The sequence below is a fragment of the Mytilus californianus genome, unplaced genomic scaffold (genome assembly GCF_021869535.1).
Source record: "Mytilus californianus isolate M0D057914Y unplaced genomic scaffold, xbMytCali1.0.p SCAF_11, whole genome shotgun sequence".
Taxonomy (NCBI): Eukaryota; Metazoa; Mollusca; class Bivalvia; order Mytilida; family Mytilidae; genus Mytilus; species Mytilus californianus.
Window position 1 is genome coordinate 26,597,644 of NW_026262593.1, and position 141,155 is coordinate 26,738,798.

At 32.0% G+C, this 141,155-nt stretch overlaps 4 protein-coding genes across 4 annotated transcripts in view; 1 reads left to right on the top strand and 3 right to left on the bottom strand.

Moving 5' to 3' along the window:
- LOC127719819 (COP9 signalosome complex subunit 7b-like) overlaps positions 1-12,984 on the top strand; it is a 13,057-nt gene extending 73 nt beyond the window's left edge. The window contains exons 1-9 of the mRNA XM_052226127.1: positions 1-24; positions 1,603-1,763; positions 3,718-3,793; positions 4,551-4,639; positions 6,998-7,057; positions 7,770-7,912; positions 8,289-8,394; positions 8,531-8,655; positions 12,321-12,984. The exon at positions 1-24 is cut by the window's left edge and continues 73 nt beyond it. Of these exons, the coding sequence (XP_052082087.1) occupies positions 1,608-1,763; positions 3,718-3,793; positions 4,551-4,639; positions 6,998-7,057; positions 7,770-7,912; positions 8,289-8,394; positions 8,531-8,655; positions 12,321-12,357 (792 nt within the window). The 5' untranslated portion in view covers positions 1-24; positions 1,603-1,607 and the 3' untranslated portion in view covers positions 12,358-12,984. The remainder of the gene's footprint in view (positions 25-1,602; positions 1,764-3,717; positions 3,794-4,550; positions 4,640-6,997; positions 7,058-7,769; positions 7,913-8,288; positions 8,395-8,530; positions 8,656-12,320) is intronic.
- A 4,494-nt stretch (positions 12,985-17,478) lies between these two features.
- LOC127719807 (protein RCC2-like) lies at positions 17,479-39,594 on the bottom strand. The gene is made up of 11 exons (XM_052226111.1): positions 39,321-39,594; positions 35,511-35,601; positions 32,586-32,723; positions 28,794-28,925; positions 27,506-27,594; positions 27,056-27,170; positions 25,243-25,409; positions 24,062-24,242; positions 23,365-23,470; positions 21,353-21,425; positions 17,479-20,838 (listed from the first exon to the last, which is right to left on the bottom strand). Exons 1-11 carry the CDS (start codon positions 39,489-39,491, stop codon positions 20,668-20,670), a joined length of 1,434 nt encoding a protein of 477 aa, XP_052082071.1. The 5' UTR covers positions 39,492-39,594; the 3' UTR covers positions 17,479-20,667.
- A 17,551-nt stretch (positions 39,595-57,145) lies between these two features.
- Positions 57,146-75,983, bottom strand: LOC127720846 (nose resistant to fluoxetine protein 6-like). The gene is made up of 12 exons (XM_052227595.1): positions 75,857-75,983; positions 74,477-74,581; positions 70,283-70,468; positions 69,713-69,806; positions 68,784-68,897; positions 66,032-66,197; positions 65,421-65,500; positions 64,214-64,312; positions 62,627-62,756; positions 60,459-60,651; positions 59,790-59,932; positions 57,146-58,844 (listed from the first exon to the last, which is right to left on the bottom strand). The coding sequence occupies exons 1-12, from the start codon at positions 75,981-75,983 to the stop codon at positions 58,734-58,736; spliced, it is 1,548 nt and encodes a 515-aa protein (XP_052083555.1). The 3' UTR covers positions 57,146-58,733.
- A 4,309-nt stretch (positions 75,984-80,292) lies between these two features.
- Positions 80,293-116,472, bottom strand: LOC127720847 (nose resistant to fluoxetine protein 6-like). The gene is made up of 12 exons (XM_052227596.1): positions 116,213-116,472; positions 91,675-91,779; positions 90,344-90,529; positions 87,952-88,045; positions 87,146-87,259; positions 86,142-86,307; positions 85,255-85,334; positions 84,489-84,587; positions 83,760-83,889; positions 82,991-83,183; positions 82,408-82,550; positions 80,293-81,688 (listed from the first exon to the last, which is right to left on the bottom strand). Exons 1-12 carry the CDS (start codon positions 116,352-116,354, stop codon positions 81,578-81,580), a joined length of 1,563 nt encoding a protein of 520 aa, XP_052083556.1. The 5' UTR covers positions 116,355-116,472; the 3' UTR covers positions 80,293-81,577.
- Between the last annotated feature and the right edge of the window lie 24,683 nt (positions 116,473-141,155).

Genomic DNA, 141,155 nt, shown 5'->3' on the forward strand with positions numbered 1-141,155 from the left:
TCTCGTTTTTTTCTACTTAATCAGGTAAACACGTCTTTAAAAGAAAAAAAAATGCATAGTCAATATATGTATACAAAAATTTCGCATTATCATGATTACAATGAAAAATGACGACATTTACATAGTCATAGAAATGACGTTTTGGTAGGCTATGTTTATTTTGTTCAAATCCGTTCCTTTAAGCATGGCTGATTTGTAAACATCTCTTGTCAAACCATACTTAAAACATGGGTACATGTAAATTCTCTAATCCTAAGACAGGTGTGAAAGCATTAATGAACTTAAGATGTTCCAGGACAGAGAATATAATTGACTCAGACTGTTTAAGGAAGATAATACAGACATTAAAAAAAATTAAATATCACAATAGTCAATAAAACCAACAACCACTCCTTTAAAACAACACTAGTAGGGAACTCAGGTGCTGCAGTTGTGCTTCTGTAGTGGCATCTGTGATGCTGCTCATGGCAAGTAAATATTTATGGATAAATTACATTTGATGATATATGTACCACAAATTGGCACAATAAAGGAACGAAAGACTAGATTGTGGCTTCAACAAGTGGGTATCGGGTCCGCTCACCCTGATGACATGTTCGCCCTGGGTTTTGAAATTCATGGAAATATTTAAAACTGATGGCGTGTTTTGGAGCATTAATTGTTCATCATTATAACAATTCTCACTGATTGTTGTAATAATTGTCTTTGATGGATTAATAATACAAAACAACATTTTGTTTTGATAAACTAGTCAGCTTGGAATGAGTAAAAAACAATGATGTACAAATTGTTAAACATGAAAAGGATATAAAAGTTCATTTATTATTATACTGCATAAATTGACTGACTAGAATTATTAAAATTGTTAACAAATATCAATAAAGATAAATACATAGTATTCTACTATGCAAATCAAAGGAAAATAAATATTTGGTTGCAGTAATACAAATATTTGGCGAATTTTAAAAAAAACTTTAACATACTCTGTTCAAATTATAAAAAATAAAGTAACTAGACAACAATAAAAATCAGGACGAATGGACCCTGGGGGAACAGGTACTAGGGTGAACGTGAATCAGGGCGAACGGACCCGGATTCCTACAAGTGGAACATATATGTTGTCATGAAAAGTCGTGAAAGTCTAATAGGTGAAAAAAGATACAAATAAATGTAATACATAAGATTCAACTAGTGGAACATACATGTTGTCATGTATAGCCTTGCCCTCATACTGAGTCATAGGTGAAAAAGATACAAATGAATGTAATCCATAAGGTTCAACAAAATCATGATGATGTTGGTTAAACTTGAGTTTGAAAGAATTCAACTTTACTATCAGGAAGCAGCAACCCTCTATCAAGAAAATCCTGATAGAAAACACATACCTGTGATAATCATATCAGATAAAAAACAAATACTCCATATGCAGATGCTGCTGGAATGTTGCTACACGGAACTAGAAAGATTACAATAATAAAATTGAAATCATCTCTTTTGCTTTAAAGTTCAGTTTTCAACCAACCTGTATTAACAACTTCTAGATGTATGTCAAACTATGAAGTTGGTTTACTCTATCTGTGCTATTTTATGTTTTTTTTTTAGACAAAATGACAGAAAAGTCCAGTAGTAATCCTTTAGAACAGTTTGTATTACTGGCTAAAACAGCTAAAGGTGCTGCAGCTCTGGAACTGATAAAACAGGCACTAGAGGCCCCTGGTGTATATGTATTTGGAGAACTATTGGATATGCCAAATATTAAAGAAGTAAGTAGAAATACAAAATATAAAATGGATTTCTTATTATAAAAAATATTTAATCTCAAATGTTGGATTGCAGTCATGGTAATGGTTGAAATATATATTTATTCAAAGGTTAAGGGTTTTCACTTTCAGTGATTAGCTTAATTTTTTCGGTGATTTTAAACAGTCACATGTAAACTTTAACACAGTAGACTGAAATCAAATCAATCCTTTGTGGCCTTTCTTCTAGGTACATGTAACCGTAACGTACATGTACACCATTTAAGTTGAGTTTATCTTTCCACCTATCCACTGTGGAAAGACCACTCAAATTCAGCCTAATATTTTTTACAAACATTGAATACAATAGTTTATATTATTTTTCCAAGGTATTGTATTATCAATTCTTATGATTAAAAGACAAAAAAATGAAATGTCTATTCTAAAGAGAGAGCACAGGGTACATCAAAAAGATTTGCCAATGCCCAACATGAACGGATGGAAATGACAGAATCCACATCAGCTGTAGTGTATAATAATGACAAGAAAACATATGAAACATTCAATAAACAAGAAAGAATACTTCCAACTAGCCGTGTCAGTTCAAAATGATTGCCCCTCATCCCCTGCATCTTTCTGGCAAAAAATTGGTAAATATTCATCATATTACACTTGTATACCAAAAAAGCAGATTAATATCTTCAGTTAAAAGATTTATAAAGAACTGTATGAAGGCCATGGGCAACACTATATACCTCAGCAGCTTACTTCATGGGGCATACACAAATTTTTCAGTAAACATTTAAATTGAAGACTTCTTAGAACATTTAAACATATCATAGAGCACAGTCAGCACTCTTATTTTATACCACTTGGTATAAATTGCCTTAGCCTTATTCATTGTTTGGCACAACTTTTTAGGTTTTTCATGCCTTTCAACTTCGTATTTGATTTGGCCTTCAAACTGTATTGATTCGAGCGCCACTGAAGAGTCTGTTGTGGATAAAACCTGCCTCTGGCATACAAAATTATAAGCCTGTTAAATTATTTTTGATGAGTTTTGATAACACCTAGGAACCAATATTTCAACAAAGTACATTGTATATAAACTTCAGTCTCCGTTACCAATACAACAGGAAAAACATTTGCTAAAAAAGACAAAGAAAATAAGCTAGTTCCTTTCATAACACCAGAAATCGTCTATGGTCCTTATTGTATTATTTCTCAAATTTCTTTTTAAATTGCGAAATGTTTGGTACAGAGTAGTAATCTTTTTAAAATTATTTGTTCTTGTGTGCATAAATAATTAATTTATTCATATTTAAATTGAAGAATGTTTTATAATGTAAGAAATTCACTAAAAGAAGTCAGTAGTCATCGTCAGATTATGATATCTGGAAAAGCTTTCCAAGAGTATTTAGATAAGAATTAAAACATCAGCTTTGACTTAAAAGAACACTCAATTCAAGAGTCCGAGATAAAATATAATAATAAGAAAAGAAAAAAAAATTAACATAAACTTAAGTCTTCACTATGAAGTTGCAGCCAAAGGCCCTGACACTCATTATTGGAAAATTTGTATGGATTCTATTGGCCTGAAGCAGAAGATTTTACAGGCCCAATAGAAATTTTATAAGACATGGCTGGTAGGCCTATGGTCAAGCGTGCATTATTCATACTAATTAGTTCAAAAAGATGTAGAAGATAAAATCAAAGAAAAACAGACAAAACCATGGCCAAAATGGAAAAAAAAAATAAAAAACAAACAACAGTCACCTCACAAAAAACTGAAAACTGAGTAACACAAACCCCATTCAGATCTCAGAAGCTTTAGAATGACATCATATCCTGCTCCACTAGTGGCACCTGGTATGTTGCTCATGGCAAGTGAAAACTCAGTGATAAGTCAGATTCCATGATGTCACAATAGTATATGCTATCAACAATAACAAAATAATATGATTCTTTTTATTTACAGTTGGCCACTGGAGCTCATGCTCAATATTTTGATTTGTTAAATATATTTGCCTATGGTACCTACAGTGATTATAAAGGTAATTAAAAACAATAGTTTAAGATACTGAGTTATCTCCCATTTCCATTCTTATGATGGATCATTAATGAGTTATCTCCCATATCTTTCTTGCATCTATTATTTCCTAGCACCATTTACTTTTGACAAACAAGTTGTAGAAGCTAATGTAGAGAAATCTTATAATTTCGATAAACAAAATAAAAACTTTTACTAACAAAGACAAATTTCTACTGTTGTTAAAGGTATGCTTATATTATTTTGTTTTACCCCTGGCAAGTAAGTTAACAATAGTTAAAAGTACATAAAATTGTATCAACTATTCTTTCACTATAGCAACTTGCTACCAAATAAGACATTTTGCTTCAAAATTGTGAACCAAAAATGAAAAAGATACATCTTCCATAGTGTTATCTTACTAAAACCAAATTATTAAGGGTAGTGGAAATGTCAGCAAAATCAAAATGGTTTTTCACTAATCAGGAGATAAACAAAGAGTTTGTTCTTTTTGATAAACTGTTGGCAATTCAGAGCATAATAAGAAATCCTGTCTATTTCATAGTGTATGTACTTGGAGGAAAATTGGTAATATTTTAATTACATAGTACATGAATCTCCTGTAGATAGAAGACAGCCAAGCATAAGGGAGCTTTATATACATTGCCATCAAAATGCATTCCCTTTGAGAAAATATTAGTTTGATCATATTTGTTTTTTTTTCTCAAAATTTTTGTTGTAGAACCCTAAGTTCTATGATTGACTGCTACATTTTTTTTCAGAAAGAAAAGGAAAACTACCAGACCTTACCCCAGCTCAAATGACAAAGCTGCGACAATTAACGATTGTTTCACTAGCAACAAAAACAAAGGTAAATATCAATATATTAAAGGAATATCTATTATAATTTGTTCTTGTTGTGTTAACCCCAATATATATGTTTGTCTATGACATGGCATTAAACATAAAACATTCAATTTACCATAATTATGTGTTTTATGGGTTTAAATGGTAAGTGCCATGTAATTATCTATTCATCACTTTTTTACCTGTGTGGCCAACAGCAAAAGCAGGTCTAGTTACCGCTTGAATCCCTCTGTTATTCAGTCTGTCTGTCTGTCCAAAAGAGCTTGGGTAAAAAACTTTGATCAATTTTGTTGCTATACAATAATTTCCTTATCATTGCCTGGTTCTAACAAATAACACATCAATGTGAGATTTTTTTTATAAATCATTATCAGATATTGTATGGATATAAATATGGTATTAATTTCATCAAGCTTAAAGTGTAGGTATTTTTTTGTGGTTGTTTCATATAACATACACTTTAACTGCAACTAAAAAATCTAGGATAAACATAATTAAAACTTTTTCAGATTTTTATTTTTTATGCCCCCGTCACGGAGGAGGGGTCTGGTCATTAAGTTAAACCCTTGTCCATCTGTACATCTGTTCATATGTCTGTCTGTCTGTTCAACCCAAAATTAGTTTCCATTCTCTTATTTTAGTTTCCTTCAACCGAATGTCATGAAACTTATACATGTGATGCTTATAACCACCAAACGCAGATCAAGTTTGAATAAGGGTGGCATCACTTTTGCTGTTCTCAAGTTATGTCCCTTTATAAATGGAAAAATTTGCAAATTTGCAGTTTCTGCACACTATCTTTACTTTACCACAACTAAATGTTCTGAAACTTATACACAAAGCATTTTACTACCAAACACAGATCAAGTTTGAATATGGTAGTGTAATTTTACTGTTCTTGATTTATGTCCCTTTATAAATGGAAAAATTTTCGGTTCAGTCTGTGGTTAAAGTTTTTTTAGGCATCAATAGCTTTGTCAAACCTTCATGGAATTTTATGAAATTTGGACAGAAGCTTGTTTATGACCAAAATACAGTATTAAGAGCAAAATTTTGAAAATATTTATTTTCATTTTCCATATTTTACTGATAAATGGACTTAGTTTTTTTTTACAGTTAACATTCAGATTCAGTCTGAGGTTAAAGTTTTTCAGTCATCAATAACTTTGTCAAACCTTCATGGAATTTTATGAAATTTAGACAGAAGCTTGTTTATGACCAAAATACAGTATCCAGAGCAAAGTTTTGAAAATATTTATTTTCATTTTTCCATATTTTAATGATAAATGAACTTATTTTATTTTACAGTTAACAAGTAGATATAGTCTGGGATTAAAGTTTGTAACATATGAAATACTTTGTCAAACCTACATAGAATTTTATGAAACTTTAGCAGAAGCTTTTTTATGATTAAGAGATAATGTCTGATGCAAAGTTTTGAAAATATATTTTCATTTTCAGTATTTTTCTGATAGATGGACTAATAAGTTTTTTAGTTAACCTTTACAGACAGTCTGGGATTAAAGTTTTTTGACATGATAAGTTTGTAAACCTTCAGGGATTGTTATGAAACTTGGATAAAAGCTAATCTCCAAGACCAAGAAATAGCATCTAAAGAAAAAGTTTGAATTTTATTAAATTCTGTATTTTACTGATAAATGGACTCACTTTTCAAGTCAACATTACTCTTTTACACTGACAGCAGCAATCGTAGGTGAGACACAGGGTTTCGCGGAACCCCTTACGAATTTTTTTTATAAATTAGTACTAGTATGTACATGTATACCGGTAGTAGAAATTGAAGTTTTTGTTTCACCAAATGATCCATCGAAATCTATTGTGCATTTTTTAATATTCTTATTGTTACTGGGTATTATTGGTTCCATATTGTATAACTTACACTACAAGAACTGAATAATGTGTTCTAAAAAGCTGTGATGTTTTCTAATTGTCTGCATTTTAGAAATAGAATACTACTGTCATGTTAAATAATAATAGATACTTTCAATTTTGTAAAGCAATCACATTACCTAATTTAGATAGAGATGAACAAAAAAGTAAAAGTGCCTAAAAGAAAAAAATGCTATATCAATTCCATACATATTACAATATTAAAAAAATTACAAAAGTTGGCGAAGTAGATATATGAAGACATGCTGTATAACAAAACCACTGAAATTGATATGCTTTTAATAGTTATTTTATATCAAATCTATGATACATATATTGTTGGATATTTAAGTTCCATTTTAATAAAATTGCAATAATAAATGCACATACAAATTTACAGTACTTCTAAATGAGAGACTATAATATCAATTAATTTACCATTCTATAAGAAATCTTTGTCTTTTTCTTTCAGCACATTCCTTATTCAGTATTATTGCAAGAACTTGACATACAGAATTTAAGAAATTTAGAGGTATTTCCTATTACTGAAGATAGAGGTTTTTATCAACTGATGACTAGAATACCCAATAATGTTCTTCTCGTTGATTTCAAATAGCAATTTTACAAAAGAGTCTTGTTGCTAAAATCTTTAGCATGAGGGTAAAAATTTTGTAATAGACAATTTTCACATTTATGAATTTTCCTGTACATTTTTGATGTCATGATGCTTATGTTATGTAGTCACTGTAAGAGTGGATTGTTCAATGACATAATTTATGCTGATTGACCATGTGTCTATAAGAGTATGAGAAATTGATTTCTGAAAAGATCAGGGGGGAATGGTCATTTTTCCTGACTCTAGAATGGTTAAGGGTGAAAGTTTCATACAGTATAGTCAGAAATTTTTATATCCGCATATAAGTTATTTCACTTGAAACATAAGACATAATACACACAACAACAGCTCTAGAAATACAAATATGATTACTGGTGCTGGATTGCCAAAGAACATATTATCAACTTACTTATTTTTTCAACTATTACGAGTAGAAAAATCATCATGAACATGTTAACTAGGATATGAATACATCAACAGAGATCGAAATTAGTGAATAAGATTTTTTGCATAGTCTGCTAGAAAGAGCCAAACTGGAAAAAAATATTGTCAAAAATTAGTTGGTTTATAGTAAATAGTGAAATTGAGTATAATTGTATTGCTATTTTATTGTACTGTCTTCCTTCAGGATTTAATAATAGAGGTGATATATGCAGATATAATACATGGTAAACTAGATCAGAAGAATCAGAGACTAGAAGTGGACTATGCCATTGGTCGTGACATCAGATCTGAAGCTGTACCAGAGATCATTAATGTTTTACAGGACTGGTGAGGAATAAGACCACTTGAACCATATATTTAATGCCCATCTCTATAGCTATATAAGGCTGTCATTTAAAGTGTATTTCATACTGTCTTATATTTAGACTTTTTAGGAGAATTAACATTTAACTGGTCAAAGCGTCTAGATTATCAGTCAAATTCTTGTGTCATTTGTCTACGGTCTTTCTATATATCTGAAGATCAAAGTTACTAAGTCAAGATCATTGAAATGGCAGTACATATATTTACTTTAGCAAAATTTCATAGATTCCAGATTTTGTCCTAAAGAAAAAGGTGTCTTATAAAGAGAAATTGACCATAAACTTTAAAAATGGTAAATACTAATAGGATTAGTCCATACTAAAACCCATCTTATTTTCAGGTGCAATGGATGTGAAGCTGTTTTACAAAGTATAGAACTACAGATAACAAAGGCCAATCAAAATAAAGAAAATAATATCAGGATTAAACAGCAAATGGAACAAGAGGTAAATAATTAAGTGCTTCCAGAAATTTAAGATTACCTTATGCATGTCTCTTTTAAAAAAAAACAACATATTTACTTATATAGAGTAATTTAGTTGTAAAAAGTATGTATTTTATAATATTTTCAATGTCTTCCAGGTTGCAAATATAAAGAAAACATTAAAAAGTACACAACAAACAGATTCAGAGGAACAGATGGTAACAGATAGTCGTGATATAGCTATGTCATCAGATAAGCCAAAGAAAGGATCTAAAACTAAAGGGTAAGCTGTCAAATAGCACAATCTGATTCCGTCATGTGGTGGTGGTGATAGTATAATATAGCTTATCAAAGCAGTTGTATAGCCTATTCTGATATATTCTTTTCTTTCAAAGGCTGAAAGAAGTTTCACACATTTTATGCCCTCATGGCCTTCAATAATTTGGGGATTATGTTTTCTGGTCTGTGCATCCATCCAATATTCTGTTGGTTGATAATCTGTTTGTTACAAAAATATGTGTTTATAGGCCACGATGACTTGCTAGCAATATCGTATTTACATGTTCAGTGAAGCAGCAAATTTGGATCAAAACCCTAATATGGCATATAGTTTTAAAAGTTCATATCATAATGAACATATGTACGAAGCCTCAATTTGATGTGACCTCAACCTCTTTGTAAATTACCTGAATCAAGAACTTTAACCTGATATAGGGCAGACGAAGGGAATAAAGGACAGGTGAAATATCAGTGGACGCATAGATCAGTAAACATAATGCCCCTCTTCTATTGTAGGTGTGTATTGAATATCCATATAAGTTATTTTATTTTATTATACTGCATGTCAAAATGCCAGATTTTGATTGGGTAATATGAGGGAGACAATTTACTCTATCCTATAGTAAATACTCTATTACACTTCACGGAGACACTTGATCAAGTGTGCACTTTATTAAATACGGATGGTTGTTATGTACAAGATGTCATAGTTTATTACTTTGAATTTGAAATTTAATAGACAGTAATAACAGAACATTCAGTATAATAAATTAAATAACACATATCTGAGAGGGTGATAGAGCAGATTGTTACCCCTCGGAAAGACGTTGTCAACCTTGGCTTCGCCTCAGTTGACAATGTTTTCTCGGGGTAACAATCTGCTGTATTCCTTTGTTTGAATAAAATGGAATTTTTGTATTTGGTAATACCATGGTACATCAATGAAACAGCCGATAATTTCTACAAAAGTAATATTGTTACACAAACTTTCACTATAGCTTACACATATTTGAGAAGATAAGTAAGTCACAAATGTACCAAACAGCATGGGAACATTACAATGTCAAATTCACTTGCAGTGTCAGTTAGGGCTATACCATTAAAATAAATGATGAAGGGTAGGAAGGAAGTTTTAAATTTGAATAAAATGCTCCGCTGGGGCACAGCTTGATACGACCGCAGATGTCGAACCCTGAACAGTTGGGGCAAGTATGGACACAACATTCAAGCTTGATACAGCACTGAATTTGGATTGTAATTAAATATTTGACACAGCATAGGTTTCTGACACAGAATGAAAGTGGTCTAAGAACTTAAAAATTTTTAATTTACCTATTCAAACCATATCCATACATGTGATGGACTGTGAAACTCAGATCAGGAGATTGGGAAATTTTGGTCAGGAGATTAGGACTCAGATCAGGAGGTTTTTAGTCGACATAAATTTTGACGTAAATGTAACCGTGTGCTGTAAAAATTGTCTTTTAAAGTGTGTATTCTTCAACTTTCCATCCGAATGTATTTTGTTTATAGTACCCTTGTACTTATAAAGTTTCTCTATCTTTTTTAAATTTTTTAATTCATATCTTTTATATCATTATTCTATAGAACAATCATTGCATTCAGAACATTTGTTTAACTATCAGCAATTGCAATTAGTTTATATTTGCATATTAAGAAACATATATATAAGATCTAGAATCAAGGGTCATAGTTATTATATAAATTTCAATTTAAGTCTTGAAAGGAAGTATAGAACCCTCAAATAATTTTCAAATTATTATTTTTTTATTTGTCCTAAGACGTTTAAAATAATTTAATTACCATCCTTTTATGATTATTTGTTCAATTTATATTTTATTTATATTCTTTTAAAAATTTACATTATTGAAAGGAAAGAAACTTAAAACAGGATAAATCAAGGGAAGTAGCCCAATAAATACACAAAGTTTTTATTACACAACAGCAGTTAGCCTGAGGTAAAAATTGTTGATTACCAGTAAGTTTGACACCCAAGCTGACAAGTGAAGCCATATAATTATGCATGCTAATTGATTTACATGTAAAATATAACTTCAGGTAATGTCAGTTACACCAGATGTCTGAGATGATATGTTGGGGAAAAAATTTCATACACTGGATTTTTTTCTCTTCAACGGGAGGTCGGGAGGAGACCCCTGAAAACGGGATTATTGTACTCCCGTTGGGAGGTTCACATGTATGCATATCATTATTATTTGCTTTTATATATAAATCAGAAATAACCAATTTAAAATGGAAAATTTTAAAGAAAAAAAAAGGGAAAAAAAATCCCCCCCACCAATTTTTTGAACCCCCTTATGATTCATCACCCCCAAACTCAATCCCAGCCTTCCCTTTGTGGTATGGTACCTTGCAGTACAATTTCAGAGAGATCCATACACTTGAACACAAGTTATTGTCTGGAAACTAGAAAAATGCTTGTTTTTTTGCCCCTTTTTGGCCCCAAATTCCTGAACGTTTAGGGCAATTACCCCCAAACTCAAACCCAGCTTTCCCTTTGTGATATGGAACCTTGCAGTACAATTTCATAAAGATCCATACACTTACACACAAGTTATTGTCCTGAAACTAGAAAAAATGCTTGTAAAATTTTTTGCCCTTTTATGGCCCCTAATTCCTAAAATTTTGAGGGAATTACCCCCAAAATCAATCCCAGCCTTCCCTTTGTGGTATGGTACCTTGCAGTACAATTTCAGAGAGATCCATACACTTGAACACAAGTTATTGTCTGGAAACTAGAAAAATGCTTATTTTTGGCCCCTTTTTGGCCCCTTATTCCTAAACTTTTTGGGCAATTACCCCCAAACTCAATTCCAGCTTTCCCTTTGTGATATGGAACCTTGCAGTACAATTTCATAAAGATCCATACACTAACACACGTTAATGTCTGGAAACTAGAAAAATGCTTGTTTTTTTCCCCTTTTTGGCCCCTAATTCCTAAAATTTGGAGGCAATTACCCCCAAAATCAATCCCAGCATTCCCTTTGTGATATGGAACCTTGTGGTACAATGTCAGAGAGATCCATAGACTTACACACAAGTTATTGTCATGAAACTAGAAAAATGCTTGTTTTTTGCCCCTTTTTGGCCCCTAATTCCTAAAATTTGGAGGCAATTACCCCCAAAATCAATCCCAGCATTCCTTTTGTGATATGGAACCTTGTGGTACAATGTCAGAGAGATCCATACACTTACACACAAGTTATGTCTGGAAGTTACAAAAATGCTTATTTTTGGCCCCTTTTTGGCCCCTAATTCCTTAAATGTTGGTACCATAACCCCCAAAATCAATCCCCACCTTCCTTTTGTGGTATTGAACCTTATGGTAAAATTTCATTGAGATCCATTCACTCAAACTAAAGTTAGAGTGCGAAAACTAATGTGTCTTCGGACGACGACGACGCCAACGTCATACCAATATACGACCACAAAAATTTTTTTGCGGTCGTATAAAAAGGGTTTTGAGTCATACATGGTTGTATTTCAATTTTAAGTAAGAAATAATACTTAAAGAAGTATGTTGGTTGTTCATGGATTTTTTATGTCCTTTCCTACCCTTAAACACCCATTTTAATGGACTTGTCCTAATAGCAAAGACCTGTAATGCCTTTTTTCTTTCTATTGTAGGATAAGAGGAAGTAGTGGTACAAAGCTGTGGAAGTGAGACAAACATTTGTTATGTCAGAGAGTAATGTGATGTGTAGATCATGTGACTGTTAATGATTATTATGTGTCAGAAAATAAAGATTTCACTTTATGTAATTTATAAAGAAATTTGATACTTGTACATTTTTGTCATACTATTTAAATTCAATTCATTTATACTGTTTCCACTCATTAAGCCAAAAGATCGATTTGCGGCTCCAACATGGTCAAATCAGACCTACGACCTTTGGGGATTAGCGTGCAACTTGTAATCCAATGTCCCATTTAAAAGGACCTGTAACCTTTAATATTGCTTTCAAATTTGCTTTAAAGGGGTGTTGACCTGAGGAAAATAAAAAAAAACACTACCTTGTGACCTAAGGGGGATACCCTAATAGTGCCCCTATTTCCATCACTTTGGCATTGTATTTTTAAAGCTGTCTTGCAATTATAACTATTGAAAACCTACTAAAATATTCAGCAATATTTACTAACAGAACATCAAATAAGAAGCATATTGATCTGTTCAATTGAAGGTATTTTGTGATAAAATATTTATGAGGTCCTGTGGCTGTCATGTAGTATTTTGTTTTGTTTAATCTGCTAATGGCAGTAGATTCAAATAAAGGTTAATATTGCTCTGAAATTTAGTGTTTGTCTTACTGTTTGTAGCTTTTTTTTTATTGTCCATTTGTAAATACTTAATTTCCATGTGTCAAAAAAGATCAAGAATATTCTTTTAGAAATTTTGACACAGTGATCTTGACTTTAAACAAAACTGATAAATTGATTTCAGTTTTATTGATAATTCCTTTTATTAAAAAGGCCTAAGGTGGAAAAACAATATAAATGATTTCTCATTTCTCAACTTCATATTGAGACTGGATTGTATTTTTGTAGATATATAAAGATACCGTATAGCAGGTTATTTTCGCGGGTGTAAAATTTCGCGATTTAGGGGCAACAAAGTATACGAAAAATTTTGGTGGATTCTTAAATCCCAATTAAATATTTTGGCGGATACTGAAATTGTTGCAATTAAAATATTGAAAAATTGACCATCAAGTTAATTGATTTGTTTACCTAAATGACGTCTTATTTATTGATCTTGACCGGAACTTTGATGTACTCACTAATTAGGTTATAAAATTATCAAGACTGATTTACAACTCTTATGCAATTTGACACTAATTAATAAGGGTAATTAGTGTTAAATAGATTATGAGTAGGGTAGAGTACCCTACTCATAATCTATTTAACACTAATTGATAAGGATATACACACGTGACAGTCATTTTATAAAATACATGTATGTTCAATGCCCTTTTTGTTTATGTTGTTAAAAAAAACCTATACCGTTATTGACCTACCGACCGATGCTTTAGCTATTAGAAAGTAACAAAAATATGGATTAATTTTTCGCGGAATTTTTTTCGCAATTTTATTTCATCCGCCAAAATAAGCGAAAATAAATACCCCGCGCAAATAACCCGCTATACTGTATCTATACACAGTTGTTTATTTCTATGTCATTTGGTCTCTTGTGGAGATTTGTCTCATTGGCAATCATACCACATCTACTTATTTTTATATTATAAATACATTGACTGAGGGTGGGTCTAATACATGTAGTTTGCTTTCAGTTGAAATGTTTTGATATTAAGTAATAGCTTGCAAAATTCTAAATGGTCTTCATGTGCTGATTTTTTTCAGTACTTTTAAAAAATCAGTTACCGGTGGGAGTGGTTTTATACTTTTTAGCAGTACAAACTGCTGACATATTTTTTGCCTGTGCATAATTTTTATACGACCGCAAAAAAATTTTTGTGGTCGTATATTGGTATGACGTTGGCGTCGTCGTCGTCGTCGTCGTCGTCGTCGTCGTCGTCGTCCGGCGTCGTCGTCCGAATACACATTAGTTTTCGCACTCTAACTTTAGTTTAAGTGAATGGATCTCAATGAAATTTTACCATAAGGTTCAATACCACAAAAGGAAGGTGGGGATTGATTTTGGGGGTTATGGTACTAACAGTTAAGGAATTAGGGGCCAAAAAGGGGCCAAAAATAAGCATTTTTGTAACTTCCAGACATAACTTGTGTGTAAGTATATGGATCTCTCTGACATTGTACCACAAGGTTCCATATCACAAAGGGAATGCTGGGATTGATTTTGGGGGTAATTGCCTCCAAATTTTAGGAATTAGGGGCCAAAAAGGGGCAAAAAACAAGCATTTTTCTAGTTTCATGACAATAACTTGTGTGTTAGTGTATGGATCTCTCTGACATTGTATCACAAGATTCCATATCACAAAGGGAATACTGGGATTGATTTTTGGGGGTAATTTCCTCCAAATTTGGGGAATTAGGGGCCAAAAAGGGGCAAAAAACAAGCATTTTTCTAGTTTCAGGACAATAACTTGTGTGTTAGTGTATGGATCTTTATGAAATTGTACTGCAAGGTTCCATATCACAAAGGGAAAGCTGGGTTGGAGTTTGGGGGTAATTGCCCTAAACGTTTAGGAATTAGGGGCCAAAAAGGGACAAAAAAACAAGCATTTTTCTAGTTTCCAGACAATAACTTGTGTTCAAGTGAATGGATCTCTCTAAAATTGTACTGCAAGGTACCATACCACAAAGGGAAAGCTGGGATTGAGTGTGGGGGCGATGAATCATAAGGGGGTTCAAAAAATTTGGGGGGGGGGATTTTTTTTTCCTTTTTTTTCTTTAAAATTTTCCATTTTAAATTGGTTATTTCTGATTTATATATAAAAGCAAATAATAATGATATGGTTTGAATAGCATACATGTGAACCTCCCGACAGGAGTACAATAATCCTGTTTTCAGGAGTCTCCTCCCGACCTCCGGTTGAAGAGGAAAATTATAATCCCGTGTATGAAATTTTTCATGAATGAAAAATTTCTGCCCAACATATCATCTCAGGCATCTGGTGTAACTCACATTACCTGAAGTTATATTTTACCTGTAAATCAATTAACATGCATAATTATATGGCTTCACTTGTCAGCTTGGGTGTCAAACATACTGGTAATCAACGATTTTTTACCTCAGGCTAACTGCCGTTGTGTAACAAAAACTGTGTATTTATTGGGTTACTTCCCTTGATTTATCCTGTTTTAAGTTACTTTCCTTTTAATAATGAAAATTTTTAAAAGAATATAAATAAAATATAAATTGAACAAATAATCATAAAAGGATGGTAAATAAATGATTTTAAATGTCTTAGGACAAATAAAAAAATAATAATTTGAAAATTATTTGAGGATTCTATACTTTCTTTCAAGGCTTAAATTGAAATTTATATAATAACTATGACCCTTGTTTTACAGTTAGAATGATTTTCTGAGTATGCAAACAAAAGCTATTTGCAGATAGTTAAACAAGTGTTTTGGTTGCAATAAATGTTTTATAGAATATGAAGTAAAAAATTTAAAGAACATACTGATATAAAAAAATGTTAGATTGAACATGTAAAATATAAAGATGGAGAAACTTTATAAGTACAAGGGTACTATAAACATAATAAATTGGATGGAAAGTTGAAGAAAACACACTTTAAAAGACCATTTTTACAGCACACGGTTACATTTACGACAAAATTTATGTCGATTAAAAACCTCCTGATCTGAGTCCTAATCTCCTGACCAAAATTTCCCAATCTCCTGATCTGAGTTTCACAGTCCATCACATATATGAATAGGTAAATTAAAAAATTATAAGTTCTTAGACCACTTTCATTCTGTGTCAGAAACCTATGCTGTGTCAAATATTTAATTACAATCCAAATTCAGTGCTGTATCAAGCTTGAATGTTGTGTCCATACTTGCCCCAACTGTTCAGGGTTTGATCTCTGCGGTCGTATCAAGCTGCGCCCCAGCGGAGCATTTTATTATAGTATAATGCAAATGTTGAAATTTAAGTGGCATCACTTGAACTATGTCAAACTTTATTGCCAATGGACCATGACTGAGGGGGCTGGGCCAAATAATCTCTATGAAAATTTGGTTTAAAAATTAGATGTGCTAATGCTAACACAAATGCATACCAAATATCATTGACTTACCATTAGTGGTACCCCTAAAACTGACAATGTGCGAGTACTTTTATATTGGTGCCTTGTGTCTTTTGTGCTTTGTTCTGATCTATCGAGTTAAGCCATTTGCAAATGATTTTGAAAGTTGGTTGTTATGTTGTGCTGTCACACCATTGTTCCAGCGCTCCCAAACATGTTTAACCCACTTCATTATTATGTGCCTATCCCAAGTCGGGAGCCTATACTGAATTCAGTGGTTGTGTTGGTTCACGTCTGTCAAATTTGTATTGTTAAAATTAAAGATCTCGTTTAAATTGTTTCACATTTCATGTCATAGCCTTTTATTGCTGAATATATAGTATCAATTGATTAAAATATATCTTTTGTCATTTGAACTTTGGTGGATAGCTGTCTCTTTGGCAACCATTTCACAACTCCTTATTTTTATAAAGATATAGTTGACTTATTTTTAAGAAACAAGGGAGCATATGCCGACTTAGTTGTTTTCATCTCTCATTTGGTCTCTGGTGAATAGTTGTCATTGACAATCGTATCACATTTTTATATCCAAACCATAACAGTGAGGTCAAGGACAAAGAGTATTCGTCAGACAGAAACTTCAGGACATAATGCACTTCTATACCAGATATGAAGTATCCAGATTTATAAAAATCTAATTTCAAAAGATTTGGTCAAGTAGTTTTCTAATTATCATCAGCAAACAATAAATCTTAAATGGTAAATATCAAAACAATCATAATTTGACCAAAATTTTATGGTGACAGCATTAATATTTCAGATTTAATCAAGCGGTACTTTAATTATCATCTGGAAATAAAACTTGTGAAAGACCTATACACTAATCGACAGATGTGGATCACTATTTACTCCCACTCCTCTTTGTGACAGTGGTATAAAGAGGACACCAAAAATTTTACTGAAATGTCTACCGGCTAATCTAAGTGTATATAACTAGGTCAACATAGGTCTTGATGGCAAGGAATGGCACTGTCAATGCTTATACACCAATCAGTAAGAACTTGCAAGGTAGTCTAAATATAAATCTGTTTAAAGAAACGAAACAAAAATACAGTTCAGATCTTTATTAATTGTTGTATTGCACTATAACAAATAATGACAGGTGATAGGAAAATCAAACTCAAAATATGATGCAGAGCTGAAACTAAATGACACAGAACTTAATGATACAGAACTGAAACAAAATGATATTGAATTGAATCAAATTATATCAAAATTGAAACACAATGATACAGAATTAAAACAAATGATTTTGAATTGAAACAAACAGATACAAAAATGATTTTTGTTGTTTCAAACTTTTTTTCATTACAATATCTGAATAAAGTAAAAAAAATTGTATCCCCAAAAATGAATACATGACAGTTGATTATGCGTATATGATAGTACGTTTGCAAAGTTTCTCTTGTTGCACTGCTTGGCTGTATTTGATCCTTTTGTAAGAGAATCGGTAAGACTTATCCCCTCTGTCAGAAATATCCTATTAATTAATTTTCAGCATTTTTTTTTTTTTTTTTCAAAAAACATTCTTTAATAACTTTCTGCTACATATTCTTGGACAAAAATCTGTAGCTCAATTATTGAGTATACCTATGTATTTTTCTGTTTCTGCCAGAAGGTGGATTATGAGGATTCAGTTATTTTCCTTGGTATCAATTTTCGTGGTTGGAGAAGAAAATGCTATGTCATGGTTCATCATTTTTTTTTCTATAAAAAGAAATTAAAAATTTGAATTTTTTCTAACGTTTAAGTTTATGGTTTTCCTCTACCCACAAAATCCACTGAAATTTGTAATAATATAGTATCCCATTAATATTAATGAATCAACAGCAAGTCTTATTTAACTTTTTACCTAAAAGGCAAATACAGTGCCACAAGGGATACATTGCAAAAAGAATTATTGGTCAAATTTGTCGGTTTTGTTTTACATAAAGTTAACATAAAATGCAAGAAAACTAATTAGTACAAATTCATAAAAATGTTTTGTTCTGTGAATATAAAACCCACTTTCTCTAAATGTAAATTGTACACAATCATTTCAATTTGAAATTCTTCTAGACTGAATGTTACACACAGTAGCATCTAAGTATTGAGAAGTGTCATTACAACACAATATTTTTTTTTTTTGTGGAATGGTAAGTACTAACTGTGTCCTTAAGTGCTAGTCTCAAAAAATCTATAAATAGAATTGAGGAAACTCATCTTACTTTCCATAAGATTTTGATCTTGAACAGTGACCTTTTTCACAAAAAAATTTTAAGATTAATACTGAAATGCTCATAAAGAGTATTTTCGCTAGTAAGATTCTTTGTAAAATGAGTTGTAATGAGAGTATTGTATTACAGTATTTTAATACTGAGTTATCACCCCTTATGTTGCATTTTACCAAAATAATAAGTACTTCATTACTGTGATTTAAACTTGATGTAAATTTGTATGCTTTTAATCTGCCTGATTTTAAGTAAGACTTTAATACTGTCAAATCTTTCTAAACCAAATCCCTATAAAACTGAGCATTTAATTCATAATAGACAGACAATTTGTTGAAACAGGTTAATCAATTAATGAATATTTTCAGACAGATTTAACCATACATGGAATAAGACAATCTACAATCACTGAACTGTTCTATAACACAAAAAATAAAACTCTTTTCACAAATATTGTAAAGTGAAAACAAAAATCTACAACAAGAACAATATAATTGTTTAAATTTGATATGATTCATATACAATGAAATACAATGGATGGAGGTCAACATATTATATGTGTTCATGAATCTGAAGATGAGACTTGTCAGAATTTATTACACTGCAATGGGAGGAATCTTGGATTTACAGAAAATACATCTGAACAAATTTTGATCATGTAAGCTAAAATTTATACTTCATCTCAGTTTCTACGAAGTGTAATTAAATATTGCACAAGTAAATTTTTTGATCAAATTAGTCACTGCATAATTCAACTTTTCAATCTTTTTAATAGTAGGTTCCATCAATACTATAAGTATTGGATGAAGTTCGTTGCTAAATAGGTCACAATTAAGAGACATCTGTACCACAATAATTAACTGATTTACTGTCTGTTACTTGAAGTTCAGTGGAGAATACATCACAATGAAAATAACAGTAATATCTGAGAATATCAAGAATATTCAGAATTATTATGATATGACAAGTTCATTGCATGTACAGGCATTCTATCCAAATACACTTTTTATATGCTTTTTCTTTAGTTTACCAAGAAATTCTGATATTTACCAGTAATATTGATAATTATGCAATTACATCTTTATGTATTTAGGGATGGTGTGATCGATTATGGTACAGATTCCTTAAAAGTAAATAACTGTTTCAGAATTTGAAGAATTATGAGTAAATTCCTTGTACATACGGCATGAGTGGAATATCCATTGTTCAAGACATTATCAACCAATTGTAACATTTTAGGGTAGATTTTTGTCAGTATTACCCAGAATGCATTGGATATTGAAACAGCAAATTTATCAAATGTAAAGCTGTTAGGTATCAACAATGAATTTACAAAATTTGATTTTTTGGCATGATCACAGAAAATTTTATACATGTATATAATATGTGGAAATGACAGAGGTAGATAAAAACAAAATACTAATTTAATCCTGATTTTTATGGTTTTCTTTTTGTTTTCTTCACCCTATAAATATAAGACAAATTTGCTTTCTCATCTATAGATTTTTTTAATCATTATTACTTTATAAAATAATTCTCACTTTTTATACTGGCGAGCCTTAACAATTTATTTGCAAGAAATGATTAAAGGTTTAAAACAGCAGTATGCCAATAAAAAATTCATTTAATTTGGTTTATATAATTCATTTAATCTGTAATAAACATATACACATGTAATAATGTCAAATAATATTTAACCAATCATATGCTCCTTACTAAAACATAATATGGAGATTTTCTTCTTGCTAAATTTTGTATGTATCAGAATCTATTTTTAAATTTGAATTCTAACCCCCACCTGGAGCATTACTGTTTTAAGGCCATAATATTTCATCTTGTATATTATATCATAGTACTAAGCACTTTGTGTGTCCAACATTATGCAATTTTCAACAATATGTTTAAAAAAAATATGAAAATTTCCAAATAACTGGTACATATGTTGTTTTAATACCCTGTGAAAGGTTAACCTCCAATTGAAGATCATTATTAAATTTTCCTGATCTATTTATAGACATACAACTACAGTTATGGAGTATAAACATCCATTTTTTCTATCTCATTTTTCTCATCCTCTGTATCGTTTCTAGCAATCATTAATGTATGTCCATAACCACAAGCCACTGAGTGAATGTAAATATTCCCAAGGGTTTTTACTTCCTGAGCGCAAGATGAACTTTTTTTGGTGTCTCCAAAACCCTGAAAATAGTTTATACAAGTTCAGATTATATAAAATCAAGATGCTTTAAACCTTCCATAAACTATCAAATTTGATTTATAGATTGTGTTTTCTATATATTTTGACAAAGCGAAAGAAGTATCAATTCCTTGTTTGTGGACTGTAAATTCAGAAATTTTTTAGTGCATTTATAATGGTGATTTTTGAGATCTGCTAACAAATATGAAAACTGAAAATGTGAGTTTTTATTTTTGTGATACCAATACTGGTGCAATAAAATAACATGAAAATTTCTGACTTTACATTAAAAAAAAAACAATTGCATTTTATATTTATATTTAATTTTCTATGGAGTTCTTTGTAATAGTAAGCTTATATGATAATTTCATTCACATGAATCATTTTCAACTCCTAGTTTCTTTTTTTAAACTTATTTTCATCAAACCCTAGTATGTCCTTGCTTATCTTTCCTGTTTTTTAATTTCAATTATCCATACAAATAGTATGTTTCAATGGGTAAAATAAAATTCTTACCAATTCACCATAGGTTGGACTTGGTCCCCATGCAACTAAGCTATCATCAGCAGCAACCACTATACTTTTGTTACTGAAAAAAAATAATATAGTATTAACAACAGTAAGACCTGTTCAAATTGAACCCCTTTGGTTATTAAGATTTAGTTTTGATCAGACAAGTGTTTGGTGTACACGGGTGATATGACAATTCAGTTTAGAAAGGTTCACACTTTGCACAAAGTTTGTTTTAGACAGGATTTGTGGTGATTTAGTTTTAAAATGTCTCCAGATGGTGGATTTTAAGTAATTATAAACATGGTTAACGTTGACAACACTAAATACATCACCTTTTCATTAAAATAAAGGTTTAAACTTTACAGCATGAAGTTTATTGTTTGAAGAAGCAAATATATAGGCATGGTTATGCAGAACTGTGTACTATTTTTGTTTATATCCAAGGAGGAATGGCCTTTTTATGAAAAAACAATTAAAACTTAATCACCAATGATTGTAGTATTTCAAATTGATACTGATAATAAGAATTATAGTTCAAAGTTATCTCATATCAGAACATAAATGTTTTTGTTGTAAAAAATATTAAAATGTGGTGCTGGAAATCCTAGGTTGCACCACACTTCTAAGCCTATGGCGATCCAGAATGATTACCGTTATGTATATAAGCATGGACTTTTTCTTGCATTTCTCATGGTCCAGTAAAAAGTACCTATTCTTAATGAGGATTTATCTAACATTATGCTCATTTTCAAACACTATCACCTGACAAACCAACTTATCCCTAATGATCTGATTTTGGATTAAATACTTCCAAAAATGGATATAAAAGGACCATTAACTTCCCAAATCATCCTGATAATATAAAAATAAGGAGATGAGGTATATATTATAGCCAATGAGACAACTATCCACCAAATCCACCATGAAGTGGACGTAATCAATTATAGGTAACTGTACGGCCTTCTACAATGAGAAAAAAACCTACCGTATGGTCGGCTTTAAAAGGCCCCGACACGAAAAATAGAAACAATTTAACTGAGAAAACTAACGGCCTAACTTATAACAAAACAATTTACGAAAAACAAATATGACAGACATGAATCAACAACAACCACTGAACTACTGGCCCCTGACCTGGGACAGGCACATAATCCAATTTAATATTTAAAGGTAGATACTTCACAATAGCCTTTCCTGTCCACATGTATACCAGTCTGAGCAGATGGACAGGCTGGCATTTCTGAAAGTACATTCAATATATCAAAGAATTCATATATTGGTACCAAATAATTATGACTATATACAAAATTCTAAGCTTGTCAATAGCTTTTTTTTTTACCTTTTTTAAATAAATATTTCTGTCAAAATCTATATTCACAATGGTTTCAAATATTAGTTCTGCAGGTTGACACCATTCATATCTATTCTTGACCATCATTCATATCTATTCTTGACAATCATTAATATCTATTTTTGACAATCATTAATATCTATTCTTGACCAATATATTCATATATTAGTTGGTTGGTCAGTGGGATTATTCAAGTAAATTTGGAAATTAAATGACCAATGGGTGATTCTGACCAGCTGTAGTTCCTAAAATAAAGTTTTATTGGAATATGCAGACATGCAAAGAAGCTGTTACAGATGGTCAAGTACCTTTATTTTATTTTTCAAGAAAATGTTGTACCTCACCATTCATAACAAATTCTGACATGCCAAAATAAAATCATGAAATGGTTTATAGGTTCAATTCTTTTCAGATATTCTATCAAAATTTAAATTCTAAAACAGAAATTAGCCAATACCAAGAAAATCTTGGCTTATGTGTACCATAGATTTATTTTCATATGTACCAATTTTTCATGGATTGAAGAAAATTGTATTTTTGTTGATTTATATATTTCATTGAACCTTTAAAACTGTAGTTTGCAATTATCCACAAAACCAACTAAAATTGGAACCCAATAAATAATAATGAATCCACAGTAATAAGATATTATAAACAAACTTACCAGCAACCAAGGCTTCTTATTCTCCAGCCACTGAGATCTTGAACAAGTTTAGGGTACATAGCAGCTTCTCCTGTTGGTTTCTGTTGGCCCCATAAAAATAATGCCCCTTAAATAATAATAGAGTCATATTAAAATTTTGGCTCCACGAATAACCTCCCAACTCAACGATATTTCAGACTATTTTGTATGCCCCAAAAAGTTAATACTCATTATCAAACTGCTGTGTATGCCAATTTTGTGACCTATCTATTGAACATCAGGCAAATGGGATGATGGAAAAGACAATTATTTTGTGTCCTGTGCAGAGAGTGGTCATTGGGGAGTAACTTTATCCCTTATATGCTACCATTGGATGAAAATATTCCTTGGTACAGTAGTCTATGGAAGGCCATTTCATTTATAAATGGCAAAAATTCTGAACTTTTACAATGTTTTTCAAGACTTAATCCTTAAACCAGAAGTATCAATGTCATGGGCATCAGAATTTTTTTCAATTAGAAGAATTTCTTCATGTTTGTAATCCTCTCAGACTTTTAAATTCCAAGCATTACAATGTGTCAGTATAACATAAACAGGTAAGATTTTCATTGGACAAGTGCATGTTGGCGGTACTGTCAATATTTAAACTTTACTGGATTAAACAGTTTTTAACCAGACTTCCACACATCGGTTTTAGCTAAAAGACAGTAAATATTACCATGTTCGCTGACTGCTAGAGAAAATGTCGATCCTGCATATACTTGTTTAGCTCCTCTATTTGGTCCATCAAAGTAGCCTAGTTTTCTTGGTACCATTTCATCTTTTGGTTCACTGTGACCTAATCGACCATAACCACCAAAGCCCCAGGTAAATATTCTCTTCTTTACATCTAATGCCACCTATATAAAAATAAGATGTGGTATGATTGACAATGTACATTGTTTAAATATATATATAAGTCATTTGATGATACAGTATAGTGTTATGTCATTTGTATCGTCAGTGAGGTAGTCTGTAGACACAAGTTTTGTTCAATATGTTTTTTAAATTGAACTATCATATCAATTCAATAAATGCTTCTTTGAAGAAAGAGTCTTTGATTTAAGAATCATAGTCCTACTAATTTCAGAAATGGCCAAAAAACAACTGTAGATCACAGGATTTATTTTTTACCAGATTTTGATGCTAGTTTTTTTCTTTTTTAAATGAAAATCCTTCTAGGAGGATCATTAAAAATTCACTATTTTACATAATTCATACAATTCAATACGCTTTGGCAGTTTAGGTATTTTTGAACAAGTCTACTTTAGTTTTCAATAAATTCATTATAGCTGTTACGGTTAACAAGCAAAACAGAATCAAGAGAACAAAAGAATTCTCATTTTACATTGTACACTGTTTTATTTCTACATTTGAAGTGGATTAGATTTTTAAATGCAATTAGTCTCAACACAATTTTTTTGAAAATACATAAAATTTCTTATTGTCCGATTTGGATGCATTTTTATTGTATTCCTCTTGAATTAGTAGTCAGTAATTGCTGCAACTCTTGTTTTGAGATATAAACAGAATATCCTGTCAAGTCAGATCTTGACACAGGTTTCTTTTATATAAGGTAACTAGAATGTCAATATTTCCTGCATGTTGTGTAAAGCACAGTTTATTTTTGCTGTAACTGAGTTTGAATTACATTTCTATGATGTTATCAAATCTTATACTTAAAATTGTTTGTTAATCTAACTTTCATTTAAATTTCCTTTATAAAGGAGTTTTGTGGGTAAATTATAGTCATTTGTACTTCAAGCTTATATTTATGCAAGAAAAGAAAATGTTTTTTGTTTCTTTTTTATTTGTAGGCTTTGCAAATAGAAGACATTAGTTTGACATGTAAAATCTTACCGAATGGTTATGTCCACAAGCAATATCTCTGAGTTCTACGTCTGTTACAGGTACAATACGATTATCTCTGTCTCTGTCAATGAAGACGTTCACTTTACGGGGGTATAACTCACATTTGAACGATAACTTATTGCTAGTGACAAAGAATTTACCATCTGTGTTATGTCCTGTAATGATATATCAAGTTATGTTATTGATACAGGAAAACACAAGAGTACTGTAAATTAAAATATTTTTGTGGAAATTGGGAGAAGACCAAAAATAGCATTTTGAATTTTGATAGCATTTTTTATATGCAGCACTTCTTGATATTCTTTATTCAACAATTTTGATATTGGATGCAAAAATGTTTTAATTAATGATATACATTACACAGTCATATTCTATTTTAAACAATACTTTAAAACAGGGAAAAGGGATGGTAAGGATCTTATTGGCCCAACAATATCAAAACAAATATCTTAAAGACTAAAAGTGTTTCAAGTAACTTGTCAACATATTCAGTGATAAAATATGTGACCACGTGATAAAAAGCAATAAAAAATGCTCTGCTGGGCGCAGCTTGATACGACCGCAGAGGTCAAACCCTGAACAGTTTGGGCAAGTATGGACACATCATTCAAGCTTGATACACACTGAATTTGGATTGTGATTAAATATTTGACACAGCATAGGTTTCTGACACAGAATGAATGTGGTCTAAGAACTTATAAATTTTTAATTTACCTATTCAAACCATATCATTATTATTTGCTTTTATATATAAATCAGAAATAACCAATTTAAAATGGAAAATTTTAAAGAAAAAAAAAAGGAAAAAAAAAATCCCTCCCCCCAAATTTTTTGAACCCCCTTATGATTCATCACCCCCAAACTCAATCCCAGCCTTCCCTTTGTGGTATGGTACCTTGCAGTACAATTTCAGAGAGATCCATACACTTGAACACAAGTTATTGTCTGGAAACTAGAAAAATGCTTATTTATGGCCCCTTTTTGGCCCCTTATTCCTTAACGTTTTGGGCAATTACCCTTAAAACTCAATTCCAGCTTTTTCTTTGAGATATGGAACCTTGTAGTACAATTTCAGAAAGATCCATACACTTACACACAAGTTATTGTCATGAAACTAGAAAAATGCTTGTTTTTTTGCCCCTTTATGGCCCCTAATTCCTAAAATTTTGAGGCAATTACCCCCAAAATCAATCCCAGCTTTCCCTTTGTGATATGGAACCTTGTTGTACAATTTCAGAAAGATCCATACACTTACACACAAGTTATTGTCATGAAACTAGAAAAATGCGTTTTTTGCCCCTTTTTTGGCCCCTAATTCCTAAAATTTTGAGGCATTTACCCCCAAAATCAATCCCAGCATTCCCTTTGTGATATGGAACCTTGTGGTACAATGTCAGAGAGATCCATACACTAGCACACAAGTTATGTCTGGAAGTTACAAAAATGCTTATTTATGGCCCCTAATTCCTTAACTGTTGGTACCATAACCCCCAAAATCAATCCTGACCTTCCTTTTGTGGTATTGAACCTTATGGTAAAATTTCATAGAGATCCATTAAACTAATGTTAGAGTGTGAAAACCAATGTGTCTTCAGACGACGACGACAACGTCATACTAATATTTTTTTGGGGTCATATAAAAAAATATGTGATAGGGTATGTATTTTTGTTATCTAACATATATGAAAAGAATGGGGTCTTGGATGTCTCAGCTGCTCACCCCAACCACAAAAGGATTTAAGTGGCCTTGAGTCAAATTGAAAGAATAAAAAGAATATAGGTTTCTTTTGTTGTTACCTACCTAACTGTCCATACTCTGGACAACCAAATGAGTAGAGGTTTCCTCTGATGTCGATCATCATACTGAAGTCTCCTCCTGCTGCCACTTTCTTTATTGGTGGTCCATTAAATGAGATCTACAATTCCAAAGACAGACATTTAAACCATACATCATATTCATGTTATATACATATAACAAGATACATAAAGCTAATTAACATACTTCATCATGATGAAATAAGGAGAGGTATTAATCTTTTCTTTTGAAAATGATATCCTTGCATTATTATTTTTGTCAGACATTAAAAGGTTTAGTCCCGTAAATCAATATGAAAAAGCAATTCAGAGTGTCAAAATTCAGGTCTTTTATCAAGGAAAATAGAAGCATCTAATATAGTTTATTTTGTACAACAAATCAAGAACTACATAATAAAATAAATATTAAAGTAATTCTACCAAAAGTATTTCGAACCTTTGTGGGTGTGTACACATTACAACTCTGATGACCAAGTCCAAGTTGTCCATATTTGTTTTCACCACAACTATACACAACACCTTTTTCTGAAAAATATAAAATTAATCATCAGTAACATATTTATACTTACAATGTATTAAAATAATGATATATTTTCAATACACACCATATCATTTATGTATCAAATTCATTCTCCAGATATATAGAATGACAAAACTTGACACTTACTAAGTATTAACATACTGCATAAATGGAAATTTTCTGCATTGGATTTATTTTTGGCTCATTTCAGAAATAACGTAAAATACGCAAAATATCCCCACTGGAATACAAAAATATTATTGTGAAGGGTGCAATCATAGTCTAATGCATCAAAATCATGAATATTACAACCCACATACACTGTAAAATTCAGAAATTAAATGCAAATAATGTAACTGGGTGAGTATCACAATTATAAGAACTCGCATTCTGATATCCAATACATATAACTGTATTCAGATCTTCATAAAATGGCAATAATTAATCTCACATTTTTGTCTTTTCTTCCACAATTGCAACAATGAATGCATGAAATAATTTCTGAATTTACAGTAAACATGTATCAAGGTATACATTAAAAGTCTAAGGGAAATCTAATTTTATCATGATATACATGTACATGTAAACCCCTGCTTTAATAGACAAGACCAAACTTCTGGCACTGAGAAACAAATTGTAATAAGTATTTTTTAATCAATAAAAAAAACCTTAAAACTTATTTGTCTTTTAAAAATGGTTGATAATTTAATCATGTTCCATTTCCAATTTTACAATCTGTTTGAAAGTAAATGCAGGATGTTTTTATATATATTTTTTAAGTTACAATAAAAACACAACAAATTATAACAGAACTTTTAAAATATTATGTAAATAATCAAGACAAAGGGTAAAAATACTTGTTTTTCTACATTTGTACTTATTATCACATGCAGAAACATATTTTTCTCATTGTTGAAGGTTGCCTATAATTGCTAACACCCACTTCATTTGAACTTTGGTGAATAGTTGTCTCATTGGCAATCATACCAAGTCTCCTTATTTTTATATAGGTCAGTAAGTAGACACTTCAATTTTTCAAAAAAATTCTAAACTTGATTCATAGTCCGACTTTTTAAGTGCTTGTTCAAAAATGAATAAAAAATAATCTTAAGGATAGACACTAAACTGTCATGTTAGAGGAAGGAGGTACATTTATTTATACATGTAAAACACTAGTAATAATATGCATGAAATAGCAAGATACCTGTGACAAATAATGTATGTTGTTTTCCACATGCCACATCTATAACATTGAGACCTTCTAAAGCTGATACTACTGTAGGGCTATCAACTCTATCTGTGCTCCCTTGTCCAAGTTGTCCTGATTCATTCCTCCCTGAAATATGTGAATTATATGTGTCAAGTATATTAATACATTGTATTTTAAAAATATAATTTTCTTAATTTAAGTTTGTTTCTAGTCAAGTTAATTGGGTCTCAAAGTAAATGTAATAACATAGAACTATTAAAATTTAAAAAGTATACCAGACCTCAGAAGCCTGAGGCTGGTAAAATTGGCATTGGACTTGTAATGATTTTAAGACCAGGAGTCTGACTGCCTTGTGTATATTTGGTAACAAAATCTATACATGTATATTTGTGGGTTCCTGACTGATCCAACATGTTGATGGAGGATTTCTTCAAAAACATTTTACAAATATAACAGTTGTTGAAGTTGATTTTGCTATCATTGTTGCATAGCAAATTATTGGATATTATTTTAAATCTTCATTCACCAATACCATAGCTAGAATAAAGTACTCTACATTTGAAACAAAAGCACCCATAAAACAAGAGGCCATCAAGAGCCTGAATCGCTCACCTGTAATTTTTTGCTTAAATCTTTCATCAATGATTATTTTTGCTTTTCAATATATATTAATGAGTGGCTTAAAAATGCCATTTAAATGTTCTTTGTATCCGTCATATTTTCTTCAAAAGCAAAAAAATGCATTTTACCCCTATGTTCCATTTTAGCCATAGCGACTATGTTTCTTGACATACAAGGAAATAAAATACAAAATATATACTAGATACTCTTAACTCAATCAGCCCAAGTTTGGCAGAAATTGCTTCAGCAGTTTCAAAGGAGAAGATTTTTTAAAGTAAGCCAACTAGATGAACAAATTATGAAAAATTGTCTTCAAAGGGCAATAACTCCTTGAGGGGTCAATTGACAATTTTGGTCGTACAAACTTATTTGTATATCTTACTTTGCTGAACATTTTTGCTGTTTACAGTTTATCTTTATCTATAATAATATTCAAGATAATAACCGAAAACTGTAAAACCTAAAAATCAGATACCTGATTTGGCTGATAATTTCAGGGCAGGTAGACCTTGACCTAATGAATACTTTAACTTCTTGTCTGATTTGCTCTAAATGCTTTAGTTTTTGAGATATAAATCAATAAAATGCTCGGCAGGGCGCAGCTTGATACGACCGCAGAGGTCGAACCCTGAACAGTTGGGGCAAGTATGGACACAACATTCAAGCTTGATACAGCTCTGAATTTGGATTGTGATTAAATATTTGACACAGCATAGGTTTCTGACACAGAATGAATGTGGTCTAAGAACTTAAAAATTTTAAATTGGACATTCACCTATTATGGTCCAATATCCAAAATCTAAATACATGGTTAGATTCAGCATATCAAAGAACCCCAAGAATTCAATTTTTGATGAAATCAAACAAAGTTTAATTTTGGACCCTTTTGATCTCAATGTGGACAAAGTTGATAACGGGCCCAACAATCAAAAATCTAAATACATGGTTAGATTCAGCATATCCATGAACCTAATATATTCAATTTTTGTTGAAATCAAACAAAGTTTAATTTTGGACCCTGATTTGGACCAACTTGAAAACTGGGCCCATAATCAAAAATCTAAATACATGTTTAGATTCAGCATATCAAAGAACCCCAAGAATTCAATTTTTGATGAAATCAAACAAAGTTTAATTTTGGACCCTTTTGATCTCAATGTGGACAAAGTTGATAACGGGCCCAAAAATCAAAAATCTAAATACATGGTTAGATTCAGCATATCCATGAACCTAATATATTCAATTTTTGTTGAAATCAAACAAAGTTTAATTTTGGACCCTGATTTGGACCAACTTGAAAACTGGGCCCATAATCAAAAATCAAAATACATGTTTAGATTCAGCATATCAAAGAACCCTAAAAATTAAATTTTTGTTAAAATCAAACTAAGTTTAATTTTGGACCCTTTGGACCTTTATGTAGACCAATTTGAAAACGGAACCAAAAATTAAGAATCTAAATACACGGGTAGATTCGGCATATCAAAGAACCCCAATAATTCAATTTTTGATGAAATCAAACAAAGTTAAATTTTGGACCCTTTGGACCTCAATGTGGACCAATTTAAAAACGGGGCCCAAAATCCAAAAACTTAATACACGGTTAGATTCAGCATATTAAAGAACCCCAAGAATTCAAGAATAAAACCCCATTGAAATTGATCAAGAAATAAGCAATTTATACGAAGTATCTTCTTTTGCACAATACTGTGCAATTGAATATTTCTTGCTATTGCGCAATACTGTACAATTGACAATTTCTTGCTATTGCGCAATATTGTGCTATTGGATATTTCTTGCTATTGCGCAATACTGTGCAATTGAAGATTTCTTGCTATTGCGCAATACTGTGCAATTGAAGATTTCTTGCTATTGTGCAATACTGTGGAATTGAAAATTTCTTGATATTGCACAATACATATTATATAATAATTTACACATCCTGTTTGGTGTGTATCTCCTACCATATCATTATTATTTGCTTTTAAATATAAATCAGAAATAACCAACTTAAAATGGAAAATTTTAAAAGAAAAAAAGAAAAAAAAAGAAAAAAAAAAATCCCCCCCCCCCAAATTTTTTGAACCCCCTTATGATTCATCACCCCCAAACTCAATCCCAGCCTTCCCTTTGTGGTATGGTACCTTGCAGTACAATTTCAGAGAGATCCATACACTTGAACACAAGTTATTGTCTGGAAACTAGAAAAATGCTTATTTTTGGCCCCCAATTCCTAAACGTTTCGCGCAATTACCCCCAAACTCAATTCCAGCTTTCCCTTTGTGATATGGAACCTTGTAGTACAATTTCAGAAATATCCAAACACTTACACACAAGTTATTGTCATGAAACTAGAAAAATGCTTGTTTTTTGCCCCTTTTTTTGGCCCCTAATTCCTAAAATGTTGAGGCAATTACCCCCAAAATCAATTACAGCCTTCCCTTTGTGATATGGAACCTTGTGGTACAATGTCAGAGAGATCCATACACTTACACACAAGTTATTGTCTGGAAGTTACAAAAATGCTTATTTTTGGCCCCTAATTCCTTAACTGTTGGTACCATAACCCCCAAAATCAATCCCAACCTTCCTTTCGTGGTATTGAACCTTATGGAAAAATTTCATGGAGATCTATTCACTTAAACTAAAGTTAGAGTGCGAAAACCAATGTGTCTTCGGATGAAGCCGGACGACGCCAACGTCATACCAATATACGACCAAAAATTTTTTAATTTTTGCGGTCGTATAAAAACTGCATTTTACCCTATGTTCTATTTTTAGCCATGACAGCCACAGAAAATAAAACACAAACTTTATTCTACATAACCTAAGAATCATTCAGCTTAAGTTTGGTTTAATTTGGTTCAGTAGTCTCAGAGGAGATTTTTTAAAGTTAGAAAACATGATAAACAAATTGTGTAAAATTGTCTTTAAAGGGCAATAACTCCTTCAGGGGTCAATTAAAAAAAACTGATCAAAGATACACTTGTACTGGGCTTATAACTCTGTAAGCCAGATAGGCATTTAGTCTTCAATACACTCATCAGTGAAGCTTGAATCAAAACATCTAAAGGCCAAATAAAGTATGAGTTGAAGGGAATTGAGGAACCAAATTCTGAAAGGTTTTGCCAAATACAGCAAATACATGCATGATCAAACACTTACCCCAAGTCAATACTTTGCCATCTGTTGTTATAACAGCACAATGACAACAACCAGTGGATGAAGCTACAGTTCGAATTTTCACTCCTAACAATTTGGCTAATCTATGTGGACACCAAAGGTTAGGGCCACCTCCTTTGGCTGAAATTAAAGATTAAATCTGATAAAATACTTGAGAAAAATAAAATAATTGACCTTGCCTAAATTGTACATACATGTATGTACTGGTAATAGTAAATAATTACATTACATGTATGTTTCATTAGAATCTGTCATTTTGATTGGCTGACAATCGTGAGTCACTCAAATGTAATATTATATTTCCGCATAAAATACAACAGCTATGACTGCACGTCCTATCCAACACGATGTTAAATATTCCATCGAAAAACAATTAACTTGATAAAGCTCTAAATTTCATGGTTGTAGCAAAAATAGAATTATGAGAGTTGAATGCTTCTCTTTCTAATTTTATAGGCTGTAAAAGTGTTGATCGTGCAAACATTTTTAATATGAAGCACATTCCACGATTCATACAAAATGTGCTTCTATCAACGCTTTTACAGTCCAATAAATTTATAAAAAGGAGCATTCAATTTTTAAATAAACAGATTTGGGTACCAGACCTCATTGATCATTTTTGCTACTTACAATGTAAATTTCTGTGCCTCTTAACAGAAGTATGTGAATGTCTAGGTACCTGTAGTTAAACTTCTTTCCAACCATGTACTTTTACATTTGTATTTTTTAAAGTTATCCATTTAAATAAAAGATTTTTGTGTCTTTAGCTACAGTAGACTCCACCTAATCGGATATCGGCTAAACGAATATATCGGCTATTGTAATATTATTAAAAAACACCAAACCCTTCCCTATATGTTTAATGTTAATTTTATCGTGTAATCGAATATTGGTTATAAGAATATATCAGCAAATCGGATAAGAATATTCAGGAAATTCTGTTAAAACCATGCACAATCGGATATTTTCAATGTTTTTTTGACAGGGAAATGGATCCGAAAGTTACGCAATTACAATCTTGCAGACAAGATAATTTTGTTTTTACTTAATAAAAGGAACTATTTCTTAATAAATTGTTGTCTTTATTCATTGTCTTCCTTTGTTATGTGAATTAGATGCCCTTTAAATTCAAATGGTTTGAATTTATTTATAAAATATGTTAGGGCAGTACGTTGCCATTGGCCATGGGAGAATTTGGATATAACTGGAAGACCTCACAGAATCAGAAATAGCAGTGGTCAAGGCTGGTAACATCTCAGAATTAGGTCAACTCATATTTGCAGAATATTCAATGAATATACATTTATCGTCTAATTGAATATATTGGGTAATGGGATATTTGTTTATGACATTTAGGGTATCCGATTTGCCGGAGTCTACTGTATAACAAAAAATTTGGTCTAAAAATATTTGAAAACTCAGTTAAATACATATGGGCTGTTTTCTGCTCTTAATTTGGGTTGTTGTCTCTTTGACACATTCCCAGTTTCCATTCTCAATTCTATGTATATATTTAATCTATAAATGTTGAAGTACAGACCTCCAGTATGGAAAGCCATTGGAGCAAAATAAATATTCCAGTTTTTGGTTAAGAGTTGATTATTACCACCCCTGCAACATCACACATATGGCAGGGCTCGACAATAACGCTTGTCCGATTGTCCGGTACCAGAGGGAAAAAGGGTCGGACAAGTAAAAACTATATCAAGCTTGTCCGACGGGACAAGTAAAATTATTCTGCAGAAAATAAATTTAATCCAACTTTGTAATTATAAACAAAAAACAAGAAAAGATGATGAAAACAAGACATGTTTACTTGCAATCGATAATTTAAAACTGGTTCTTTGTCAGGTACTTTTTAACAGGTAAAATGCATACTATTCTCGGAAACCAGTCTTACTGATCCGAATCAGCGATGCGCTTTGGAGATAAGGTAACTTTACAAGACAGTTCGTCACAAGCTCAGAAACGATTCGGCTCCAAGTTTAACATGTTTAATAGACAGTTTGGCACCATAGGAGACATATTTAATAGACATGATTAATAGACAGTTTGGCAACGCAGGAGACATTTCGGGACCAAGACAAATCAGTACCTCGTTTTCCTACCTTATTCTGTTTTTTTATAATAAATAACATACCGGTAATTTTTTTAACAAAAATATTTTTTAGATAAAAATGAAAAATTATTTACGATTAAATTCACAAAATCATATTTGATCATATGTAGAAAAAAAAACAATACTTGCAATACGGTGACCTATAGTTGTTAATTTCTGTGTCATTTGGTCTCTTGCAGAGAGTTGTCTCATTGGCAATCATACCTCATCTTTTTTTTATTGATTGCATTTGAATAAACTTTTTTCAACTTTAAAAAACCAGGATACAAATCCAATGAGTGTACATTGACAGCCCTATCAGACGGTGCCTCATGTGCAGAATCTGATGAGACTTTGGCATTGACGAACTACATGTAGAACCTAAGTTCTGTGACATGACTAGATTCAGTTGTATTCGACTCATATTTTTGAATAGTATTTCAAAAGATATAAATCAAATTCTGTTCTATTGTTTTAATTCATTTTGTTCCTTGAATCAACTTAAAATGCAAAAAAGGTTATTATTAAGATTTTTTTGGACAAGTTACAATTTCATTCGGACAAGTAAGTTTTGGTATGTACTTGTCCTACTGGACAAGTTGAAAAAAAAGTTATTGTAGAGGCCTGTATGGAACATTAAAACAACAGGTTCACAATTGCAATTTAATGTTTTATGTAAGTTTCTTTGTATTCTGTCAAACCATTTTCTAGGAATTGTGAATAAGTAAAGTGTGATGATAAAGAAAGATGACAGATGTGATTCCTATGTCAGTACAACTTCACTGTAGGGCAACACAAAAAATACTTACCATTCTTTGGTAGTTTATTTCTTCCTATCAAGTCCCAGTTGGTTCCACCACAAAACAAGACTTCTCCACTTAACATGGAACCTTCTAGTTTCTGAATAATAAAAATAAAAAAATATGGATAATGAAATTTCTTGTGTTTATTTGATAATACATAATAAATAAGTGTGGTTCATGTTTATATTGGAGTAGAATATAAAAAAAATTCGTAAGGGTTCTGCGGAACCCAGTGTCTCGCCTACTTTTACTGTTAATCGCAGGCTCAACAAAAATGTGGAAAAAAATAAATAAGAATATTCCTCTCTATACTATCTTTTGATTGTAAGTAGCTTCTGTCCAAGTTTGGTAAAAATCCAGGATAATTTATGAATCTAATAAATGTTTTAAATACTTAAACTGCAGACTGTATGTAATGTTGACTGGAAGAAAAACTAAGTCCATTTATAAGTAAAATACGGAAAAAATGGAACAAAATTTTATCAAAATTTCCTTCTAGATACTAGCTTTTGATCATAAACAAGCTTCTGTCCAAGTGTGGTACAAATCCAGGATAGTTTAAGAAAGTTGTTAAAATTTTAAAAACTTTAACCACAGAGTGAATGTAATGTTAACTGGCAGAAAAACTAAGTCCATTTATAAGTAAAATACGGAAAAAATGGAATTTTTTTTTTTACAAAATTTACTTCTGGATACTATCTTATGATCATAAACAAGCTTCTTTCCAAGTTTGGTAGAAATCCAGGATAGTTTAAGAAAGTTATTAAAATTTTAAAAACTTTAACCACAGAGTGAATGTAATGTTAACTGGCAGAAAAACTAAGTCCATTTATAAGTAAAATACGGAAAAAATGGAATTTTTTTTTTACAAAATTTACTTCTGGATACTATCTTATGATCATAAACAAGCTTCTGTCCAAGTTTTGGTAGAAATCCAGGATAGTTTAAGAAAGTTATTAAAATTTCAAAAACTTTAACCACAGAGTGAATGTAATGTTTCCTGGCAGAAAAACTAAGTCCATTTATAAGTAAAATACGGAAAAAATGGAATTTTTTTTTTACAAAATTTACTTTTGAATATAATATTATGAACATAAACAAGCTTCTGTCCAAGTTTGGTAGAAATCCAGGATAGTTTACGAAAGTTATTAAAATTTCAAAAACTTTAACCACAGAGTGAATATTTGTGGACGCCGCCGACGACAACGACGACGACGACACCGACGGAATGTAGGATCGCTATGTCTCGCTTTTTCGACAAAAGTCGAAGGCTCGACAATAAAAGAAAAGTGACATAGATGCAGAAGTTTCAATGTAATTGAACTATGACTGATGGGCAGGGCCAATTATCTCTATGGAAACAATGTGCCAATGCTATCACAAGTGCATAACAAATATCATTGAATGTCTTAAAAAAAAACTATTAGTGGTTCCCCTTAAATAATCTAATCATGTAAATTTTGCAAACTTTAGAAGTCAATACACCATGACTGAGGGAGTGGGGCAAAACAATCTCCATGGAAATGAGATGTGCAAATAACTGCTTGCCAATTACCATTGACTTACTACTATTGGTTCCCCTTAACCTGAACTAATCACAAACTTTATCAATTTGTCAACTCCACAGAACCAGACTACTCGAATGAATTTTATTTTTACAGGACATTAGGTCTGGTAAACAACCTAGCTTTACCAGACCGAATGAAATTTTACCAGACAATTTTTTTTTACATCCAATTGTATATTATCCGACAAAATACAACAAACTTATGACTCCTCTCCAAAATGCACATTAAACAAAATCATGTGTCAAGAGTGTATATTTTGATGAAAGTTGTGCATAATTGCTTGAATGCATTTCAGTGATAAAGAAAAGTACATGTAATGTCACATTTTATTGGATTTTGACATGAAAATTATTTGTGAACTAAAAATAATTTAGAGTTTCTGTATAAAATATTTCCTGTATCTTCTTTCTTTTTCATATATCTTTTGGTTTTCAATTCTAGTGTTTATATTTCATAGCTGTATTTTGGGAATTAACTTGGATTTTTTTTTATTTATTTATTGTATTTTGATTGTCAAACTCGGAATTGGCCTTATCCGTTCCCGGAATCTGATCCAGTATTGGCTATATTTCCGGTTGATGGCAGCCATTGTTGTTTTTGTCAGTCAAATATGCTTTTCCTCGGATTTACACATTACTTGTTGGCGATTCTAAGCATAAAGCTAGCGGTTGAACAAAATAAACATCACTGTCATGAATAATAAAGATGAAAATGAATTTTGAGTTGTTTGGGAACTTTGCTCCCTAAATTGGGAAAAATGTAGGTTTTTTTTTTAGAAAAATCCACAAAAAAAAACAACACCGGACATTCGGACTGGAATTCAACAAAATTTTACCAGACCAATCCATTATTCACCAAATTTGTCCGACGGTCCAACAAATTTCGTGTAGTCTGCAGACCCCAACAGAAACAGCATGCCTTAGTCTCCACTGTTATCTTCTTGAACTTAGTCTAGACAAACTGATATGAAGGTGAAAAGCATTTGAAGAAAATCTCAAGAAAATATTCATGTTGTTAGGATTGGTCTATTGTTTGACAGGTTTTAGCTTTTCACATTTCTTTAACCAAAATATCAAGGTTGCTTAGTCATGTTTTCCATGAAAAACAAAATGCCAAGATGGAAATTTTATTGATTTAGAAAGACACTGGGCTGATTTATTATGCAAAAAAAGAAAAGAATTTTGATAAGCAAGTTCAAATGAGTCTGATTGAATTATCAGTAGGTGGTCGACCATGTTGAGTGTTACTTCTTGATCCCATCATCATATGGTTAGTTGATGGATGGATGTTTCCCACATTGCCAACATATTTTAATTATACTTACTGTAAAACTACTGATAAAAAATATGAGAGTAAAATCATGGACATGTATATATATATAAAATTAATACAAGATATTGGCAACTAGGAACACATTTTGTAATATCACATAGCCCTAGTGATCTCATTTAAAATAGACAAGTGATAGAGAACAAATTAAAATTTTATTTTGTTAAAAATCCTAAATATTGTTATAAATAATACCTGCAATACCTTATCAAAAATCATTTGGAGTCAAAGATTTTTTTGTATATATACATTTGTACGTATTAAACATCTTGTATCAATGAATATGTACTTTCAAAAACATGGAAAAAAATGTATCACGAACCATACCAACACTAACCCTCTTTCTACTTTTTTTTGTTGAAATTTCAATAGCTTGATGTCTAGTCCGAGATTACTCCGACGTCCAACGGCTGTTTTGCCAGACAAGCTGGGCCGTGGGACCACGGCCCCAGCTTGTCTGGCAAAACAGCCGTTGGACGTCAGAGTAATCTCGGACTACTTGATGTCAATATTTAACTTTCAAATTCATCATATCGAATATATTGCCATTCTCTTGGATTATATATGTACAGTATTTGGTAAAATGAATGTGTAGCAGTGGCATGGTTTTTTACTTGCTCATTGAATTTGAAAATCACTGTTATGTTTGAAATATAGAAATCAAATTATTTGTAATATCACATGGTTAATCAGTGTTCATTTGTTAAAAAAAATAGGCAGACAAAATAATTCATTAATGCACATTCTGGCCTAAAATATATTAGTCATCGTTTTGGTATTCAGATAAACCAATCATTTCCCCATTTCTAGTTCTCGTTTGGAGGGCTTTTTGAACTTTAACATCATTTGTTTCAACATAACATAAAATCAAGATGTGTTTTGTAAAGATGAGGGTGTAGTGTTTATTGTCATAACTCACGACATCCGAATAATCAGTGGTGTCGCCGTCTTTATGATCTATGGCATCGCCGGTCGCAGAATTATCAACTGCTTCTTCATCATCAAACTCCTCGAAATCGTCAGTATTCTTCCTCTTCTTTCTCTTTCCCGATCCATTTGTTTCTCCAGCACCTCTCTTCTTTGGTGGCATGATAGGACAAGTGCTGATTTTGTCAAAATAAAATGTAAATGGTTTGTTTATTTTTTCAGACAAAGATCTTTGTTTTCAAAATCAATGATTTCAATTCCCGCGATTTCTCCAAACTCACGCGAGAGCATTTGGCGGCATCATTTTGTTAGATCAATTTTAATTGGCCAAAAAATCATGATTTTCCCACGGTCGAGAATCATTCATCCTTTTCGTTATAAGCGAGAAGCTAATTATTCTTACGAAAATTGTGGCAGTTAAAACAGTTGAATGTATCTTTTTGTCCATATTATAGAGGGGTAGGATGGGGGTTTACAGAATAGAGAATAACAGACCCCAAAAAATAAAGATCAGATCGAGAATAATGAGGTGCTAAAATATAAAGAATAGTGAATAACGGGGAATTATATAAAAAATAGAGAAAAATGGCCTAATAACTAAAGAATGCAGAAATGAAGGACTCCCTCCCCGGCATCCAGACCCTCATATTATCCAATACAGGATCGTATATGAATTTCCAACGAGCGAAGCGAGGAAGACATATTTTTGAAGGTTTTTATGAAAAAAATTATATTCAAATTATTTTACAGGTATGTTACCCCTTCTTAAGGATTCACCCCTATAAATAATTTTTTTGAGTGCTATAGCATAATTCTCAAGCGTGACTAAAAATTAAAGGTCATGAAATAAATAGATGAATAAATAAGCAGCTTAATTTAGAGAAGGCATGGTTTACAAAAAAGGGCACAATGATAAGCTCTATTAATTAATATTACCGACATACAAGCGGCAATACAAACTGGCAAACAAACTTGCAATAAGTTTTAAAAAAACAACCCACACAAAATGAAGCACCATGAAAGATTAAGCATGATAATAGTAAGCTGATTTCATAAGCATTATAAGCTAGGGTTTAAAGCAAAAAGCAAATATAATGTAGAGTATATATAATTAGAAAGCAAGAAAAAAGCCTGACACAAAAGATTAAAGAAAGAATGTATGATCTAAATTGGTATAAAATATGCACAAAATAAATTTATAATCTTCACAAACTGTGCACTTATAACAGTAATTCCCATATCATGACTTTAAAATATTATAAAACTAACTGATATTAGCAATTTTTCTAAAATCACCAGGTAGATCATTCCGTAAAATAGCAGCTGTATTTTTAAAAGAATTCCGGATTACCATATAAGTTCAGTGATGTTCAAATATCAAGGGTAGCGTGGGTCTCTAAATGTTCGACGATGGATTTTTCTTAAACTTTTACAATAGAAAAAGAGACTACCACAAAACGCGCGTCTGGAGTACTAAAATCATAAGCCTGGTATCTTTTAATGAGTTTTTACAACCACTGGGTCGATGCCACTGCTGGTGGACATTTTGTCCCCGAGGTAATCGTTTTCCCAGTAGTTAGCACTTTTGTGTTGACGTGAAACATCACTGACATGTTCATTTTTCTGCAAATGGTTTGTTTATAAGATATAGTAGTATTCGCAATTATAAAGTTTTGCTACACTCAGGTATAGATTGCCCTAGCCTTATTTGGTACATATATTTTTCAAGTTAATTTTAGGTTTGTAATGTTCTTTAGCAGTTGTCCTTTTCTAGATTTAGACATTTCAATTTCTAAAGTGAAACTCCATACTAAAATTTACGACAAAAGAGACGATTTTTCATTCCCTATTGTTAATTTTCCTTTTTTAGACGGCGATGTGACTTTGGCTCCATCATACGGTGTTTATATATCCCAACTCGTTCGGTATGCCCGTGTGTGTAGTGATGTCATAGATTTTAACGAACGTAATCAATGCATCACTGGTAAATTATTGAGTCAGGGATTTCGTTACCATAAATTACTTAAAACTTTTAATAAATTCTTTCATAGATACAAATCTTTGATTAGTAAATTTGGCTGTACCTGCACTGTAGAAAACTAATTAAAAATGGTATTTCACATTCTAAATTTTATGGTAATATTGTACTTAAAGCGCGGAAATCACTATGTGATCCGTGTAAATTCATCGAACCTTTAAACAAACTTATTAGTAAGGGTGCTCATACCAATGTTGTAATTAGATCTCTGAATATAGTTTACATTGGCACTAATATCGATTTTGTCATTAGCAAATTAAAACATAACTAAATTTGTATTTTCTTTTCAAACGGGATGTATAGAGACACACACACGTTTATTTTTATCTATAAAGAAGTCACTCCTAACTATCCTACTACCTGTCGATACATTTATTTTTGGCATTGCACAAGTCATGTCTTCTTCGACTGTTCATGGCGTTAAAATACTAAATCCCTGGGATGTGTTTTAGTTGATTTCAGTCTCTGATGCATGATTTTTTATTATTAATTGTTTTGGCTTTTAACTAGCTGTCAGTAACTGCGAGTACTCTCAAATCGTACGTTCTTGTTTATTTGACCTGTTGATACTATATGTAATGCTTTTTTGTTATTTAATATTAACATGGATCTTGTCTATATACCAGCTTTGATTATTTGGAATTACTACAAATTTTCACTTCTTCGTACTATGAACATCAAAATTATTTCATTTCTCCTTAAATACTGTTCTTGGACCTGTACAGGAAGTTTTATCTAGCACTAATTGTATAGTTTTATTGTTGATATTCACCCCATATGTGCCAAGTGTTAGATTAGTTGTATTGATATTAAAGAAATTTCTTGGTATTCCTAAACGGAAGATGTTATACACACAGAAGAAGAAGTAAACTTAACAACCAAATTATGTTCATTTACCTGTGTATAATATGACGCAGGTTTTTTCAAAAGTGATGATTTTCTAAAAATTGTTTAATATTTCACAGTGGTATCATACTTTTACTTTGTTTAAACCTGTTTATTTACTTTTGACCTTAATTATTTATCCCTTATAGTTTTTATTAACTATGTATTTGCATTCAGGTATCACAGATCTTTATTCGTCCCTTGTGTGTTAATTTACGTTTTTTGATTGAGTTAAGCCTTCCAATTGATATTTTATAGTGTGTCTTTCTATGTTGTGATGTTATACTATTGTTTCAGAAAAGGGAGAAGGTTGGGTACCATTAAAACGTTTAATCCCGCTGCAAAAGTCAGGAATCTGATGTACAGTAGTTGTCGTCTGTTTATGTAGTTCATACGTGTTTCTCGTTTCTCGTTTTTATATAGATTAGACCGTTGGTTTTCCTGTTTGAATGATTTTACACTAGTAATTTTTGGGGCCCTTTATAGCTTGCTGTTAGGTGTGAGCCAATGCTCCGTGTTGAAGGCCGTACCTTGACCTATAATGGTTTACTTTTATAAATTGTTACTAGGATGGAGAGTTGTCTCATTGGCACTCATACCACATCTTCCTATATCTATTTAACTTTGTATGTGATTCGTCCCTCCAACTGTTTTGATTCGAGCGTCACTGATGAGTCTTATGTAGACGAAACGCGCGCTCGGTGTTCAAAAATATAAACCTGGTATCTTTAATGAGTTTTTACAACCATTGTGTCAATGCCTTTGCTGGTGGACGTTTCGTCCTCCATGGTTTCACCATCCCAGTAATCAGCACATATGTGTTTCCATAAAAGTCTTTTGAAATTTTGGTTTTTAATGCTCGACAACTTTGTATTTAATTTGGTCCTCCAACTCTTTGATTTCAGCGTCACTGGTGAGTCTATTATGCCGGCGTCACACATTGGTGTATAGACCGACGTGCACCAGACGTACAGAGAAAATTTACTAAGTCCGTATAAGTTATGTGCACGCAAGTGCAAGGAAGAGGAACGATAGGTAATCGTTAGACGCGCGTTGTATAAGTTTGGAGTACGTCGAAATGCAAAGGTATACGCATGGTGAAAGCTACAACTCCAGGAAATTTTTATGCAGCATAAAAATTTTCATCTAGCGTTTGTCAAGCGTATACCTGTTTACTTCACGCACGTTGAAAAACGCTACAGATAAGTTTGAAACACGTTTAGGGCACGTTGTATACGCCTCAAGACCGTTCGACTTTTACTTGAACGTATGCAGGGTGTGTTAGTAACATACGCCTGGCGTAGTTACAGTGCTACGCGAACGTATAAAACGCACCTATGGCGTATCAAAAACGTATTCTGACATTCAACGAAACTTGCTCTGACATTTATAGTGGCATATGTCCTTGAATTTGCATATCCAAGTGCATGTATAAAATGGTATAAAAAGTTGTTTAATGTTCAGTTTTGCACTTGCTATAATGGATTGCTTGGAAAGAGTTAGGAGGGCACATCTTCTCGCCATGGCTCTATACAAAATGTAGACCAAATTCACCTTAACATGCACCAATACTTATAAGGCATTAGAAGGCGTCGATGTCGTCAACGAAGATGTCTATGGCAGCAGCCGTGGGTATCACGGAGAATGCAGTTCGGATTGTATGACCAACTATTAGTTGAACTTAGACAAGAAGATCAGGAACTTTATGAGAATGCTCGTAGAATGTACGATGAAATTCTTCAGAGGATCCAGCATCGGGTTTCCAAACAATATACATGGTTCCGATAGGTTTTTTGTTATGGCTTAAAAAACTTTCAGTTTTCTGTCATTACGAATACAGATGTTGGAGGTAACATATTTATATAATTTTATGTAAAAGTCCTTTAAAACGTTAGAAAAAACTTACAAATTTTCTTGCTTGTAATAATGTTTCAGAATCTAATATAACAACTTCGTAAATAAGCAAAGCGTCCAAACCATAAAACAAAAGGAAATCAAAGAGCAGCTCAAACGAAGCAACAGATCCTCGTGTATATATATTTTGTGAACGAATCTGACGAAACCTCAAGAGTCGAAACACGTGTCATTCGTGGCAAATTAGTTAACCTCGGTATCTTTGATGACATTTATTTTAGCATACATGTAAGTCACTCAAGAATTTACATATATACATTTGTAAATAGTTATCATGATATTTTATATTTCTTCATATACGAAACTTTTTTTTCGATAATTTCATATTATCCCTACATTTTAGAAAACGGTGCCTGTTGTGATGTTCAGATGTATAATGAGTCCGAATTAAGAGAAGCAGCCAAAGATCGGAGTAAAGGCTTCCCCGATGCCGAGCCTCTTCCAAATGATTCCGAAGACGTTCCCTACTATTTCATTGGAGATGACGCATTTGTCCTAAGAACGACGATGATAAAACCCTACTCTCATAGGACAATGGACAGAGAAGAACGTATGTTCATTTATAAGCTATCGCGAGCTAGGCGTGTTGTAAAGAACGCGTTTGGTATTTTGTTCCAACATAATTCTTCTCTCAACAATGGGCCATTCCCCATCAACAGTTCGTCTGATAGTGAAGACATCCATTATTCTACACAATCTGATGAGAATTAACTATCCTGGGCTTCAGTACCAACAACTAGATTGTGAACACCCAATCAACAGGAATTTAATTCCAGGAGCTTGGAGGCTGGGACCGAATCTGCAGGATACCCAGAATGTTACAACAGCTAATATTGACAGTAAGAGAGGAAAAATGCAGAGGAACCTTATCAAGCACTGGATAAACTCGCCTGCTGGATCAGTTACCTTGCAGGACAGATTGATATAAGACATGAATAATAATTGATAAATAAATTGATCACATCTGTAAAATGGTTTAGTAAGTTATGTTTACACTCACTTGGCTTGGTTATAATTGAAGACATTCTTTCATGCTTCACCCCATAATTACAGGTCCAAGACACGAATTTTTTGCTTTGAATGCTCTTCAACATTGTTTTTGATTTGGCCCTCCAACTATTTTGATTCGAGTGTCATTGACGAGTCTGATGTAGACGAATCGCACGTCGGGCATACAAAATTATAAACTTCATATCTTTGATGAGTCTTTATATCAGAATTTCAAATAGTTTTAGTACCAGCAATGATCAGTAGAGGTATCATTTTAGTACTAGCAATGCCCGGTAGAGGTATAATTTTAGTACCAGCAATGCTCAGTAGAGGTATAATTTTAGTACCAGCAATGCCCAGTAGAGGTATAATTTTAGTACCAGCAATTCCCAGTAGAGGTATAATTTTAATACCAGCATTGCTCAGTAGAGGTATAATTTTAGTACCAGCAATGTTCAGTTGAGGTATAATTTTAGTACCAGCAATGCTCAGTCGAGGTATAATTTTAGTACCAGCAATGCTCAGTAGAGGTATAATTTTAGTACCAGCAATGCCAAGTAGAGGTATTATTTTAGTATTAGCAATGCCCAATGGAGGTAAAATTTTAGTACCAGCAATGCTCAGTAGAGGTATAATTTTAGTACCAGGAATGTTCAGTAGAGGTATAATTTTAGTACCAGCAATGCTCAGTAGAGGTATCATTTTAGTACTAGCAATGCTCAGTAGAGGTATAATTTTTGCAGTAAGTATTTTTAGTCAATAGGTAACATTACAATATCTAACACACCACTTTTCTTAGTCATGGTATTTGGACAGCTTCTCTTTTTACACTGAGAAGAGACCTTAATGTATATTTCAAAAATGGTTTAATAAGACGTTATACAATTCGAATTATCATGGTACAAATATACTGGAAGTCGTGATTAGTTTCGTTAAGATGCTACCAGAAGTATCCATATTGGACTGCACTTGAAGATATTACAACATTTTTACAATTTGTTCACCATGTAGATTTAATCCTACTACAAGAATTAAAGTCAAAATTTCAAAACACTAACAAAACCGCAATTTTCATGATATATTTAATGTCCAAAGGTTGCAATCAGATCAAAAGTATGTCCCCTCCCCACGGAGAATGAGAGAATGACATAATTAATTTCAAAAACTGCAATTCAATTATTTGACATTCTTACACAGTTCCATTTGCTACCATAGTAAGAAGGGGTAGCATCTAAGATCGCAAGTGAGTGTTTCAAGTGCAAAAATGCAATAAAAAAGTATCTGTCTGCGCAATTTTATTTAAGAAGTGGTTGATGAAAATCAGAACTGCAGTGTGGCTAACCCAACGTTTTAAATATTTCTGGTAAAACTGGGTTCATGGTGGAACATATCATGGAAGCTTGGTCAACACCAAAAAAATGGAACACAATTTCATGAATAGCAGCCAAGTTTTTTAAAATCCTGCTTGAAATAATTTGATACCAAAAAAGAAGTCAAATACAATTTTTACCGTATGAATAAAAGGAAATGCGTAATATACGCCAGTGAGACGGCAACACAAGGCCTTAAAATTTATATAGGTCAACACACGGTCTTCAACAGTAGAAGGTATCTAAAATATGTCGAACTCTAAATCACCTCAAGTCTAAAAAAAGTTGTGGAAAATAAAAAAAATCCATCACAGATCTGCCGTCAACACCAAGTGACATACATGTACATATAAAGATATAACTAAAGGCAACATATGACGAGGTTCTTGACGTCAACACCAAGTGACATACATATAAAGATATAACTAAAGGCAACATATGACCAGGTTCCTGACGTCAACACCAAGTGACATACACATAAAGATATAACTAAAGGCAACATATGACCAGGTTCCTGACGTCAACACCAAGTGACACACATATAAAGATATAACTTAAGGCAACATATGACGAGGTTCCTGACGTCAGCACCAAGTGACATACATATAAAGATATAACTAAAGGCAACATATGACGAGGTAACTGACGTCAGCACCAAGTGACATACATATAAAGATATAACTAAAGGCAACATATGACGAGGTAACTGACGTCAGCACCAAGTGACATACATATAAAGATATAACTAAAGGCAACATATGACGAGGTAACTGACGTCAGCACCAAGTGACATACATATAAAGATATAACTAAAGGCAACATATGACGAGGTAACTGACGTCAGCACCAAGTGACATACAATATAAAGATATAACTAAAGGCAACATATGACGAGGTAACTGACGTCAGCACCAAGTGACATACATATAAAGATATAACTAAAGGCAACATATGACGAGGTAACTGACGTCAGCACCAAGTGACATACATATAAAGATATAACTAAAGGCAACATATTATGGCAAGCCGTTCTCGTCAAAACTATGTTTATACCATTTTTTCGAAAAAATTACACACTGAGAATTAAAAAAATCACACTGAGATTTAAGAACCTAAAATAACACCGTGACTGAGAAATCGAATTACACACTAAGATTTTAAAATTACACACGGAGATTTAAAAAAAAATGAAAAACACACACTGATAATTCAAAATTACACACTGAGATTTTAAAAAGATACACCGAGATGAAATAAATTGAAAAACACACACTGAGAATTGTTAATTACACAATGAGATTTCAAAAATACACACTGAGATTAAATGCAAATTACTAATGAATATTCATGAGATGAATAATTCAACATATCATGTAATATCTTGGTCTCCCGAACTCTTGTCATTATAATGAAACATTCGTAATAAATTTCAAGACTTAACAACTTTTTTTGCTAACTCAGATTCATAAGTTTGTTGCCTATAATTTAGATTATTACTCACCATATATCGGGATTTTTTGCTTAATTAGATATAAGAAGATGTGGTATGAGTGCCAATGAGACAACTCTCCATCCAAGTAAAAATTTATAAAAGTAAACCATTATAGGTCACAGTACGGTCTTCAACACGGAGCCTTGGCTCACACCGAACAGTAAGCTATAAAGGGCCCCAAAAAAATTACTAGTGTAAAACCATTCAAACGGGAAAACCAACATAAAACTGTTTAAGCATGTTTCCTTTTCAAAAGTTGTTCAACTGTTACCCTGATTTCGCAAGGTAATATTTTATATTTTTGTTACGTTTATATGCTATAATAGGCACTTGGGGAAAAAATCACTGTATTAAAGTTTTTCACCATTTGGTTATATTTTGTAATGAGAGTAAGTGGGTATTTTTCTTGTTCTATTGGTCTTTAATAACGTAGTTTTTCTATACGTTGTATTTTTAATGTTTTTTATAAAACATTTAGCGCCAAATTGAAGGACTAACGAGTTCTGTCCTCCAGTTGTTTTAAGCTTGTAATAGATACAGATTAAGTTTGCTAATTAGATATGTGCGTATAAAAAGTGCGCACAAATATCAGTGTGTAATTTTAAATTCTCAGTGTGTAACTTCAAATTCTCTGTGTGTATTTTTAAGTTTATTTCATCTCAGTGTGTCTTTTTGAAATCTCATTGTGTAATTTTCAATTCTCAGTGTGTAATTTTCAACTTCTCAGTCTGTATTTGTCAATTCTTAGTGTGTGTTTTTCATTTTTTGTAATCTGAGTGCGTTTTTATGAAATCTCAGTGTGTAATTTTTAATTCTCAGTGTGTGTTGTAAGGTTTTTTAATCTCAGTGTGTTTTTTTTTTAATTCTCAGTGTGTAAATTTTTCGAAAAATGGTTTAAACATAGTTTTGACGAGAACGGCTTGCCATAACATATGACGAGGTTCCCGACGTCAACACCAAGTGACATACATATAAAGATATAACTAAAGGCAACATATGACGAGGTTCTTGACGTCTACACCAAATGACATACAATATAAAGATATAAATAAAGGCAACATATGACGAGGTAACTGACGTGTGACAATTACATGAACATATGGAGGGGTTAAACTATATAATTTTCAAACAATTACATTGCAGTAGTCTTCCTCAATATCGACTCAGCATGAAAATCGTTCATATCAAGATGGATTCCACATCTGATCTCTTTTTATTTCAGAGCTACATATTTATATTTTGGAATGAGAACGCATCTTCTGAAAACCCCATTTTTGGCGCCGTTGTAATTATCTATTTTACACAATAACACGGTAAGTATGATAGCAATATTAAGTTATTTGGCAATATAAGACCATGCATGTGCTGCCTTTGAATTTATAATAAATAGAAGTCAATTTGACAGCAACCAACTCAACGACACACGCTTTTTCAAAAACAGACAAGTTTCCTTATTTATTTGAATTTTAATAATTATTCAACTTGAATTGATTATGCAAGTGTTTTTTTTCTGATTTGATTTTGTTTTTGTTTTTGCGCTTTTATAGATAAGTATCAAGTGTAAACTATAAATGTCGCATTGCATTTGTATTTTGCACCGAGAGGATAATCCGTGGAAATAAGATATAAATCATTTAACATAATAAATAGATACATTGTATATCTACTGATCAATAACCATGTAAAAGTCGATAAAATGAAATTAGAAATAAAATAATATAATATGCGCTTTCAATGAAAATATATGCATGAAATTTCAATAAATCTTTTGTGAACGTGTTGTTGTTGTTTTTTTTTCACCACAGAAAGTACATTATTCTTACAGCTGATTCGACCGTAATGACGGTTTCCTCATTGTGTGTTTTATTTCATTTCTTATTTTTGAACTCATAATAATATACACCATAAAGTAAGATAGACATCCAAGCACAGTAAAGATTTTTACACCTCCAAGCGCAAAGTTCAAAACGAGACTTCTCTGAAAGTTAGTGCCTACCAGTATGTCTGTATAGAATGACATGATCCAGGCTACAGCATGTTCAAATCTCGTTACTAACAACCCAGATACGAATCCGTGATCGTTATTATCAAATCTGTCAACAAATTCACCTTTAAGATAGGTGACGCAAAACCAAAAATAGACACACACTTTTGGAACTTCAGTAACCAAGAATACGAAAAGAATGATGACAACCATCAGCATTGATCTCTTTTCTCGTCTCCTATGTGTTGACATCTGACCTCTGGATGCACTGCTTAGTACTCTTTGGTATACGATAAAGATTGTTGACATCACCATGACTACAGAGCAGAATGTCGACACGATGGTCTGAAGTATCAGGTAATACAAGGATGAGTATTCAAGTATACCTAAGGACTGAGTTAGCACTAAACACGATGAATACCAGTCCTCAAACTCAAGGGGAAAATGCCTTGGACGGCCACTTGCTATTGACAGCAGGAAACTGACGAAACAACATACGTAAGCTTTCCTATTGGTCAAATGAATTTTCGTCCAGATCGGGAACAAAATAGCCAGTACCTTATGTATTCCAAGGCAGGTCGTTATCAGGTATGAAGCGGTATGGAAAGTCATCGTCAGTATTGACAGATGTGAAGCCAGCATGCAATATGGGTACGGTGAAGTACACTCCTGACCGTCCGTATTTCTGTAAGAAGTACATACATACTTAGCCTTAAACAGTGGTCATAAACCATAGGAGCAACATGCCGTAAGAAAGTCAGCCAATCCTAATCCCTGCATGAGTACTGCGATTGGACATGCCATGTTTTTACGAGCCAGTATTGCAATAACTATCATATTAAAGACCATTGCTACATACGAAAGTACTGAGCCTGCAATGAAGACACTCAGTAAATCTTTTTCTTTATCCGTCGTAAATAAATATTTCCAGTCGGAAGCCATAATAGGATTAATTATGTTTTGCTACTGGATATGCTTCTCACAATTTGGTTCAATGTTCGTTGTCATTCATATGTTTTATTCTATTTCACCAATTCCTTTAATAATGTTAAAAGTGTATTTTATATAAGGAATTTTTCGCTTCAAAGAAGTTCCATCTTACTCCGTCAAGATATATATATTACTGTATGCACTTCGGTTAATATGTAACAAATGAAATCCTCCTGAATTTATAATTCTATAACGAAATTAATAAATTAGTATTTGGCAGACCAGTTTTGGATGTTTGTAATAATGTTTGTCCTTTTAAGCAAATGCCACGTTGTCCTGTCATATAATATTCTATGCAAAATTTAATCTAGTAAATAACAAGATCAAATCAATTGTTAAAATCATGTAGACATTTTGTGTTTTTTAGAATTTCAAGCGGTATCAATTAGATGTAGATTAAAAATTCTAAAGATCTACTCCAAAATCTTCAATCCCAATCTTTATAATTTCGCAGTAATATCATAACCTTTGATTTTTCTACTGTTTATACCGTCGGTGATTTAGAGACAGTTTAATTTACGTCAGACGTTAACGCTTCTTTTAACGCCGTTTTCATTTTACCATTGTTAACGTCACTATATCTTTTACTATTATGTAACACGTTATCATATTGATTTGAGATTACACAGTCAAACGAAATAGACGTTGTTTACTGCCTGTCCATACTTAGAGTTTATCCATCCGTCACATTGGTGCCGTGACCAGGATATAATGACGAAAAAGAAGGCCATTAGAGTGGGCCATCGAGGAGCCGCAAGAAAATTAATTTCCAAGATAGAAGACGAGTTACAAAAATCAACAACACAACGCGACGAAATCAAAAGTTTATGTGAGTCTTTGAAGAAGAAAAGAGACATTCTTACACAACTGGACAGTGAAATTCTAGAGGAAATAATTGAGGAAAACATGGAAGCTGAGATAGAAGACGCAGATCGGTATGTTTTAGACATAGAACGTATTTTGACAAAAGTATGCAATTCATCAAGCTCAAAACAGAAAAACAAATCAAATGAAACTAGCTCTTATCAGAACTTAAATCTAAATGCAACAGATTTCGTATTTATTAACTCCATATCTACATGCTATACTCCACATCCCATGCAGAAAAATGATATGCAATACCGATCGTCAATGAACGCAACAAATTCTAGCATCTATCACAAGCTACTAAAACTAAATGTTCCATATTTTAATGGCAATTTGTTAAATTGGCAACCTTTCTGGGATGCATATCAATCAACAATACATGATAACTAAACATTAACAGATGTACAAAAGTTTACGTATTTGCAAAATCAAATTGAGCGCATAGCCGCGCAATATATCACCGGATTACCACTTACAAGTGCAAATTACTATCAAGCCGTAGCAATACTGAGAGAGAGGTTTGGTCAGAACAACAAAATCACAAACGCATATATTCAAAATTTGATTCATTTGCCTGCGCCGAAGTCAAACGCAGATAGTTTGAGAAACTTTTCCGACAGAATTGAGTGTAGCATACGAGGTTAAGAATCTTTAGGAACAAGCGAGTGCACATTTGGAACCATTCTTACTCCTATTATATGCAATAAGTTGCCATCCGATGTACGAAAAAACATAACCCGAGACCGCGGAAACGACGACTAGGACATCGAATCATTGAGAGTAGCAATAAGAGGGAATTATGCGTACATATCGCAGGACAATCAATAGGTGCAAGTCATGAAGAATCAGACATTTTAACCACCGCTTCGTTTATTGCCGGAACAATTAACGTAATGAACAGATAACAGTCGACGACACGTAAGAAATGCTTATTTTGTGGAGAACCGCATCATCCGAATATATGTAAAAACGTAAAAGATGTTGAGAAACGCATAGAAATTGTGAAGCGAAAAAGGATATGTTTTAACTGTTATGGAAACCACAGAGAAGCTGAATGTTAATCTGAATTTAAATGCCGATAGTGCGGAAATAGACATCGCACAAGTATATTTGTACATAAAACGGTATCGAAGAGCTTGACAGCAAACAGCAAATAGCGTACAAAACATGCAAAAGACCGTAGCGCATACTGCCGTTGAGGAAAAACCAATAGAGCCGACCGCATTATTACATTATACTGTTACCGCACATACAGATGTTCTCTTGAAAACTGCCGTAACACCAGTTTAGTCCGATAATCGATCCATCATGACAAATATCTTACTTGACGAGGGCGCAGAACTCATTTATTACTGAAGACTTAGCGCGCAAATTGGAAATTGAGTCCACCGAAAAGATTTTAGTTAAAAGATCTGGATTAGGAGTAAACGAAGGGCAGGTTCGTCATCTTAAGAAAGCAAAACTAGCTATTGAAACAGTTGATGATAACAAAATAAAAATTGAAGTAATCATTGTACCGAAAATTGCCAATCCTATTCATATGACATCACGAAACGAAACCAAAGCACTGCTATAATTACATGGATTACGACTCGCACATCCGATATCCGCAGAGAACAAATCAAAATATCCTTGTTGATTGGCGAAGATTATTACTGGTCAATAGATGAAGACGAAACAATTAGAGGAGATGGACCGACCGCAGTAAAATCAAGAATTGGCTATCTCTTGTCGGGACCCGTACTGGCTAAGAACGGAAGTAACAGTACAAACCAATCTGTCATTATGAATATTTTTTAAAACTGATCACAGAGCCATTGCTTGCAACTTGGAAAAGTTTTGGAGCTTAAAATTCTTGGGAGTTGCAGGAAGCGAGCACATAAGGAGTCAGTCGGAAGTTTTACGGAAATACGGAGAAAAGTGTATCACAATCGAAAATGGAAAGTACACAGCTAAGTCACCATGGAAACAAGACTTCCGTCCGCTGCCACATAAACATGGATTGGTTAAGCTGCCAACTTTCCATTTCTCAGCAGTAACATTTCAACTGCTTCATCGTATGGCGTTTACACATCGCAGTTAAATCGTTATGCTCGTGCATGTTCATACTATACTGACTTCAATAACAGGAGGTGTGGTCCTTTCACAACTGCTCTAACACAGTTATGAAGAAGAACGACTGAAATCGACACTTCATAAGTTGATTGCCCGATAAGATATGTCGGTGACTCAACTCACTATGGACATGTTTTCGCGGTAACCAGATTTGTCGTCTGCTCTGTAATTTTACCGATTGTGTCCTATTTCCGGTTGTGACATTTTGACTGAGTGAATTTGTCCGGTGATGCGTGCATAGCAGGAGATGCTTGTACTGTCGATGCGACCGGCCTCATTCCTTTTTGGAGTTCTTGCGATTCTCACAGTTTGTGTGTGTTACCTTGATTTGTATCTTCCTAATCGATTAACGAGAATTGAACATCAGTATACCAGCGTCGCCTCAATTAATCAAATAATGGAGGATTTAGCTTTGAAGCAATGACTGTTTGGCCTTCCAAGTAATCTTAACATTATTAAAGCAACCAGTGGATTTAACAAAATTGTATCCAGCTTTAATCTTTCACCATAGTTGAAACGTTTAATTCTACAACCTTTTACACAAATATTTCACATACTTAACAAATCAAAATCATATGTCCAACTTTGTTTCATGAAAATAATTTAGGCAATGTAGATAAATATTTTGTTTAAGGATGTATTCTTCTGACGTTTCAGTCTCGTTGAAATCTCGTTCTGGAATTATTTCCAAAACATGTGATACAAGTGGAAAATAGCAATGAATATCATAATCAAACTGAACTCTGTGAAAAAATTGTGTATTTACAATAAGTAGTTTCCGAGTAATAAATTTTTCAAATTTTATTACCAATCAAGTCAGTCTTTTTAGCCAATTTTTTGAGAAAATGGGTGAGGGGTACAAGAAATGTTTTTACCAGAAACATGTACATCCCATATCACTTTTTTCTTTTCAAACTTCTAAGATATTATGTATTTTTTCAATCATTTAAAACAAAGAAGTTGAAATAATAAGTATTTTGTTCTTAAAATAGAGAAAAATCATAAATTTACAAAATTGACAGCATGGTAAATTTGACACGAAAAAGCATCAAAATATGATAAAACTTTCTTATATTAACACCTACCTATAGTTTTTAAAGTTATTTATATAGATTGGTCCACTTCATCTTTATTGAAAGTATGAAAAAAAGTTTAATTGAGAACTGTGATTTTTTTCACGATAATGGCCCAAAAATGGGCAAAAACTGATGAAAAATGGGAAAATCATCAAAATTGGGTACTTTTAAAGGGCCGTAGCAAAAAAAGAAGTGCACCACCATATGATTTTTTCTTCACCAATTTTTTTTAGGTTAATCAGGTTAAGAAAAAAAGTTTAATTCTAGAAATTGTTGGCTCCTCAGAGGTGTACATCCTTAAGGAGGGAACTGCTAATATTTTGCAATAAATCACTCAAACAAAATGTTCTCTAAAAGTGATATCATCAAGACGATTGGTTTTTTTATTGAAGGAATAAAATCACTAATTCATAGCCCTATCAATTTCTATGTTAAATTCTGTAATTTCAAGTATTAATGGTTACTTTGTCTTGGGTTCAAATAAAGTAGCAGTCATTTAATGTCAAAACTATACCTTATCCTGACTTGTGCCGAAAAATTCAACATACGTTTAATTGCATATTAGAGCGCACTGGTTCCCGGAAGTTTGGTAGTACAAAAACAGGTACTTCCGATCTGAACAACAGGGCAAATGTGCCTTCCTATTATAATTTCATATATTTTTTTCATTATTCAAAAGAATCTTCCAACAAGGGTTCTACGGTAATCCCAGGTACTTAAAGTTTTCATTTGATACCAAAATTATCCAATACCCAAATATTTTACTTATTGAAAAGTTACTGCTATGCGTAGAAACTATTTTGTTTAAAAATATGTACTACTTTCTTGTATGTTCTTTCTGACCGGGCCCTAATTAATGGTTCTATACCTGAAAGCATATTTGTAATACATATGACCATGGTGAAATCTGTTTTTGTTTTACTTGTGGTTTTTGATTCCCCCATTATATCGTCCGCCATTTGCAGAAGTGGTTGGTTTTGAACAGAAAGCTGGAATGATTGTTATGGGAACTAACTGGACATTTTTAGTTACTCATTGTTGAAGACCATACGGTGGCCTATAATTACTTGCATCCACCTCATTTGAATGGTCTCATTGACAAGCATTCCACTTCTCCGGAATTTTATATGGGAGCAAACTTTACACAGGAGCTTCTCAAGAAGAAGAATGGAATGCAATTATTGATAGGTTGTACAAATACATTTCGGCAGCAACGTCCATTGAATAATCCAGTCTAAATATAGTTTTCTTTGTAGAGTTCTTTGACTGATATTTTTGTCGTTTTCTTATTGATCATCATTTGTTGAAAACCCTTTTTTGAATGAGTTAATATTAAACAATGTTTACTGCCGAGATATATTAACGCTTTGGTGTATATAGTACTCTCTTATTCCCCTAATATATCAAACTGCATGAAAAATATTAATTCATGACTAAGAAAAAATCTTAATTGAAAGCAAGAAAAAATGTCATTCCATATTGAAATAAATGAATATATTGCATTTTCGTTTCATAGATGACCAGGAATTTGTGGCTCCTTCTTTATGACTTGTTAGCATATGTTTATACAACTATAACTGACTTTAATTTGACACCATGAAATATGCTTCTAGTTAAACAACGTAGCCTTCCCTGTTTTTAGTGGGGTTTATGTTGCTCTGTCTTTAGTTTTGTTATTGCTGTTTGTCCTTTAGTCGTTTTTATTTTGACCATGGTTTTGTATGTTTTTTTTGACTTTTTTTAACACCCCTCCCCTTTGGTATCCTCTCTTTCTTTCTTTCTTAAAGAGGCACTTGTTTACCTTATTGACAATGAGTTTACCCCTTGAAATGGATTAAGTTTAGCTATTTTGTTGTATGTCCTTTTTCGACAAATAACTTAGGATCTTCCTATTATTATTAAAAGTTTGCTTATTAGATAAATAGTGTACTATTCACTGTATAGACAAATCATCCCAAACAACTACAGGTAAGCAAATTATTATGCTTTATTTTGAATACTGCTTGTATTAGATTATACAAAACAGACAAACCTTTTTAAAATAAAGTGTAGCGGAATGAAAGGAGTGGTCCAAGATGCGAAAAAAGAATAAGATATTCATTTCATTTTTAATATTAGCTAATAATAACAAACATCTTATGTATGAATATAATCTATAAATGTTTATACGTAAAAGAAGGCAAATGGCTCAAGTTCCAAATCCCCTACATTTGTACTTGTCGCGATCTTATGAGAACGGCTATTTACCAATGGATGGAACAGTTTCCGTATTTCAGATTTGTTGAGATACTTTTATAGTGATGTTATTGATCAAACCAGGTTGAAAATGTGAATTGTAAAGCACTATATTTGTCACTTGATTTTCATTGTAGAATATAAAACCGAACACATTAAGTGTCAGTTTCATTTGCTATAATTATTTTTTTGAGTGTATGTCTGAACTTGTTTAAATAGTCACAACACTGTTGGTATTGTAACTATTACAGTCTGTGTATTTTTCTCCAGTTAGGTATTATTTAAATGTATGTGGATCTTTTCCTTAATGCAGAAAAGGAATTAAATAAATTAAAGGGTATGTTGACCTGATTATCTTCTTTATTTGTTTTGAACGAGAGGAAAGACGTTAATAAGAGCTATTTTCTTGTATTTTATTTAAACTGTGTCCTTGTGTTGTCTTTCCTTGTGTCCAAATCGTGCTTTAACAATGTACATTATTAAAAACGTGAAATTTGCACAACATCTAGTTTGAAAAAAAGCTCTTGGACATATACTTTAAAAAATTAGATAACATTATATAAATAAAAGTACATTTGGCATCAATGGTTTTATTTCCTTTCTCAAACTAAAGTGAATTAATATTTTTATCTGAAATATTCAGTTAAAGCATGGACTATTTTAGTGTGTTTCAAATGCTAAGGTTCTTTATTGGCATGTCCAACTTAAGGAATATAAAAAGTTTTGTTTACTGTCGGTAATACTTGCTCTGCTTTTTCTGATAATGTATGATAGAATTTGTAGAGAGGATTTCACCCCTTTAAGGTGTAATTTATTTATAACTGATGAGTGTTGAAGACGTTCCAGACTAAGTAGCGGTTGTCGAATAACATCAAATAGTGCCGAAAGATCGTCTTAACTTGACTGAAACGAGTGAGCTCTTTCTTTAGTTGTTGAGTAACATGTCGGAAAAGTATCAAAAGCACTGTTCCTTGCAAACAATGACCTCAACACCTCCTATCACCATGTATAACAGTCATCATTACAATACAGACATTTCAAGAAGAGACATTAAAGAAAAAAAATGAAATGTAAATACTTGGATGTTACCTTGATATAAATATTTCTAATTGATCACAGAAATATTCGAAGATCAGTAATTTTTGCCACATTTTGCTTGTTTTCACCTCGTGCGTTTTCTGAATTCTTTTCTATTGTCAAAATACACAATTAAAATTTCTGAATATATCTCATTATTCCAAAATATGATGTTATTTCGAAGTAAATATTCATATAAAACTAGAGAAAAACAAAATCAAAACAAGAAAAAAAAAATAGAATAATTTGTAAGCAGGTGACAATAATGGTATATATTTCAATAATATATAAATGTAGCTATCCATCCAATTTTGTATATGCAATGTGTCGTCTTACTGTAGTCTGTATATTTATCTATATTTCAGACTGATGTTATCGCCCCGTCATAATTTTCTCTAATGCTAGGAAGGGACCCTCAAATGCTATCGATGCCACAAATGCCACCATGAAAGTAACAACAGTATGTCCGATGTACAGATAAACCTAAAAAAAGATCAAGAAACATATTATTTATTACAGTTGTCTTATCAATTATTTAAAACCTGCGCTTATTTCTATTTTATTCTTCTTATCTTGAAATCCACGTCAAGGAAAACATTTACATGACATTGTAAAACGCATACAGATATAAAATACTTGTATAATTCATCAGCTTGACTATTTGTTCTGATTCTGATACAACCATTGGACGATCAGACTGTGTTTCTCTGTCATGCCAGTCACTAATTTATATTACTACACATTTACATGCGATGTTTTTTTCTTTCTTTTTTTTCTTAACTTCATATGAATAGGTTTTATGTATTGATTTCCGATTGAACTTTTATACGCAACTTTGGGTTTTTGCTCCTAAACTGCATATATAAGGATTACGCCTACATTACCTTTTTTGTGTGTTATTTGTGTTTAGAATGAGAAAATACTCATTTTTTTGTCATGATTCTGTCTTGAAAGGTCTCTATCAAGGAAAATAAAGAATTCTTTTATTTTGTCTACATGTCTGTTTCAAGAATAACGCCATTTATAATCGTCGCTTGTAAGTGTTTTGAACACTCGTTTAATACCCATTTTAAGACATTCAACATTTATACACAAATGATAGTTATATTGATAGTAAAATGTGGAGTGTTTTATGTGGCATTTTAGCAGAATTAGCTTGAATAATGTTACGGTTGGTGAAATTCTAAAAATTAAAAAAAAATCTTCTATTTGTTCCTCATCACTAAATTCTTTTATCCTTCATGGGAAATAAAAATTCGAAAAGATCCTCGCTTGCGACATGTTATCGATGTTCTGATCTGTAAATTTACCAATTATGTAATCATCCCGATTGGGAAGTTTTTACCGAGTGTGGATAGTTGTTCATTGTATCTTCCTCGGAAAGATATCTTATCCTACTATTTCAAATACACGAAGCTTTAAACTTACCACTTTGAAATCATTTATATAGAAAAGTGTCCTCCTGGAGAAGAAATATGTCATCATGACGATTGGATGTATCAGATACACAGCATACGACAGTCTGGAGAGAGGAACTAGTCCACGCCAGGACAAAATCTTGTTGACTACACCTGAAACAAACACCCATCCAAATTACATTCACATGTTTAGAATGTAACAATACTATTGAAATAAAACTTTGTTAAAATACAAGTTAAATCGGGTTTGTTTATGTTTCGAAGCATACGTATTTCAAGCAAGAGAAAGAAAAGACGATTGCAAACACAGTTTTACAGGAGTCGCATAAGTATTTCAATTGCTTTGAACAATCTCATGTGAAATTACTAAATAACTTTATTCTTCTTCAATTCATAGTAAAAATAATATACCATTTTGAATATTTCGTTCGAACTATTCTATGATTCACAAATTCTGTTTTGATGTCTTTTTTATGCTATTTTTAATTTATAGCTTTTCAAAGTTGAATACTTTCGGAATTCCAGAATAAGTTTTGATCACCACTGATGAGAAAAAAAAACTTCAAAATGCTCATATAACGCAAATGAATTTGGGTATCTTGTAATTTTTGTATTATGTTCAAAATAATTTAAAGTATATATCAAGGTTGTATATATATAGTTATTAAAAATTACTTACCGCCATTACCGTTGTGACAGGCAAACAGAACCCAAGCAACGCATGATGCCCACAACGGTCTCCCTAAAGACTCGTATGCAGTTCTCATGTCTAATGACCATTGTGTACCCCCTTTCCTATGTTCTGAATAAGGTATATAAACCACAAATAATCCACCAGCAATTGCCAATGTCCACCCAATGACCGTCTGTATCTGAAAAATAGAGCTAGCATTGCATATAAATAAATAGATGAAACCTTCTTGAAATAACTTTTGAAGAATATGATCTTCTGCCAGGACAAAGAATATATCTATAAAGTGTAGAAAGTTTCAAATTATTACAAAATTAACGAAGTTCAAGTAATTTTGCACAAATTTCCTAGAATCGAACATGTCTGTCATAAATAAACTCATCATAGATACCAGGATTGAAATTTTGTATCTGCATATTTTATGTTACAGATCAAACTATGACATATTTTTTTAAGACATACATTATGTAATTGTTGTAATTAACGGAATTACTGTCGTCAATGTACGTGTTCTAGTTCTTGTATGACTATTGTATTGACAATTCGTTTATTGGTTAGATGGATTTTTAATGTTAATAACAATAACATACATATCAAACCGGTGCATTTTAACACAGAATAATGAGGGGCCTGATGGGGGGGGGGGGGGGGGGGGGGGGGGGTCTCATCACGATTCACGAGTTGATTTTTTTGTCAATCATGATTCACAGAAAATAAATTTCCATGATCACGGATCACGAAAATATAAAAACAAAATAAATATGTAGAAAAACGGATCACGATAGCGAAAATGCGCCGATCACGAAGAACGAAAATAACCCATCAGGCCCCTCAATAATATTCTTCGGGTGGGCTGTTTAAAAGGACACATGTTTTATATGTAATTACTTATTTTTGTGCAAAAGAGATTGTGTATTTGTAAAGGAACCGAACTTAAAAACATTTAGTAATCATTGTATCTTTGGCGCATGAGCAGTTTTTCAAAGGGCCAAACAGATTGCGGGAGCCCAACTCTCCCCTAACCTGGGACAGTGGTGTAACAGATCAAAATAAGAACAAACTATAAAAATTAGTAGAAAAGGGCTTAACTTATCAGATCGGTACAAAGCACACAAAAAAAAAAACAACTAACGAAAACACTAAAGACACAAAGAACAGATATGAGATTACAGTTACTGAAAACTAGTCATACGCCAATGACAACTAATAAAAATCATATATCCAAGACTTAAATGCCATTCAGAACACACCCAACAACTAATGGATTTAGTGTAAAGACGTCCTTAACAGTCAGAAACAACATGGTCTTGTGCATTGCAAATATAAAGGTATCGACAGAATGTTGGACCGTGAATGTTCATAGGTGTATAGCATTATGTTTAGTTGGGGTTTAATTCGTTGATAACAAAAGCAATATTTATAGCGGAAAAAAAACATTATTTTATGATCTAAAACGGTGTAAAATTTGTAACCTTTTATAAAAGGTTTATTTAAAGGATTATCTCTTATGAATCAAGAATCTTGCAATCTGATTGGTTAATCAAAGGGCTAACACAATTTGTGTTAAACGATCACTGTTAAACGAAATCTAAAACATAGCAATACATAAAAATAAGGAACATCTTCATTTCGCCTGATGTTTTTATTGCTAAAAAAAAGAGTCAGAAGAAATAATGGACAATGCAAAACAATTAAAAAAAGCAGGTAATACCATGTCAAAAGAAAAACGACATAAAAACAAACAACACCGTCATCCACACAATACTACGTATACATTACAAGACGAACCTTACCAAAATGGGAGGGATCTAAGGTGTTCTGGAAGGCACCCGCTGTGTTTCTCGTGGTAAGTAAAAATCGGCTTCAATTCGCATTCGGTGAAGCCACAAATTGAGAAAAAGAGGACGTGATTTTGGCTACTATCATTGGAAGATATCTGTGGCCGTCTTTAACGATATCGAAAGTTTTTGGGCCATTACTGTAACATCGGTGAACTACTACTGCCTACATTTATAGTATTAATTTTCAGTAACATGACATATAGTGTCGACTGTTTGAATCATATTTATGTAACATGTTCGAGATTGAATCACAAATATGATACTCATTCAACTGGCAACAATTTTTTTTTATATTAGATAAAATATTTTACATACCCAGTGCAATTGTTTCCTTGGTCGTTTTTTCATTATGATTCCGAGAATCATCCCAACACAATACGCAGATATCCGACACCATGGTGGCGTGTAAACATTGGTCCAATACACATCATGATCTCCTTTACCACTAAAATTAGATGTCACATACATATACCAAATATCGTGAAAACATTTTATTGAGATATTACAAAAACAGCAATGTGGAAGTTCCAAATCTAAGCTAACAAAGTTGCAGTGCTAGTCTTTTTTAAGTAAAGGTGCGTTAATTAACACATTAAAAATATGAGGTGAAAAGCATCCAGAGCTCTTCTTATGATAAAAATTCATGTCTTTTAAATTCTGTAAACACCCACCTGCATTTTTCAAATCATATTTAAATAAAGTTGAGTCGTTTGGGTTGCTTCTCATTCCTGTTCACCCTAATTTCATTTCTTTTAAATTAATGTAAGAACTTAAGAGTCCCAGCGGTAAAACCATTTCCTAATCAAAGAAATCAAAATAAACTTGAGGCTCTAAAGAGTCTTGTGTCGCTCACCTGCATCTTCAACAATGGCTACTTTTTGGTAAAAATCATCATGAAAGGGCATTAACTCTATAGAGAGTTAAATAACAATTTCAATCATGTTGACGTATTTGTAGATCTTCTCTTGCTGATCATTGTTGCTTTTTAAAGTTTTTATCAACATTCTGACGTTTCTGCCTCTGTCAGACTTTTTCTATTCAAAGCGGGTTTCAAGATAATAGAAAAACTTTCATTTTATTACTTTCAATTTTAGCCATGTCGGCCATGTTTGTTTGCAGGCTGTGTCATTGTACTCAGTTTTTAAACTAGATACTATGATAATGTTTGTGGCCAAGTTTGATTAAATTTGGCCCAGAAGTTTCAGAGGAAAAGATTTGTTAGATAGCAAGGATTTGTATAGTAAGACTTACTATAAACTTCCTTCAAGATAGTAAACAAAAAAGCAAAAAAATGGTAAAATCCGTCATTAAAGGGCAATAACTCCTATTAGGAGTCGGCTGACGATTTTGGCTATCTGACTTATTTGTAGATCTTCTCTTTCTGATCATTTTTCCTAATTAAAGTTTCCCTCTATCTATTATAGTTTTCAAAATAATAGGCAAACATGATAAATATTGGTAAAATTTGACATTTAAGGGCAATAATTCCTGTAAGAAGTCGTCCGACAGTTTTGATGTAAATAGACAGCAGGTAGATCTCAACATAAGATAATTGACAAAACTTGCATTTTACCCCTATGTTTTTCTTTAAGCTATGTCGACAATGTTGGTTGGCAGGCGAGGTCATCAGACACATTTTCTGAACAATATACCCCATTGATGATTGTGGCCAATTTTGGTTAAATTTGACCCAGCAGTTTCAGATTAAAAGATAAACGACGGACCCCAAGTGATGAGAAAAGTTCATTCTGCCCTTTGGGCCAGGTGAGCTAAAACGAAGCCAAGAAATTCTCATTCATTAATCAGCGACATCTCAATACGAATAACTTCGCGTATAAAATAGGATTTTATCTTAAATGTATATTATATTTTTGAAATGGTGATCTATGAAGGTATTCTTACTGTAAAAGATCTCCTTTATACGTATGCTCAGAATAAGCTGCTGCAGAAATCCCTCCAAGCATCATCAAAGATATCAGAACGAGACCGATTTTAATTGATCTAAAAGAAAGAGAACAAAAACGAAAAAAGTATTAAATCAACTTTTCTTTTCTAATACGATTTTATACGCAAGTAATATATATAAAAAGGTATACTGTGTGTCATTAGTTAATTTTTCCATTTTATTCAAAAGGGGTTATGATTATCTAAAAAAGTTTTCTCTTCATTCCTTTTACAAACAAGATACCAGCGCATGTAACCATCTTCGCTTTATACTTGAAAATACAAATTTAAAAAAGTCAGATGTCCTAACAGTCGTCACGTTTTATCAATTCTATTTTTTTTTTCAGATTTGTTTTTGGCACTTACTATTCATATTTTTGTGTGAGGTTGGCATGGGTTTTTTTAAATAATTGTTTGATTCTAAATTTCTCGAAAAAAAACTTTCAGCAGGGAAGCGAATAAATAGTTTTTTTTCGATTAAAAATCAGGGAAAAATAATTAAATTCAACATTAGGTTTCAAACAAATTTCTTGTTCCTGTGTGATACTGAAAAAAAAACAAGTTTATTTTTTATTAAGGTATAAAAAAGGTTTGGCTCGAGAAAAACCCATGGCCCAACCGAAGATGAATGATCGTGCCTATGGAATTTGATGTTGATATATCTGACTTCGGACAGTATCTGCAGTATTCATTTACAACTTATATTTGATACCGTGTTGATAATAAAATGTCGTTTGTGTTGGTAGGTTGTTGTCTCATTGATGTTGATCCTAACCTAACCTTTGAGACCGTGAAAAGTCCTAGATTGTGAATTCCATTTCAATCTGTATTTACCGTTTGTTTACCAGTTTTGTCAAGTGATTGCTAATAAACATTCAAAGCCAAAGCATTGTTCTTATCATACTCTACAGACACTTTTCTATGACCGTATGTTGACCTCTAAATGGGTTTTTGTGTCGCTTGATTTGTCTCGTTAATGTATACCCTCAGTATAGAGAGTAATTGTCTATGACTTTGTTATATTTGTGTTCTTTCTTTGTGTAAAATGGCTTTTGCATAAAGCCTTATTGATGTCGCCTTTATATGCTATTTGTATTCCTGTATATATTTTCCTTTATTGTAATGTAGGCTGTTGAATTGAAGAAAAAAATATATATTTACTCACACTGCCAAAAATATCAGGACGAAAAGTGTAATAACATAAAATTGCATATCATCTGACAAAAACCAAGACCATGACATACACTGCAATATAAATACAACAGCATTATTGTAACATGGCAATTCTATCCACAGATTAATACATAGTATGATCTAATATGGAAAGTGGCAGCAATTACATGTACCTTAAATGTTATAGAAAACGTGTCTTAGTTTGTCTTTACAGCTGGAATATATTCCATTTAACGAAGAAAAAGTTTAAAAGATATTAGATGTCACCTAAAGTTTATTAGAAAAGTCATGAGCATGATAGTTAAACCGTCTATTCCTATGGGTACCAGATGCGCCCCTTTGATAACAGACTTGTTCCAAGCTCAGCAGATTTTCGTCTAATTTTATTTTGATTGATACATTGAATAACACTTGATGTTACCTCAATGATATTTTTACTATAAATTAATCAAGAATTATCTAATTATATTGTGTTAACTTCACAAGGGAACTCACTTTGAATAGATAACAATATGAACAGACAACAATTCACATGATACCAAAGGTAGAGGATGTAATCAATAAAAGCAATAAATGAGATACTATTATATCTATGTTAATTACCTGTTTAGAGGCAGGTAGGAAATTGTTGATGTACAGCAGATTCGTCCACCAGTTTGTTCTACAATTATCTGCTAATGGTATAACTGAAGGCCAAAATGGACCATCACCAAAATACTTCAACAAACAGGTTAATACCATCAGTGCAATCATATATAGTGGTGTTAACCTAAAAAGAGGATTAATTGACTTTGAACCCAATCAAAGCAATATATATATATATATATATATATATATATTATTGATATGCCATAGTGTGCTTTTTGTGTTTTTGTTTTAGAAGTGATCATTGCAATATAAATACTCATTTATTTTTTAAAGAAAAACATTTGTATGCACTATGAAGAATCATATATTACATAATAACCATATGTGATGTGTTAAAAGATTTCAGAAGTATGAATCAGTCTTTATTGTATGGAATAGAACAACATTTATGCATAAAACAAAATTGCGAATCTCCCACAGTCATATGATTAATGCTACATTCATTTAAACGTATTGTTATATAATTGTGGCTTGTTGTCGATCGATGCAAAACATTTTGAAAGGGGGGGGGGGAGGGGGGTGAGATTAATTAAAACCTAGATTAACCCTGACACAAAATTATATACGTGTTTAAGTCAGGAACTCCGTCTTATGTCTTATCTTAATGTTTATTTTTTTGTTATTCTGATAATTTGAATTGATTGCAGAAAATTGAGTGCTTCTATTTGATTTATTCTCGACATATTAGGGTGTTTTAGAGCTTGCCATATTGCATAGACACCCGTCGCTTATTGATTCAGAGTCTTTATTTCTTATAAAACCAAGTTAATGGTACAAAGAAAGATATTTTTAACATATAACAACATATAGATTCTGCAGGGGCGGATCCAGGATTTTGGAAAGGGGGGGCGTAGTAATGAAGTTTGCCGAGCGGAGCGAGGCGAAAAATTTTTTGGGCCTTTTTTTGACTAAAAAACATAAAATAAGTGTAAAATGCATTTTATAGTTAAAGTGTAGGGGTTGGACATTTTTGGTGCCGTATTCTCTCCATTAATTGTCTATTATAAAATGATTGGATGGATCCAAAGCTATGTACTAATTGATTTATTTGATGTGGGATTTGTCAGTAAAAAATGGACATAGAAAATTTCGTTTGTTGTATGCATGGTTAGTTAGCATAACCTCACAGATTTCTTGTTGTAAACAAGATATACGGCTATTCAATGAAATTTACAATACGACCGACACGAAGAAAGACAAACAAGCAATTTTTATCCAAATGTTTGGTTGAAATGTTTAAACCAACAAGGGAAGTGAGGGGGTTCCAAATCAACCAAAGGCTACTAATGAGTCGGAAATGACAATGAAGTTGTGAATGACTGTCGACACATGAAGACATATAGGCCACACCCAGCAGCAGGTTGCAGTCGGGCCTTGAAAAAAGTATTCAGTATATCAGTTCGGCGAAACAGACATTCCGGTCAGATATGGGATTCACATGCAACCCCCCCCCCCCCCCAAAAAAAAAAAAATTACGCCCGTTTTTTATTCATCATGTTCATTTAATGCTTAATAATATTGTTGAAAATATTTTTTTCTAATAGCAAAAAAGTGGACAAGATTATTGTTTTCAATCCAGATACGGCCAGAATTATTGTTTAAAGCAAAAATCAGGGTCAGATTTTTTTCTCTGAAATATCTCAGACTGCCCCCTCAAATCAAATGGTCCGTACCTTAGACTTTAAATCTATATTTAGAGCTTACTGACTGGGGATCACTATTCAGCAATGTTATTAATGGGCTGGCGCGAGTGGGGTTAAACATGTTTTCGTAGGTAAATAATATTGCTGTGGAACTTTTTTTTCATGAGAGTGTAATAGAGTATTACTTTCTGATGGTTGGAATTGTGAAATAGAAGTCAATACGTTCTTGCTCAATACTTTGTCGCTTTGAAGGCGTCATGCTTGTCATCCTCGGCCTAAGCAATGTGTTACTGTAATTTGAATTTCAAAATGACTGAGTGACGTTTTTTCGACGTACTGGTCAACTCCACCGTAGCGAATCACATGACTTTGACATAATCAATAATATATTACAGTAAATACGAGCGAAAACTATCTTTATAAGTAAAGAATTGTCGCATAAAAATTGAATACACGGGAAATGGCAAAGTTCGCGAAGTCTAGTCTGATTAATAATTTTACAAAAAAAAAAAAAAAAAAAGTGCAAGCAAAGGGGGGGCGTACGCCCTCTACGCCCCCCTCTGGATCCGCCACTGTTCTGCGCATGACAAGTTTTTACAAAACGAGCATAAAAAGATGCGAGATTGATGATCCACCTGGAGAATATACTTCTGTATTGATAATTCTGATTAATTTACACAAATTTTTCGGTACCTGAATATTTTTTGAAACAAATAAACTGCCGAATTCCAAAACATTTACTCGGCTTACATAATATGGTTTAAGAAAAACTCTTCTACTTTCTGTTAGAGCTGTACAGTTTAGAATATAGTGAAATGTATTGATAATTGTATGCCGACATCTAATTTCTTTTCATTTTCGTGTCGTTGGGCTGTTGTCCAATTGACGTATGTCCCACATGTCCTTTTATTCATATTCTAAAGTAATGATTTTGTACGTATTGCCTTGACCCTCTTTAATGTTAATTTTGTTGAAATAATTTAACATTACTTAGTAAAAATGTTGAATACTTTCATTTTACAATAGAAGAATTATTTCACTGTGAAAAGATAAAAGAAATATACCTCCAAAACCTGTGGAATAGGTATTTACCAGCAAAAGCGGCTGTCTTCGAACAACTGAAGTTATCCATTAATTTTGATGTACTATTCATTTGACTGTAAACAACCAACATACCACTGCAAAAAACAAATGACATCGATACTGTTTACTAATATTTTGACATTGCACAAGGTAATGCGTTTCTCAGACCGTTTATGGCGTCTTTACATTAAATCCGTTGGACGTGTACTGAATGATACTTTAGTCTGGGAGAACATGATTTATTTAAAATTGGTTGCAATTGGCTTTAAACTAGCTTTAAATAACTGCGAATACTATTATTTCGGTGCTTTCTTGATAATGATTTTATGTCAGTTGTTTTTGTGCCTCGTACTGATTTTTATAGTTTGAGTTAAGCCAATTGCTACTGATTTTTACAGTTTTTACATCACTGTCCAATATTAGGGGAAGTTCGAACGTTCACAGGCATGTTTGGCCCCGACACATACTTTGGGTGCCTGTCCCATGTCAGGAACCTGTAATTCTGTTGTTCTCGTTGCTTTATGTCTGTCATATTTGTTTTCCGTTTGTTTTGTCTTTTATTCGACCACTGATTAAATACTATCTTTCAATTAGTGCTTTTCCAGGGAAAATTTGACGTCACACAAAGCAAATATCTTTACGTTATATGTACTGTTACGCGATTCCCCCGAATGACCAATGATCGACTGCGTCAGTTCTCTCATAAGATTGAAATTTGAAACTCTTCTATTGACCACACTAACTCCCTGGTATTTTTCTTACTTTTTAACTTTAAAAATATCATTAAGAGGAACAAAATGAGAAAACTGATGCACTATTTTGCAATGTTACTTATAAATTTTACAGAAACTATTTTTTTGTTAAAATTTCAGGTGATAGCAATGAAGATATCGATTTAAACTAAACTCACCTGATCATAAAAAAGGAATCTACAGCCACAGGTATTGATAAGACGACTTGATATGTAAAACTTTCCATCATCTCCTTTATTTGCGAAGGATTAGCTACAAAAGTAAAGAGAAACATTGTTATAAATATAAAAAAGAACACTATTATCAAAAATAATAATGTTTTATTTTACCTTGGTCGAGTTACGAGGTCGTTTATTTATAGATTGTAAATACCCCCAGAGTGATAAATAATATTCACTAAAGGTTGAAGGGAGAAATATGAATAACCATAAACGTGTAATTTTTAATTCATTAAAAATTAGTAATTGGCGAAAATCTGGATAACAGGTTGTCTTTTTTCAAACAATTAATTCTATATTTTTTTTTAAATAATGTCAAACCCTGCACAGTGGTAATTTTGAGCTTTTGCTACTTATCTGAAATCTGAATTATGATCAATATGTTAAAATTGTGCATCGTCTATGTTTTTCAATCACAAAATATCGTTAAAAAAAGGTGAAAGTTCTCAAAAATGTCAAATGGTTCGTTCAAGTTTTATTGGTATAAATCTGTTTAAGAATACTTTTTACCTATGGTCCATATTCCAGGTAATGAAACCAGTCCATAATTCAATGAATGCCCCAGCAGAATCCATGTTATACTAAGGAAACGAATTCCATGAACACAGTTTATCGCGTTGTCTCCTGCGTTTACTGAAACGATTTTCTTTGTATTAACCTGAATGGCAAATGCTGTCAACAATCTTATTAAAACTCCTGAAATAATAAAAGAAATTTATAAATTGAATAATCTTTCGAATTTTATATATTCCTGTCAGTTATTTACAAAATTATAAGCTCAACATACAATAATAATCAAATACTCCCCTCCCCATATCTCCGTAATTTGGTTTTTGATCATTATTAAGTTGATAAAAAGTTTGAAACTCACAATTCTTCTCTGTTGCATATTGAAATATATATAAAACAATTGACATCGTTTTAACATATAGTATTACTTTTTGAATTTCACCTGATCTGATGAGACATTAACTTTTATTGTAACTGTCGGTTTTCCTGTTTGTGAACATATTGATATTCTGACGTCAAACAACTAATAAATACCCCAATATCCTTTCGCATAGTAGAGATTGCGTGTAATCTTCTAAAATTGTAATAGTTTAGGCAGCGACTAATCAGGTTAACGTAACTAAGGCTGCGTTCACAACGAGGCTTAAACATGTGCAATTGAATTATTTTTGAATATTAATTATAAAGTATCAATGCGTTACTTTTGAAAATACTTGCATCTGATAATTGACTCATGCATGCAAAAAGAATTGAATGCGTGTCAAACAATCAATTCGTTTTTATTTTCAAAAATGTAAACAATCAAACTTGTGTCCATAGAACATGTTTCACAAGGACAGTGTGAATGTGGCCCAGGTAGTAAAAATTAGATTATTACCGTCATTTCGCTTGCATACATTCTTTTCTTTCTCAACTACAACTTCCTTTTGGTAAAATGAATATTTTTTCTCGTCAAGTTCTGAACACATATCTTTGCCAATTCCGTTCAAACAACTTTCTGCATGTGGCACATAGTCTTCTGGCAGACCATTTTCCTTACTGTCAAGTTTCTCGGTTTTACAACTTTGAACGGTTCCGTCAGTCATGTCTTTATTACCGGTAGTTGCATCCGTTTCGTTGTACTGTTTTGAATTATTTTGCGCTTTTGTAAATTTGTCCAGATACCAGGACTTGTGCCATTTTGATCTTTCTGATAATATCAATTCCAAAACTGTGCCAATCAACATGATGCTTCCAAAAATGGATAAGATAGCACTGTAAATTTAGAATATAACATAATAGTGTAAATATTTATACAGTCAAAAAGGCAAATACAATTTTTTTTTAAAGTTTGATACTTATATTAATGTAAGACATTGACTAGTAACTATATGCACAAAATATCAGTTTGTTGTTAAAAGTTTTAAATAAATGAAAAATAAGTATAATATTTCAAAAACAATATTGGGACACTGGAATATGTTTATTTTACAATAAGCTCGCAAAGATATGCATATTTTGAACAACATATGATTTGAAACATCTCGTTGTTTTAAACAGATTTTAATGACAAGAAATAAATGAAAGAAGTACATTGCCGTAATAGCTGAAGGATCATCCGAGACCGATTTATCCTCTGCACAATATACTGACACACTGCCTAGGAAAGGTGCTATCTTTTTCAGTGTTTCTACAAGTAAATATCAAAAATTAATGCTGACTAAAAATTTTAACTAAAAGAGGAGTAGTGATAATAATAATAATAATAATAATAATAATAATAATGATAATAATAATAATGAGGAAATTAATGATAATAATAATAATAATAATAATAATAATAATAATAATAATAATAACTTAAAATAATATTAAATTAACAATAATGGATAGTAGTATATGATCATAAAAAGAGTCAATATTTGGCCCCTAAAAGTCTTTAACCCTGTAGTAATTATTTGAAAAAATGAAAAGGATTGTATAATCTAGACACTTCAGTTCGGAAATGTCAGTTTTGATATTAAAATAACACGTTGAAAGCGACCGTCGTATTTGATTTGAAATTGCCATTCTGCAAGATTTTGGTCAAATTAGTTCTTAGCCAAGACCTTTCCCAAACAGATATTTTACTAGCATTTTGCAAAATACCCTTTTGGTTTATATCTTTATGATAAGATCTCAAATGAGGCCATTTGGGAGTTTTGTGGTTGCAAACGCAAGAAACTTGAAGCCTAGAACGTAAATATATTGAACAAAATTCGAGATTATAGAAACGGATACCTGAATATCTTGTGAACACGTGAAGGATGCTGAGTTTTGTGGCAATAATCATTGTGTATAAGTTTCATAACATTTGGTTGAGGCAAACTGAAATTAGAGAACGGAAACGAAAAATTCAGCAATTCTTTCATATATAAAGGGGCATAAATCCAGAACGGTATAATGTTACGCCACCCAAATTCAAACTTGATCTGAGTTTTGTGGCAATAAGCATTATGTGTACGTTTCATAACACTTGGTTGAGGCGAACTGAAGTTAGAGAACGGAAAAATTCAGCATTTTTCCATTTGTAAAGGGGCATAACTCTAGAACAATAAAAGTGACACTACCCAAACTTGATCTGTGTTTTGTGGTAATAAGCATGGTGTATAAGTGTCATCACATTTGGTTGAGGCAAACTAAAGTTAGAGAACGGAAACTAAGTTTGGGATCTATGTACTTACAGACGTATATGGCAAGCCGTTCTCATCAAAACAATGTTTAAACTCTTTTTTCGAAAAAATTACACACTGAGAATTAAAAAAAAAAAAAAAAAAAAAACACACTGGGATTTAAAAACCTCAAATAACACTGAGAAATTAAAATTACACACTGAGATTTAAACAAAAATGAAAAACACACACTGAGAATTTAAAATTACACACTGAGATTTTAAAAAGACACACTGAGATGAAATAAATTGAAAAACACACACTGAGAATTGTTAATTACACACTGAGATTAATATTCACATTACTAATGAATATTCATGAGATGAATAATTCAACATATTGATATCTTGGTCTCCCGAACTCTCGTCATTATAATGAAATGCGATCCTTCAACCAACATTCGTAATTAATTTCAAGACTTAACATCGTTTTTTGCTAAATCATATTCATAATAAGTTTGTTGCCTATAATTCAGATTATTACCAACAGTGTATCGGGATTTTTTGCTTCAAACTGTTTAAGCATGGGTCCCTTTTCAAAAGTCTTTCAACTGTTACCCTGATTTCGCAAGGTAATCTTTTCTATTTTTGTTACGTTTATATGCTACTTGATAGGCACTTGGGTAAAAATTTCACAGCATTATTTGTCTTTTTGATCTATAATACCTGAACTGAGTATTTCTTTAACGTCGTTGTGTTGGCAGCTGTCAGGAACGCAAAGTCCCCATGTCAGACTAAGGCGTATGCCATGTGTGTCCTAGAAAAAAAAACCAAACATCAAGTTTAACTTCAGTGCAATAAATCAGAACCAAAGCTATTTAAATCTTATATTTAGTAAAACGACATGGACAATATAGTTAAAGTTATTTGCTAAGTCATCAACAAATATATTTGTGTTTTAAGTAAAAAAAAAACCTACTCGTTCTTCGTACAGTTCATGTGCATGTGACAAGTCAGGAAACTCATCAGTGAATTTATTCATTGGTATGCTGTACCCATTTTCCAAAATCCAGCTTTTTGTAATTTTTTCCCACTTCACACTTTTTTCTAAGATCCCATTTTTTTACACCCTACATCCCATATCCCCACTTTTTGTACTCCCTATATCCCACATCCCAAAAGCGTATACTATCCACTTCTGGATGAGAAATGACTTTGATGGCAAATCTTTGAAAGCCTCTGTTACATTTACACTTTTCATTTCTAAACTCGTGGTGATATTGAACTTGAAATATTGCATAGACAATTGTTTCTTGTTGAAGACTCTAGACATCTTTAGATTTATCATGTCATTGCGTTTCATGATAAGTCTCATTGAAGTATACACCACATATCCATTGAATAATATGGTATATATAAAATGAGAGTTCAAGATAAAAATATTTTTCTTATATATATATTGCTTACCATTTCAAGTACTTCTTGAGGAATATTCATTTTAACTCTACAAAATCGTCCATTAAATGATCTGTCTGTTTGTTTAGTCTTGTGTCCAAGGATTGTACCTTTAGGAATGTATGCGCGGACATTGGTACACTCGTCATATGATCCAACCATGTTCAAGTGTCCATCAAATATACCGTCACTTAATTTTCCAATGGAATCGAACACTAAACCACAAAAAATAAAACAATGAAATAGTTGATATGACAACATCATTTCCTGTAAGTTGTATACAGAGGATGTAGCTTTTCCTTGTTGTAAAGTTCATCATTTACAATTGTTTTTTTCTTCTTCATATTTTGATACTCTTTATGATTTGTACGACTTGAAATTTTATTTTTTCTTTTCCTGGACAATTTCCAAGTAAAAAATCATAAATAGTTTTGAGACCATCACAATGAAACCGGTCTAATCAGAAGAACCAAAATAAGCAAAGGTCAAATTTTGCCGGATGTCGCATGTGGAGCAGGATCTGCTTACCCTTCCGGAGAGCCTGAGATCACCCCCGGTCTCTTGGGGTTCGTGTTGCTCAGTCTTTAGTTTTCTATGTTGTGTTGTGTGTACTGTTGTTTGTCAGATTGTCTTTTTCTTTTTTTTTTAGCCATGGCGTTGTCAGTTTTGTTTTCGACTTATGAGTCTGAATGTCCCATTGGTATCTTTCGCCTCTCTTTTACAACCTTAATTAAAAAAATGATTATAACAATTCAGTATCGTGTAGGCCTCTTTGATGAGAAATGTTGCAACTTTCAAGAAAATATAATTTTCATACTAAAAAAGGGTAATCTATTACTTTTTGTTAAAGTTTCCTTCTGGTTTTTTTTTAACTCAGATTATCAAGTGATTCAATTCAATTCAAATCATTCAAAATCTTTAAATGATTTGTACAGTGAAGGATTATAAAGAATTAATACAAAACAAAACATCAAACTATTTGCCAGTGGATTTTAAAATTTAAGGTAATGCAATTTTGTCAGTGAACAGACCTACAAAAGAAATTTGTTTTATATATAATTAAGCTTAACTGCAGTTTCTAGTTTACATTGATTCTTTTTTTTCTTAGCATTGTGACGGTCTGTTTGAACGTTACAAATGAAACCACTTACTTTTAACTGACCAGGGTGACATAGTCATCAAGGAATCGAGAAAGTCAATAGAATCACTATAACAGATGCCATTTACACTATCGTTTACAGATAATCGCAGAACATTCCTCGCACTGTACTGTTTCAGTATTTCTTGTACCATTTGGAGTTTATTTGTGTTAGAGATGACATCTTTGATAACACTACTGGCATTTTGTTGCAAGTCCAAATTAGTTAGGTTTAACTGAAGAAACGTAGATTCAAAATGCTTCATTACTATATCTTTAACATGCTGGAAATGTTCGTTGGCTAATATTTTTGGATAGGTTTTAGCAACATACCCTAGTCCCATCAACAAACCCGTAGAATCCTTTCCCCTAATACTGTCTATAATTGGTTTTCCCGCCAATAATATATCAGTGGTTAGTCTTTGTAAATTTGTATGTTTTAGAACGTTGATAATGAAGTCAGTAACATTATCCCCCATGCCGTCAAAACGTCCTTTCTGTTCTCGCATAAGTGTTTCGTATCCTTGTAGAAATTCTTTAATAACGATATCTTTTATCTCGTTAAATGACGTACTATTCAAAATTGCTGGAACCATATCAATTATTTTATTAGCCATCAAAACTATATCTGTCGTTTCTTTCCCCCTTATTCCGTCCAATATCTGTTTCCCATTTCTCGCACTCTTCTTTAATAGTCTTCCTATATCCAAATGCTTTATAATCTCGCTAGCTACTTCGTGTGTTATAGAACTATCGTTTGAATTTGAAAAATCTGTACTTGTAGTCAACTTGGCTTTCTTATATGCTTCAGTCAATTCGTAAGAAATATCATGTATCATATTTTCAAAATCTTTATTTTTCAAAAGGCGAGGAATATTGTCAAGAACGTAATTGTAAAACATTTTCTTTGTTTCTTTATCGAGAGATTGGTTGCCATGACCTACACCACTAATTAAAGCAGTAAATCCAATATTCCATATTTGCTCCGCCAAGTGAGGGTGTTTAAGCAAAATTTCTGCAATATACAGCGCTTTTTGTTTACCGGAACTATCATCTGATTTTTTCTCGACAGCTTCAGATGTATTGAAAATAAAGAGCAGAAGTATGGCAAGGCAAGACAGTGCGTTTGCTAATTTAATCTCCATGTTTGCTGTTTTTGACTGATGTTTGTTTATCTGATGTCACATCTGCAATACAATCCAATATTTTTTAAACATAGTAATGAAAAGGGGGTGGAATGGGGGAGACTTTAAATTTGTCCATTATTCTCATTTTTTAATATTTTAGCACGCCATTATTGGGTATTCTTTATTTTTCGTCCATTTTTATCTGTTGAATTATTCTGAAGACCCTTTCAGACCCTCATGAATGGATAGATAAATAGTGTCCAGCGAGTTATGTTTTAGCCGTTCTAAGCAAGCCGAGAACATATTTTGATATGAATATGAACCATGTTTTATATTAGACCGGGGGCCTGTTTATTGGAGTGCTCTTAGGACTAGGTCATGTCCTTAGTTTTATTGACTTTAGAAACACTGATATTCACTGAGGCCAATGGCCGAAGTGAATATCAGTTTTTCAAAAGTCAATTAAACCACATATTTACCGAAGCAAAAGACAGTAATTGTTTTATTCCATATTCCGAGAGAAATGTATGTAATAGCAATTATTAACCAAAACCAATTGCCAATCAAACGTTTTTACAAAAATTATGCACGTAAAAGCACGCGACGTTTTTCCGCAGGTGAATATGCTTATTTATTCGAAATCCCATTCAGATAGAAAAACCTTCTAAAGTTTTATCAATATGGAATAATATTGATTATCTTTATAAAAATGCAAATAATAATTCTTAATCTTATAAGTATTACTACTGGTGAGATTTGATGCATTTCTATATATTTTTAATTATTAACATCCTATTTTCCATTACGTTAATATTATCCGAATTTATTCCTAAGAAAGGTCTTAAGACAGATTCTAGGACAGCTTCGATAAACAGGCCCGGGTTAATAACGTTTTCGCACACTTGTCAACAATAAATAAATAAATGAATATAGATAAATAAATAAATAACTAATGAATGAATGAATGGATGGATGAAAGTTTTCAGAACAGACAAAATATGGCTGATTCCATAATTTCCATGTAAATTGTAAACAATACAAAAAAAGTTATAACTTTCCCCCTAATAATGCAAATTAAACAATGTGTAAACTGGGACTATTAGACTAATATAATCATGTTAGTATAATAGTCCCAGATGTAAACGGAAAATAAATGTAAAATAAATAAATAAATTGTTAAATGAATTAATAAATAAATGAATTGCAGATAAATCGTTCTTAATTTCTTTCTTAGAACTTACTTTTAGATTTCAATAGTTTAAGAGTAGCAAAAAAGAGTCTTACCTTGGAGAAAATATATTTTTAGTCTTCCACAAAAAGGAAGTTTTAGAAAATTACTATATTTTGACATATATCTGCAGGCATTTATGTACCGGAACAATGTCGAAATGTCGACACGATCTCCTAATTTCATAATTTTCTCAGTATACCACTAAGTTCATTCAATTTTATTTTCTAAAGATTTTTTGTATATCATAGAGGAAATTTGTTTCATCTTAAAAATGTTATTTACTATACATATTTTTTTTGTTATGAGATATAACGAAAATGGACCCCATGAATATTACGAGTTCTTCAATGGAATATTTATCGGAACGTTGTGAATAGAACATTAACCATCAAAGATCGGTCGTCAAAATCAAATTATAAAGTACAAAACCCTATGGCAAATGCATACAAAACTGTGCGATATTTCGGTTTTGGTGAAATTTAGTATGCATTTAGAACTAATTGAACTGCACCTGAATACCGAAAAATGATAAAATTTTATGTAACTTTTATTCTTCAAGATATAAAATATATAAAAAATAATAAAATATAGATCTATAAATGTATCGAATTTACGCAAATATTTTTCACTTTAAATTGCAATTTCCTGGAAAATCCGTCCACATAAATTGGATAAAAAAATGACTATTATTGCTGAAAACATTTCCGCCATGACGATACGAAAACGCATAGGGGTCGTATCATTCGTTTTTTCTGTCAAAAACATTTTATTATGATTTAATATATATATAAAAACATACGGAACAAAAACGATTTTGCAGTGTGACGCTGTCACGACTACGTTTCTTTTGTCATTTCTTAAAACCCCTTTCCACGATTCTGATCTCTTATCGAGACTACTTGTTTTCTACTGGGGAAAAAAATGCAGCCAGTGACCCCATATAATCGTTGCAACTTTATGTGATGAGTTAAAATATTTTCTGTCATTTTGTAAACATCATCTTTATTTAGACCAAAAATCCGACGATACTGTCATGTGTACGAAACCAAGGACCTTTTAAAGATACGATTGTATTTGTATCTAAAGAAAACATTTATGTCTTTTTTTCCATTTTTTTCTTTTGATAATGGCGTTGTCTATTCTTCTCTAACTTATAACTCTTATTGCCACGTTGGTATATCGAACGAGACAAACACTATAATATTAATTAAAGTCTCACAACAGATAAAATATACAACATCTTTAGAAAAAGCACATAGAATGTTAAGAGGGAAGAACTCAGACAACGCTATCGATAAAGCTGCAAAAAATGAATAGAAAACAAAAGTCCACTTAATTGAAATAGAAAATCTCATCGACACAACTACAGATATCCGAGATTATTACAGCTTTTCAGCAAGAAAATTTAAAAGTCTGAAATGTAAGAGTTAGATTTGCCTTAGTCCAAATAATTGACGTCTTGAAAGGCTATTTTATTTTTTTTTGCTTTGACGCCTTAGTGCGTGCGTCGCAGTAAGGCGTCAAAGCCAAAATTAAAATAAAATAGCCTTTCAAGACGTCATAATTATGCGTCGCAGTAAGGCGTGAAAGCAAAAAAAATAAAATAGCCTTTCAAGACATCATAATTATTTGGACTAGATTTGCCTGTGATTCAACAGTGAATTTTGTTACGAGGCTATACTAAATAGGTGGCTAAATAGGTTATCGTCTTTAACAATTAGAAGTGCTAGTAAAGACAGATGCACTATGTTTCATATAGCAGTGTTTACGTCAAGGTGTTTTTATTATTAATTGTTCTATACTGCAATACTATATTCAAAGAGGGATCCAATGGTTGACTTGTTTATGGATATATGATCCTTTTGATTTCTCCCATCCAGCAATTAAACGCATGTTAGATAGGTGCGCGTCCGATTGTTTCTTCTGTATGAATAAACAAGAAGCCACTTGAGATCGGAATGGGGACGTTATTGCAGATGTTGGAACTATAAATAGCCTTTGCAATAACCCTTTAATGTCCTGTTGTAAGACAAAATATATGTTCCACCATATACTCTTTTTCTGTCTAAATTTCAGGCATTTCATCCAAGTCGAATTACTTCATCCAACCTACATTTTGTATTAATTGTAAATTAGTTCTCTTCCTGAATATGGATAAAATATTTGTCACTGGACGGTAAGCAAACATCAATTAATCACTGAATTATTTTTGAAAGACACGTATACCGTCTCCTTTATTCTAAACAGAACTCTAGATTCTAACAGTGATTATATTATCATTGATATTTCTGACAAAGTTGAAAACTAAAAAGTTATGGTGCGTAAACTTAAAACTGCTAAGTCATTGGCCTCCTGTTGGGAAATCTCATTGGCAATCATGCCACAATTTCTTATTTTTTATATTAAAAGATATGAAACATAAAACATTCAAGAAGTATAACATTTATCATGAAAACAAGTTAAACAACATGAATGTACATGAAATAAGATTGAATATATACATATAAATTACATAATAATGAACAAATTACATTTGAAATAAATAAATCCACTTGCTAGAAAATTCAGATCTAACAAATAAAGTAATGATGGAAGTCTTATATTTACTCTCTTTATAACTAAAATATATAGACCTCCTACTATAGAACGTTGCGATATATCCTTTTGCTCTAAGGTGGCGTAAAAAAGCACAAATAAATAAATCCTATGGAAGAATACGTAACAATTAACAATAGACCTTTTTTTTAATTTTTTTTTCTTTCTTTATATATACCTTACCAATATGATAAAACTGAGCTCCGTAAATAATGCCCAATGTTAAAGTTAAATAGATGGTATCGAATTATTTGTTGTGGTGTACTGTGGTTTTACTTATCAACAAAAATAAAATATGGAAAAGAATCACTAAAAGCAGATTTCAAAATAGTAAAAGATAATTTTTCGAAAACATTGCCAAACAAAAATTCTAAATGAAAAAAAATGCAAATGGTAAAACTAACACAAGATTGCTTATGAATATGAATATTTCGAATTTCTTAAAGGGAATGATTAAAGTTTTCTTAAAACAGAAAACAAGTATGCGTATTTATATTTAAACGATACATGACGTTAACTACAGAAACATAGGCCATTACTTTCTTATAACTTCAGATCAAATTTTGGTGATTGATCTCCATTTCAGGTTACTAAACATCACATAAAAAACAAAACAATTACATCGAAAAAGATACAAATTACTACAAAGACACAAAAGTTAGAGAAAATATTAAATTGCATTGTTCATAACTCATAATACTGAGAAAAAACATTAACAAGACAGACAAATCTAATGCTGTTTTGCAATTTTGATTGCGTCGTTAATCCTACATTCAGATATGGATTTCTTTTACATATAGAATTTTTACTTTGTAAAAAATATTTTTTTATTCAAGAGAATGTTATATATGAACATATTCGTAATCTAGTTTGTAAACATGGTTTCTTTATTCAACTGAATGTTATATGAATAACACCAACTCAACTCTGTCCATAACGGGACAACTTTCTATCTTCATATTTATTCTTCTATGAGACAATGATACACAAATCACTACAAAAGCACCCAAGTTGAAATATATGATGTCAAATGCTAGTTTGCGAAAGCGGATAGAAGAATTTTGATGATATTTTAATGCATTTCATTTTTACATTTGGAGTCTGTAATAGATGGTGAAACTCATCTTCCCATGATGATCTTCTCCAGGGCCATGAAAGGAGCTTCAAACGATATGGACACTACAAAGGCTACCATAAATGTGAAGCACGTATGTCCAAGGAACAAATAAATCTGTAAAAAAAACAAAGTATATGAAAAAATAGATATCGAATGTTGAACGTTTGAAATTAAAAAAAGAGTAGATTATTATAGTGCCTAAACTATAACATATGCGTGCAATATTTTTTTGTCACCGACATTTGTTGTTTTGTTAATTTGCATATGTGGTAATATCACCATCAAAGTAAGAGGTAGTACTACTCTCTTCGGATTACAAGAAAGGCTTTTCAGTAAAATGTCTTCGTGCATTTAAGGTATCCAAACTCATTTATCAGTATCATATTAATTTTAATAACGAGATTTGGGGTGTACGTCAATGAGACAGCAAATACACACAAACAAAAACAAATGACCGTATTGCAATCGATCTTATGTTTTTCTATGAAGTTTTGTGTTTTATAATGCTGGTTTTCATTGTTCCTTATTGTTTTTGATATGCACATATCATTTTGGTACATTTTGTGTTATTCTTATAGAGATAACTTAGCAAAAGTAAATACAGCATAACTACATAAAAATAAAAGTATGCAGTATCATGCCCACACTTGTGCGAGTTAAGAACTATCTTTTATAGCTGACTATGTGGTATGGATTTGCTCATTGTTGAAGGCCGTACGGTGACCTATAGTTGTTAATTTCTGTGCCATTTGGTCTCTTGTGGAGAGTTGTCTCATTGGCAATCATACCACATCTTCTTAATTTTATATCTAGTGTTAATTGATGAAACTTACAATTTCATAGTCACTTATATAAACTAAAGCTCTCTTAGAATAAACATGTATCATCATCATAATTGGATGAACAAGATAAGCAGCATAGGACAGGCGGGAAAGGGGAATTAATCCTTTCCATGATAAAAGACTGTCAACCACACCTGGAAAATAAAAATAAAACCGATACAGGTTTTATTCAAAAAATCATTTTGTGTTACATATAAAAAAATGAAGGAAGTAAATTTTATGGTTTACAGTTTTCTATTTAAAAGAAATTTATCCAAAGACATGTGTTTATAAAGAATTGGCTATTCTGCTATACACTGAAAGTCTGCATTCACATAGACATATAGAATGTACATAGGACTATTGTATGCAAATCATTGTGTACAACTTCAATAGTTTTCAATCCAGTGCTGTAGTTCACACTCGCTTTGACAGTTTGGTGGCATTGTTGTTGCTCAATCGTTCATCTTTTATATATGTGATGGTTTTGAAATCAGTGTGTGTCTCTTTTTTATATGGCTATGTTTGTGATGACTTGAATGGACTTATGAATGTCTTGTTCTTAGTTGAAAAATTCAAAAGTATGTGTACAAACCTCCATTGCCATTATGACAAGCAAATACAACCCATGCAACACAGGCTGCCCACAATGGACGTCCTAATGATTCGTAAGCTGCTCTGAAATCTCTAGACCATTCTGTCCCCCCTTCTTTGTATTCTGAATATGTGCAATACACAAGAGCGAGTCCCATAGCTGTTGCAATCGACCATCCTAGCAATGAATATTTCTAAAAAGAAAAACGATCCGGTCTTAGTTTACTTTTCATTAAAGATTACCGATCCACGAACATTGATGTATCTGAATTGTGAATGAAATCTCACCAAAGGATTAGTGTATCTGAATTGTGAATGAAATCTCACCAAAGGATTAGTGTATCTGAATTGTGAATGAAATCTCACCAAAGGATTAGTGTATCTGAATTGTGAATGAAATCTCACCAAAGCATTTATTTAGTGTATCTGAATTGTGAATGAAATCTCACCAAAGGGTTAGTATATTTGAATTGTGAATGAAATCTCATCAAAGGATTAGTGTATCTCAATTGTGAATGAAATCTACAAATTCTTTGGAATAGAAAAAAACCTAACCAATTCATGTCATCTGTTTGTTTCATAAAACACGTTTTACACAGGTATTACTAAACAAAAAGATACAAATAGTTGCAATGACCTGATATATTTTGATTGGATGTTGACTTGGAATTGGGGACTATCAGATTCGTGCTTCATATGACTTTTGTTAGTCGTGAGTTCAAAAATTAGAAAAAATGAAGGCAGACGATTTGCATATTTTACCAACTTACTGTTTTTAATGCTTTCTTTGGACGTTTATACAACAGTACACCAAGAAGCATACCAACACAGTACGCTGCTACTCTGCACCATGGCGTAATGTACACATTGTTCCAATATCCGCCACCGTCTTTCTTTGTTCTACAATATTCATCGAATTGGAGAATTTCAATAATTGTTATGCATTTCAAACATCCTGACTTAAATTCTATGTTAACGAAAATAATTTATGCATTTTTGTTAAGTTCAATATTTCATTACCATTTGTGTGAACTAACTTCATTTTCATTTTCATATTTTTTGTATCTATAATTCTATTAAATTTTTATGGTCAAAGACAAATACCCCCAAGAAATGACATTCATTGAAGATTTGCCATTCCGTCATTTTGTAAGAATTGAGTGCCTTGTATGGCTGCAGTCTGAGCAAAATGTCCTTTTGATCATTAAGGAAATGACACAAGGTGTATACAGATTTGTTTTAAGATAGAGCTGGTCGTTGAGTACAACACATGTCCTACAATTTTTTGTTAAAAAGAGGCGAAAGATATCAAATGGACATTCAAACTTGATAAGTCGAAGGGAAAATGACAATGCCAAGGCGAAAAATGAAAAACAAAAAACAAAAAACGACGATAGACAAAGATGTCCAAAAACACTACAGAGAAAACTAATGCCTAAGCAACACGAACCCCACAAAACCGGGGGTTAATCTCAGATGCTCTGGAAGAGTTAACTTACGTAAAAAAACTTCCGTTGTAAATGTGTTCTTCATACCAGGCAGCTGCTATTCCACCAGCCATCAATAAAGAAATCAGAATTACACCAACTCGGATAGAACTGAAAATTTAATAGATTTGGCATAAATAAGTATCATGCATGAGAATCATCATATAAAATATAAACAATTCACACGAAAGGACATTAATGGTTGCTGCTTTAAAAAGTCTGACCATGTTTTGTATACAGTAAAACGTACCCTGCATTTCGTAAAAAAGAAGTAAAAAACTATATAAGCACCCCTACTATCCAACACCTATTTATAAATAAACACACGTAAACGAGTTTTAAAGCGTCCTGGTCCCAATCTTCCAATATATGTCAGATTATACAAACCACCAACCATCCAATGTGTGTGTTAGATAAACAGAAGGGGTACAGGTTTTTTTTCTTAAATGCACATGGACAGTAACGCTTTCTTTCAACTAATTCTTTTGAAACTCAACATTCGAAAATTATGTTACAATAACGGCAAAAAATATCAAAGAATTCAAAGTTCGATGGAGAAAAATTAATTAATTCAGAGTGGAAATAAGTTCAATACAGTTTTTTTTAAAGGAACTGATTTATACAATGAATAAAGAAATAACTTGTGTCCACATACTATAACTATATATATATATATATATATATATTTAAAAATATACGTTTAAGCGATAATAAAATGAAAAAGACATGTATGAATTTGAATTTTTACTGTTAAAGGAATACATATTCAAATACTTACATTGCAAGGAATACTAAAAAGAACAATGACACAACATAGAACTGCATATCATTTGCTAAGTACCAGGACCATGCCATACACTAAAATTAAAAACAAAGACTTGTAAAGAACAAACAAGATGAACAGTAAGCTTTTGCTCCCTTATGATACACTAGCTATAAGTATTCGATTAATGGTAAAGTAAGGGGGTGACTATTTGTTTTCATAAGAGGGACGACGCAGGAGACACATCGTATCGGTCTACCAATTCCAAACGATGACAGGAAAACTTCAGTCGTTCTTTTTCATCCCTTAGAACAAGAGCACACCCTCTCATATATAATGTGAACATACACGAGTTTATCCCCTCTAAAATGTTTACGGTATGGTTTTTGATTCCACCATCGGTGTCTATTCTTCCTTGTTTTGAACATGTATCAAAAAGTTTACGATATAGTTATGTATTTTACAGTATGACAAACACATTGTGTCCTAAAGATTGAGTTCTATACTCATAACATATTTGTGACATGAAATTGCATTTAACGTATATACAAGTCTCAATTATGGTCAGCAATGATAATCGACATTCTTTATGTGCCTGTTTAAAGCTAGTATCCTGTATTTCAGTGGAAACCAGCTCATTATTTTTTTTAGGTATAGGGATTGTGTTCGGTTTTCCGTCTGTCATATTTGTTTCTCCAAGATTGTTTTGTCATGAATCAGGCAGTTTGTTTTCTCGTTCGAATTGTTTCACATTTTGTCAAGTAAAGGACTTTTATAGCTGAATATACGATATGAGCTTTACTCATTGTTAAATGCCGTACGGTGACCTATAGTTGTTTTCATCCACAACATTTGGATTCTGATTCTGGTGGATAGTGTAGTCTCTTTAAGTTCATACTAACCTGACCGTCGACGTGAACAAGATTGTTTACATATAGCAGGTTCGTCCACCAATTTATTTTACAGTCGTCAGCAGTTTTGACTGCTTCTGGCCATAGTGGACCATCACCAAAATACTTCATCAAACACCCATACACCATTATAACCATCATGTACATAGGGGTTAGTCTGAAAACAAGTTTTTTGAAAATTTTCATTTTATACAAAAACTTTTTCTTACATAAAGGCATGTATTTCTTTTAAAATTGTAGGCAAAGATGTTAATTAATAAGCCAACAAAAATCTTGAAATATAAACCGGCATCTTAAATATACAAACTAGTATAAATTATTGTACATATTATACTAGATACCACAAACCTTCAGCTTTTAACCGCTTAGCCTATTTGATTGGGATTTCTTTATTCAATTTATTAAGACCGCCTCGGTCGTCTCGTGAACATGTTCGCCTCGAGTGTGAAGCCTTGGGTTCGAACCCCGGCCAGGTCAATCTAAAGTCTTTAAAACTGATATTTGCTGCTTCTCCGTTAATCATTTGGCATTAAGTTAAGTAAGAAAGTTCAAAGACCGGTCAGCTCGAAGTCAGAATAATGTGTCCGGGGAGGGTGACATGTCTTCTTACGGACTGTTACCTTGTAAACTAGCCCGTTAAAAATTCGGCTCAGCGCATCGATATAGAACAAATCAGGGTTGATATTCATATTACATTGTTTTCGTTTTGAATATTTATTTATTTTGTCGATGAACGTTAAAAAACCATCAATCATTATCATCGAGATCTCGAGCAAAAAAAATATCACTGAGATTACAAAGGTAATAACTTTATTCACTTAAGATTTGCATTTTTATATCTCGTCAGGTGAAGTTTTTTTCCTTCAAATTTTCAAGTAGTTACATTGCTGACCATTTAAGTAGTCGTGCTTGTAGCTCAAAAAGTCCCACACATTGCTCACATCAAGAAATAAACCAGTCCTTAAGATATTAATATAGATAGATAATTAACATACCTCCATATTCTATGAAAATAGTAGTTAAAAGTATAAGCCGCCGTTTTTCCACCGTTGAAGCGTTTTGTCAACTTTTCTACTTGTTTTATTTGCAAGTAAGTCAGTAGCATTCCACTGAAAAAAAAGGTAAAATCTGTTAATCATATAAAAGTAATATGCTCATAAAATATGAAAAAAGTATTGAGTAAATAGCCAGATGAAGATGTACGATAACAGCCATTATTTGGCCTCCAAATTTTGCAAAACATAGTAAATTCTCAACCCCTTTAACAATATGTTGTAGTCTGGCCAATATAGTTCAGTAAAGTCATTTGTAATATTGCTGTGAAATCATTTACATGTCAAAAATGACATATTTCAACTATAACGACATAGCTACATACCGTTTTGGGATAAGTTGTTGTCCATGTCGAAATAGTAAAGGCAAAATAGCAAAATTAGGCTATCTGGCAGTATTTGCAATCTTTCTTTCAATGAAAGATTTCGAAATTTTTTAGGCAAACATGAAAGACAAAATTCCAAAGATTCAATACTGAAATCTGTCTTTAAAAATGTCGTTAGTTATATACACTGTTAACGCCGAATTATGATATAAACCTTGCAATATTATTTTTTAATATTGTTATGTCATAATACTTATGTTTCTGTGTTATTTTTCTTTTGATCCTTTCACTGTGAAAGTTTCAAGCAGAAAACCCATCCGACGGTTTGACACAATTAACAGGCACATCTGTAAAAAAGTCTGAGGAGTATTCTTCTTAATTTCCTTCATCATAATCCTTGAAGGAAAGTTAAAAAAAAGTTACCTAATCATATAGAAAGTATCAACAGAAAATCCACCAGCAATCACAGCTTGGAAAGTAAATCGTTTCATCATTTCAGTGGCTTCCACAATGTTTTCTGAAATATTTCAAATTTTATTTAATGTCACAGATATATAATATAGTTTTAAATGTAAAAGAAAACAAATAACAAAAGTGTTGAATTATAACCCCATCAACTCTTAAGAAATCATTTTGAAGTAAGCCGTATAGATACGAAATATTGTGTCATTTTCACTATATATTTAGGTTAATAATGATTTTCTAAAGTTTACTAGCAAATTAAAGATCCATATGATGTTCTATGATCTCATTATAAGTAAAGAAGATGTCAGTTTACGTCGATCAGACACCAATCATATAAGGGGACGACCATTTGATATTCTGGGGGGGGCCAGGAGGATTTTTTTTGGATCGGTTATTTATTTTTGTAAACTAAGAGGACAGATTATTTATTTTCTGCACTGTTGAAGCAAGATTTTTCATTTGCATTAAAACAAGGGACTGATTATTTATTTTCATAACTATATTAATAATATTTGAAAACATACAATTTTTAAATTCATTTTTTTATTGTAAATAATACATGTACAGTCAAGTCATTAATGTACCATTTAATCAGAATTAATCATCCTCTGTGGAAATAAATCTTCTGAATTCCAAACTGCATATACATGTATTGCATACATAAACGGTATTAGAGTTGGGCTGTGACTAGCCTCTTTTAAAAGTATTGTCAAATATATTTACGCCGAGCGGAGCGAGGCAACAAAATTTTGAAGGGTTTTGAAGCCGCTGAAGGCCCAAAGAAACTATAGAACAGATGATGCAAAATCGTGCTTTCTGGGCGTTCCCAAATGCAAGTTCTGTTTTAATAATTTTTTGACAATATTTTGGTCTCAAAGCAAAATGTATAGATTCAGCGTAAGACTTTAAGTTTTTATGGACAACATCAAAAGACCAATATGAAGAATAAAGTAAAAATGTAATTCACATAGTTAAGTATTTGGCTGCTGGTTTTTTTTTGTTTTTTTGTTGTTGTTTTGGCATGCAGAATTTAAATCTTTTATACCTGTAAATTATATGGGGTTTTATTCAAATTAAGTTAAGAGGGGGCTGATTATTAGTCAAGTAATTTTTAATAACACATTTCAATTACAACTTGATGTAGCTCTTAACTGGGATACAATTTAAAGTAGTTAAGTTGTAAAATTAGCTAAAAAGTCTTAAATAAAATAAAACTCATGATCAAGTTGAAAACAAAATTACTAAATCACAAAAGGAATGCAACACTAAGAGAATACAGAAGGGCAATCAATGAACAAAAGACAAATTTAAAGAAACATTGATCCCGAAAAAAAACACGTGCTACGTCCAAGGGAGAACAGAACTTGCTTCTTGCAAACACTCGCTGTGAAAACAATTTGATATGAAGACAAGCTTTTGGTTTTAAAATTTCCTACATAAAGGCATTTGCCTCAATGTAGTTACAGCCCTGTAATAAAAGTGAGGTAAGTGTTCCTGAGCCAATATACCTCAAGTTAAATGAAACCCATTTTCAGATTGATTGATTGATTGATTGTTGGTTGCTTAACGTCCAGTGGCAAATATTTCATGCATATTCAGGACGAGAACAAGTTCACAATAAATACAATAGGTAGGTTCTGTAATAGATTAAGGGATTAAGGTCGGAGAAATTTAGACTGCCACGGGAAATGAGTGTATATTGGATAGGGACAGAAATTTAGCCTTGCAACAGGTCACCTACGGACCCCTCAAAGAGTTGTTGCATGGGTTCTTAACGTGCAAAGAACGTGGCACTTTCTTTTCACGAGGCATAGGATTAAACGTCCCCATTCTGACCGGACGTGGCTGCAAATTTGTACATCCCGCACAGCCAAACGGACGCCCCACTTTAGCACGGGTTTTACTGCCGGTCGGAGGAAGACCAATGGTGACCATACTTCTATTCCCCAGTCACCCTTGGGGGTCCCATTTTCAGACATTTCAAGTATATTTAAATAATATTTATACCTTTATTGTTAAAAGATTTGGGAAGTGTTTTCCGAAAAAAATTTTGAAAAAAAGATGAATTTGATGAAGAATCTGGTGCCACCTCATACTTTCGAATAGCATTTATAAAATGGCTTGAAGACCTGCCGAGTTATTCATTTTCAATACATTGTAAGTCAGGTTATTTATTTTCGAACTACCACAGAACAAACCATTTATTTTTGTGATTATCAAGGCTGAGTTATTTATTTTCAAAATCCTCCTGGCCCCCCCCAGAATATCAAATGGTCGTCCCCTAACACACAACATATATCTAGAGTACACGATATTGTCTTCAACAAAAGACACATCTACGAATACATACCTGTTGTCCACAAGGAGGGAATTGACACAATTCCATAATTGAATGTGTGACCGAGAATAACCCATGTCAAACTGAGGAATCTTATGCCGTGAATACAGTTGATGGAATTCCCGCTTGTTTTTCCGGAAAGTACCTTCACCACATTTTCTTGAAGTGCAAAAGCTTTTAAGATTCGATGGAGTACACCTGGAAATAAAGGCAACATTTATCATATAGAATAATGTATTTAAACAAACAAAAAATAAAAAGTATATGTTTACCACTGAGTTAAACAAAAATAAAAATTCCCCCACTGAAAAAAAAAGAGAGGATAAACAACCTCATAAAAACAACTGGTTAATACCATGGTGCATATATAGGTCCAATTAGAGGTTAAAACTTTATTTAACGAAGATATAATGGAAATATTGCGTTCATCATATAGCGGCATCTGTAAATAAGAATAAAGGTCGCGATGAAAGCATCCCTTTCAGTGACAAAGAAAACAAACCCAAATAATCGTCAGGGTCAACAAAGACACAAGGAATAACATGTGAATAGAGAATAGTTAACCCCTTTGTAATACAAGATAATGACTAATTTGTTTTATGTTCAATCCTGTTTCAAGTCTGAACTTTTGGAGAACTTTGATATTCTGCCTTCAAATGTACACCAATGATTCTAATGCAATAGGGTATATATTGGATCACAAGAAAGGAAAACACAAAAAAGTACAACAATGAGAAAGTACATTAAAGACCGAAAACACCCGAATGAAACCGATGCGTGAATTAAGGCGACAGAAGTTTACCGATGTTCAATTCTCGATTTAGGATTGAAACTTGTAAAGTTATTAAACGTATGATAATGAATTCACAGTACATGGTAGACATATTTTACTATTTAGCAATCTTAAAATAATTTTTAATTTCATTGTGTTTGTGTGTAAAACAAAAGTCATCAAAGATACTAGGCTTATAATTTTGTACGCAGTGATGCACATTCAGTCTACAGAAGACTCATAAGTTATACTCAGATGGAAAGGTTATAAGACCAAATAAACTACACAGTTGAAGAGCACTGAAAACTCATAATTCCAAACGATTTTGTTAAATACAGCTATAGTAATATATTAATGGGTTTGAAAAAAAAACTGTAATTGTGTGCGTGCATCAAATTAAATAATTTGCGAAATATTTATTATGGTTAGATTACTGAAGTGTATTGTTTTGAAAATATTACCATGAAGTTTTTAGATATAAAATTAAAGAACTGAGCAGTTAATCGATAAAAAAAAGGATTAGATACCAAGAGGGTTATCAAAAACTACAAGCCAATTTACATATAATTACCCTGTTTTTTCTTTTCATTGTTAGCCTTTGATTTTCCTCTACTTTCCTGAGATGGTTTTTCAAGCTGATGGAATGACTGTTTTTCGTAGCTGACATTTCCATTTCCTACAGATCCATTTGTATGCAGAAGACCATTCTGAGTGCTCTCGGCATGAGGCATATATCCTTTCGGTATATCTATGTCTGTTGTCTTGCTCGATAAATCGACCTTAGTTTCGGATTCGTCGTTTTTGTAAGCCATGTTGTACATTTCTTTCATTTCTAATGGTACTTTTGGCAGTTTATTTGCATTGTCTGTCGATTTTGCATTCAGTTTCATATTTGTGACCATCATATATAACGTTCCCATTACAATCAGCAACCCGAAGATTGATAACATTATTCTGAAAAGGCAATTTGTATTCTAATTACATTGAATTTCTTAAACTAAAATTAGAACTATTATAATATATACATAAAGAGACAGAGATACCAAAAAGTGGCTATCAAAAACCATGTCACAGACAAAAAAATATTTCTTACAAAATCTGTACTTTATTCCAAATAATTGTTTCCAGGTTTGCTTAATTTCAATAATAAAATCATTGTTGTTGAAGAAATAGAAGAGCCTATCACTCTTCATCAATTTTAAACTTCATATATGTGATTATTAAAACGGGACAAAACTTGTAAGTTTTACTTAACGACCAAAAATTTATTTGCCAATTTAGGTGGTTTGATGTTTCAACAAACAGTCGATATTCGAATCCATACTAGCTGTGCACTTGTACTGGCCAAAAAACTTATCAAAGATATCAAGCTAATAATAATAAACGCCAGATGCGCGTTTCTATAAAAACTATATTAGTATTCATACAAAGCGGAATTAAAACAATCTTTCTAAAAGACTAAATGAAAAAAGCACCTATGAAAAGCATCATTCTTCAGTTTTGCGTTCAGGTACAAAAACGATGTAACTGTCACTCGAGAACCAAAATTTCAACGAAGTTTGCATCTCATATATCCCAGTATACTTGGCAATAAAGATTCTATAAAAATAAGAAGTCGGCTTCATATCTGGTTTGTTTCCTTGAAACTGACACAATCGCACGACTTCAAAACTAGGATCTATGACAAATTGACAATTGACATGTTACGTGGAAGCATGTTTGCAGTATATGGAGTGTGTTCCAAACCCAAAACTCCATCAGAAGGGATTTCATGAAAATGAGTAAAATAGATACTACACAAGTTTGTCAGAACGAATTGGTTGATCGCTACGCATAAGGCAAATATTGGCGATCTTAGATCTTTGTAAACCAGGATAGTTGTTTGACCTGAAATTTTACCGATTATATCCTATTCATTTTATCAATATTTTTTACTTGAGTGAGGATTTAAACGACGTGTGATTCGTGAATTGCCAGTAGATGCTTATCCTGCTGACGCAAACGTTGTAAAACCCGGGAAACAATGGCACTGTTACCTCTTATTTTATGGCATGTCAAATACCATACTTACATAGCAGCAACTGCTGAATCATCCTGGGTTATTGGTTTATCGTCGAAGCAGTAAACGTATACTCCATCAAACGTCGTTGTCATATTGCGTATAGCCTCTGAAACAATATTGCAGTTTTAGTTATTTTTTGTATGATTTATGTCAATGCTCATTCAAATACCTTTTAGTAGATTTATTCTTGTGCCATGATATACATATACCGGTACGTTAGATGGTGAGAATGTTCTATATTTCATAATTATTTTCCAAAAAAATACATTTTACTGCGTTCTGTAAAATGTTCTGATAATTATTTTTTTCAAGATTCTGCTTCCTTCGTGGCATTTTTATTTTTTTTTATACTGCATATTTTAACTACGGAAGCATCAAAATAATGTAGTTATATTTGATTGTACTCATTTTCATACATTGATATGATAACCAAATTATCGAAAGGCGGTCAGGGTTGTGTATACTAATCCATTGTGTTTGTTTATTTACAAAACCTGGTTAACATTGGATGACAAATTACTTTTACACAGACCTGTAAAGCAACACGTGAGGATATGATAACATAAGATTTAAGATAAACTAACACTTAGGTCGATTTAGGGCATGACATTTTGTATAAACATCGGTGGCCTGTATATTGTTGATTACTGCATATTCACGTCTGGATGCCTTTCGTGTTTGTGTATTTTTGGCGTTTAGTTGCTGTCTCATTGACATTTTCTCCGCATCTCATTGTACTTATTAGTATACTGTAATTAAATGGTGACAAGAAAACCGGTCGTTGACTGCTTTTTTCTTGAAATTGTGTGGTATTCACATTTTTGTATTAGTAATTCCGAATTTGCAATGCTAATGTACTTTTAAACAATGTGGCAATACATATTCATGAGGCGTCGAATATAAAAGTTCAAGTGCCCAGAAGAGTCATGTCTTCGATGAATACTTAGTTTTTACGAATCGCACTATTATCAGTATTTTGCATATGTATATAACATTTTCTAAATATTAAATTGAAGTGGAAATATTACTATATGAAATATTATGAAAGCAAAATATTTTTAAATAATAAAATTCGTTTACCTAGTTTGAACAATCCAGAAATATCGCGAGAATGACAACTATCTGGTACACACGCTCCCCAGGTCAAATGAACTGGAACGCCTTTGGTGTCCTGTAAATAATAAGAAAAAAAAGATAGTTACATGTGCATAATCTTAAGCTTCTATGTATTGATTTGTCGATTATTGTTTGTATTTTCGTCTTTTTTTCTTTCAGCCGAGATGTTGTCTCATTTTGATCATATTTTCAATCTGTTATGCCACTATTTTAATGTTTTACGTTATGGCTCGTATTTTGGTCTGGATTTATTATTCCAGATATTTTTTTTATATAGTCACTTTAGTAGTCATTGAAATTTTTAGTCTAGTGCTTTGTTTAATTTTGTGTAAAATGTGTATGATTTCCTTGCACACAACGAATAACCTTCACCCGGCAATGCTCGAGACCAACCATATTGTAAGCTAAGCAGATAGATCGTTTGAGAGCTTTAAAATCAAAATGTCATCAATACAACAAAATCATTTACTCTTATACTGTCAATTCTGATGGGGTAAAGGATTAGCGACAAAATTAGGAACTTATATTTAATCTTTAAGTTATCGTACGCGATTTTAAAAGCCCTTATAACCAAGTTCAGAAAATACAATAATATTTTGTCTCATGTGTCGAGTGACCATTAGGAAACCATGACGATTAAATAATTTCGTAAAATTTCTTAATTGACTTGTTTCTTTTCAAATTTTTGTATTCAGAATTGGAAAAGAACAGAAAATGAAATGTGGCATTCAGATCATGCCAGTACCGAAGCACTGGCTTCTAGACAGATGGTACCCTTGGTTATTCACAGTCCACCAACAACGATACCTGTCTAATGAAAATAAATAGCACATGACAAAATTCCATGTTTACGATGACAGAAAGCAGATCAGTGTAAATAACAGGAAGATGAAAACTAACAATCCCCTGAAAACGTACCAAATGAAAATCAAAAATACAGGTGATTGACAATGATACTTACAATGGGAAGGACATTGGAGGGAATATCCATTGATACTCTGCAATACCGAGTTCCGAAGGATGATGCTGTCTCTTTTGTCCTATTTCCTAATTTTTGTCCTGCCTTTATTTGTGCTTGTATATCCATGCATTCATCAAATGAACCAACCAAATTCAACTGACCGTGCATCACACCTTCTCGTAGCTTTCCCATAGAGTCAAACACTACAATTGAAATAAATGTATTTTACAAAGTATTTTTTAAATTAATCTTATTGTATTATGTGTTTTGTTTTCATATCTGATTTGCAATATTGATTGTATTACAATTAATCTTCTAGAATTTTGAATATTCAAATTCGAGTAGGTGTCAAATTATCTCTGATTTTGACCTTATGAGCGAAAAAAACATAGGGATGTTTTGGTAATACATTTGTAGGACTCGGAGGTGCGATGGGGACGCTGAAGTGCAATGGTCACGCTGCAGTGCGATGGTCACGCTGAAGTACGATGGTCTTCGCCGAAGTGAGATGGACTGTTTGCTGATGTGCGATGGTCTATATGACGTGTGACAGCTAGTTTAAAATCTACAGATGTGCAATTATTATGAGCAGTGTATTTGTTTCATAGTTAGTATAGAAATTTGCATTCATTATTGTCTATGTATGTCATTAGTTATAATTTTATTCTTAATGATATATCGTCCTCTTGATTTTCAATATGTAGACACAATTCTGCGTTAACATTTATCTTCACTTTGTTCCTCTCATGATATTGTCGTTTACCGTTATATTAAAATAAGAGGTCGTTTGTGGACCCGTATGTATTTAGAGAATGCCACGCTCCATCGTACGTTAAAAACCGTAGTATTAAAAGTGTATAAGCCATTTTTTAACTTTAAAACCAGAAAAACTGCTTCTTACAAACATTTAATTTAACGTCTACATCGACACGAAAAGCATTGAAAATATAGTTTGTGTAGTCCATCGCACTTCAGCAATACCACAATCGCACTTCGGCACAGCTATCAACAAGAAAGCGTCACAATGCTACCATCGCAATTCAGCGTGACTAAATCACTTCTCAGCGTCAACCATTAAAAATTCTAAATTATTAGAACAACATCGTATAAAAAGAGGCGGAGGACATCAAAGGGACAATTATGATTCATAATTCGCAGGAGACCGACAGAACTATGGCTAAAAATGAAAACCACAAAAAGACAAAGAACTATACAGAGCAACACGACCTCAACCAAAAACCGTGGATGATGATTATATTGTTGATATAAATTAAGATGAGGAAAAGATTGCCAATGAGACAACTATATAAAAAAACAAAAGGACAAATATGTGAAAAGTAAAATAACAAAAATCCCGAACTCCAAGGAAAATTCAAAACGGAAAGTCCCTTATCAAATGGCAAAATCAAAAGCTCAAACACATCAAACGAATGGAAAACAACTGTCATATTCCTGACTTGGTACAGACATTTCCTTATGTAGAAAATGGTGGATTAAAACTTTATATAAAAACAAAGAACAAAGATGCGAACTACATTAAAAGGCAGAAAAGAAAACTGTAGCAAGGGTTTCGTAAAACTAGATTTATTATTGCCATAAATAAAAAAAAAAGAGGAAACAATAGTTTCTCGCAAAAAACAAACCAAGTTTTAAATAAAGTATTTGTGTGCAGAGAATGTTTAAATTCAGCAAAATACTATTGCCCATGGTTATCACGAGAATTATTGAAACTCGCAATATGCCGGGAATTGAAAATTTAACAGGCAAAAAAAGCTATAGTCCAAACAGGATTAAAATATTCCTGTCATTTTACTTAGAACCCCAACAAATGATAGAAAATTTGCTTTCTTTATTGAAAGTTTTAAAACAATAACTGTTTAAGTTCGATTGTATCCGATATTGCTCAAATTACAATAATATTGTTGAACTCATCTGTCCCAAAAGCGATAGTACGCACGAACTTATTCTATCCTTAGTGACAATTAAATAATTACATAAGATACAAGTACTTTAAGGCATAGGATATACTTTTCAACATGGTTAACATGATAAAGGCATGTCCTACATGTGGGAGGTTCACATAAAGTCAATACACAAATCTTGACGACGAGTACGTTGGTACTTTTATCGAAAGAGAAAATTTTGATATCAGCGCCATACTGGAATATGTCTTTAATAAAACCAATGTCATGTTTGTGATTACCTTGAACATTTGATAAAACTTTGCTGCTTTCGTGTTAAGGAGATTTTAACAGGTCAATCCGGAAATAGCCTGGATAAACATATCTCGATTCTATTGTTTGGATTTATTTTATGTTGAATTTGAAACCTTTTTAAGACCAGTATTAGATACAATTATGTAATAGAAAAAGGCAGTTAGGTGCACAGTCTAATAAGTGCATAGTGTATGCTAGTACAAGGTTAGGAAATAATTATCAGGAAATTTGGTTTTTATGAAATTATTTCAACGAATTGAAACCTCAAAATATTACATTCTCCCCAGCTAATTACCATTATCTTACATTATCATTTTGTTATATATACCTTGTGTTACTTCATAATCGAGTTTACAATAATTGCTTGACTTAAAAGTGATATAAAAGTAAAGATTTGGAATGATTGCCAATGATTCAACTATCTATAAAGACACAAAAAAACCAAAGATGTGAAAATTCGTTTGTTCTTTCACAGTCATAAATTTAAAAATTTAGAGATGACATAAGTTTACCGATGTTCAAATCTTGCAAGCAACGAATGAAGATAAAAAAGCAACAGCTAAAGGAATCGTTTTGACTACATACGGAGCGAGATTGGGATGGTCGACATGGTAAATAGTAATAAAAGATTGTTTTTCTTGTTCTTCTTTAGTATATCTATAGATTTCCGGCATTCTTGATGAATTTTCTAATTAGATCGGTTATGTATTCGATATACCTTTGAGGGACCTTTTTTGGGAGATAAAACATGATAAATACAGTATATCAAGTTACATTTAATGACATCATGGCGTAAATAAGGAAACTTACGATAAGACGTTGGGTGACCAAACGGCAAGGGTCATTCTTTGTATTAGAACCTTTAAAAAACCTTGAAATTCCTACATAAGAAAATTAGTGTAAAGACATCGATCATTTATTTATATCAATATTTATTGCATATACAAATAACACTTTATATATTTCGTTCGGACCGAAGCACTTTTCTGGATTTACCTTCATAAGGAACGCTTAAACCCAAATATTTGAATGCCAAGGATGTATAAGTACTTACACGAGGAGGTTCATGATCAAAAGGAAACTATTAAGAAGAATAGTTAAATCCATTTAAGGTCAAGTTCAAGATCTTGAGATATATTTTAATATAAAAGTTGTTTATTCAAGGAAACGGGTGTATGCGTGATCAGTGAGGAATTTCTGCAAAGGGTAAACTCATGATTAAATGGTAGGTTAACAAACGGTCAGGGAAAATCACTGTACTATTTTAACGTTTAAAAAACCTTGAAATTCCTAAATTAGAAATATAAGTGCAAAAACATCTATCGTTTTATATATTTGTTCATTGCAATGTTGCTAATAGATTTAGACCAACTAGATGTATATACTTATATAAATATGTGTTTAAATAGTGAACAACAAAACCAGAAAAATCAGTTCAAGAATTAAAAGAGCCTTTTTATGTATTATTCAATCATTATTTATATCCTTAAATTAAAACATGCGGCATTAACATATATTTCCATCCCTTTGTAAAGCGTCCAGATTTTGAATTGAATTTGATATGTCGGAAATAAAGAAAAAAAAAGTTTTTGATTGGAGAGTGTTTGGTATAAACAATTTAGAATGAAACTTGACACCGAATTTGAGCTTACCATGAGCAACACCACGGATGCCACATGTAGGGCCCATCTGCTTACCTTTCCAGATCACTTGGGATCCTCTCAGTCTGTTTGCGGAATTCGTGTTGCTCATTCTTTAGTTTTTTATGTTGTGTTTTGTAGACTGTAGTTTTTGTCGTTTTTTTTGCCATGATTTTATCGGTCTCTCTCCGTGTTACGAGTCTGTGTTAATTCTTCATTTGGGACCACCTGCCATTATTTTTTTAGACATTATGGTGTATTGTTAGGTATGAATGAATAGGCTATCTGCTATTGTCAGCATAAATGTCAGTATTATCAATTGTGATTGTGCAATATCTAACACTATAATCAACGACATATCAATGTTGACTTGTTGATATCATTATCACTTTTAATAAATACGATGATATCAAAATAAGCTTGAGAGAACTGTATGATAAATATGCTTTAAAATTAAAATAACCATTACGCAATTGTCGACAAGAGATAGAAAAGCATTGCTTTTACATTTCGTGAAATATACGGACTAAATTACAAACGCATCTTTAACTTGAAATTTGTCTTCTTCATTTTTGTCCTTTTTAAATTCAAATTGTTATAGGTAAATCGCTTTAAAAGTACAAATTTATCTATAGTGTGCAAGCTTTGCATGATCACTCCTTCATTTGAACTTAATTTAAAACCTTGGCTATAAAAAGATTTAAAAAAATGATATCTAAACTATACGTATATCATGATACTAAAAATAACTCAGTATGATGGTCATAAGTTTCGTTGATTAGTGATAAAAAATTAAACAATCACGTTTTGAAATTGGATTTGGTAGAAATGCGCAACTGAATTCACTTCATCTGAATGTTTAAGATGTCAGTTCGTCACCCTAAAGTAATTAGAAACATATTTTCAAAATGAATAAAAAAGAAACCCAAACTAAAGATCGGTAAACGTTATATCATAGTTATGTTTCACATGTTAATTTGCTATTCTAAATCTAATAATTCATATTAACACCCTTTTTGAAATATCCATGAATTTCTATACTCTATAAGAAATCATCGAATGTTCTGAAATTGTCAATGATTTTGATTGACATTATATAGTTTAAAATTGATTTACAAAAAATCTAATTTGTTGGTATGCACAAGGACTTTTATATACCTTGGAAATTGGTATGCGTGATATTTTGCATGCATCGGAGTTCAAGGTACAAAAAAGTGAAAATGTCAGTACATTTTTCGTTGTATTACTCATCTGTATATTTCAACTACGTTCGTAATATATATATATATCTCTATTATTGACCTTTAATTGACATATTCTAAGTAAAATTTACTGATAGAAAATTTCCTTTTTCAACAGTAGGTATTCATAAAGTTGAAAAAAATGACAATTAGAATTTCTGCGACAAAATAACTGTATCGGAGTTAACAAATTCAATATATTATAACATAGTAATACAAAATAATATTTTTTTTATCTTTACCAATCAATTGCATTATTTACTGATGACGGAGGAAGAAAAGATTTTTAAGGCAACATTTATTATAATTATAAATGTTGTTTCAATTCTATATAAACAACCAACAATCAATCAATCATCTATATATATGTTTATTTAACAAAAGAAGATCTATCTAGTAGTGCGTTCAAGATTCTTTCTATTTTATCTTGTAAATCCCTCTTCTGTGTGTTTTATGTACGCAAGCTTAGGTTTAGTTTTAAAAAAATAATTGCATTCAGTGTTGTAGTGTCTCGTACGTGATACACTATGGATATGCAACTAAATATAGACCAGTTCGTTATTTCGATCACTAACTACGGTTTCCAGGGAGAATATTGAATGGGAAAGATACACCCTAATGTTAGTATTTACTTTCTAGGTAGGTTGCTCTTTGGTGTACCCTTATTAGGCCAACGTATCCAAACACTAAAAATACAGCATCTACTGAACATATTTTCCAAAGCTGAGGGATGAATCGGGTGTAGAAAAAATATGAAATACTTTTACATATAAGTAAAACATTGAGGTTTTGAGAATTTAAAAAAAAATGTATTTATTACATGATAAAAGGCATAAAAGCACTAGTGGCCTTATGTTAATAAAGACAGCATGAAAAGTAAACGGTCATCATACATATTCACATTTATCTCTGAATATCATAATAAAAGTCGTTCAGTTAACCGTGCATACAGGTTCTGAGTCAGTGTTAGAAGTGGTGAAAGTTCTTAAAAAGGCTTTCATTATCCCTAAGTCCCAGGAAATACTACCGTGTCACCTAAATCGATTGCAAAAAGACCGCTGCTGTTCATCATATTGTACTGCACTGGAACGCCAGTAAATATAGAAGAACGAAAATGAAAGCAATTTTGTTCTGTTATATTAGATACAGCTAGTGAATCTACCTGACACTCTTATGGAAGGAAACGACATGCAGACACCCGTTTTCTAGATTACTTAAATGTCGCAAGATTGACGGAGAAACAACAAACACAGTATTTTGTTTGAGCTCGCTATGATAGAGACCATGAGCGATGTTATAGTCACTCAAAAAACAATTACCATCATGTCAGAAATGTTGTGCAAAACTCATAAAATGAAAATATGTAGTTTCATCATTCTATATTACTTCTTTGTCAACTTATTGACATCGTGCAAATTTTTCATTTTATTCAGAATTTAAAATGCTGGTTAATGAATGATAATAATATTTTCTGAAAGATAAAGCAACAATGTCAATACAAACAATTACGTCACATATTATTACTGTGGTCTATAAATAAACTGTATGTATTGTCTTGGCAAAAAAAAATTTAGATACACTGGACTGAATATTAGAAATCATTAAAACTAAACATATATGTAATGTTTTTCATTACATTTGTGCAGTTTTTTTGACAGCCCGGATTTATATCATTAGCGTTTGACTTTTCACAAGAGTCGTCTGGATATGCCCAAAATACTATGCCACTGCACATTAAGCAAACGATGTTATTGACAAAGAAATCTCTGATTTTAATTTAGTTGGCTATTAAAAAAAAATACAAAACAAAATATCTAGGATATCCAAAACATATTTGCACAGTTTTTTTTTTTTTTTTTTTTTTTTTTGCTGAGAGCTTTGAATAATGTAATGCTTATTTCAAATCCATAGTTCTAGCTTGCCTCTTATAGCATGTTCGCATTTCGTACGCTCATCTTACTTTTGCGGTTGTGTTGTAAAAGGCTTTTTATTCATGTGTCTAATAACGATGCAAACCATTGCCAGTATAACAATGGTTTGACTCTTTGTTTGTCGTGTATAGGTGAAAGTCAGGTCATACTCAATCTGGATTCTATAATTCAATATCGCTTCTTTGAGAATTTATTGACACTATTTTTAGTTTATTCAGATTTTAACATTCTGGTCAATGAATGATAACAATATTTACTGAAAGATAAAACAACAATGTCAATACAAACAATTACGTCACATTAATATTACATGCAATATGGTCTATAAATAAACTCTATGTAGTGATTACGTCGAGAGAGATAGAAAAAAAAAAAGAAAATAAACTGAATGTCAGAAATTATCAAAAGTAAAAATTCATAAACGTTTAAATTTAAAGGAAGACTAGTTCTGTTTTGTCTTGTTTACGTTTATCCTTTTTTTAACAGCCCGGGATAATACCCTTAGCGCTTAATTTATAACAGAGTGGTCTGAGAATGTATAAAAACTTTGCCACTGGAAATTAAACAAACGATATTAATGACAAAGAAAGCTCTGATTCTTATGAAGTTGTCTATCAAAAGAATACAGAAAAATTACTAAGATATCCAAAATATATTGGCACGGTTTTTTTTATGTAAGATATGAATAAATTTTCGCTTATTCCACATCCATGATTATAGATTGCCTCTTATAGCCATACTTGTTCGTATGCCCGTCTTACTTTTGATATTGTGTTTCAAATGAATGCGTATGCATGTGTATACATACGAAGGAAACCACTGCCAGTATAACAATGATTTGAAGCTTTGTTAATCGGCTTCAGGTGAAGTATACGTCATCCTCATTCCGGATTCTGCAATTCAATATCACTTTTTTTAGAACTTATTGACATTGTGCAAATGTTTTCAGTTTATTCAGATTTTAACATTCTATTCAATGAATGATAAAATTATTTACTGAACGATAAAGCAGCAGTCTCCAAATAAACTGTATGTAAGAATGTCGAGAGAGAAAAAAAAAAGATAACAAGCTGGACCAGACACATATATGTCTCTGGTTGGACTCAACATCAGAACTCATCAAAACTTAACTTATATAAACGTTTCGTTCAAAAGGAAGACTTAATTCTTTCTTTTGTTTTTGTTTACATTGATCTTGTTTTTACAGACCCGGTGTTAAAGCTTTACCGCTTACTTTATGACAGAGTTGTCTGGGTAAGCATAAAAACTTTGCTTATAGAAATTATATGCAAACGTTAGTTTAAAAAAAGACATGTCTGATTCCATTTAAAAAATATAAATCAAAACATTTAGAAAATAAAAAAAAAAAAACTCGAAATAATTATTCATAATGAAAACAAAATATTGGCATGATTGCTTTAACTGAAAGATTTAAATATGATTTGTTTTTGCCAAATCTCGAGTTCTAGCTTGCTTCCTACACTCACACATGTGTACACTCATCTTTGGTTGATTTGTGTTTAAAAAGAATTATTACTCGTGTGTTTGCATACGTTGGACCCGCTGCCAAAAGATAAACTATTTATAACAATGGCCTGACGCTATGTTTGTCATGTGTAGGTGAAAATTAGGTCATGATCATTCCGTCGTCTGAACTTTATTAAAAACATTTTAACTGGATAAAAATGCCAAATTATATTATATATAACTATATAGTAATAGTAATTTTTATATAAATGTGGGTCTTTTCGCCATTGACTCGTCATGCAAGATACATGTAAATCAGGAGCCTCTAGCCTTTGTTAGTCTTGTATTATTTTTAATTTTAGTTTCTTGTGTACAATTTGGAGTTTAGTATGGCGTTCATTATCACTGAACTAGTATATATATTTGTTTAGGGGCCAGCTGAAGGACGCCTCCGGGTGCGGGAATTTCTCGCTGCATTGAAGACCTGTTGGTGGCCTTCTGCTGTTGTCTGTTCTGTGGTCGGGTTGTTGTCTCTTTGACACATTCCCCATTTCCATTCTCAATTTTATTATGTAAAGCCAAGAAGTTAAAATTTCCTGTGTATGTAACAATTTCCCAAGCTTCATGTTCATATCGTCAAAGTATGTAACGTAACAAAAAGTAAAATCACAAAAATACTGAACTCCGAGGAAAATTCATTCGGAAAGTCCCTAATCACATGGCAAAATCAAATGACAAAACACATCAAACGAATGGACAACAGCTGTCATATTCCTGACTTGGTACAGGCATTTTCAAATGTAACAATTTATTTCAACTACTGTAACAGCTGAGTTAAACACTCAACTTTTATTTTTTAATAAGGAAACATTTAAAGTTGTTTTTCAAGAAAATAGAAAGATATTAAAACACCAACAACATAATTTGTTTAGTTCAGGTACACTGTACGTGTTGAACCAAGAATTCGTTCTCTGACTAACAGATCATCCCATAATGTTCTTAAAGATGTTCTTAACTATTTTATTATTTTAAATGTTCACACCTGGTCAAAGTACATCTTTTTCTACGTAGTTTCGTAGTTTTATTTAAAAAGAGGCTTATATTGTATTGGCATTCATGATATGCGTAAATTGACGTACAAAGTCCAAAGCATAAGAGTTGCTATTGATCCTGGTACATGAAATGAATTGGTGCTATCTATCAGTAATTTAATGCATTTTTTAATAAATTTCAAGAAAAAAGAATCGTGAAAAAGATCAAGTTAATCGAGAAAATACTTTTTGCTATGTTGTATTTTACCTTTTTTTTATTCTCCCTTCAATCCACTTAATTTAGTATATATGTTAGACTCAGATCAACGTACGGTCTCTAATCGAAGTCCGTTCCTCAAATCGACGTCCGAATTTGACGTCACGTTCTCAAATCAGTGTTCAATATTTTAACCCTCTAATCGACGTCCAATGTGACGTTATGAATCACAAAAACGACGTCTGATCGATGAGAGTCTCTCTCATCGCGGTGTCTATAAATTTCATTGACTCATTTATTTTCAAATTGATCTTTGTTTATATTGTCTGTATTTTTTTGTCTTTTTGTGAAAAAAAAAATGAAAACAACACGTAATAAATTTAATGGATATACCTTCATCAAGAACTAGTAGCTTACCGAAACTATAACTGTTTTCTTTTATTGGTATCAAATCAAAAGGACATATTTAACATCAGAAAATGACAATAAGACGATCACCGATATCATTATTACTTTTACATGTACATGCATAATAATATTTTGGTGAAAGACGGTCATATTCTCGTCCTACGTTGTCATTTTCTTTTCTTGTTCATATAAACAAATACATGTGGGTATACATTGTACGACAATGAGACAACAACCCAAAGACAAAGATAATCGTAAGACATCTAGAGGGCAGTACATCTATAGCCCTCTACAATGCTATACAGACTCAAACAATAGAAAGAATAAAAACGTACGGCAAATTGTTGAAAAGTATTATAATTTGGTCTTATGTTTTTCAACAACTTTTTGAGTTTAAGGTTCAACCCACCCTTTAATAAAGATGAGATTTCACTGCGACATGTCCAAAAAAAGGACGTCGATTGGAGAATAAAAAAAATGGACGTCGATTTGAGAACAACAAAAAGACGTCGATTTGGAATGTTATTTTATTGTGACGTCAGATTTGGACGTCGATTTGAGATCGGACGTCGATTAGAGTCCAGACGTCGATCTGAGTCTTACATTCATACGGATGGAAGGTGAAAGATTTATTGACGACTAATCAAAAATACATCGGAATTATATATTTCATTGTAATCTCCTCTTTCTCTACATAGACATGATATATTTTCCTGCCTTTTTTTTCTTTTTATTTTAGCAAGGAACATTATTTAATTGATTTTTACCCGAAGTCTACGAGTATTATGTTTCAAGTATTAAGGGAATGACCATTTGATATTCTGCAGCAGGATTTTGGAAATGGTAGGAACTGGAAAAATACTGTCCAGAACAGAATGAAGAAAACGTTTTGACCAACAAATCAGAGGAAATAAATGTGCACATAAAGTGAAAATACATTATCGCTCGGAAATGCCTAGACAAATCTCTAGTTTTCGAAATCATAACTTTCAGAAAAATTGGTACCGTTAATGATATTACTATTTATTTTTAGGGTTATTTAAAAAGGGCTTTTTGGCGGTGAGTCAGTTGTCAATATAAAATGGTGACAATTTGGAAATGAATAGGTTATACATTTTGAAATGAGAAAGCGGTGAAAATTTATGAATAACTGCAGTGTGTATGTAAACGATATAAATTTGAAACACATGGAAATATTTTCATTAGAATTATTCGAAACGTTTTCAAATTTTAATAAATTTGATGTAAAAAGCTCCGTTTGAAGATGGTCATGCCATCATTTGATTCAATTTTTAAAACAGAATAATAAATTACTAATATCCCACATAACTGTTTTGTCCTTGTTTTTATAATAAAAAGTGGCAAGGTTAGACAATGTTAACATTGTCGCCTATGAAGCAAAAAATATAACTGCTCTCCTTATAACAATGGTCAGACGTTTTGTGTGCCGTGTATAGGTAAAAGCCAGGTAATGCTCAATTTGGATTCTAATATTCAATATCGTTTCTTTGAGAAGTTATTGTTATTTTGTAATTTTTTCAGTTTATTTCGACTTTAACAGTCTGGTCAATGAAAGATAACAATATTTACTGAAAGATAAAATATCAATATCAATACATACCATTACATCACATTATTATCATTGCTTAGTATGCAATGTTGACTATAAATAAACTGTATGTAATGTCGAGAGAGAGAAAATGAAAATACACTGGATTCAACGTCAGAAATCATCAAAACTAAACTTATATAAACGTTTCGTTTAAATGGAAGACTTTTAATTCTTTTGTTTTTGTTGACGTTTATTTTGTTTTGACAGCCCTTGTGTTATACCTAACTTTATGAAAGAGTCGTCTGGGTATGCATACAAATTTTGCCAATGGAAATTAAGCAATCGATGTTATTGAAAAAGACATATATATTTCTATTAAAAGAAAATAAATCAAAATATTAAGGATATCCAAAAAAAAAAAAAAAAAATCAAGTAATTCATATTCATAAGGAAAACAAAATATTGGTTTGATTGCTTTAACTGAAAGATTTGAATATAATTTGTTTTTCCAAATCTCGAGTTTTAGCTTGCCTCTTATAGCCATACTGTTTGTACGCTCATCTTTGGTTGGGGTTGTGTTTCAAAAGAATTATTACTCATGTGTCTGCATACGTTGGACCTGCTGTCAAAGTCGTTAAATTCCCTGTGTATGTAACAATTTCCAAAGCTTCATGTTCATATCATATAGTATAAATAAGATGTGGTATGAGTGCCAATGAGACAACTCTCCATCCAAGTCACAGTGTATGAAACGTTAACAATTATAGGTCAAAGTACGGCCTTCAACACGGAGCCTTGGCTCACACCGAACAGCAAGCTATAAAGGGCCCCAAAATAACTAGTGTAAAACAATTCAAAGAGGAAAACCAACGGTCTAATCTATACAAAAAACGAGAAACGAGAAACACCTATGATGAACCACACCAACAAACGACAACCACTGAACAACAGGCTCCTGACTAGGTACGATCAGCAAAGTAAAATTTTATTTCACCTACAGCTGCGCTAAGGCCAAATTATATTTTTCTTAGACAGATTTTGTGTTATAACACCATAATTTTTTTAGTTCAACGCTGTACGTGTTGAACCAAGATTTCATACCTTCGCACCCTGTTAATCAATACTGAATAACATCCTTAAAATGTTCTTAAATATTTAATTATTTTATATGTTCACACCTGGTCAAAGTCCATGATTTTTATATACAAAGAGGCTTAAATTGTATTGGTATTCGTGATGTCATTCGTAATTGATGTTCAAAGTCCAAAACACAAGAATTGCTATTGATTCTGATAAATAAAACCAAATAAGTGCTATCTATGTTAATGCATTTTTTAAAGAAATTTCGAAAAACAGATACGTAACATAGATCATGTTAATCGAGAAAATGGTTTTGACACCGAACCGTATGTTGTGTTTTACATTTTTTTTATTCTCCTTTCGGTTCACCTAATTTAGTACTGATGAAAGATGAAAGAGAGTTTAAGAGTGAGAGACTTATTAACAACTAAAACTAAAATACAAGAAGAAATATTCTACTGTAATCTCCTCTTTCTTTACATAAATAAATATGTTTTTTTTTCTGTTTGTCGTTAGCAAGGAACAGTATTCAATCTTAACCCGATGTCTACGGGTATAAGGTGACGACCATTTTATATTCGCTGGTGGGGAGGATAATTCTAGAAATGATTATTCTGGCCTATTAGGAACTGAAAAATAACATTGCCAAAACAGGATGAAAGTTAATGTTTGCCCAACAAATTACAGGAAACAGTTGTGTACAAAAGTGAAGATGATTTTTTTTTTTGCGCGGCAATGCCTAGTTAAATCTACCAGTTTTCGAAATGATAATTAACTGTTTATTTGGGGTATATTTTAAAAGGGCATCTTTTTTTTTGCAGTATTATCAGTTGTCAATATCAAGTGGGGAAAATTTGGAAATGAATATGCCATGAAAATTTGGAAATGAATATGCTATAAAAATTTGGTAATGAATATGCCATAAAAATTTGAAAACGAATAAGTTATAACTGTTTGGAAACAGATAAGAGAGAGACGAAAGATACCAAAGGGACATTCAACTCATAAGTCAAAATTAAACTGACAACGCCATGGCAGAAAAGAAAAAGACCAAAAGGCAAACAACAGTATACAAAACACAACATAGAAAGCTAAAGACTGAGCAAAACGAACCCCACTAAAACCGGGAGTGACCCCGAGTGCTCCGGAAGAGTAAGCAAATCCTGCTCCACATAGTAAGTAAAAACACGATAAGTGGTGAAAGTATACGGCAATTAAACACCTGCCTTCAAAGCTGACATTTATAGCTTAAGCCATGACCAGATTTGGTATATAGCTCATATAAAATAAGGAGATGTGATTAAGCTGACATTTATAGCTTAAAGCTATAAACCAATACCAGATTTGGGATATAGTTCATATAAAATAAATAGATCATTGTTCAAATTGCACGAAGCAGAATCTTACATGCCTGGTCATATTTAAACAAATCATTTCCAATTATGTAACCAGCTAATACATTTAATGACTACATTTAAATAGCAAAGAAAAAACATGTCTGGCTCGAATTAATACGTGACGATCAACATAACTCTTTAAAAGAGAGGCGAAAGATACCGGAGGGACATTCAAACTCATAAGTCGAAAATAAACTGACAACGCCATGGCTAAAAATAAAAAGATCAACAGACAAACAATTGTACACAAAACACAACATAGAAAACAAAAGACTGAGCAACACGAACCCCAGCAAAAACTGGGGGTGATCTCAAGACATGTTATCATTTCCGCTTTTTATGAAAGTTCTTATTGTTTTGCGCTCTTGATTTGTTGTTTTCAGTAAGTGTACCTCATTTCTGGCTTGTCTGGGCACCTCTTTCGTCTCGTTACTTTAATTTGTATTATTCAAACATTGTCCTCTTTCTTTCGATTTTTGATTGAATGGGGTAGGCCTGGGTGTAAGGGAGATAACTCTGTAAGCCATTATTGCGTTTAAAGTATTCACGTGATACAGACAGATAACAATTTGTGTTTCTTTGAAGTTTGTGGTATAATTTTGAAAGTGGTTGAAACAAACATTCTTCATCTAAAAATCACAATAAGGCCTACATCTCTAACATAATCGAAACCCTTTGTCGCTCGCGTTAGTCGGATTTCCGACACTGGCCAAATATTTATTGCATATATTTTTGTATATTCTGAGTTGAGACATTGTGTAATACTTATACAATTACAGTTCCCACACACTCAGGAAAAGTTGATTGTAGGAGATTTTGGCTAAACAAAATTAAAGGAATTTGATATCATTACCCACAGTATATGTATACGTTTAGATTTAAAATTTTGGTGAGATATAAAATGTTAAGGTATGTAATAATTTAGGTAAGGGTAGATTAAAAATTATCTGATAGAATGTGCATCTTTAAAGTTCAAACACAGAACTAGTTCACCTAAAGTGTTGATATATAAATAATGTTATCTGTCCTTAATCGTTCAAATAATAAAGGCTTCTTTGAAATCACTTAGGTTTGGTCTAGTAAAATTGTACTTGTAAGAAAAACAAAAAAATATATCATTTGTATATTAAAAAAAGTAATTGAAAGAGTAAGAAGAAAAATTAAACAAATAAATCAATTCGACATTCTTAAAAATTTTTGAAGAAAAAAATCTATCAAATTTCTTCATGATTAACACGTCCAAATTGACTCTTTTTCTCATGTCTATAATTTTCATTACATGTACAGGTCGATTGCTAAAAAACGAAATGCCAACACAAGAAGCCTCTATTGTTTTACTGAAATAACAATGGGTAATTTGGCCGGAACTTATGTATGAAATGAATAACAATAATTCAAATTGAGTTATATTGTACAATTTAATAGAAAATTTAATGCTATCACTTATTTATTTATCGCTCTGGTATTCAGACATACAGTTTAATGTGATAGCATTGCATTATCATTGTCACCTTCTAAATCTCGTGATTTATATTATTTCATTTATCAATCAAAAGCCATTAAGGTCATTAAACGTTCAATTAGTGTGAATTCTGATTACAAATATTATCTTCCTTCCAATTGAACTCTTAAATATCTGACACGTTGTATGCGATGGCAGTTTAGATAACGGTCTAGTATATATTAATAATAATAATAAAAAAAGATGAAACAGATTGATCATTAAGGATTATTATTTTCTGCTACACAAACAAATGAGGAAAGGAATATACTATATTGATTTTGAGTAAAACTTATTAGTTTAAATTGTTGCTGTGCAAAAACACCTCACAAAGTACACTACTCAATTTACACATAAATACGTATGAGAACAAATAAAGAGGGCAAATGAAAAAAAATATCCATTTGATTTATTGCGTAAAATCTATCTTACTAGATTTGCACCCCATATTTGAATTAATTAAAAATTAAATAATTCAATTCCCTGACTGAAAAAAATCAGCCTATTGCAAACATATTGGGGCAGATATGAATTTATATGCTGCTGTTCTTATTTTCTTGTTCCTTTTTCAAATGATCTGTTATTTAGTTTTAAACTTTACCAAGCTTATTTGTCACATGCATACTATTGTTTTGATACTCGCAACTAAAACTTAACCTAATCATTTATCTTAAGAAACTCAAATATAGGTCAAACGTGTTGTTGAACTACTGACAAGATATGTTTTATCTTTTTGTCACAAGAAGGCAGCTGATGTTCATTTGACACAATTTCTTAAAGAAAATTTTTATCTGTTGTTTACATTTCATAAGTACATGAATATAAAAGTTGGTTAGATAACATTTCTTCTAACTTTGCCAGCTTTTGTGCCCTTTGTTACCATTTATGTTTACAAATATACCTTCATTGTGTGTGTTTTTTTTCTATTGTATTTTTCATTAAATAATAAAACATGTTCGTCCAATAATAGCAGGATACCTCCTCCCCCCTTCTTTCTCACCATTTTCAATAACTTGCAATAAAGGACCTTTTATCCAAGTTACGTGTACGACTAAGGTCAAACTAGCTGACGCAAAACAGTTTTAACAACTTGGCCAACTCAGGAAACCCTGACTCGACTATCTAAGAATCTTAAACTTGACGTGAATGTACTTCAAATTTTTCGACATAGAGAAAAAGAAATATAGGGAAATCATTCATAAGACAAAAATGACATTAAAAGGTCAGCATACGACTTTTATTACGCCAACCGATTAACTTATTCATTTATCAAATTTTGTCAAAATATGAGATTTCAAGCTCTTCATTTGAATTTATAACCTAGATCAAACCAAATATTCCTATCTCCAGATTATATATATAAATATTTTCCCCGTGGATTAGGTTATGATGTAGTTACTATATATAGTGTTTATCAGTTTAAGTACGTCAAACAAAAATATGGTCAAACGAGGTGAATAGAGTACGAACGGTGAACCGGATTGAACATTACTGGGATGTAAATATACATTATGCGTTACATATTCTGAATATTAATCGGTACTTTTATATCGATAATCTCTGCTACACTTCGTTCTTAAATATGTTGTTTACATTTCATACATCTGTGAGAGATAGCTGTAAGGTATATTTCAGAAAAAAAAATCATTAAAAAAATAATGATATTCAAAATAAATTAACAAAGATAACGAATTTGAAAATTTTTGATACATCCCATCGAATACTTAAGAATATGATATTTAGTTACCTTAAAAATGTAAAAATGCTTTCGACCACATGTCCTCCGTGGGGTATAATGCAACACAAATAGGAAAATACTTGGCAATTTCCAAGAATTTCAAAGAATAAAACCAGTTATAAAAATTTATCCTTGATTTTTACTTAAAAGCAAAATGAATAATATGAGATATTATGTCAACTACAAAGAGACAAAAACCAAATAATACATGAAAAATAAATCGAAATTGAAATCACTACCATTTAAATATAGATAAATGCTTACGAAATTCCCGTCTTGGTACAGTCACAGGCTCGGAACAACTAGTTCTCTGAATGTTCTAACTCACTCTTGTCTTAATCATTGGAAGGATTAATAATAAATTTACAAACATATAATGACTTTAGAAAACATAAAATTGATTAAATGATGTATCGAATAAGAACCCCCTCCCCCCTAAAAAAAGAAAATTAGAAAAACGGTATTGATAAAAGTATATTTCTATAAAGAAACTAATCAAGTTCCTCGTTGGTTTAAAATACATTTGTATTTTTTTTAATCGGTTGTGTACTTCTACAGGCATCAATAGTGTACGTAAAACATGCCATTTTTTAATGCCGAAAGTACAATTTAGAATTGTTTACTTATAGGTTATTACAAAGATTATAAAGCAATATTAGTGATGATATGACAATAAAACATGCCCCTCAGTACCCAAAGAACAACATCAAATACACTTATAAGCAATCAAATGTTTTTAAAATGTTCTAAAGTTTTGTAAAAAAATAATAGAATATAATTACACGCACTTAATTTAAGGAAAGAAAACAAATAGATAATATCCTTTCTAAATTGTTATATGACAGCGAATAAATATGCATGGCTAAACACTAAAGATGTAAAGACTTAGCAAAAGTATAGCTTTAATCCGTGTGAATAAGTTTTTTTTATTATAGATACGTGTGAAAGGAGATGTGGGATACAAGGAAATGACACAGCAATCCAACAACAAAATAAAACACAAAAAAGACATCTAAGACTGTATTTGAAATAAATGGTCTTCAACAATAGACACGTACCGTTATTGTGTCTAGACAAGACTTAGTTCTAAATTAAATTAACTAAGCCTACCAAAGAACAGCCTCAATACTAAAGTTTGGTATACACATACGTTAATCAAACGACATACAATATAAAAGCTATGAAACTCATGTAAAAGCTATAAAAAATATTCTTCCAAATAGATAGAAAGCAACAAGAGAGGCGAAAGATACCAAAGAGATATTAAAACTAATAAACTGGTAAATGACATTGCAAAAAGACAAACAACAGTATACAAAACACAACAAAGAAAACTAAAGACAAACAACAGTATACAAAACACAACAAAGAAAACTAAAGACTGAGCAACGAACCCCATCAAAAACCGGGGTTGATCTCAGGTGATGAACAACACTTTGATAGCATCACAGACATAGAAGCACGTTCAACTAGCATATTATTTGGCTATATTTTGACAGCAATTTAAATTATCTTAAGTGCATTTTCCGAAAAGTATATGACATAATTCAGTTTTGTGAAATCTGCGTATTAAAGGCTTTATATCAATAGTACATGTAACCGTTCAAAGTCCATATCAAAGCATTTAAAAAAAAAAATCATATACATTCCGTATTTCACTTGTAGTATCGAGATTATGTTGGTATTATATGCCTGTTTACGTGACCGATAATCACATAGAATGATCTATAAACTAATACATTCGATTTGGGGGGTGGGAACTGAAAAGATAAACTTTGTACCCAACCATCGATTGTTTCTGACGAAATACTTACACTATTTTTTTTAGCAACACTTATAGGAAATTAGAAAGCATGCGAACAGAAAAATACAACATTAATTTAGAAGACAAAAGGAGTGTTTTTTCCTCCTTTATATTCTAACTAGGTATTGTACTTTTCGAACAATCTTTTCAACTTATTTCTGTTTTATGCCAAACAACTGGACATGATGTTATTAAAAAAAATAGCGACAACCACCATAAAATGCTCATTCGTCCCCAACTCTCACTTGTGTATCTGGCAGCTGCCAATGTTGACAAAATACACACAAAACTTATTCTTTTCTATAACATAAATGACTATAAGATCCATGTTTTATCCTTGTCTTATGGTAATTGAATCACATAACATATGCCAAATTGCCTAATTACATGTTACAACAAACATTATTGGCCTCATAGTGATAATATGACAATAATAATTACTCCTGAGGCACCCGATTGACAACATCAGATACAACACTTGTAACAATAAAATGCTTTACAAATTTAGCAATTTTATTATTTCTTATCAATAATTTTTTGAATTACCAGGTAATTCGGTTTTAACCATTCAAATAATTCTTTAGGCGCCTTTTTCCAGTTGTCGAGAAAACACAAAAGCAAGTTCTACAGTTGTTTTAGATGCCTTTGTGTATAAGTTCATTAATTTTCTAGTTTACATTACTCGTATTTGTGATTCAAGGATTGTGCTGACGTTTTGGACTTTATTCGTGTAACTTTCTTTTGTACTATAACTACGTTTTAAATATTCATTGTCTGTCATCTGTGAAATGCGCCTCCTTAAACAGTTTAATGTGTTGGTACAAATGAATTGGAGAGGCTTAAATGGGAATCGCATTTGAACTAATTGTAAACTAACTTAAATGGTATTTTTTTATTTGCTATTATAATTTAATTTTAATAATAGAAAGAAAATAAATAAGAAGAAATCGTACCACATCCTTAGGAATGAATAGCCTATACCTCATTATCTAAATTCAGGATTGTCTACTGCAAGATGGGTAAGAAAACAATATAGAACAACTCCGTATTATACCCTGTTGCTGGGCTGGTTACCTTTGTTTAAGATATGCAGATTTTTAAACAAGTAATTTGATCCATCGTCGTTGGGAAATTTAATAAGCAGAAGTTTATGACTGAATAGAAATACAAAAATAATTGAAGCCAAAGTATAAATTGCAATGCTTCAAAATATGATATAATACTTCGATACGTTCCAATTAAGCATAAATGGCAGACAATAAGTGTTTACTTGCAATATATGGTAGCATATTAAAAAAAAGAAGAAAAAACAGATATAGAGATCACCGAAAAAGTTTGAACATTGATCATTTACGTCAAAATGAAAACAAATATAATACTAGTACTGAACTATATATCAGAGCTTTCTTACTAACACGCTATATTTGCTCTTATTTATCTAGAAATCTTTACATCTCAATTTGTGTCTAAATATATTTACCCCCTCCCCCCTCCCTTTCAAAATTAAAGATAAACTTTCATGTAATGCAAATGAAAATACCAGTTTGTGTTAAAATATTAGTACACAACCTTCAAAATTAAAGATAAACTTTTATATAATGTAAATGAAAATACCAGTTTGTGGCTAAATATTACTACTTCCCCCTTCAAAATTCAAAATTAAAGATAAATTTTCATGTAATGCAAATGAAAATACCAGTTTGTGTGTAAATATATCTCCCATCAAAACTAGAGTAAAAAAACTTACTTTTGAGAGCCCATGGAGAAATCTCAACCATGGAATCAACAAAATCCATGGCATCCCCATAGCATACATCGTTGACTGTATCTTCAGAAGACAATGGCAGGACATCTCGAATACTACCCCCTCTCAGAATATCCTGAATCATATGTATCTTACTAATGTTTGCAATTACATTTGTAACCACTTCATTCTGGTTTTTCTGTACGTCTTTCAGTGTATAGTTGAGATTTCCGAAACTTTCTTCCACATATTTGGTGACTACAGCTTGGATATGCTGGTAACGTGGATCAGCCATGACAACGGGGTATTCTTGTGCAAGGAAACCAAGGCCCATTAACAAAGCGGTTGAGTCCTTGCCTCTAAGTTTATCAATGACTGGTTTAGCTGCTTGCATCGACCTCAAAAGCATTCGTTCTTTGTTCGTATATTTCAGCACTCCCATGACAAGCAATGTTGAATTTTGTTTTGCTAGACCAGGACCGTCTACGTTATTTTCTTTTATAAAGGTATTATAGCCTAAAGTAAGCTCTTGCATGATAATACCTTTAATGTTTTGAAAGGAAGGATCTTTCCATACGACAGGAGCCATTCCAATAAGATAGTTCACCACAGCGATAAACACTGTAGAGTCATTTCCGCGAACTTCGTCAATCACTGGTTTTCCGCTGTCAATGCTACGTTGTAAAAGCCTCACAACATCTAGATGCTTCAGCACATCCATAGCGGCTTTGTTTGTGAATGATCCGTTTTCATTCTTAAAAGCAGTCACATTTTTCGAAAAGTCGGATTTGGTGTAAGCAATAGAAACTTCATCAATGATGTCATGTGTTATGTTTTGGAAAACTTCATTTCTCATCAAAACTGGAATATTGTCAAGAATGTAATTATACATACTGTTTTTGGTCTGCTGATCCATTGACGTTCCCATACTAGTACCGTCCCCACTACTTGCCAGTGCGGCTGCGGCTTCTCCTATTTTCCATAATTGTCTTGTAAGATTCAGATTGTTCACTAAGATATCAGCAATATAGTACGGCTTCTCTTTGTCCTTAACTTCAGAACTGCCGTGTACATCAGCAGACGTGAACGAAACGTTTAAAGTCAAAGAGAGAAATATACACAGTAAACAGACATTAAAATTTGCCATTTCTGGCTTTAATTTGTTTTTGTCCAAACAATAACCTTAATGAAATCACCTTCACAATTTTACGCGATGCAAAATTTAAATTCAGTGATCTTAACTATTCATTTCTTTTTACGACGTTATTCGAAAATGATTAAGCTTTCGCGTACTTTTTCTACAAATAACGATCAGCTGATGGCTGTCAAATGGTATGGTAATAAGATTGTGTAAGATTTGTTTATAAACAGATAAAAATGACAAAGCAATTCGGACCGTCCATTGCGCATGTCAGCAAGAATGGACTTTGTTTTGTGGGTGACATTATTACATGGTAACACCTTCACAACAAAGATATTTGAATGATATAAACACAAAATCTATCACCTACTATCACCGAGAACTTTAGATAATATTTTTTTTCCTTGTCAACTATAGAGCCTTATTTTCAATAGTATTTGAAATAAATACACTATCAAATTTTTCATTTATTTTTCCAATAAATGATGCATTCATTCGCTTAGCAAGTAGATACTGGAGTACATAAATGATAAAGATTTTTTATATTGTTCATTGTAACATACAGAAGCATATTTAGGACCTCCCAGAAATATATATATATATGAATTCGAAATCACGAATTTATATCGTTATCACGAATTGAAGAATTTGAGTAAAAAAAAAAATATTTTTGCAATTAAGTAGTTTTATAATAGACAAACAATTATTTGTTTTGTTGTTAATCAAAGATAACGATGTTTTGCGTGTGAAATCTCTTTTCTGGACTAATATTGCCAGAGCCAAAGTTAAAAAAGCCAAAGATTTATGATTTATAAGACGAAATGTAACCAAAATTGATAAATTAAAGAAAAGGGATGTTGAGGGTTCATTAACATTTTTATCTCCCCACAATCTGTATGAGGAGCCTGTAATTCAGTATTTGGCGTTGGATGCTGGCTGACATTTGTTTTTAGTTATTGTTTTATACATACATGAGGACATTGATTTTCTCGTTTGAATAATTTTACATTTTGTTATCTTGGGGTATTTTATAGCTAACTATACAGTATTAATTTTGTTTGCTTTCTTGAGGGACATACGGTGACCTATAGTTGCTGATATCTATATAGTTGCTTACATCTACGACATTTGGTCTCTGGTAGAAAGTTGTCGCATTGGCAATCATACCTCTTCTCTTTTTTATATTGTATATTTATAACATCTAAAATTATTTTTTTTATCATTTTTTATTAAGTAGAACATTTGTGATGTTGATACCAACAATAAAAGTCATTTTATTACACTTATACTGAAATCAATTGGCGCAAGGTCGTCCTTTCAGAATTGTACGACAGTGCTCCAATAATGCAAATATCGAAATCTAATGACGTCTTTATGACCTTTCACTATTGAAAGGGCTCACAACTATTGGCAATTCCTAAATTCCTAGCCTGTAAAGTTTCTGTATCGTTGGGTTGCTGTCTCAATAAAGTAATTACATAAATGCCCTTTCAATCAATTCGCATGACATTGTTTACGTATCTAGGTCCCCTGTCAAAACATGCAACATTTTAAAAGCCATTTGCAACGGTGTCAGTCATTTCACACACACTGAGTAAGGTTGTGCCAGGTTTGATCAAGATTCTAATCGGAGAACGTTAATAAATATAGCAGAATATTAAAAAGAAATATCGGAGAACATCTTTTAAAAAAACATCATTTCAGGATAAAAATTTCCTATGAGGAGTCAATTGATAATAACCCGCTCTACATATTATTTTAGTTATTTTTTTCTGTTTTTCTATAATAGTTTTCAAGGTAATAGCAAAATGTTTTAAAAAATGTGAAAATAGTCATTTATGGGAACTTACTACAATAGGAGCCAATTGACTATATCGGTCATGGTAAGTGTTATGCCTTCCTGATACCTGTGCTGTTTCGAGTTTCTCTGTATCTATTATAGTTTGGAAAAAATGTAGAAAGCCCGCGAATATTGAATTAATTTCTTCAATTCATGTTAATTACTCCTAATAGAGTCAACGGACAACTGCGATCACGTCACTTGGAAGATTTTGTTTTGCTTATCATATATGCTACTTTAAACAGACTTATTCGGAAAGGATATAGTTACGATACTGTTGTCAAGTCATTAAGGATTGCATATTTTGGTATTGATATTGATTCACTCATAGGGTCTTTGCATCGGAAATAAACACATTTATTCTAAAACCAGTTGTTGGCATGATACGGGTTATATTCTCATATATTTTATGATGGTATGATACTAAACCCCTAACGGGAGGGATTGTACTTGATTTTCATATGATGAAGACATAACCTTTCAATCAGTTAAATTGAGGTCTGGAGCTGGCATGTCAGTAACTGCTAGTAGTCCTTTGTTCATTTATGTATCATTGTCATTTTGCTTAGTTTCTTTTTTTACCTATTTTGACATCGGAATCGGACTTCTTTTAAACTGAGTTTTACTGTGCGTATTGCTATGTGTTTCTTTATTCTACATTGGCTAGAGGTATAGGGGGGGGGGGGGGGGCGGTTGAGATCTCACAAAACATGTTTAACCCCGCCGCATTTTTGCGCCTGTCCCAAGTCCGGAGCCTCTTGCCTTTGTTAGTTTTGTATGTTTTTTAATTTTAGTTCATTCATATGTTTTGGAGTTTAGTATGGCGTCCATTTTCACTGAACTAGTACACAATTTTATTTAGGGGCCAGCTGAGGACCACCTCCGGGTGCGGGATTTTCTCGCTGCGTTGAAGACCCATTGGTGGCCTTCGGCTGTTGTCTACTCTTTGGTCGGGTTGTTGTCTCTTATTGACATATATCAAAACCCAAAAAGGGTGAATATCAACAGGCGAGGGCAGTTATACATATGAGGAGACAATTCATATTTTCAGCTATGTTTATTATTTGTCATGTAATCTTAGTTTGGTAATACTTTTTCCCCTAGCTATCATAGCTTTCAAGAAGAAAGATTGGAGAATAAACTTAGGGGCAATCAGATTGATCGATTGATTGATTAATGGGTTTTAACGCCACTTTCACCACTATTGTGCTATTTCGTGGCTGTCAGTTTTTATTGGTGGTGGAAGTCGGAGTGCCCGGAGAGAACCATCGACCTTCGGTAGGAAAACTAACAATCCAAGTCAATTAAGATTGGAGTCGAGCGCACACGCACGTGCGAGATTCCAACTCACAACCTCAGTGTTGACAGACTAGTGATACAGTAGTTCGACTACTTAGACCATTCGACCGATGCAGCCAAGGGGCAATTTGAAACCATAAGTCGAAAAAAAAAAGGACAGCACCAATGCCAGTATGTAAACCCATGAAAAGACAAACATCATTAAACAAAAAAACTACACTAAGGAACAGGAACTACACCAAAATAGAGGATGAACTCGTTTTCTCTGAAAGTATTATCAGCTACTACGCCACATGTTGCACCTTATGTGTTGTTCATGGCATGTAAAAATCAGCTATAATTTCACTTTTGGTGAAGTCCTTATGCTTTATCTTTGGCAATGACGGCCATGTTAATAAGTTGTGGTAACAAAGCAGAAACTTTATACTAGATACCCTAAGGATCATTCAGGCTAACTTTGGATTAAATTTTTTTCAGTGGTTTCAGAAGAGACTTTTGAGGGGGAAATTACGTTGACGGTCGACAACGGCAATGGACCCCAGTGATGGTAGTAGCTCACATTGCCCATGTGCCAGGTGAGTAAAAAACTTATTCTAAAGGAGAGTTTTCTGAAACAAAAAGTGCCACTATTCTTCAGTGATTTACAGTCCGAAAATATCTGTTTTGTGATTTCAGAATAATAACCAACTGTGATATCCTTCTCCCGTACTTCAATCTTTTTGACTATTCAACATAATAAGTTTATGATTGGATTGGTACTATAGTATTCGACATATGCCACACATGGAGAAGAACATTTTCTATCTTGCCGCAAAACTTGCAAATTCATTCATTAGTTTTTGTCGTGTAGGTTGAATACTCGGAATATAATCAAAAATGTAAGTTATAGAGGCTGACTTATCTGGGAATTGTACACAGCACTGCATATACAATGTACATGCATGTTATAAGTGATGCATTTTCAAAATTGCTGAATTTATTGAAATTTAGAAATTCAAGCTTTGGACTTTTTGTTGTACTAACATCTTCATCCCCATTCCAATCTAAGAAGATTGGTTGATTGAGTTTTTGTGTTTAACGTACTCTTAGGGAACGACCATTTAACTTCCAAAAGGGGGGGGGTTATGGTTTTTTCCTAAAAATATTCTGATCCCCTATTTGAGGGGGGGGGGGGGGGTTATGGTTTTTTCCTAAAAAAATATTCTGATCCCCAATTTGATGAAAAAAATATAGTGGTCAAGCAGATGACAAAAGAAATATTCTGAATCCAGATTTTCCCCATACCTTATAGTGTTAAATTTTGAAAAAAATAATTTGATTGATAGCGTCGAAAAAAAAACAAAAAAACATACTCCCTCCCCACCCCCTTGAAGTTAAATGGTTGCTCCCTTAGTCATATATTGCCGGCAATCTAAAAAGCTTTAGATTTTTTATTACAATACAGGATACCAAAAGTTAACAAAAATATCGGACAGCACAACAGACAACAGACCAACCATGAACACAGAATCCTCCGAAAATACAACTAAACACGAAGACTAACAACATACCGGTATGTGTATATGAGGATTGCTAAACATGTATTGAGGATATAGCCATCGCAATATATCATATTGAAACCATTTTGTGGTGACATTTTATCTTTATTTTAGCTTTTATATTGTTTTGATTAAAACATTCCTGCTCAATAGTATGATAAATGTCATTGAAAAAAGTCTCCAGTGTAAGGTATAGTAATATGAATACATTCCTGAAATTCTTTGTATACATTTTATGACTCAACATTATATATTATAGGTATTACTTATAGATTATTACATGGCATTTTCCATATTGGCCCTGGTATCAGCCCTAGACTCCCATATCAAGCCAGAGGGCTTTAGCCCGAGGGCTTGATATGGGTCGTGGGCTGATACCACGGACCATATGGAAAATGACATGTAATAATCTATTTATCACATATTTTCAAGCAAGAGAAAAAAGATAGTATATACCAAATTATGTTTGATATTTTCAACAAAAATTCAAAAAAACATTTAACGAAAAAAATTTAAAAAATGTATCACAGTGAGTTAACAAAGTTCGTATCCCAGTGAGTAAACAAAGTTTTGTGAAAAGTTTAACAAATAATTAACAATAAATATATTAATTCCCAGAATTGTAAATATTAAACGACTTTAAAAAGTGTTACATTTCCAATTAATGCTGACGAAGAATACACCATATCGCTACTATGATTTGGAAATATGTTCCGCTTGAACTTTCGATGTCATACAACAATCTCTTTTTCATTGTGACGTCATATATTTTCTAAATTCTTTATGACGTCCAAATTTTACGGGAACTTTTGTGATTTCCACTGTTGATTTTTTACATTTTTTCTACTACAGCAGATTCGTAAATTTCTAAATTTCTTTTCATTGTGTCCTCATTTTTCATTTCTTGTATTACATACATCGTCATTTGATCCGTGAGAAACCTCTCCTGATCGTCTAACTGCTTCGGATGACAACTTGTTTACAAATAGTTTTTGATTGACAGGTGACCGGAAGTTAAACTCGGGGGCTCGATATGGATTTCAAGGGCTGATATCGATATTGGCCCCGAGGGCTGATAACCAACCTTGACTTCCGGCTATTATTGGCCATGCAAAAACGTACATATCAGTACAAAATATGTGATAATGTTTTTTATTGTACTTTGGACTGATTTTTCGCAGTTACGCGCACACTAGAATTTATCATAATGTTTCAATATTTGATTTTGATTTCTCAATTGAAATTAATTGCACATCACTGTGTGTTTTTGCTCAATCTTGCAATATAAAAATCTATAGAAATTTCACATTCAATAAATAGAGAATATCATATGGCTTTTTCAATATCACATCCGTATCAACCCGAGACACTCTGCTCGTGGGATTATATTGGTTGAGGGTTGATACGGTGTGTGATATTGAAAAAGCGATATCATATACACTTTATTATATACATATACCTCACGTAGATGTGTTTATGTGACATGACGTCATACAGGTAAGGGGGGTTGAAATGACGTCATACAGATTAGAGGTTTGACATGACGTCATACAGAATAGGAGTTTGATTAAACCTTTGCAACTGTGACTGCAATCGATGACGTGACGTCTACAGATTAAAGGTGTGATAAAGCCTTTGCAACCGTGCTGATATCGATATCATCACGGGTGGCTGATACAGCACGCTTGCCAATGACTGTATGACACATACAATTTATCTGTATTTACTACTAAGTATATAATAAACTGAAGTAAATATTACACGTGTTGGTATGGATGTATGAAACTAAGAAGATATAGCATGATTGCCAATGAGACAACTATCCACCAGAGCCCAAATGACGTACTTGAATGTTACTATAGGTCACCGTAGGCCTTCAAAAATGAGCAAAACCCATACCTGATAGTAAGCAATATGTATAGTAACTCCCTGTTTATGCATTGAATGTCCCCCTTTCGTTCTCTCATGTCAGTTTTTCCAAAAAAAAGTTCCTTTACTATTGAGGTTGAAAACTAACACTTACGTCTGAAAATAAATTCAAATTTTCAGTACTAATTTTGTTAAAATTGTAAAAATGGCTATCTAAAATAGTTCATATATACATTCTGATTTACCTTTTTTACAAAACTTGTTGCGAGTAAATTCATTTTTTTTACTTTTCTGGTGTTTTTTATAATTCAAGACTGGTGTAACAAAATTTGACTGTTAGTGGACTTTGAACCGATCACGCTTATCTACATAACTAAATGTACCTAGAATAGAGATCGATAGTTTCCGTAAATTTGTTATCTAAATAAGTAAAATTGTTTTTATTGATAGGCTTTTCCTTGGACTTTGAGATGTGAATGAAATATCAGAATATGATTAAACTATTCATGCCTCTACTGCTGTGAGGGGAAAATGTTCTTTTTTGGTCTGTTTATTAATTGCCGAAAGCAATCTGAAAAGGTTTGTTAAAGACTTTTTTATTATCTGCCCTATACAACGTTAATTGGTCTTTTTACTAACAGTCTTGGGATCTCTCAATTTTAATTTAGTTGCTTTATGTGAGATGTCAACTTAGAATACGATCACATGTGTGCAAAGAGTGTATTAAGAATATGATTTCAGTTATCAACCTTTTTCATCTCCATTCTCAATGCTGAATCGCAGATATTTACAATACTCTGCCACTATAAACACCTTTCGTATAATTGACGCAAACAGGTACTAACACATTCATCTTGACAAAGAGTTGTCTTCTCTTGAAAATCAGAATAACACATTCAAGCCTGGATTAATTGATTAATGAATATTTAGGGGAATTGATACCAATGTCGTAAATGTTGCTAGACACCTTTCTTACCTCCGGTACAAATAAAGCTATGGTACTTGTAGATAAATCATCAACCAACGTGGTTTTGTATACAATCATGAATGTTGACAGTTCCACTAAAACCAAATATATACTACAACGACACTTACAAAGAAGGAAGTCCTGCACATTTATAGACTTGCTACATGGGTCTTACAAATTTCAACTAAAGACGAAAAACATGATATTCTTCATATACTCGATACTAAAATAAAATAGTTTCCATGCTTGCAATTTTTAAAGGCATACGATACAGTTTTGATCCCACGGTGAATTGTTTACGAAAATTTGCATACAAGCTATTTTTCACCAAGTTTATATAAATATGTAATAAAAAAATATACCTTCATGTGCTACTTTTAGAGATAAATGGGGTCAAAATTTTAGACATTTTCTAAAAATTTCGGTTTCTTTGACATTTCTATCTTTTGGATAGACATACTTAACTTTTTTGTTTCAAAAGATAAACACAAGCGGGTTTTTGTAAAACCATTTGGAAAATCTTCTTTACATAAGTATGCTCTGAATTTGTGTAACAATTCTTTGAAAATAATTAATTTTTATCAAAGTTTCATGATTTTAGAAAAAAACCGGCATTTTTTGTTGTATATTTATCTAATTTAAAAAAATTCATCGGTGGTGTTTTCATAAAAATGGGTACAAATAATCTTCATACATAATCAAACCAAATGTCATTTTAAAAATGATGGGTCAATGTACTCGTTTTCAAGCTAAAGATTAAATCAGTCGAAAAATGCATCTTTTCCCGATATGTCACAATTTGACGTCGCGAAAAATAACATTTTTACGTTAACAACGTCATTATCTCCCCTGTAACTGTATCGTATGCCCTTAATTGATTGGCCTGCTGATCACTCCTCTTCTTTCCAACTTTTATCAGCAATCAGACTGAGATTCCAAATTACCGTGAAAAAAAAACCGCAGTGTGGGGTAATGGAAATGTGGATTAGAGAAGAAACAATTAAAGTCTCCTCATGCAATAGTAAAAATTTGATTTCGTCATTCGAAATCGGTGTTCAAGTGGAGAGATTCGAGTACTAGAAAAATTTTTGCGCATACGTGTTTATCTTTGTTGAGAAATGAAACCTTAAATTGGGGTTAATAAATGTGAATCGGATTAATAAATTCGGATTATTTACCCGAGCGACCAGAACATATTCCATAGTCTGGCCACGGTTTTTATGTTTCTGATGGCATTTTACTTGCTGTTTACATGGAATAGGTTGTTTATTTATAAACAGTTTAATTTTTTACATCTTTTTTTTTCTGTAATTATACATCTAAATTATAATTATGAAAGCATTACCAATCACACTACAAAAATTATATCACGGGTTCTTTACAAACCACACCACAAAAATTATACCATGAGTTCTTTACAAACCACACTACAAAATTTTTATCATGAGCTCTGTACAAACTTAACTATGACTTAAGATTTGTGACAAATACATGTTCATTCATCCAACGTTTTTATTTGTTGTATCACGTATGTTGTCTTCATTTAAATGTTTATTTTTCTTAACAGACACCTGATTAAGGGTGCATTTCTTTCTAACCTAAATTTTGTAAACGTTGTGTGGCGTTTGTTGTCGTTTTCTAAACGCTACAAAAGTAGAAACAAATATTATACATCGTTTAATTAGTGTTTTCTGACCCTGTTTGAACTTTCAATAATGCATGCACATGTTGTTGGTAAATACTAAACAGACTTATTACGCGGTGATAATTAAATGCGGTTCCTTCAACCAACATACCTAATAAATCTCAAGATTTTACACCATTTTTTTCTATTTCATATGTATGAATGTTTGTTGCCTATAATTAAGATTATTACTAACATGCAGTGTTTTTGGAATTTTTGCTTATACTGTTAAATCATGGGTCCCTTTTCAAAAGTCTCCCAACTATTGCCTAGATTTAGCAAGTAATTCTTTTATATTTTTGTTACGGTTATACGCTATTATAGTCACTACTAAGGGTGAAGATTTCACTGCATTGTTTGTCTTTTTGCAGATTGTTCCAATGTTTTCTTTATTTTAATAAAATTCAAGGTTGAAGTTAGAAACAAACGTAGCGTTTGTACTAACAAACGATGAAACTGTAGACGCATATTTAGCGAGTGCATAGTTTGTCAAAGTTTATGTAAACTTTGCAAACGTATGTTACAAACAAATGATCAAAACATGTGCGCGCTTAGCCGTTTGCATCGCTGGTGTTAGAAAGAAATGCACTCTTAAATAAATAAAAAAAGTCTACTTCTTCTGTATTTTGTGAACTGAAATTCATAGCAGACTACTTAAAATGGAAATTAATCTTAGACTCGTGGAATTTTCATCATGAATCACCTAACGCTGGTATTACATAATGTTACTTGTTGATGGACTTTGAACCGAGCACGTAGAGCTAAGGAAATATATGAATTATCAATGGAACTTGTAGCTTATGTAAATTTGTTATCTAGATATTAAAATTCTTTTAAATGATAGGCTTACGCTATTTTCTTGAACTTTGGTACGTGTATTGAATAACTGTATATTCTGAAACAATATATGGTTCTTTTGTTGAATGGAAAATATTTTTTTCTTTCTATATGGAATGTAGTTTGTTTGAAAAATGTCACTGGACTTTGAGCCGACCACACAGATCTAAATAACTATGTGATTGAATCAGAAGTGTATGCTGCACAACAATGGCGACCCTGAAAATTCTGTTGTCCGATTATGGCGCCAAATAAGAGGGAAACAAATCGCGCCTGACAAAATTACTGTATTTCACCGAAATAATCAAAATTTCGCTTTGTCATTACAAACAATTATATGTAAACACATTTATATTCAGATACCGTTTATTAATACAATTGCACACATTAGAGCGATCAATAAAGAATTCACAACAAAGTAGTTAATTGAGTGCATTGAAATCCGACCTCATAGGGTAGAGGGGTACAACAAAAGTCCTTAACTTTTTTAAAAGCCTGGTGACCCCCATTTTATTTACCTAAAATGCTCGAAAAGGTCATAGCTTTGACATATCCGTTTTTTGAAAAATAGACATAAATCTGAAAATAAAAGGATTTTAAAGTCTAAAACAACCAAGGGAAACGTTTTTTTTCACATAATAATCATACTGACTTCGTTCTAAAAGTCTTTGAATTTGATGTAGTTCTTATTGTTTAAAGGCTGGAAATGTTTGACAATATGGTCAAAATCGCACATTTCGCTTCCATTTGCAGGAAAAACTAGCCTAGAGACCCCCTTTTTTCTTTGCATTTTTGTATTCAGCATAAAAAGGACTATAAAATATGTGAAAATAAACATTTTCTACCGGGGGTCCTTATTGGGGTGAGTCACCTTAAATTCACTTAAATTTCACCTCAAACGAGCTTATACGTGAAACTCACGTGAAATCAGTTCATTTGAGTTTCACGTGAAAATCACATGATTTTTTTTCATTTGATATTCAAATCAATTTCTAAAACTAAAGTTATTCAAATAACATCTAAATTTTCAAATTTAATTAAAATCATGAAAAATACCATTTTTTTGGAAAGTTTACATTCAGATGAAAAAGTTCACGTGAGTTTCATGTGAATCTTAATTCACGTGAAATTCCCATGAAAAATTTTCATGTGAGCTTTATTTATTAGCTCGTTTGGGGTGATTTTCACGTGAAATTTTTCAGGTGAATTTCACGTGAGATTCAAGTGAAATTCACGTGAGCAAAATGTGCCTGTGTATATCGGTTCTCATAGGCTGCCTGTTGTTGAGGGAAGGATTCTATTGGCTAGAATAAGATATATAGAATTTGGAACTTGTTCCTGACCTGACAGCAGAAGATATTAAATACTGCCATAGTTACAGTATGGGTATTATTAGTAAAGGTTATCTTACCTATGTGGTAATTAGATCTTTGAATATAGTTTACATTGGCACAAATATCAATTTTGTCATCAGCAAATTAAAACATAACTAAATTTGTATTCTTTTCAAACGGTTTTTTGGGATGTATAAATACACATCCACGTTCATTTTCTATATAGAGATTACTCTATCTATATATTACATTATACATATTTATTAACAAGTTAACGATTGGGGTCTATATTGTCTGCCCTCCTGCCGATGCTGTCTTTACACATTATTCAGACTGTCAATGTGGACATTTGATAGGCTACCATTTAATTGTTTTTTTTTAATTTTATGGCTCGGTTTAACTTCCTGTATGTATACATGAATTGTTCTATCCCAATGATGTACTAAATGCTATGGTCTTTAGAGGTAAACCCACCACAAACTAAAGTTTTTATATGTAACTAAAATGGTTATTTATTAAATGGGTTTTTCTCTTTCGAGAAAACATTTAGAGTATGTGTCAAAGGTTATAAATATTTACTCGGTTAAAATTTACATCATTTAACTTTCTTCATGTTCATCGCAAGGTAAATAAAAATTATACGAAAAATCACTAAAAGCTGGAATATTATTTCAAAGATATTTTTCATTTTACAACTTTATTACGACCATATACAATATAAACCTTTTAAAATGTATTGCATTGTAATATCAGTATGTTCAGAATAAGTTCTGTAGCATGCCAGGAAGAAAATAAATATGAATTTATTTTATATATTTATTTATTCATTTTTATTATTATTTTTTTTTCAATAGAAAAATCAAACTCCCGATGTATATTAAGTATATTTTAAGTGTTAATTAAAAGTCCCAAAGCTTATCAGTGCCATCTTCGCTAGCCAAGGGTTACGATCCACTTCCCTCCTCTCCACCCTTGGCGGATTGAGATAGAATTTCGGAGACACAAGGTAATGATTTTCATTGGTTGCAGTCGAAACTTACTGCATCCAATCAAAAAGCGCCTATAACATGATCACGTGTAAATGTAGAAAATGTATGTAAACAATTGCCACGTGCTTATTGCGCAACACGTCTTTACATCCCTAAACATACGACTATATTTTGTGACAATTTGAATGTTTTTAGTCGCCTATCATTAATAATAAAAATAACTGAGAGTTAAAAAGGTCTACATTAGATACTTATTTACTAATTTCAATTTAAAATCTTTTTCCTTAAGAAATTTAATAAATCTATGATCTTTATACAATTTTGATTGAAAAATGTCAAGTGTAGTATGAGAATCAGTTGCTCATGATCCCATATAGAAATAGTCAGATATAAAACTTCGTATTTAGAAAAAATCCAGGACTTCGTAAAAATGTACTTCTATTTTGTTTGAAGATTTAAGATTAAAGATAAAGTTTCGGTTAATTAATGTACTAATTGTCCGTATTAAAATATTTAGGGGATACTATTATTAAATGTCTAGATGTAAGACGAAATATGAATTCTGAAACATATACTTAACGACGATTATATTGTAATTTTATTGCTGTGGTCCTGACCGGATTAAGATTTACACCTTTAATAATTTTTATCAGCAAGAGATAATTTAAAAGTAATATCTTAGTATATGATCATATGAACTTTTAATATTTCTGCTCAATGTAGAAACGTTTTACAAAAATAAAGAGTTATTTTTTGGTGTACATGTATGTGAATGTCATGCTTGTAAAATTTTCAAGTTATATATAAATTGTATTCACGTCGCCTGAGTCCTCGGGTGGGGATCCACTCTTTCAGCCTAACAGTGGATTTGGGATCCACGCTTTCAGCTTTCAGATTTGTGGCAGATTTTTCTCACCACCTTTGCTATTCTTTGTCATTTATTCAATTGATATGATATTAGTTGATGTAATTTCGTATTAATTACGTATTATTATTTCATATTAAATATGAACTTTTATGTCAAATGTTTTATTTGCAAAATGTAGTTTTTGCATTTTTATGATTTTGAATAAATGACCCTTTTTCGTCAGTTTAGTTTTTATATCATATAGCAAATCAAGCTCAGACTCTGGCCTGTGTATACATAGTATGTTTATGGTATCTAGCTGTCTGTCTTAAAACCAATTTTATTTGCTAATTGAAAATTAAGCTGAATAAAATAATTTAAGAGAGCAGAGAAGATAATTCTGTTTTAATTGTTAATTACTAAGACTTAAATAAAGAGTGAGCTATTTAGACTGTAAATTTATGATGTCTCTAGTCTGGTCAAAGGGTCAGAGTGTCCTACTTAACAAAACGACAAATTGTTGAAATTAAATAACATGTTTTCACGTGCAGAGAAATTTCACTTACGACCAGTGCATGATTAGATTACATCTTTCTTATTGGTCAATGATCTTGCGGGGTCAGCACGAGTTCACGTGTAAGTGCGTTGTGGTCACTTCCTTTTATCATCAGCATTTGATGTGTTAACTTGTGATTCTTATCAAACAATTTGTTAAAAATTTCCACCCACATACCTCCCTTAATGTTATCTTTTGAAGTAGATATGTATATATGTTTATTTTTGGGGCAGATTTTTCTCCCCACCTTTGCTATTCTTTGTCATTTATTCAATTGATATGATATTAGTTGATGTAATTTCGTATTAATTACGTATTATTATTTCATATTAAATATGAACTTTTTTGTCAAATGTTTTATTTGCAAAATGTAGTTTTTTGCATTTTATGATTTTGAATAAATGACTTATTTACGTCAGTTTAGTTTTTATATCATATAGCAAATCAAGCTCAGACTCTGACCTGTGTATACATAGTATGTTTTGGTATCTAGCTGTCTGTCTTAAATTGCATTATACATATTTATTAAAAGGTTAACTCCTAACTATCCTACTGCCTGCCGATACTTTTATTTTGGCATTGCACAAGTCATGTCTTCTTTGACTGTCCATCACGTTAAAACTCTAAATCCCTGGGATGTGTTTTAATTTGATGCGACAGTCATACACGTGAGATGTTTAGCTAGCTATAAAACCAGGTTCAATCCACCATTTTCTACATAAGAAAATGCCTGTACCAAGTCAGGATTATGACAGTTGTTATCCATTCGTTTGATGTGTTTGAGCTTTTGATTTTGCCATTTGATTAGGGACTTTTCTTTTTGAATTTTCCTCGGAGTTCAGTGTTTTTGTGATTTTACTTTTTAGTTGATTTAGTCTCTGATGCATGATTTGTTGTTATTATTTGTTTTGGCTTTTAACTAGCTTTCAGTAACTGCGAGTACTCTCAAATCGTTCTTTCGTGTTAATTTGTCCTGTTGATACAATTTGTAATGTATTTTTGTTATTTAATGTTTACTTATTCGGTGTTGTGTCTCACTATTTTTAATATATACCACCTTTAATAAGTGTTTAGTATGACGATAAATTTTTACTTTTGTTCTCGTACTAGGAACAACAAAATCATTTATTTTGTAAAAATTATTTCCGTACTCCATGTATACCTTACAACATAATTATTTTTATTTACCTGTGTACGTTATTTTATTTGGAGGCATTTTGTCCAAGGTTATGGTTTTCTTTCTGAAATTGAATTACATCTAACCCCCTTGTTTATCAATTTTGTATTTACATTGTGTCATAGATCAAATTGTTTCGTTCAGTGTATGTTCACTTGTTTTTGTTTATATGTCTTTTGATTGAGTTAAGCCATTTCAATTGATATTTTATAGTGTGTCTTTCTATGTTGTGATGTTACACTATTGTTTCAGGTAGGGTGAATGTTGGCGCCTATTAAAACGTTTAAACCCGCTGCATTTGTTTGCACCTGTCCTAAGTCAGGAACCTGATGTTCAGTTGTTGTCTTTTGTTGATTCATAAGTGTTTCCCGTTTCTCGTTTTTTATATAGATTAGACCGTTGGTTTTCCTGTTTGAATGGTTTTACATTAGTCATTTTTTAGGCCCTTTATAGCTTGCTGTTCGGTGTGAGCCAAGTCTCCGTGTTGAAGGCCGTTCTTTGACCTATAATGGTTTAATTTTACAAATTGTGACTTGGATGGAGAGTTGTCTCATTGGCACTTATACCACATCTTCTTATAACTTTTTAAGATCCGATATGATACCCGATCAATGAATAATTTTGCCCATACTGGTGTACCTTGCTATACAATGTCGGGTCAATTCGTGTTGATAAATTAGAGGGACAAAGATAATCAAGTTTTTGAGTGCTCATCTGACTATATATGCATATAAATCATCACTTAAAATACATATAGCTGCCAGTGATCTTCAAAAATTGTCAGAATACGTGTATTCCATGTTAAAAAACAAAATGATATATATAACATAGCTACGTCAAGACCACAAAATACCCTGAATTGTGCATCAGAAGTATTGTGAGAAGATCTGAAATATTTATGCATCTAATAACAACTTAGTAACATTGCTGTGTAAGAAAACATGTACGAGGATATCCCTATGCAAATAAATATTGCGTCAAAATTTACTATTAAAAATCCCATAACCTTATGGAACGACAAAATATAAAATTTTAAAATCCAAAGTGAGTCTAGATTCGCCAATGCCAACAACAGTGTAAAGTTTGAAGTTATACAAACATTCTAGATCTAGAGTTGCCATGTAGAATATTACCATAAGTCCCATAACTGTGGAATGACAAATCATAAATTTTCAAAATCAAACGGTATCTATGGAATGACGAAGCAAAGAAATTTTAAAAAAAAAGGAAGTTGTCGTCCATCAATCCTTATGTTCCGTTTTAGTTTTGTTGGATTTGGTTAAAGCAAATTTACTAATAAATTTTTGTAGGAAGTATTCATGGACAAACTACAGTAAACCACAAAACGCCCATCTAAGACGATGTAAGACCACACTTATAAGAATATGCACAAAGGGGATAAATAAAACTTTTCTCGTACTTAAACAATTACATAAACCATATCTTACTTTAAATTATGATACAGCGAAGCACTCCAAAGCTTTTTAGAAAGCTAAAACTTGTTCATCCTTATGCACTATCTTTGGCAATGAAGACCATTTTAATTAATTGCAATAACAATCTGATTGAGTACATATCATGTGTCCTCGCCTTCAAGGTAAGAAAGGCGTGGATACAGTACCTGCTTGTCAATCAGTATGTTGTGTTCTCAAAGCAGAAACTTTATACTAATACAAAAACTTCTGTACATACATAGGATACCAGGAATCAATAAAATATCGGACAGCAAAACAGACCAACCATGAACAAACGACTCCTCCGAAAAAAACTACGTACACATGAAGACTAACAACAAAGAACAACATATGTGTATTCGAGGAGTTTTGTCAATAAAATTAAGGAGTTTAGGCCGACGCAGTTTATCAATTTAAACCATTTTGTAGTGACAAATATTTTATTGATGTTTTTGTATTGTTTTAATTAAAACATAAACTGCTTAATAGTATGATAAATGTCATTGATACTGTATCAATCAAAGTCTCTAGTATAAGGTATAGTAATATTGATACAATAATTGAAATTATTTGCCTACATGTAATGACTCAACAGTGCATATTTCAGATATAATTATAAGTTTTATTGGACTTTGGACTGATATTTTGCAGTTGCACGCACAATAAACGATTTTGATGTCTCACAATTGATTTTACAAAATAGATTGCTATCACAATGTTTTTTTTTTGTGTATTCGTGCAATATAAAAATCTATGACGTACTTGTATGAAACTATAGGTCATCGCACGGCCTTCAACAATGAGCAAAACCCATACCGTATAGTAAGCTTTAAATGTGTATATTAAAAAAAACCTGTTTACGCATTAATATCTGTCCTTTCGTTCGCCCAGGCCTGTTTTTCCTAAAAAAAGTTCCTTTACTAATGAGGTTGAACCCACACTTAAGTTTGAAAAAAAATCTAATTTTGCAGTACTAATTTAGTTATAATTGTAGAAATGACTATCTAAAATAGTTCATATATACATTCTGATTTACTTTTATTACAAAACTTGTTGTGTATAAAAAAATTTCTAGAACAAGTGAACTTATACATTGAAGATGCATGTACCATTTTTTTTAAGAAATAAAATATTGTTAAAACATCCTCTTGTGTCTTCGTATTTTCTTCTTCTTATGACCTGAAATTGGTACCAGACTATTAACCAAGGAAAGTATTTGTAGCCTCATAGAAATTTAAGAATAATTCAAGACTGGTATAGTACAATTTCAAATGTTAATGGACTTTGAACTGATCACGCTGATCTAAATAACTTAATGTACCAAGAATAGAAACCGATAGTTTCCGTAAATTTGTTGTCTATATTTAAACTTGTTTTTATTGATAGGCTTAAACTTTTCCTTGGACTTTGAGATGTGAATGAAATATCAGAATATGATTAAACTACTCATGTCTCCATTACTGTGAGGGAAAAATTTTTTTTGGGTCTGTGTATGGATTGTCGAAAACAACCTGACAAGGTTCATTGAAGACTTTTTTTTATTATCGCCCCTATACAATTGTAATTGCTCGTTTTGCTAGAATCCTCGGGATCTCTTAATTTTAATTTAGTTGTTTTAAGGTGAGAGATTTCAAATTTCATATACATATCTGTGCAAAGAGTGTATTAAAGAAAAAATATTTTATTGAGAAGCCTTTTGCACCTCCATGCTTATCAATGCCAAATCGTCGATATTTACAATATTCTGTCACACAGATTCACTCAAATAGGTACGATCACTTTCATTTTGACACTTTATAAATCATTTTAAAAAAGAGTTGTCTTCTCTTGAAAGTTAGAATTACACACTTAAACCTGGCTAAATTAATTCATGTATATTTAGGGGAATTGATACCTTCGAATATTGGGTCTATGAACAAACACGCATATACATGTGCAAGGTCTTAAATGTTGCTAGACACCTTTCTTACCTCCGGGAAAAATTTTATATTGTACTTGTAGATAAAGCCCCAACCAACGCGGTTTTATTTATAAATCAATCCTAAATATTGACAGAGATATTCTCCCTGGATATCTTTAAACTAATAAACAGGGAAACTTGAAACAATGCTGTAAGCTAAGTAAATTGTAACACAGCACATTATGCATTTAATGTTTTTTAATTGTGTTTAAAATAAATATTGTTATTTCTCTTAGACCCAGTATATACACCAACGACACTTACAAAGGAAGAAGCCTTGCTCGCTGATAGACTTGTTATATGAATATTTAAAATTTCAACCAAAGATGTACAACATGATCTTCCTTCACTCTAATCGATACCAAAATGATACAGTTTCTATTCTTGAATTTCTAACTGCTTAGTCTGCTAATCGCTCCTCTTCTTTCTAAATTTTATCAACAATCAGACTGCGCTCCAACATTACCGTGAAAAGACCAATACAGTGTGGGGGCAATGTAAATGTGGATTAGAGAAGATACAATTAAAGTCCTTCTCCTCGTGCACTAATAGTAAAAACTTGAATGACGATAAATCGGTGTTCAAGTGGACAGATTCGAGTACTAGTAACTTTTTTTGCGTATACGTGTTTATCTTTGTTGAGAAATAAAACCCTAAATTTGAGTTAATAAATGTGAATCGGAGTGATAAATTCGTATTATTTACCCGAGCGACAGGAACATATTTCATAGTCTGGACACGGTTCTATGTTTCTGATGACATTTTACTTGCTATTCACATGGAATAGGTTGACTTTTTTATAAATAGTTTAATTTTGTACTTCTATTTTTTTCTGTAATTACACATAAATCATAATTATGAAAACATTACCAATCGCACTACAAAAATCACATCATAAGCTCTTTACAAAAACTTAATTATGTCTTATTTGTGACATATATATGTTCATTTATCCAATGTATTAACTTGTTGTATAACTTATGTTGTCTTTATTTAAATGTTTATGTTTTAACGGGCACATGAATAAGCAAAATAAAAGAAGAATAATGTGTCTGAGGACACGAAAGCCCGCGCTCAAGCTTTGCAACAAAAATGAGACGGACGGACGGTCAAGGGTAACACTTAATCTGAGGAGGCATAAAAAATGTCTACTTTTTCTGTATTTTGTGAATTGAAAATTATAGCAGACTACTTAAAATGAAAATTAATCTCAGACTCGTGGAGTTTTCATCATGAATCACCTATCGATGGTATTACATAATGTAACTTGTTAATGGACTTTGAACCGAGCACGAAGAGCTAAGGAAATATATGAATTAATAATGGAACTTATAGCTTCCGTAAATTTGTTATCTAGATATCAAAATCCTTTTAAATAATAGGCTTACGATTTTTTCTTGAACTTTGATACGTGTATTGAATAACTGCATATTCTGAAACTATATGTGATTCTTTGGTTGAATGGAAAATATTTTTTTCTTTCTATATGGAATGTAGTTTGTTTGAAAAATGTCACTGGTTAATGTTGAGCCAACCACGCAGATCTAAATAACTATATGTTTTAAGTACCAATCTGCCTAAGAATCAGGCAGTGGTGAAAACATGACAAACAAACACCCACTCAAGTTGACATTAATTTATGTTCAAAATGTATAAAGGTGCACGTTTCCTTTTCCTGTTCAGATATAATTTGGTGGAAATGCACTAGAAATTGGCAATTAAGGGGAGCTAACTCCGTAATTTGCTATCATTCTAACCAAAAAATTATCTAGAGATTTCTCGAAATGAAATGAAAGATCTACCATTTCAGGATGAGGGTAACTTCAAAATAGGATGGTTAGGTCGGTTGTTTTTTTTTCGGTCATATTTTGATTTTTTTCAAAATTGCCTGATTCTTACAAAGATTGACACTACAAAAAATGAAAACTGATAGATCCCATGAATTTTCTGTATAAAATATAGATTCTTTAATAATAGTAAGTAGGCAAAGCCTTCGATTTTGAGACATGTATTTAATGATCTGCCAAATATCAATGTTGATTGTGTTTTTATGAAAAATTCTTTGATAAGTTGATTTTTGCTTAAAAAGATTATCAAATATAAATGTTTCACGATAATTGTTTTAAAGAAATATTCTAATTCAAATTTTATATTAAATAGATTTTTTTTTTATTTGATAGAAAATTAAACGAGATTTCATTGCATATGATTTTAATTTTTGTCATTTATTTTATTAATAAAAATTTTTAAACAAAATCCAGGCACTAAAAAAATCGATATTGAAATTTTAACTTGTGTACACAAAGATGTTATTGAATACATTTCTACAACATTAAAAACCCGCCAAAATTTATCGAGAGAGTTGTCGGTCCTGAATAGGACTGATATAGTTGGGTATGAATGGAACTATGAACTATTTACGTTTCTTATGTAGCTGAGGTTATTCAGATGATCGAGATGAAAAATATAGGGTTGCCCTAGTTTAAACATGTCCACTGTTTATGTAAAACTCATCAAAGATACTAGGCTTATAATTTATTTTGCCAGACGTGCGTACTGTCGACACTAGACTCATCAGTTTTCTACTCAGTTGAACGCCAAAATCCTTTACGTATTTGAAGATCATTGGAAACAAAATAAACTTAAGATAAACGCCAAATGTGGCTGTATACGGCTGTGTGTTGCTTGTCGTCGTTTGTACGTCTTTTTGTCGTCTTGAGTCATGTGTTAATGTGCCATTATGTGGTTTGTTGTGCCGTTCATCATTTTTAGTGATACTTGTTCTTAAAATGTTTTATTCTTCACATTTATTTTTCATGAGCTCACCACATGACTCTTATTAAAGATGAAGAATATGGATTGTTTTACTCGACAGAAAAGAAAATTACAATTTATAAATGCCTTGCTTCTGAAGCACTTTTTTTGGATTAACCTTTATTAGGAACACTCAAGTCTAAACATTTGAAATTCAGGGGTGTTCAGAATAGATCACGGATCACATGGTTTGCAGTAAGTACGACAATTCTTGAATACGGTGTTGTATATTATTGTTGTGCTTGTTCTTTTTAGTCTCTGGTAGATAATTGTCTCATTGGCAATCATACTACATCTCCTTATTTCATATTATGTCCTTAAACCGTTAAGACAAAAGGAGTAGGAAATGCCTTCCCATCCGTTGCACCTGAGTTAATCCATAAGCTTTTGTTTTACTGAAACGCTTGTTGTCTCTGCTTTGTTTTGTTGTTCATGTTGTAAGCAGAAAGGACATGTAGGATATCCGTAATTGACATAGCAGTATTGTATATTCATTCCCGTATTCTATTTAATTTCACTTGATTAATATGTAATACAAAAAAGTATAATACCAACCGATACCTAAATTTATGGAATCATTATAAATTAAGGAATATGTATCCACTCATGCAAAGCTCTGATTTCTCGTCCGGATCTTTCTATACTTTAGGTTCTAATTTGGTATGGATTTTCAAATATTTTTGACATCGAGCATTACTGAAGCGTCATCAATTGTCAAAATGCTTTTTTGGTGCAGTAATATTTGTACCGTAAATGTTATCAAACTGACATCAATATACCATCTTCTCAGTGCCTGGTTCCTCATAATAGACATTAGTTTTGCTACTGGACATTTGTCATGTTTACTTCAAACGGGTTGACTGAAGTAAAGGAATATTGCCATTTGACCGTCTCAAGTCCGGCAGAAAATCTCATGATAATGGGGCGTACATTTGGTTGTAAGGGGTGCAATGATACGCAACCACGTCAGGTCGGAATGAGAACGCTTTTCGATGGATCCATAATAGTCTATTATAAGGCTAAATACCTGCCACTAATAGACTTTTCCTCTATATATGGTCAACAGTAATCTTTGAAATTATATTTTCTTCTGGATTGTCATAAGATTTGTACAAAGACTTTCAACATTGCTTGATTTCAGTTTGCCTTTTATGCTCCATAAGCTCAAAACACTCTATCAGTGCGAACACACCCGTATAAGAAACAGGTTTGATAAAAAGAAGTATGAAAGAAATATCACAAGCAAGAATATGTTTACTAAGACCAGATAAATAAAAACGCGAACATACTTATAATCTTTTTCTTGTTTTGTTAAAAAAGAAGTGAAGAAAAGTAGTCATTTATTTTTAGAAATGTTCTTTTGTGGCATAGGCAGTAATAACACAGTATAGCAAAATTAAACTGTTCAAAGCCAAACAAAAGAATCAGAATGTCAAAATGGTTTGTCTTTGAGACATATTAAGTGATAAAAAGCAAAGTGACTGTATATCACATATGATTATACGGTCAATGCAATTTGACTGCGCAAATAGCACAGCTGCAGTATATTAGTAGATATACACCTTTTTTTATATTATTACTTTTCAAATTTATAACAATGTTTCCGTATAAGCACTGTGACTTAGCTGTATAAACCTGAATATTGCTTCAATACAGTAGAACATTACTTTTAAAAGTATGTGGATGCATATATAGATTTGGAGTTTTCTTATTTAGCTTTAGTTGTTAACAAAGTATCTATTGTTTACATTATTTTCATCAATATGTTCCCTTTTAATCTTGTCACAATCTCTTCAAAGGGTTTTAAAATATTAAATATTATTATTTTTTTAGACAAAGAAAGATAACTCTAGCTTACTGTAACAAATTTGTAAAATTTCATGCTGTGTTAACTACAAACATTTCTTTAGAAAGAATAAATAAAATCTAATTATGAAAAAGTTGCAGATGAACAGATGAAGACTTGATAATGTATATATTGGATCTATTTCGAGTAGTTTTCAAATGATAACAATGTTGATAAGGTTGCTTTCTAATCGAGATCAATTCTGACATATTCTCTTGAAGTCTTTTATAAATCACGATACTCAGATACATTTTCAATACCAAGCAACCGATTCAGACCATCTCTGAAAATATAGAAAGTTTTACTCATTTATCATTAATTACTAAAATTTAATTTGATAATGTAATATGAAATGAATTTGATTGATTTGTTGTCTCTTATGTTTTTATGAAGGATATGCTTTTTCAATCTTTCCTCAACCAAACATAAATATAACTAAAAGCAGATTTGGGAGAAACGTCAATAAGACAGCACCAAAGACACAAATAACAACAACAAAATTGCATATATGGACAAACAGTGAGCAACAATTGACCGTTGTCTCTTTTAGGAATAAATACAATTTAAAAAAAAGAAAAATTCTTGAGTATATATGTGTATGCGTACATTATGTTGTATAATCTGCTAAACTAATGTAAATGGCCATTTTCATCTAAAACTTGTTTTTGTTATATTTTTGTGCTTGATAGGTCTCAGTTTTGTCTCTTTTTTTAAATCATTTGCAGGGGTCATATGATAGTATAAGTGTTATATTTTTTTTTGTTGAATATGTTCGATTTATTTGGGTCACTTTC

Bases quoted from the DNA above. Each gene is read 5' to 3' on its own strand.
- LOC127719807 (XM_052226111.1), bottom strand. From the start codon at position 39,491: ATGCCACCAAAGAAGAGAGGTGCTGGAGAAACAAATGGATCGGGAAAG. The intron at 27,595-28,793 runs GTATCTTGCTAT...TATATTTTTCAG, and splicing joins ACATACATTATTTGTCACAG to AAAAAGGTGTTGTGTATAGT. The intron at 20,839-21,352 runs GTAAGAATTTTA...AACTATTTTCAG, and splicing joins GTCCAACCTATGGTGAATTG to GGTTTTGGAGACACCAAAAA.
- LOC127720846 (XM_052227595.1), bottom strand. From the start codon at position 75,983: ATGGGGGATAATGTTACTGACTTCATTATCAACGTTCTAAAACATACA. The intron at 62,757-64,213 runs GTAAGAATACCT...ATCTAATTTTAG, and splicing joins TATAAAGGAGATCTTTTACA to TGGTAAAGGAGATCATGATG. The intron at 60,652-62,626 runs GTATGTAAAATA...TCTATTTTTCAG, and splicing joins CAAGGAAACAATTGCACTGG to ATACAGACGGTCATTGGGTG.
- LOC127720847 (XM_052227596.1), bottom strand. From the start codon at position 116,354: ATGATTCAGGATATTCTGAGAGGGGGTAGTATTCGAGATGTCCTGCCA. The intron at 83,890-84,488 runs GTAAGTTAACTC...TGAATATTGTAG, and splicing joins TACAACGGAAGTTTTTTTAC to AACAAAGAAAGACGGTGGCG. The intron at 82,551-82,990 runs GTTTGTACACAT...TTTATTTTCCAG, and splicing joins TTGTCATAATGGCAATGGAG to GTGTGGTTGACAGTCTTTTA.